General features: G+C 51.0%; 1 protein-coding gene across 3 annotated transcripts; it reads left to right on the top strand.

Moving 5' to 3' along the window:
• Positions 1 to 614: 614 nt before the first annotated feature.
• PHF2 (PHD finger protein 2) lies at positions 615 to 102,413 on the top strand. Of its 3 annotated transcripts, none has more exons than XM_037998639.2 (22): positions 615 to 903; positions 52,966 to 53,051; positions 59,419 to 59,533; positions 68,654 to 68,814; positions 72,112 to 72,253; positions 76,033 to 76,219; positions 77,267 to 77,429; positions 78,733 to 78,820; positions 79,294 to 79,400; positions 80,956 to 81,047; positions 82,294 to 82,383; positions 82,965 to 83,333; positions 85,730 to 85,849; positions 86,341 to 86,459; positions 88,494 to 88,672; positions 88,798 to 88,868; positions 89,893 to 90,053; positions 96,410 to 96,687; positions 97,744 to 97,839; positions 98,497 to 98,606; positions 99,413 to 99,782; positions 100,423 to 102,413. In XM_037998639.2, the coding sequence occupies exons 1-22, from the start codon at positions 806 to 808 to the stop codon at positions 100,509 to 100,511; spliced, it is 3,291 nt and encodes a 1,096-aa protein (XP_037854567.2). In that variant the 5' UTR covers positions 615 to 805; the 3' UTR covers positions 100,512 to 102,413. The 3 variants fall into 3 exon arrangements, with proteins under 3 accessions (XP_037854567.2, XP_037854568.2, XP_037854566.2); XM_037998640.2 differs by having other exon boundaries at positions 738 to 903; positions 77,372 to 77,429; positions 89,890 to 90,053; XM_037998638.2 differs by having other exon boundaries at positions 738 to 903; positions 89,890 to 90,053.
• The last annotated feature ends 19,483 nt before the right edge of the window (positions 102,414 to 121,896 follow it).

Genomic DNA, 121,896 nt, shown 5'->3' with positions numbered 1-121,896 from the left:
TAGAAAGTTAGGGCCAAGTATTTGCATGTCGGCCTTCTAGACTAGGAAGGCTCTCCTGCGGGCTCCGCTTCCGTACCCCGGGTCTCCCCGCCTGCCTTGCCCGGGTTCCCCCAGCTCATCTTTCCCCGGGGCCCCGCCCACCTTCTCCCCGGGGTCCCACCCCACTTTCAGCCTCAGGGCTCCCCCAGTTCACCTTCGCGCCCGCGGACCCCTGGGTCTACCTTCAGCCTTGGGGGCCCTCCTCGGCCTATCTTCCACCTTCGGGATCCCTCCACCCGCCTTCTCCCACAGCGGGGTCCCCCCGCCCGTCTTCTCCCCCGGCAGGGTCCCCCAACCCACCTTCTCCCCCGCAGGGTTCCCCAGCCCGCCTTCCCGGCGGCGGGAGCGGCGGCCCAGGCCGGCGGGCGGAGGCGGCGCCACCCGGGGCGCTGACGTAGAGGCCGCTCGGCGGCCGGGGGTCCCTTCGGTGGGGCCGCGGCTCCCCGCCCGCCGCCCCCGCGCGTCCATTCCCTTTTGTGTCCCGCGCGCGGCCCGTCCCCCGCGCACACTCGCGCCCTGAGCCCCGCGGGCCGGCGGGCGGCTCCCGGCGCGGCCCCTCCAGCCAGCGCGCCCGGCATTGTGTGGACGCGCCCGGCCGGGAGCGCGCGCGGGGGCTGTCGTGCGCCCCCGTCCCCGTCCCCTCCCGGCCGCGGCGCCGCCTGCGCCCCGCCGCCCCCGCCGCCCCCGCGCGGCCCGGCCCCCGGCCCGGCCCGGACCGACCCGGGCAGCGCAGCGGCGGGGCCGAGCGGCGGCGCGGCGCGGCAACATGGCGACGGTGCCCGTGTACTGCGTCTGCCGGCTCCCCTACGACGTTACCCGCTTCATGATCGAGTGCGACGCTTGCAAGGACTGGTTCCACGGCAGGTGAGCGCGCGGCGGCCGCTCGGCCCGGCCCGGCCCGGCCACCCCGCCCGACCGAGCCCCGCGCCCCCGGCTGCGCGCCCGCAGGCCCGGCTCGGGGACGGGCCGCCGCCGCCGCCGCATTCCGGGCGCCCGGGTCGGGGCTGGGCCGTGCCGGGCCGCGCGCCCTTTTGTGCCCAGGGCGGGGGCGCCAAGCACGGGGCCCGCGCTGGGCGCCCCTGGCCGCCGCGCACAAAGCGAGGCCCGCGGGCCGGGAGGTGGGCTCGGGGCTCGGGGCGCGGGGAAGTTGGGGCTCCAGGCCCGGGCCAGGCCGCCTGTCAGCGGGGTCGCGGCGGCCGCAGAGGCCGGGCATCCGGAGGGAGGCCCAGGCCCGGAGCCCCCGCCGCCTCCCCCCTGCGAAGTTGCAGGAACTTTCCCCGCGCGGGCTCGGGGCTGGCCGGGCCGGGAGAAGCGGGCGCGCAGCCCGGCGCGGGTCCCGGGAGAGGCGCGAGTGGCGGGCTCCGACGCCGGCAGGGCTGAGGCGTCCGTGGGGGCTCCGGCGAGGTGGCAGCCGGCGCGCCCACCCTCCGCCGTGGCCTGCGAGCTCCCTCGACCTTGTCCCCGAGGGCAGGACCCTTCCCCGACCCCCGCGGAGCAGCTAGACCCGGCAGGCCTGCAGGTCCCCGGGCGGGAGTGTGGTGACAGAATAGTGTCTGAGTTGGGTAAGGGGGTTTGTTGTGACTTTGCCGCCTCCTCCCTGGCCTTCAGCTTTCCCCTATTCCCTCCTCTCAGTTCCCGGCAGGAACACCAGTTTTGACATATCTTATGCTCCTTAAGGAAGACGGTGGGGGGGGGGGGGGGGGGCGGGGAAGGAGGTAACGCTAGGAGACACTGAAAACCCCAGCCCTCTTGGCCCTTGCCTGTGGCCATGATCCGGCCCCGTGCCTGGGGTAGGTCCCTTCCCACCAAGAAGTAAGTGGAGGAGGAGGAAGAGGAGGTGATAGTCTTGCCCAAACTGCTCCAACAGGTTCTCTTGCATCTGACTTTGCCTGTGGGAGGTGTTGGGACCCGGGGCTAGCCAGGGCTGTGTGCCCTCTGGGGCTCCAGTGCCAAACCTGCGGGAGCAAGCAGCCTAGGGGAAGGGGTGGGGGTGTGGTGGGGGGTGCTCTGGGATTCTCCTTCCAGAGAGGACACTCTCCTGCTGGTTCTAAGCCTGGGTCTTCAAGACTTGTCAGTGGCCCTTAAGAGTGGGCTGTGGCCCCGAGTCCAGTCCTGCCAGTTTACATGTGGGGACCTGGGTGACTGGGATGTGACAGGGCCTGCTACGTCTGTCAGCCCCAGTCCTGAGTCCTACCTCCATGCTGTCAGAAGGGCCTGGGACTCTGTGGGATGGGGATGTCCACAGAAATCTGGGCTGCCTTCCTGAGTATGCCCAGGGCGATGGAAGCCCCTCAGAGCAGGGGAGACTGAGTGTGAACACCGGGCTCTGCCCAGAACAGGGCTGACATGCATACCGTCAGCTGGCAGCCATCGAGAAGTTCATGGCCAGGCCAAAGTGGGTGAGAGCCTCTAAGGCTCCTCATATCCAAGGATGCTGAGCAGCTGGCCCTGAAAAGCCCTGAAAGTGGTGGGGCCTGTCCCTTCTCCCCCATCTCCGCCAGGGCCCTGACCTGGCAAGCAGTCACCCCGCTACAGAACTCTCTGGGCACCTGTGTCAGCTCCTGGCTGCTGCCCACACTTGGGGCCCAGACTGGGGAGGGTGAGAGGGCGGGAGAAGACCTTTGTCTCACCGCTCAGGGGTCCCTCTGGGAAGGGAAGGCTAGTTCTGAACCAGACTTCGAGGCCAAGGGAAAAACTCCAGGAATGAGGGGCAGACAGGCGACAGGGGCTGAGAGCTGGCCTGAGAGCTGGTTGCTGTCGTCTGCTGTACTGGCCCATGCAAAAATCCCCACAGGGGGGATGTTTGGGGAGGCTCTATCTCCTTTTTTCTTATTTGAGGTCTCTGATTGAATCCAATACAGGCAGTTGATCAGCACAGATTTCTTCTCACCTATTTGGGGTGGCCGTGGGGTCTGAAAGGAGCTGTGCTTTCCCTCGGCCATGAAAGTCATTTTCTCCTGCATCTAATCGAGGGTCATCTGCCAAAGTGAACCCTATGGGGAAAAAGCCTCTGGGTGTGCCTGCTCCCCGATGGTTCTGGGCAGGTGTGTGATGGGGAGGACAGGCGTCAGGGGTTGGTGGGATTGGTACAGCTCTCACAGCCGTGGGCAAAGCCCTTGGTCTCTCAGCATCACTTTTCTCATCAGTGAAATGAACGTGTGTGACCAGACCCCTGTGTTTCTTCACCTCCAGATAGTCTCATAGGGCCCCGGTGGTTCTTTCCTGATCTTCGTACCGCTTGTACTGTGATTTACTTCCTATTTAACATTTCAACTCACTTTTTAAAAGTTTGAATACTTTTAAACTTTTTATTTTGTGGGGATTTTAGACTTCCAAAAGAGTTCCAAAAATGGCATAATTTCCCTGTGTCCTTTCCTGTCTCTCCCTGCAGTGAACATCGCACCCAGCCATGGGACCAGTACCCAGCCGTGGGACCAGCACCAGCATGAAGTTAACGCTGGTGCCGGGCTGCCAACTAAACTACAGACTTTATTCAGATGTATTTAACCAGTGTTCTCCCCTTAATGTCCTTTTTCTGTTCCTGGATCCCACCTTGCATTTGATCCTCATGTGTCCTTACTTTTGAAAATACTGCTTTTAAAAGGAAACTTCGTATCATTCCCTGAAATAGAACATTACTGTAACTTGCCATACACAGTAACTATCAAAATAAACACACAACTATTAGAGTAAAAAGGCTGTCTGTCCCACCTGTGGTCACATCACATTCCTCCAGCCAGCCCCGTTTTGGGGAGAATTGCAGAGAGGGTCTCTAAGTCGTCACCCACACTCACAGTGGCTGCGTCTTTGCTCTTGGCAGCTTTGGCGGCAGCCGAGAACTTGTTTGGGATAGACCTTTGGCCATTTGTGGGGCCAGAGCTTGCTTCTAGGGTGAGTTTTCCTACTCAGGGACTCTGAGCACCCCTCCCAGTGTTCTTGCCGTGGTGGGTGGGGCTGCCCCGCTGGCCTGGGTTGGGAAGAATGTTCACCATGGGGAGGGAGAATTGTGTTCTATCCTTGGGGTCATGCATCCTCCATTCACTGGAGGGGCAGTGTGGAGTGGAGGTCGGGGAAACAGACCCTCCTTTCAGGCCCCCCACTGTCCTTGGGATGTGTGTGCCATACCTGAGCTGTCCCTTCACCAAGTTCTCGCAAGATTCTTCCTCCAGCCCCATCTTGACCGTGACTCATCACTCCTGGGGTAGGGATCCTCGTCAGCCCAGCCTTTCTTCACTGGCACCGACTGGGGTGCTGTCACAGAATTTGACCTGGGAGGGATGGATTTTTGTGGCAGGACCTGGCAGGAGACAGCTGGAGGCCTGTTGCCTTCGGAGGTGTCTTGTCTGCCTCGTTTGATGGGGATGTGTGGCTCTGCACAGGCACTGAGGAGGACCTGTCCTCTCCTCTTAGGGATCTCACTCTTGCACAAAGCCACTTGGGCCACAGACTGTGGTCCCTTGTGCCTGTGTCTTCTAACTGGACGATGGAGACCAGACCCCATGCCCTCCACCCCTGCCTGCAGCCGTAAGGTGGATGACCTGGCATCTCACTTTGTCACCAACTTACTTTGAATAATTTCAATCTGGGAAGCAGGAATGCTTCTGTTAAAGTTTTAAGCATCCTTCACCCGTAGCTTTCTGGCCCTCTTTCCACTGCTTGTTCTATTGCACTGGAAGGGTTTTTGGAGGTGTAATCAGTAAAACTGACTTGAGAGAAATTGAAAGCTGTTCAGGTCACTTAAGTGACAGACATTTCATTCATACCTCAGTAAATATTTGTTGGGCATGTATTCTGTACGGAGTTCAGAGCTGGCTGTGAGGGCCCAGGAGTTAGCCAGGGCCCTCACAGAGGTTAGCTCAGCTCCTCTGAGAATGGTGGCAGCCACCCTGGAGGGGGAGTGTCTCAGCAGAGGAGGGGCAGGAGTGGACTGAGGTTTTGACAGGGTGTTGCTGTGGGGACAGGTCGGGAGGAAGTTAGGGGCAGGGAGCCAGTGAGGAGGCCCTGCATGTGTACCCAGGGGGTGGCGAGTGGGGACTGGGGTCGGGAGAAGGGTCACATTCTGGAAGTGCTCAGAAAGTAGAGTGGACAAGACTTGCGTGGCATGGCTCCCTCCAATTCCTGTGTGTCTGTCTGTCCGTCTGGGCTCAGCCTGCCCTCCTCCTCAGGGCACTGTCTCTATGTCCATCTCCCTAGGGATGGAGTTGGCCTTTCTGGGCTCTCATTGTGCCCACCCAGCCTTAAGCTCCGTGGGGCAGAGCCATGTCCAGGGGCTACCTGCGCACACCACCTGGGGCTGTGGCTGTGCCCTGCAGGCCAGCTCTGTTGTTGGCCAGTGGAGTGTGTGTGTGAGAGGGAAGGAGGTCCTGCCATGGGTCAAATCTGGGTGATGAGAACTGACAGTTAAATGCTAGAACCTCAAATGCTGGGGAGTACTGGGGGAAGGGGTCCTCCTCATGGAGATGTTGTTGTGAAGTGTTTAGGAATGATGATTAATCATTTTACAATGAGGAATTCTCCCCCTGTGTGAGTTTTTAGAGTTCTGGAGGAGGTGGGAAGAATGTCAGGCCAGCTTCTAGAGGGGAAAGTAGACATCCCTGTCTGTCAGCGCTTTCCAAAGGAGGTGTGTCTTGAGGGAAGCAAGGAGCTTCATCTTAATTGTCAGAATGTTTGCTGTTATTAAATATAGTTAATATTTGGCTGGAAGTGTGCTTGGTGTGAACCTCTGGACTGCAACCCATGTTTGTTTGGGGCTGCTTGGGTGCAGTGTGGCCACAGATGCCCTAAAATCTGGGCAGAGGTTTGGGCAGACCCTGCCACCCCTAGCCACCCTCTTTTTTGGCCATCGCGATAGTACCTCGAAATATGCCAGGTCCTCTAAAAGAGTGAGTTTTTCTGGTGGAAGCAAGTGTGGGCCGGAAAATAGTGTTCCATGATGCAGTTATCTGGGAAAATCTCACTTTTGAAATTTAGGGTGTGGGTAAAACAAAGTCCATCTCTTGGTGTTTTAAATAAGACAGGCCTGATTGTGCTACAGAAGCTAACGTTCAGTTGGGGTTTAATGCCATAGGGGTTTTTCATTCATCATGTTTGGTTCACATGTCGACTGTGAGGGGCAGATAGTGTGGGTCACCCTGTCACCTCCATTCCCAGCATGGACACAGAAGCAGCCAGGGCCTCTGTCACACGCAGGTCTCTGGCTTCATCAGGTACACTCTGAGCTGCAGCAGGTGGACACACTCACCTCCCAGGGGGTGCAGGTGAGGATGTGGTACCTGGCTTAGGTTATTCTGGCTCCAGGGCCTGAGCAAATACAGGGGCTGATAACTGCTCGTGTCCATGGTTTCGGCAGTGTAACATGGACGGAAATGTAGTCACGGAGGAAGGCCACATACTGAGCTAGGGGATGGGAGGTGCTTCCTTGTCCAAGCAGCTGACAACAGCAGCTCCCTTCTGGGTCTGAATATGCCCAGTGTCTCTCAGGGTCTCTCGCTGTAGTGCCTTCCTCTCTGCATCTCTCCTTCTCTGTCTCCTATCTTCTGCCAACCTTGATTCTCAGCTTTTTGGTTCCATGGCAGATATGTGGCCCTAGCTGTGGGGGTCCAGAATGGGACTTGGCTTCTATGCTTCAGGGTGCAGGACCTATTTACTTTTCTCCTGGATCCCCCCCACCACCATAGTACTGGGTCACTCACAGAAAAACATATGAGCATATTTAGAATTCTAGCCAGTGGTTTGGATCTCAAAGCATAGGAACTGAAAAATCTTTGTGATATCTGTCCCTGTCTATCAAAGCTCTCCGAAGGAGGCGTGTCTTGAAGGAAGCAATTTGGCGTGAGCCTCATCTTAATCACCAGAATGTTTGCTTTTACTGAAAATATTTAGCTAGAAATGTGCATATAGGGAAACGAGCCTTCTACCTTTTTTAAAAATTAACGTGAAATTCATGTAATATAAAATTAACCATTTGAAAGTGTGAAGTTGAGTGACATTTAGTGTCTTCATAGTGTTGAACAACCACCACCTTTATTTTTTCCAAAACATCTTCCTCACTCCTAAAGTAAACCAGTGGCCAGTAAGTAGTCACTGCCCTTTCTTTCTCCCACTAGCCCCTGACACCCACTAGCCCCTAACACCCACCAGCCCCTGACAGCTAGCAATCTGCTTTCTGTCCTGATGGGTGTGTCTATTCTGGATATTTACTATTTCATATAAATATGTAACCTTTTGTGTCTGACTTCTTTCACTTAGCACAATGTTTTTGAGGTTCATCCACATTGTATTATGTGTCCGTGTTTCGCTGATTTTTATGGCTGAATAATATTCCATTGTGTGGATAGACCACAGTTTATCCATCCATCAGTGTATGGGCATTTGGGTTGTTTCCACCTATGGCTGTTGTAAATAGCGCTGCTATAAACATTTGTGTATAAATATTTGTTTGAACACCTGTTTTCAATTCTTTTTTTTTTTTTTTTTTTTTTGAGACGGAGTCTCGCGCTGTCGCCGGGGCTGGAGTGCAGTGGCCAGATCTCAGCTCACTGCAAGCTCCGCCTCCCGGGTTTGCGCCATTCTCCTGCCTCAGCCTCCGGAGTAGCTGGGACTACAGGCGCCCGCCACCTCGCCCGGCTAGTTTTTTGTATTTTTTAGCAGAGACGGGGTTTCACCGTGTTAGCCAGGATGGTCTCGATCTCCTGACCTCATGATCCGCCCGTCTCGGCCTCCCAAAGTGCTGGGATTACAGGCTTGAGCCACCGCGCCCGGCCCTGTTTTCAATTCTTTTGGATATATACTTGGGAACGGAATTGCTGGATCATATGGTAATTCTATGTTTAACTTTTTGAGTAACCAGCAAACTGTTTTACCCAGGAGCTGCATTATTTTAAATTCTCCTCAGCAACGTTCCAATTTCTCCACATCCTCGCCGACACTTGTTTTCCTATTTTTTTTTTTTAATTAAAGCCATCCTAGTGGGTATAAAGTGGGATTTCTTTATGTTTTTGACTACCATTTCTCTGCTGACCAATGATGTTGAACAGCTTTCACATGCTTGTTAGCCATTCGTATATCTTCTTTGTACAAATGTCTACTCAAGGACTTTGCCCACTTTTACATTGGATTGCTTGTCTTTTTATTGCTGAAGTGTTGAGTTCTTTATATAGTCTAGATACTGTATCTTTTTTTTTTTTTTTTTTTGAGATGGAGTTTTTTTCTTGTTGCCCAGGCTGGAGTGCAATGGCGTGATCTCAGCTCACCGCAACCTCTGCCTCCCGGGCTCAAGTGATTCTTCTGCCTCAGCCTCCCGAGTAGCTGGGATTACAGGCATGCGCCACCACGCCCAGCTAATTTTGTATTTTTAGTAGTGACGGAGTTTCTCCATGTAGGTCAGGCTGGTCTCAAACTCTTGACCTCAGGTGACCCACCCGCCTTGGCCTCCCAAAGTGCTGGGATTACAGGCATGAGCTACCGTGCCCGGCCTAAATGCTGTATCCTTATCAGATACGTGATTTGCAAATGCATTTTTCCATTCTGTGGGTTGTCATTTCACTTTCTTGATAATGACTACTGATGCACAAAAGTTTTTAACTTTGATAAAGTCTAGTTTAGCTCTTTTTTCTTTTGTTTGTTATGCTTTTGGTGCCATTTCTAAGATTTCTTTGCCAGATCCAAGGTTGTACAGGTTTACTTCCATGATTTCCTTTAAGAGTTTTATAGTTTTGGCTCTTATCTTAGGTTTTTGATCCATCTTCTGTTTATTTTTGTAATGATGGAAGGTAGGAGTCCAACTTTATTCTTTTGAAGCTGGATATCCAGTTGTCTCAGCATCATTTGTTGATGACTGTTCTTTCTCTGTTGAATGATCTTGGCACCCTGGCCAAAAATCTTTTGACCACATACACAGGGGTTTATTTCTGGACTCTCAGTTCTATTCCATTGGTCTATATGTGTCTCCTTATGCCAGTACCACACTGCTTTGATTACTGCAAAGTTGTATTAAGTTTTGAAAGCAGAAAGTATGAGTCCTCTGATTTTATGTTCTTTTTCACTGTTGTTTTGTCTGTTTTGGGCTCCTTACATTCCATATGAGTTTTAGGATTGGCTTTTCCGTTTCTGCATAAAAAGGCTGTTGGAATTTTGATAGGGATTGTGTTCAGCCTGTAGATTGCTTTGTCATCTTAATAATATTAAGTCTTTTGATCCATGAACATGGGATACCTCTTCACTTATTTGTGTTTTCTTTAGTGTCTTTCAGCAGTGTTTTATAGTTTTTGGTTTACGAGTCTTTCACCTCCTCAGTTACATTTATTCCTAGATGTTTTATTCTTTTGGATGCTATGGTAAGTGGTATTATTTTCTTAACTTCTTTTTCAGATTGTTCGTGGATGGTACTTTTATCCTTTTTTTTGTAATCACCTTTTAATGTGTGGTGACTGAATTTCCAGAACTGTACACGTGCAGGGTGCTGCCCACCCCCTGGCAAGCTCTCCGTGTTCATGCGTGTGCTGCTGTGTGCCCCAGTGCATGCCTACATACTTGCGAAGGAGGGTTGCGATCTTCTTTTTTAACTGTAAGTCAGATGTTGTACTAGGCATTTTCCATACATGTGTAAGACTTCTCTCATGTTGTGTATGGGTCTCCATCTCCTTTCTCTGACCACCATCCTCCCCAGGGGCTGTCTTTTTGGCTACCTGCTTCTCTGCTGAGGATGCTTTTGTGGAGCAAGGCCAGGGTTCTGGATTGCTAGAGTGGGGACAGCAAGCACAGTTATGGAGCAGTGCCAGCCGCTCTGTGTGAGCAGCACGTGGCCTCATTGGTCTCCATGCATCGAGTGGATGGTTCTGCTCAGGTGGAGTGCATGTGTAAAGCCCTTGTTCATTCTTGTTCCTGACATGCCATGGGTTGGGCACAAGGCCACAGTATTGGATAAACATGAGGATCTGACTGGCCTTGGAGAGTGCTTTGAGACCAGGATCTGACCTGGGGACTGATACACCCACCCCTGGGGCTGCCAGACTCAGGCGTTGAACCCTGACCCCAGCACCGTTACCCCACAATTCCAGATCACTAAGATCTTATTGTAACTTTGTGATTTTGTCCCTTATTTTACCCTTCCCCTTATAAAACCCTGTCAAGGCATATTCTGTGTATGACTCTCAGGGAAAGCTTGGGCTATGGAAAGAGTAGTCAGGAAGCACATCCCAGGAACACTGGGCTTGGTGGGAAGGCAACGTCAAGTGGAGCACGAGGCCCTTCCCTGCCAGGTCCCACCTCACCAGCCTCCTAGGCTGACCTGCTTTTGCTGGAGCAATGGTGCAGACTGATTTAGGGGTTCAGGCCCATTTCCCTGAAGGAGAGACTGGGGCCTGGGGTCCTAAGACACGTGGTATCCTGGAACAGTATAGAAAATGCAGTCTTAGCTAGTCTTCTGCACTTTGCCTGGAGAAGGGGTGAAGTGAGGCTTTGGGAGGGCTCACTGAACCCAGGGGAGAGGGAAGGACCCCGTGGCCCTGCATGAATCAGCACACACAGGCTCAAGTGGGAAGCAGGGAGGAGTCTCACTAAACCTTCTCTGGCTGGAGTCAGCCAGACATGAGGATTAGTTGCCCTTGGTGCTTGTGGAATCTCTCCCTGGAAGTGGGAGGCACTGTGGCGACCACTGCCCAGCAGCACATAGCAGAGGTGTGCAGAAGCAGCCAGGCAGGGAGAGGTTTCCTCCACTGTTTGTACCCAGCACTAGGCACTTCTGGATGCCACCCTGTTCCTTGCAGCAGCTCCCCTGGTGGGCTTTGGATGGGGGGGCTACTTAGGAGAAGCCAGCTGGGGGAGGGCCAGCAGCCGGCCAACAGCCCCCACTCCTCCCATGCCAGCCAAAGTGCAGGCCGGATGGGAACAGTCTGTGAGGCTTTTGTGCCACTCCTGGCTATGCGTGGTCACTCTGCATGTCACACATGAGGAATCCTGAGTCTCAAAAGGGCCCGGGCATCCAGCATGAGCTGCGCCAGGAGTCAAGAGGTTTGCCATGACTGGGCTTGGCTCATTGTTTATCAGTGAGCATGTCCATCAGTCTGTCCGTCTAGCTGGTGACATTTCCTGAGCACCATGGGGGGCCAGGCTCTGTTGTAGGCACGGGCAGCAGTGAGGAAGACCGCATGGCCCCTGCAGCTAGTGCTGGGGGACAGGGTTGGGGTGGCATGGCCCTCATCACCAGCCGCCTACGAGTCTGTGCCAGAGCAGATTGGGGTGACAATAGACGGCCCTGTGTGGGTTGAGGGGCAGCATGTGGCCGGCCCCCAAATGAGGGGAGATATGGTTAGGGAGGCACCTTGACCTGTTAGCCATGGGTGGGAGTTACATTTTGGCCCCAGTGCAGGAAGATGAGGACAAGGCACAACTTTCTTTAGTTTGCAGTCTATAAAGTTCTCTCAGAGTTCTGTGGGAGGCGTGGAGTATAGGGCAAGATGGAGAGGGGTCAGAGACTAGTTAGGGGCTGGCAGAGCCCTGGGTGAGGAACGGAGGAGCCTCAGGTGAGGGATGGAGGAGCTCCAGGTGAGGGATGGAGGAATCCCAGGAGAGGGATGATGGAGGAGTCCTGGGTGAGGAATGATGGAGGAGCCCCGGGTGAGGGATGGAGGAGCCCTGGGTGAGGGACGATAGAGGAGCCCCAAGTGAGGGATGATAAAGGAACCCTGGTTGAGGGATGATGGAGGAGCCCCAGATGAGGGACTATGAGGGAGCCCTGGGTGAGGGATGATGGAGGAGCCCTGGGTGAAGGATGGAGGAGTTCTGAGTGAGGGATGATGGAGGAGCCCTGGGTGAGGGATGGAGGAGTTCTGAGTGAGGGATGATGGAGGAGCCCCAGGTGAGGGATGATGGAGGAACCCCAGGTGAGGGATGGTGGAGGAGCCCCGGGTGAGGGATGGTGGAGGAGCCCCGGGTGAGAAACGATGGAGGAGCCCCAGGTGATGGGTGGAGAAGCCCCTGGTGAGGGATGATGTGGGAGCCCCGGGTGAGGGATGATGGAGGAGCTCTGGGTGAGAAACGATGGAGGAGCCCCGGGAGAGGGATGATGGAGGAGCACTGGGAGAGGGATGATGGAGGAGCACCAGGAGAGGGATGATGGAGGAGCACCGGGAGAGGCATGATGGAGGAGTCCCGGGAGAGGGATGATGGAGGAGTGCTGGGTGATGAATGATGGAGGAGCCCTGGGAGAGTGATGATGGAGGAGTGCTGGGTGAGGGATGATGGAGGAGCCCCAGGTGACAAACAATGGAGGAGCCCCGGGTGAGGGATGATGGAGGAGCCCCGGGGTGAGAAACGATGGAGTAGCCCCGGGAGAGGGATGATGGAGGAGCCCCAGGAGAGGGATGATGGAGGAGTGCTGGGTGAGGGATGAGGGAGGAGCCCTGGGTAAGGGATGATGGGAGGAGTCCCAGGTGAGGGACGATGCGGGAGCCCCAGGTGAGGGATGGAGGAACCCCAGGTGATGGGTGGAGGAGCCCCAGGTGAGGGATGATAGAGGAGCCTTAGGTGATGGGTGGAGGAGTCCTGGGTGAAGGATGGAGGAGTCCTGGGTGAGGGATGGTGAAGGAGCCCTGGGTGAGGGATGGTGAAGGAGCCCTGGGTGAGGGATGATGGAGGAGCCCTGGGTAAGGGATGATGGGAGGAGTCCCAGGTGAGGGACGATGCGGGAGCCCCAGGTGAGGGATGGAGGAACCCCGGGTGAGGAATGGTGGAGGAACCCCAGGTGATGGGCAGAGGAGCCCCAGGTGAGGGATGATAGAGGAGCCCCAGGTGATGGGTGGAGGAGTCCTGGGTGAGGGATGGTGGAGGAGCCCTGGGTGAGGGATGGTGGAGGAGCCCTGGGTGAGGGATGGTGGAGGAGTCCTGGTGAGGGATGATGGAGGAGCCCCAAGTGAGGGATGGAGGAGCCCCAGGTGATGGGTGGAGGATCCCCAGGTGAGGGATGGAGGATCCCCAGGTGAGGGATGGAGGATCCCCGGGTGAGGGATGGTGGAGGAGCCCCGGGTGAGGGAGGGAGGAGCCCTGGGTGAGGGATGATGGAGGAGCCCCGGGTGAAGGAGGTGGGAGGAACCCTGGGTGAGGGAGGATGGAGAGGTCTGGGTGAGCGATGGAGGAGCTCTGAGGGGTTGGAGGCCTGGACAGGAGGGTGTCTCATCCTACCACCCTGCCTGTCAGGCACTGCTTCTGCCCAAGCTCCCCCAGTGCCAGTTGGAGGGTGGAAACACTAGCTGCTATTTGGTCTGGAGGTTCTCATGGGACAATGTTTGTTATGTGACTCTCATGATCCCAGGCTGTGTCTGTGTAGCCAGCCCTCTGGTCCACCTAGAGCCCATCTGTCCCTGGAGCCGCCCATTGGCCTCACTGACCGGTCCCCTCTCCAGCAGTGTGGGCCCCCTGTCTGCTGGGTAGCCCTTGACCCTGCCATTGGCCGTCTTGCCACCTGCCCGCTGTATAGGCATGTGACTTGGATCCTGGTGAAGGAGGTGGCTGCATGGCGGGGTGGGCAGGTGAAGAAGCAGCACACGGTCACCTCCCTGGAGGCCCCCATGACAGTGGGCTGGGTGCCTGGACAGTCGCGTGTCTTCGGGTCTGGGCGGCCACTGCACCTCTCTCCCTGTCGCTGAGCAGCAGCTGGGGGCGGAACCACAGCTCTGCGGACCTGTTTATCTCAGCGCCTGACCACATGCTCTGGAGGGAGAACCTGTGCCCTGCACTGTGTGGCCCTCGGCAGGCGGGTCACTTCCTGTTGCAGGTGTACATCTGGATAAAGACGGTTCCATCTTCCCGCCTGGTGGCGTTGTGTTGGGGACCATGGGACTGTGGGGTAGAAGGGAGCAGCTCCAGGTGAGCTCTGGAGTCAGCTAGGGTGAGAGGGGCTGTGAGAAATGATTCCTCAGGGCAGACACAGCCCTTCTCAAAGTTAAGCCAGCAATGAGAATAACTCCCTTTGGAGGTCGGAGGGCATAGATCCCGAGGGAGCCTGTACCTGAGAGGCCCGGGTCTGTGGGACTCAGAGGATGAGCCCAGCCTTACTGAAGCCGCCCTCCCCACTGTCCCCTCATTCCCTGCCTCCTAAAAAAAACACTTTATGGGCTGGGCACGGTGGCTCACACCTGTAATCCCAGCACTTTGGAGGATGAGGTGGGCGGATCATGAGGTCAGGAGTTCGAGACCAGCCTGGCCAACCTGGTGAAACTCTGTCTCTACTAAAAATACAAAAAATTAGCTGGGCATTGTGGTGGGTGCCTGTAATCCTAACTACTCAGGAGGCTGAGACAGGAGAATCACTTGAACCTGGAAGGCAGAGACTGCAGTGAGCCGAAACTGTGCCACTGCACTCCAGCCCGGGAAACAGAGCAAGACTCTGTCTCAAAAACAAACAAACAAAAACACCCTGTGAAATCTCTGTTCCTGGCCCTGAAGGCAATGCCGGGAGTGACCTGATGGTATTTATGTTTAGGGAAGTCCCCCTGGCTACTTGAAGGGCCATCCTTCACTCCACCAAGTGAAGAAGAAAGGGACCTTGGAGGCAGCAGGAAGGTGAAGCTGCTTTTCCAGGGCCCTCAAGGTCCAGGGACTCTGAGGCTTAGTCATGTCCTGATATGTGTCTTTCTGTTGTTCCTTCTGCAAAGCAGCTGTCCCAGCAACAGTGCTGGGAAGGAAACAAGTGCTCAGTGAAAGTTTGGAGCAGGAGGCTTTATAAGTAGGCAGGTTTGGGTTCAGTTTGAGGGAAACCTTTCTAATAATTGAAACTGGCCCCACAGCAGACACTGTGTGGGGAAACTGTGTGTATGGTGGGCAGGGTTTCTCAGCCTCCGCACCGCTGACATCTGGCCTAGAGAATTCTTTGTGTAGGGGCTTTCCGTGCACTGTAGATGCTGAGTCCTTGTCTGCACCCAGCAGATGCCAGGAGCATCTTGATGCCTGCCCCCCGCCCACGTTTGTGACAACCCAGAGTGTCTGCAGAAATTGCCACCTGTCTCCTGGGGGACACTGTTATACCCAGTTGGGGGCAAGAAATGACTAACCTTCTGCTGAGTGCATTGTGTCTTTATCACTTGGAAATTAAACTCAGTGACCCACCTGTCTTTTCTTACATTCATTTAGTTTTGGTAAGATATCAGCTGCATTTACTCATTTGAAATTTTTTGATTGAATTTATTTTGCAAACAGAACATTAGCACATGGTAAGAAAAATTTTAAAAAGAGTGAGAATTCGAAAGAAATGCAGTGGAATGCGTGCCTCGCCCCTGTCTCCCCGCTCTTCCCTCTGGAACTGACTCCCTTCCAGCTCCAGAGATGTCTCATGTTTCCACAGCCACCCCTTTTCCCTCTCCTCACACAGACAGCAGTGCGCTCTGAATGTGGTTCTGCAGTGACCCTGGGTCCTCACTCTCGACCGCTGGGACTCCAGCAAACGTACTCCTCCTGCACTTCCTGCTTCCCCTGGTTGGCATGTAGCTCTTTTCTCAACCAAGGCCACTGTGGTGTTGCTCCCTGGCTATCCTGGTCTGTATGTATTTCTGCATGTATGCATGTATATCTGCTGGATATATTCCAATAAGTAAAGTTGCTGGACTGAAGGATACAGCATTTCAGATTGAAATCGTCAGATTGGTTGTACCGATTTCTCTACACACTGGGCAACACATTTTCTGAGCTTTTGATCTTTGTCAATTCAACCTGAAAGGTGAAAAAGAGTACCTCTCTGTAGTTTAATGTGCAGTTACCTAATTATTGAGTTCACTCACTTTTAAATCCTTTCCTCCCTAGAGTTGTAGAGTTGTGTCAGTAGCCCTGGTACTTTTTAATGAAAACAGAAAAGCAGGTTTTCCCTGAGAAGTCAGACATGAGAAGGGTGCCCCACTTTGATAGGCTGGGAACAGGCCCTTCCTCTCTCTACCATTCCTGACCCAGAGCTGGTGTAGCCCCACAGACCTCCAGGGCAGGTGCTTCCTGGATGCTCGGTCTGTTTCCTAAATACTCCTCTTTGTTTGACTCTTGTTGTGAGGCCAAGCCTCATTTGCTTTATTTTCCCCATAAACTTTTAATTTTAGAATTATTTTAGATTTACAGAGAAGTTGCAAACATGGTACCGAGCATCTCCACATACCCCGGCCAGTGTTCCTGAATGTGCACATCTTACATCTCTGTGGCAGGAGCCAGTGTCCATTCCCACCAAGGAGATTGCAGGCTTGCTGGGACCGTGGTCCTCCCTGCAGCATCCTTCCCCGGCTGGGACCACCCCGGAGGCCATGGGCTGGTCCTCAGGTCTCCTCAGCCACTCTGGTTGCAGTGGTGTCTTCTGACCCCCCTTTGTCCTATGACCCTGGCACACCTGAGCAGCACTGCTGAGATTTGAATATCCCTTTATGACTTGTGTTCCTTTGAGGGGCCACTTCTCCCCAGACGCCCTCACACACCTCTGGGTGGCTCCCCAACCTGAGTGAGGACATCCCGACAGCTCCGGGGCCATACTTGGCCTGGTTAGGTGGCAGACTGCTGTGACCTCTGAGGGATCCGGCATCACCCAGCAGACATGTGGTGGGTGAGGCCTGTCATGGGAGCCAGCAGCCGTGGCTCCTGTGACCCATGCTCACTCACAGTCTGCTGGGACTCAGGGTCCCGAGCACCCCTCCCCCACTGACATTTGTCTGGCCCTGGCTGTGTCTGTGATAACCATTTATGGCCACAGATGCTTTTTCCTGATCATAGTTTCTTCTAGATCCCAAACGTGTATTATTTTATTGCATTTTAAACTACTCTTTGGAAAGGAAGACGGTAATGAAATTGGTCTTCTGAACTCACCTCTGTTAAAAGCCAACTCTCGTAGAACAGTTTGGGATTGTGCTAGGCACCCATTCAGGAGCAGGCTGTACAGTGGCCTTGCTGCACGGGCGCCTGCCTCTGGGACCATGTGAGTAGGACATGCGGGCTGGGGCATGCCCCTCTTTTCACAAGTGGGAAACTGAGGCTATACAGTGAGTTAGGGGCAGGATGAGGACCAGAGTCCTCCTTCCTCCCTTGGCCTATTCTTTCCCTTACACTGCATTTTTTTCTCTGAATGAAATCTCTGTAACAGAATTCGGCTTCGATCCTGGGGAGACCCCAGACCCTGGGCAGGGTCCTTGTGGGTGGAGTGTCCTGGCCTACATGTCTGAGTGCAGGGGTCCCCTCTGCCTCTGGCCTTGATGAATGATAAGCTTTGTCACTGCTTCCCTGGCAAAGGAGTCACAGGAAGAAGCCTGAGACAGTGTCTGTCAAGAGCCCAGTGCCCCACAGGGACCTGGTCATTGCTTAGGGACCTAGCTGTGTGGCCTGCTCCTAGTCTGGCTCCTCACCTGCAGAGGCTTTGAGGCTCTGGGCTGTGAATACATACCTGCCCGAGGGCGTTGCTGGGAGAGCCAGCTCCTTCCCCAGCTGCTCAGCGCCCACTCTGCTTCCTGCCTGCACTGGTGTTTGTGCATTTCACTCTTTACTCAGAGGTCATTGTAATTCTGCCTTCACCAGGGACACCTTGGTTCCCATTCTTGGAAGTCCCCAGTCCTGCCGTCTTGTGATGGGCGGCAAGGCCAGGGGCTCTCAGTGTGCACCTCTCAGGAGCCTTTTTTCACTGGGGCCACACTACTGTTCCTGGCCTGCTGGGATCTCAGGGTCTTTTTCTCAAACTCCTGGGGGATCCCTGGGAAGGTAGTTGCCTCTGGGGGGCTGCTGGTCCCCACTGTGGGAGCAGCGGAGTGATCCCAGGCAGACACCACACTCAGGGCTGGCCCCTTGTTTACTCATTTGGGGAGTGCAGCATCATTGCCCTATCACTAAGCTGTTTAAAATTATCTGCATCCCTTGCCTAGTGATTTAAGCCATAGGTTCTTAGTGAAGTTCCCCTAGCAACACTTGGCAACCTGTAATTTTTACCCATTGCCTGATAAGAGAATGTTTCATGGCGGTTCCTGGAATATCCCACCTGCTGGGTGGAGCTTAGGGACAAGACCTAATGTTTGTGGTTGCTTGGCGAGTCTCTGTCGCCCAGTGTTCAGAGGCTCTTTCCCAAGCCAAAGCGTGCTGTTGTCTGTCCTTTCTTCTGTTGGTGCCAGTGACCAGAGGTGTAGCTGGGGTATCTCAGCTGATGTCTGCCACCTGCAGTTCAGTTCATCCTGTGAGCCAGGTCGTGTCCCCGTTTTACAGATGTGAACACTGATGTTCTGAGTGGCTCAGGAGCTGCAGACAGAGGGGGCCAAGTACCAGCCAGTGGCCTTGCACCTCGGCTCACGGTCCACCTGGCTGTTGTTAAAAGTATTGCTAGAGAGGCCCTAGCTGGTACCATCTTAGCCTCATAGCCCCCGACTCCCTCTCCAGCTGGAGGACCACAGCTCTGTCCTGCTCCAGGCCCCAGGCCCTGCAGCCGTACCCTCAAGGGGTCTAGGGCAGGGCACATCCAGAGGTCCTTGGAGGGAGGGCCTCAAGCTGCTAGTGGCCATCCAGGTTTCCATATCCTAATCTTTACTTTTCTTGTCCTTTATGCCAAAAAAAAAAAAGGGGGGATGGATAAGAAGAGATGCTAGACTATTCCTGTCCCAGCAGGATGGGACATGACAGCACCCCCTTCCCTGGAGTTGTTGGGAGGGCCTCCTTCACTTCCATTTTCTATTCCAAAGCTGACCCCTGAGGGCTTCACCCCCTGGACCCAAGGCACCTGCCGGGTCATTACCCTCCAGGGTATGGTGGGGGCTGAGGACAGGGGCCTCACCTCCCTTAGTTTAGAGTTCCTATTTCTGTTAATATGACCTCGGACTACATTTGCTCTCTGGTCAAATTTGTCTTGTGTCCCTGAGGCTTTTATCCAGATAGAAGGCTGTAATTCCCAGAATTTCCCAAAGGAGATATTTGCTCTATATCTGCATACAATTGGTTTCCTTAGAAACCACTGGAGTAAGCTCCAAAACCTGCTTCAGATTTTTAAAGAGACCATGCCCTTTATCTGTAATATCTGTTAAAAATCCTCCATAACAAACTTAAAAGTATATAAATAATGAATATTTTGGATGTTCGTTTAGTTTATCAAGAGTTCTACACTGTTGAATGATGGAGTTGGGATGACTAGGCAAATGACAACGTCCTCACATAATCGGAAATTATGCAGTCATCAGCCGTGATGTTTATAGCAAGGCTTTAATGCTATGGGGATATGTTTATGATGATATTAAATGAAACACTGCACACACAATGTGATGGCTGGTGTCAACCAATTAAAATAGAAGATGGTCTAGGAGGAAATATGCCAACATGTTAAACGTTAAGATTATTTTTTCCTCCCACTTTTGTACTTTTCTATACTTTCCAACTTGTTTTCCAAGAGCAGAATACTTTTATAATCAGATATAAACAAGGAAATAAGACCATCAGGGTTTAGAGGTCATATTGCCTGGCCTCCTGTTTTACAGATTTTATGGGCTATGGGTTTTATAGACACTGGGGCTGGGGTAGCTCTTCCTGCTGCATAGCAGTTGGCCTCAGGCCTCCCTGAAGGCTGTAGTGGGTGAGGTGTCTCTGCCCTTCCAGCACACCTCCTCTTCTCGTGGGACCCCTCCCATTAATGCACATTAGCTTGGTCTGCAGCCTATCTATCTCTGATGGCCAGAGCCGCCCGAGGGTCCCTGTGGCTGGACAGGCCATTGACCTCGAGGCTGCACATAGAGTTTTCAGTTGAAAACGCCCAGTCAGCCCCTCCCCTGCTTTGGGAACATTCCAGGTTGGGGAGGCTCCTGTTCCCAGCCTCTTCAGGCTGATGTGTTCCGGACTCTTGGGTCAGGAATGGGCCTCCCATGGCACCAGGAGCAGTCACCACTTCCCAGAGCAGCAGGGCTGTCTCGCAGCTGTCATCAGGTGTACTTCCTCACCCCAAGTGTCTACTGCAAGTGGGGATCCCAGCTTGTGGACACCTGCAGAGGACTCCACAGGCTACGTGAACTGAGCTTCCTCTGGCACTGCTCTCCTCTCCTGCTGATTGGCAGCTAAGCTCCCAGTCACTGCTCCCAGTGATGGCATGAGTGGGAGAGCACATTGAGACCTTGTGCCTAAAGCATGTGGGTTGCAAGGTACATGGGGATTTGATGGAAGATGGGACTGCTGGGGAGAGCCCAGTTTACGCCAGCCTTAGCCCACACAGACTGAGGGCACAGACCAGCCTAAGTTCCAATCTGAAGATGTTATTAGGTTGGTACAAAAGTAATTGCGGTTTTTGCTATTAGTTTTAATGGCAATTACTTTTGCTCCAGTCTGATATCATTCTGAAGGAATTATGTATCTTCATTGGAAGAATGGAGATTCTTCCTGCACAGGCTTTAAAGGAATACTTACAGTTACTTAGGTATCTACAGATGCCAAACAATCACCAGCAGGTACTCAAGTACTTACAAGTACTAAAGGAATACTTATAGCTACTTGGGTACTTATAGATGCTAAATAATCACTAACAAGTACTTGGGTATTTATCTATAAAGGAGTACTTACAGATATTAGGGTACTTAGAGATGCTGAATGATTACTTGCAGGTACCCAAATACAGATATGAAGTGATTAGTTATAACTATTCAGGTATTTACAGATACTAAATAATTACTTACACATACTTGGGTACCTACTGATGCCAAATTATTACTAACAGATACTTGGGTAATTATGGACACTAAATGATTACTTATATGTACTTAGATACTTACAGATGCTATGTGATTACCTGTGGATGCTCACATACTTATGGATACTCTTCGCCTGGAGGTAGAATAGGGAAACCTGACCCCACAATATGAGGAGCCACTTTCAATTGAATCTACTTTAGAAATGACAGTAAGGAATTTCTGAAAATATAATGTAAATCTGAAGACATTTAGGATTTGGAGTCACAGAAGATATTTCCTACTTGTCTTCGTGGTGTGACCACTCACTGGCCCAAAGCTGTGTCTGCAGTGCGTTGTGCATGGCTCCTCTCTGCATGTGCAGACACACTTTACACAGACCGAGATTCACATCTTCCGTGAACAAGGATGAACGTGGCTGTGCGTGCACCCACTGGGCATATGTGTGTATGCATAGCTGGTTTGCGGCTCAATATGTGCATAACCAGAGATGCCTTCATGCCTTCCTCTTGATGGAGCTTCCCTGAGGATGCTAGACCTGGATTTCCTGAGGTGGATTTCGTGAAACAAAAAGTCAACATCCTGATGTGAATCCATTTTCTCTATTTCCCTGAGCAGGCTAATTTATAAGGGTTGTGTTAATGTTAGTTTTACTCCTGTCTCACAGGCACCGGTGATACTGTACTCTTTCAGGTTTGATGACTAGTCTTTGAATTCTTATGTCTGTGGCTGCCAGCAGAATGGGGGCATTTCCCAGTTGCTGGCTTACCCCCGGTCTGTCCTAGTGGGTGAACTGCCCTCCTGGCTCCACTGCTCCTGGCCTCTCTGGTTAAGCTGGCTTCTCCTCTCCTGTGTGCTGGGTCTAGGGGCACTTGGGGCGGGCTGTGTGGAGTGGGGACTGTCCTGGGAAGCTGACCTCAGTCCAGCATGATACCTTTGCACAGCTGTGGGTTGGGAGGAAGTTTCCCTGTTTCTATCAGGACTCTCTGTGCCTACCAGTGGAGGGCAAGCTGCGTGTCACCTGGCTGGCAGCTGGAGGAGTGGAGCTGACCGAAGCTTCCCTGGGGCCCCTGCAGTTTTCATTTAGCCCAAATTCAGCACCAGGGATCAAGGCTCCATGGATGCTTGAAGGAATGAAGGAGTGCTTGAAGGAATGAAGAAATGCATGTGCACCGGCTAGCTGGTGTGTACTGTGATGTCTCAGCCCAAAAATCCTGCCCTTCTTGATTATGGTAGGCTTCTTGGTGGGCCAGGTTTATGCTAGTGGGAGAGCCAGCCCCCAAACCTTCAGAGGGCTGGCAGTCAGGGGAGGGGCGGGGCTCTAGCGCCACTCCTCTTTGTAGCAGGAAGAGAGGCTGTGGTGCTGGAGGCTTCATCGACTCTGGCCTGCTGTGTGCCTAGGGAGCTTGCTTCCCAGGAAGGTGTTGATGCATGCAGCTGAGCATGTGTCTCTGGGCAGAGTCTGGCAAATTGCACCTTCATGCCTCAGTGTTTCTGCCAAGTTTTTTGTTTTTTTGTTTTTTTTGAGATAGAGTCTTGCTCTATTGCCCAGGCTGGAGTGCAGTGGTGCAATCTCGGCTCACTGCAACCTCCGTCTTGCGGGTTGAAGTGATTCTCCTGCCTCAGCCTCCTGAGTAGCTGAGACTACAGGCACGCGCCACCAAGCCCAGCTAATTTTTGTATTTTTAGTAGACGGGGTTTCACCATGTTGACCAGGATGGTCTCGATCTCTTGACCTCGTGATACACCCGCCTTGGCCTCCCAAAGTGCTGGGATTACAGGTGTGAGCCACTGCGCCTGGCCTCTGCCAAGTTTTTAAAAATCTTAAAAGGAGTGCCTGGCCATGGAGTCCGGCCAGGCTGCAGGAGGGTCAGGCATTCTGGGTCTTTGGTCTTAGCTTCTTTTTGCTCCTGGGACTCCGCCCCCTTTAGCTCTGAGAAGTGGAAGGCTGAGCTGCAGAGACCATGCAGACCCTCGGGCCACTGGGCTTGGAGGGAGACTCTGTGCAGGTAGCCTACCACCTGCTTTCTTTCAGGAAAGGAGAGCACGGTGGGCTGACCTGGTTGAGAGTACAGAGCCCTGGAATCAGGCAGGCTGTGGGGCAGGAGGCAGGGTGGGGGCGGCATCGGGGGTGGGCAGTGGGACATTGGTCCACAGCATGGCTATGGCTGGCTTGGCTGCTCGGCTTGGGTTTCAGGGTACAGGTGTGGTAGAGTGTTTTAGGATCTGCCAGGGAGGAGCCTGGTACGGTCCTGAGGTGAGGGAGGCTCATCCCCGTGAGGCTGGAACCTACCCTTCCTGTGTGGCACTGCAGTCACCTTGCTGCTGAGCGCCTTTTCACGTGCCTCTTACATTTGTGGGTTCTTCCAGCCTCCCTTTTGAGAACAGTGTTGGGAAGTATCTCATAGCCAAGACGGGGGGATTTTTAAAGAACTCTCCCCTTCCTCTCAGATCTTCCTTAAATTTCCGAACCCCTCCTCCTTCCCAAGGGAGCATCTTGGCCTGACACCTCTCCTCCTCTGGGCACCCTGGGGTCACCCTGATGGGTAGGGGTCCTCAGGTCAACATGGGATGTTGGGGGCTCCTCTGCCGGCTCAGTTGGCTGTCAGTGGGCTTTACGGGCCAGCCAAGTGTGTTTTGTTCTGGCTGAATGGTCCCCAGCTGGGGTGGAAGCTGGCAGGCCTGCCCCTGCAGCTCCTCAGGCCCCTTAGGGGGAGGCCTGCCATCTGCCTGGTGACACCCTAGGGGTGGGGCTTGAGAAGTCCAGATGCCTCTAAGGGGAGACAGGAAAAGCCCGACTCAAGCCAGGCACGCAGCACACTGTGGACAGGTTATTTTGACAAGTGAGCATCAGGCTTAGCATTTAATCGCGATTCACTCCCAGCCAGTGAATGGGGCCGTGCTGCGGGAACCCTGCCACCGTGCTCATCACCAGGACCTTGGCTCCCATCCTACCAGAGGATGGCAGTCCAGAGGGACATTGGGTGTCTGTCGGGCAGTCAGTCCCTGGGGCCTGGGTGGGCTGGATGTACCCTTCCATAAGTGGCAGTTCTGAGAAAAAAAAAAGCTGCCAACCCCATTCAGAAGCGGGTTGTGTCCATGATAGTCCTGGCCTCTGAACCGCACTTGTCCCGTCACCTGCTAAGAGCAGGCATGGTGCAGACAGTCTGTCACCCCCCCCACCCTCCCAAGAGCTTGTTCGTGAGTGTCAGGGTGGGGGTTCACCCTGGCAGGCCCCACTGAGCAGGGGCATCCACAGGGTCCTGGGCTAGGAGGAGGCCGTACTTTGACCGTTTTTCCTGAGTCCCCATCCCAGGCTGCTAGCACAGGGCAGGCAGGGCAGGGCTCACATGGAGGCCCTTGTTTCTTTAAAAAGTTCATTTTAATCACCTAACACAGGAATGCATTTCCCTAAGAAGCCCATCGCCTCGTCCTGTAAGCCCCTCCCTTCCTGTTGGCCTGTCCCTGCTGCCCACACCGTTACAGGCTTCCCACTGAGCCCCACGTTTTGACGTGGCTGGTATGTCCGTGTGCGCCCTTGGAAGCAGGGTTGTTTTGTACCGTGCGTGCCTCTCAGACATGATGTCATTTATTGCTCTGTTGCTTGGCAGCCTGTTTCTTGTGTCCAGCACAGGTCTCAGCGAGCTGCCCCGTGTCCGTCTCCATGGGTGTGGCTTTCGTGGTATCCCAGGGACCCTCTGCAGGGAGATGGGGAAGTACCAGGTGGCCTATTGCATGCACCTGCAGGGGCTCTCCGGGGTGGGTTCCGAGGAAGGCCTGCTGGACCTTGGGCTGCTGCTCTGTTTGTTTTTGCTGTCATCATCTTCATTTTCAGGGGGCAATGATGGGCAGGAATTAGGTGGCACTGGCCTGACTGGAGGGTGGCTGTGCCCACTGGGAGGTTGCCCCGCCACCACGTTGTGGGCTGCCCTCCCCTCTCTCATTTCCCAGAGGCCAGCTCCTGTTGCTCCAGCAAGCCCAAGAAGTGGGACTCCATTGGGATCCAGGCAGGGGGTTCCTGACAAATTCCAAATGACAACAGCAGAGGTGGTGCGAGGAGATGGAGTGCATGGAGGTTGGAAACAGTGATTTTAGAAAACGAGCCAAAGAGCATGCCGCACTCACTGCCCGAATGCCAGTGTTTCAAAACCAGGAACCAGTGCTGGTGAAGCCGCCCACGGGGGACTGGCCTCTCAGCCGAGATGCTCGATGGTTACCTGTGAATGTCACCTTCTCTGGACCATAACGTGCCACCACAAAGGCTGATGTGATGTGGTCCAGTGCCTCATTTCACTTGGGAGCTGCTTGCAGCAAGGGGGATCTGGAGCACAGAAGGGATTTAGAGGTGCTGGTGGGGCCAGGTGTATACATGATGCCCAGCCACGCTCCCAGTTCTGTTGATCTGAAACTCTCCTGACCGGGTGTCCTGCTTTTTTGTTTGCTGAGTCTGGCCACCCAGGTGCAGACCAACCCTTTGTCTTTATCAATGAAGATGTTGAGGCCAAGAAAGATAGGACGTCCATGGCCCTCATGCTGCCCAGGAACAGCCCCAGGGATTCCCCTGGCCCCCAGCTCCATGCAGCCTGCGTGGCCAAGTGAGAGGAGGTACCTGCTGTGCTTGTGGGTGGTGTGTGTGTGTGATGTTTGTGTCTTTGTGGTCTGTGTGTGTGTATGTGTGTAATGTGTGTGAATGTGATGTGTGAGGTCTGTGTAGTGTGTGTCTGTAGCATATGTGCATGTGTGTGTGGTATGTGGTGTGGTGGTGCGTGGGGTGTGTGTGTGTGTGTGTGTGTGTGTGTGTCACCCTGGCAGTCTGCTAGAGGCTCTGGTCCTAAGTGGTAGGCACCTCACATTTCTTCCGAGGGGAAGAGGCAGCTCCTGGAGGGCAGGACAGGCAGTGTCCAGAGCTGCGTCTTTGTGATCTCCCAGTCTGAGGCCTGTCCTTACCTGTGGGCACCCACATTACCTTAGCCACACTGCTCTGAGGGGGAAAGGCCCAACATGGGACAGTATTGCAGTGTGGGACAGCTTTGCAATTCAGATCTGCTCCGCCACCTCAGGTGTGACCAGAGTGAGCCCTTCACCTCTCTCAGCCTCTTCCTGCTCACCTGTAAAATGCAGATGACACAGCCATCTCGCAGATTGTGGGATGGTGGCCCTGGCGTGTGTGAGGGCTGGGTAAGTGGTGACATAAGCTCCATGCTGCGGCAGGATGCACCCCTGCCCTGAACTGCTGCTCTGCTGAGCTGTGGGGAGGCCAGCCTGCCATTCAAAGCCTAACCAGGCCTGATCCTGCTTAGCTTCCAAGACTGGACCAGATCTGGTGTGTTCAGTGTGGGTTTGCTGTAGATGATCTGAGCCTCCTAATGCAGGTGTTCGTCCACCACATTCACGGAACAGTTAAGTTTGTATTTCTGGATTTATAAATGTCTAGAGTGACTTCAGAGAATGACAGAATTCTCCTGCAATAACTGAATAGCCTTCCAACGTGCTATTGGGTGTAAGGGTTTGCTTCTGCGGTTTTTATTAATTAGCACAGATGACTTTGTCCCATGAGTACTTACATCCCCTAGGAGAAAAAAAAGGCAAATTATCCTTACTTCCCCTGGCTGTTTGTGTTCAAGAGTGTGCAGAGCTTTGCATTACCACCTACTGAAACCATGCAGACTGTCCAGGGCCCACCCAGGGTTGGCTGTCTGCACATATACAGCCAGGGACCCCAGCCCAGGGTGGGAGCCTCTTGAGGGCCCCCAGTGGCAATTGTGTGAGAAAGGGACATTGTAAGTAGCATAACTTTGTAAAATAGTTAAGGTTGGTTCGGGCTTGAGAGGGAAGGAATATCAGACACTGCAGTAGTGCTGAGTTTGCAAATAGGCTGTGACAGGTGGAAAACACACCTAAGAGGGCCTAGTCTTTTTTTCCCTTCAATGTCTTTATTTGATAAATAAAAGAGGAGGAATTAGCCAGTGGTGGACTTAAGCAAACGTTTTGGGTTGGCATTTTGGGAGGGCTCAGTGTGTCATAGGCAGGATGGTTGGCACCCCCAGGCTGGCCCACTGCTGCAAGGGTGTCTCCATCATCCCAGGGAAGACCAGGGGGTGGCTCAGTGTGCAGGGAGGGCCTCAGCAAGGTCTTGGGAAGATGTGTGCAGAGCCCCTGTGAATCTCGTGGATTCCTTGTTGGTGCTGAGGGCTGTGCTCAGGCACCCCTGTCCCTGGAGGAATCAGTGGCTCATTAGTTTCCTGGAACTCTAGGGGCAGAGCAGCCAGGGTCCCTGATGAGGGTGGCAAGCAATGGGAGAAGGCTTGTGGCTTGTGGAAACGGAAGGGAGCCCGGTGAGTGTGCAGGTTTTCTCATGGGGAGCTCACGCCCAAGGATGGGGGCACAGGGGTGGTAAGGTGGGGTGGGGGTGGCCAGCCTTTTATCAATTCCACACCATCACACGGCCATCTGTCCTCCCCTCTAGAGCTCTTTTTCACCTGTCCATCTTCTTCCATCCCGGTGGCTGCTAACCGTCCTCCACCTGCTTCTCTGTATCACAGCCTGGGTTGTTTCTTCAGATCTCTCTTCTAGTTCACCAGTTCTCTGAAGGTGGTGGAACTATGGAGCCAAAGTATGTAATTTGTTGTTTAAATTGTTTGTTGAGTTTTATATTTTAAAGTCATTTTTCATTCCTAGAGATTCTTTTTTTTTTTTTTTTTTTTTAATTTGAGATGGAGTCTTGCCCTGTTGCCCAGGCAGGAGTGCAATGGCACGATCTCAGCTTGCTGCAACCTTCGCTTCCCGAGTTCAAGTGATTCTCCTGTCTCAGCCTCCTGAGAAGCTGGGATTACAGGCGCACGCTGCCACGCCTGGCTAATTTTTTGTATTTTAGTAGAGACGGGGTTTTACCGTGTTGCCCAGTCTGGTCTCGAACTCCTGAGCTCCGGCAGTCCACCTACCTCGGCCTCCCAAAGTGCTGGGATTACAGGCGTGAGCCACCATTCCTGGCCTCCTAGAGGTTCTTGTTTATCAGCTTTGATTATTTTTTTCTAGTGTGTGTGAATGTGCAGTTCCCTGTTTTGAATATTGTTTTCCCAGCAAGCTCATGGTTATGCCTGGGTCCTAGCTCGGGGGACGTCTCTGCCACCTGGAGCCCTGGGTGCATGGGCAATGACAGAAGCATCTTTTTAGATTCTCTGGGCTCACTCTTGGGGGCAGATTTCCAGGAGTAAGGTTATTTGGTCAAAGGATTGTAGTCGAGTTTTATGGCTCATTTGTTGTGATGTTGCCCTTCAGAGGGTCACTTAGGTGTGGTCTAGCCTCAGGATAGTCTGGTGAGGCCAGCATGAAGAATGGAACCTTCTCGCTCTCCCAGAGCCGAGGCTGGGAGCCCTATCCAGGGGTCTCAGGATACAGCAGGGCAGAGGTGACTGCTGTGAAGCAAGGGAACCGCTGAGTTGCTTGGACTGGGGCGGGGGTGGAGGGGCATGGAGGTGGGGGCTGAGAAATGGAGTGGATGCCCGGGTCTGCCCTTTCCTCTCAGGGCCCCGGGGCTTCAGAGGTGGCTGGGCTGGATGATCACGTTCGTGCCATGAATCTTGTGGATTCCGTGTTGGAGCTGAGGGCTGGGCTCTGCATCAGTAGGCTATGTGGACTGGAGGAACAAAGGCCAACCGAGACACTTGCTTTCTGTGATCCCGGTCGGAGAAAAGCCCCCAGGGTCAGAGGCACTCTGACGGCCCAGGAGAGGCCAGTGGCTGCACACTGCCTTCCCGACGCCGACTCAGCTGTGGGTGTCTACAGCAGGGAAGGCTGACGTTTCCGGCGACAGAGTGTAGGGCTTTGACAAGCAGTAGACATGGTCTGTGTTGTTGTGGTTATTTCTGAGAAGCTCGCGGGCTTCCCAAAGTAATGCTGGCTCTGGACTCCCATAGCGCACACTGCTGGGGTCACCATTCCCCTCTGGGCCAGCCCTTGCCTTGGGACCCACAGCTGCTGATCTCTGCCTCTAGCCTCTCCCTGCTTAAGTCCAGTTGTGGAACATTCACCCACAATGCAGACCTCATGGAGCCTGGGACACCCCTATCATCTGCAGATTCAAGGGGGATCTGACCTCAGCCTGCTGTCAGGATATGCTGGGTGCCACCCTACATCATTGCCAGGGCCACCGCAAGGTGCACATGCACCTTTCTTTGCCTGGTGGTGCCCCTCACCTGCACACCTACCTGCCTGGGGAAGCCTCATTCATCTGTCAGGACCAGCCCCAGCATCGCCTCCTCCCAGAGGCGTTCCTCTCTCCCATGGCATCCCTGTAGGGTTCTGTGTGCCCTGATACAGGGCGTTCTCCTTAAATGCTCGCCTTCAGTCTGAGGCCTGGGGCTGGCTTGGCTTCGCCACCTGCAGATCCTGCAGCCTGAAGTCTGGTTCAGGCCCCAGCAACCTATGACTGGAGTCAGGAGAGGGCAGTGCGTGCCCACTGGCCTCTCCTGGACTGTCAAAGTGAGCATCTCTGCTAAGTTGGGCAGAGTCCCAGCTTCTAACTCTGGAAACAGACGGGGGAGCGCAGGGAGGCACAGAGGGGATTCCAAGATGGGGACACCCCTCCGAGTTGGGAAAGACAGGTTGATGTGTGGTAGGGCAGAGGCCTGCGGGGCTGAGGTCTGGGCAGGGGTGCCATAGTGCAGGGACCGGGGACCGAGTGAGTGAGTTGGCGCTCCACTTCTGGGTGCCGAGGAGCCCTGGAGGAGGAATGGGCTCTGGCAGGGGCAGGAGGCCTTGCTGTTAAATTGAGCGAGACTTCTTTATAGTCGTAGAGGATTCTAAGATTCCGTAGCAGCGTGGTTCATGATCTCCTTACCCAATAAACAGAATTTCTTTTTTTATTTTTCATTTTTTGAGACTGAGTCTCGCTCTGTTACCTAGGCTGGAGTGCAGTAGCGCGATCTCGGCTCACTGCAAGCTCCACCTCCTGTTCACACTATTCTCCTGCCTCAGCCTCCCAAGTAGCTGGGACTACAGGCGCCTGCCACCATGCCTGGCTAATTTTTTGTATTTTCAGTAGAGATGGGGTTTCATTGTGTTAACAAGGATTGTCTCGATCTCCTGACCTCATGATCCGTCTGCCTCGGCCTCCCAAAGTGCTGGGATTACAGGCGTGAGCCGCTGCGCCTGGCCAGAATATCTTACATTCTAGCGCTTATCCATTTGCATGCACATTCTTATTTTAAGTAATACCTGAGATAGAATCCTTGAATTCTGAGCCTTTCTGTAGCATTTCCTTTATGAGATTTTCCCATCTGGGTAGTTCTCCCCTTTATGTCTTAGCATTCCCACCCATGACCACTGATGACCCCAAGTTTCCCCAGGATCTTTCCTTTAGGAAGCATATAGACATGCATACAGAACCTTTTCTACGTGATTTGTTTTTAATAGACTTAAGTCTTGTAGAACAATTTTAGATTTATAGTAAGACAGAGTGAAAAGATCAAGAGTTCCCACATAACTCCTCCTCCCACTTCCGCAGTCATAACATCTTGCATTAATGTAGTATGTTTATTATGATTGATGAGCCAGTATTGATACATATTGATTAACAAAGTCTGTAGTTTACGATTTACTCTTTGTGTTGTACATTTTTATTTTATATATTTTTTGAAACAGGGTCTTACTCTGCTGCTCTGGCTGGAGTGCAGTGGTGTGATTAGAGCTCACTGAAACCTCTAATGGCTGGACTCAAGCTGTCCTCCCACTTCAGTCTCCCAAAGTGCTGGGATTACAGGCAGGAGCCACTGCGACTGGCCTTCTGTGGGTTTTGACTGTAAAGTTAAACCATTACAATGTAATAGACACCATTAAAATGTATGCATCATTCAATGTAATACAGAACAGTTTCATCTAAAGTCCTCCGTGCTCTGCCTATCCATCCCTCCCAGTACCCCCAAACCTCTGATAACCGCTATCTTTTTACTGTCTCCATAGCTTTGCCTTTTGCAGAATGTCATGTAGTAGAAGTCACACAGTATATAGGCTTTTCAGATGGGCTTCTTTCAGTTAGTAATATACGTTTAAGACTCTTCATGTTTTTTTCATGACCTGATAGTTCTTGTTAGCACTGAATAATATTTCATTGTCTGGATGTACCACAGTTTATCGATTCATCTACTGAAGGGCATCTTGGTTGCTTCCAAATTTTGGCAATTATGAATAAAGCTGCTATAAACATCCATGTGCAAGTTTTTCTGTGTAAACACGTTTTCAGCTCCTTTGGGTAGATACCAAGGATTATGATGATTGCTGGATCATTTGGTGAGAGTATGTTTAGTTTTTTTTTTTTTTTTTTTTGCCACAGGGTCTGGCTCTGTCGCCTAGGCTGGAGTGCAGTGGCGTGATCTCAGCTCATTGCAACCTCCACTCCTGGGCGCAAGCCAACCTCCCACTTCAGCCTCCTAAGTAGCTGGGACTCTGCCACCATGCTCAGCTAATTTTTGTATTTTTTGTAGAGATGGGGTTTTGCCATGTTGCCTAGGCTGGTCTTGAACTCCTGAGCTCAAGCAATCCACCTGCCTCAGCTTCCCAAAGTGCTAGGATTACAGGCTGGGCGCCACCATGCCCAGTCTGTTGAGTTTTATAAGAAACCACCAAACTGTCTTCCATAGTGGCCGTACCATTTTGCATCCCCACCATCTATGAGAGTTCCTATTGCTTCACATCCTTGTCAGCATTTAGTGTCGTCTGTGTTCTGGATTTTGGCCTTCACAAGCTCATTGTTGTTTTAATTTGCATTTCCCTGATGAAATACAGTGTGGAACATCTTTTCATGTACTTATTTGCTATCTGTATATCTTCTTTAGTGAAGTGTTTGTTTAGTTATCTGGCCCAATTTTTAACTGGGTTGTTTGTTTTCTTATTGTTGCGTTCTTTGCAGACTTTGGATAACAGTCCTTTAACAGAACATATTTTGAAAATATTTTCTCCCAGTCTGTGGCTTGTCTTTTTTACTTTCTTAACAGTGTCTTTTGCACAGCAGAAGTTTTTAATTGTAATGAAGTCCAACTTAACAATTTTTTCTTTCATGGATCATGTGTTTGGTGTTGCATCTAAAAGTTTATTACCAAACCGAAGGCCATCTAGATATTCTCCTGTTATCTTCTAGGAGATTCATGATTTTGCATTTTACATTTAGATTTATGATTTAAAGTTGTTTTTTGTGAAATGAGTAAGATCTTTGTTGATTCGTTTTCTTTTTTTATTGCATTTGGATGTCTAATTACTGGAGCACTATTTGTTAATCAGACTATCTTGTCTCCATTGTATTGCTTTTGTTCCTTTTTCTAAGATTGGTTGACTATATTTGTGTGGGCCTGTTTCTGGCTCTGTATTCTGTCCCATTAATCTGTTCCATTAAAGTCCATTCTTTTACCAGCACCACACTGTCTTGATTACTGCAGCTTTATAGGAGGCCTCCAAGTCATGGAGTGTCAGTCCTCTGACTTTGTTTTTCTCTATCACTATTGTGTTGGCTATTATGGGTCCTTTGCTTCTCCGTGTAAACTTCAGAATCAGTTTGTCAATATCCACAAAATAACTTGCTGGGTTTGTTGTTGTTGTTGTTGTTTGTTTGTTTGTTTTGAGACAGGGTCTCGCTCTGTTACCCAGGCTGGAGTGCAGTGGTGCGATCTTAGCTCACTGCAACCTCTACTTCCTGAGCTCAAGCGATCCTCCCACCTCAGCCTCCCAAGTAGCTAGGACTACAGGCCATGCACCAACATGCCTGGCTAATTTTTGTATTTTTTTTGGTAGGAAGAGGGTTTCACCATGTTGCCCAGGCTGGTCTTGAACTCCTGCACTCAAGTGATCTGCGCATCTCCGCCTCTCAAAGTGCTAGGATTACAGGTGTGAGCCACTGTGCCTGGCCTGGGATATTGATTAGTATTGTGCTATATGTATAGATCAAATTGGGAAAAACTGGCATCTTGACAGTACTTAGTCTGTCTATCCATTAACATGGAATATCTCTCCACTTATTTAACTCTTTGATCTACATATTTTGTTATATTTATATCTAATTATTTTATTTTCAATGTAAATGATACCATGTTTTTAATTTCAAATTCCAAGTGTTCATTTCTGATAAATAAGAAAGCAATTGACTTTTGTATATCAATCTTGTATTCCTGCATCCTTGCTATATAATTGCTTATTAATCAGACCATAGCAGCAAGTAATGGAGAGAGAGGGAAAGAGATGAGAGAGAGAGAGAGAGAGAGAGGAGAGAGGAGAGAGGGAAAGGAAAGGAAGGAAGGAAAGAAAGGAAAGGAAGGAAGATGGGTTATTAGTCCAGAAGTTCTTTTTTGGTCTTGTCTTATTGTATTAGCTAGAACTTCCAGAACAGTGTTGGAAAACAGTGGTGAGAGGGACGTCGTTGCCTTTTTCCTGATCTCAGTGGGAAAGCTTCAAGTAATCCAGTAATCCTAGTTACTCAGGAGGCTGAGGTTAGAGGATTGCTTGAGCCCAGGAGTTTGAGGCTGCAGTGGGCTATGATTGCACCACTGAACTCTAGTCTGGGCAATAGATTGAGACATTGTCTAATAATAATAATTCTTTTTATACATTGTTGGTTTTTGCGGGAATTTTTGCATGAGAAATACTGATTGGTAGTTTTTTTTTTTTTTTTTTCTTGCGATGTGTTTGGTTTTGGTATTAGGGTAATGCTGGCCTGACAGAATGAGTAAGGACATATTCCCTCTGCTTCTATCATCTGAAAGAGACTGTAGAAAGTTGATATAATTTATCCCTTTAATGTTGGTGGAATTCACCAGTGGGTTCTATCTGAGCCTGGTGCTTTATGTTTTGGAAGGTCATTAATTATTTATTCGATTTCTTTAATAGTTATAGACCTAGTCAGATTTCTGTTTCTTCTTGTGTGAGTTTTGACAAAGTATATCTTTTGAGGAATTTGTCTGATTCGTCTAGGTTATTGAATTTGTGGGCATAGTGTTGTTTCATCCTTTTACTTTTAGTCTGTCTGTGTCTTTATATTTTAAGTTGGTTTCTGTTGGACAACCTAGTTGGACCTTGTTTTATTTTTATTTTTATTTTTATACTTTTAATCCACTCTAACAGTGTCTGCTTTTTAGTTGTTATATTTAGGACCATCGATTTTTAAAGTGGTTATTTATGTAGTTCGATTCATATATACCATATTTGTTACTGTTTTCTGTTTATTGCTCCTGTTATTTGTTTTTTCTTTTTGTCTTCTTTTTTATGCCTCATCTGGCTTTGAGCATTTTCTGTGATTCCATTTTTTTCTCCTCTCAGCGTATCAATAATGCTTTTTTAAAAACCTTTTTTTAGTGGTTGTTTTAAAATACGCAAATACGTTTATGACTAATCCAAGTCCTCTTTCAAATAATTGGCACTCTATGGGTATAGCAAGAAGCAGTATTCCTAATTGTTCCCTCCAGTGCCTTAGAATATTATTGTTACTCACTTACTGGTAAACTCTAGTCATGAAGTAGTCATGAAGTACATTGTTGCTATTGTTTTGGTGAACAAATTTGTCTGCTAGATCAAGAATAAGAAAAAAGTTACTTTATCCTCACTTGTTACTTCCCTAATACTCTCCCTTTCTTTCTGCAGATTCTAGTTTCTGACCTATATCATTTTCCTTCTCTCTGAAGTTCTTTTAACATTTCTTGCAAGGCAGATTTACTGGTGACAGATTTTCTGAATTGTTGTTTGTCTGATAAAGACTTTATTTCTCCTTCACTTTTGAAGGATAATTTTGCTGGATACAGAATTCTAGGTTGGTGGGTTGTTTTTTTTTTTTTTTTTTTTTTTTTTTTTTCTTTCAGCACTTTGAATGTTTTACTCCACAGTCTTCTTGCTTGCATGATTTCTGAGGAGAAGTCCAAACGTAGTTCTGTCCTTGCTTCTCTGTAGGTAAGGTGTTTTTAGCCCATTCTCTGACATTTTTCTTTTTTCTTTTTTTTTTTTGAGATGGAGTCTTGCTCTGTCACCCAGTCTAGAGTGCAGTGGCATAATCTTAGCTCACTGCAACCTCCTGGGTTCAGGCAATTCTCCTGCCTCAGCCTCCCAAGTAGCTGGGATTACACGCATGTGCCACCACGGCCAACTAATTTTTGTATTTTTAGTAGAGATGGGGTTTCACCATGTTGGCAAGGTTGGTCTTGAACTCCTGACCTCGTGATCTGCCTGCCTTGGCCCCCCAAAGTGCTGAAATTACAGGTGTGAGCCACTGCGCCTGACCTCCCTGACTTGTTCCAAGATATTCTTTTTGTGTTTGATTTTTTTTTTTTTTTTTTGCGGTTTGAATGTGATATGCCTAGGTGTAGATTTTTTTGGCGGGGAGGTTTATATCCTGCTTGGTATCTTTTGAACTTTCTGGATCTGCGGTTTGCTTCCTGTTATTAGTTTTGGAAAATCCTCAGCTGTTATTATTTCAGATATATCCTCTATTCCTTTCTCTTTTTCTTCTCCTTCTGTTATTCCTATTACATGTTGTTACACCTTTTGTAATTAACCCATAGTTCTTGAATATTGTTTTGTCATTGTTGTTCCTTTTTGTCTTTATGCTTCAGTTTGGGAAGTTTCTATTGGCATATCTTCAAGTTCTCTGATTCTTTCCTTGGGTGTGTCCAGTCTATTGATGAGCCCATCAAAGGCATTCTTCAGTTCTATTACAGTGTTTTTGATTTCTGGCGGTTCCTTTTGTTTCTTTCTTAGTGTCTCAACCTCTCAGCTTACATCGCCTATCTATTCTTGCAGGCTGTCTGTCTTCTTTATTAGAGGCTTTAGCATATTAATAAATTCGTGTTTAGGTCGTTGCAACATCAGTGCCATCTCTGGGTCTAGTTCTCATGTGTGCTTTGCCTTTTCAGACTGTGTGGGTTTTTGTTTTGTTTTGTTTCGTTTCGTTTTGTTTGCTTTTATTATACTTTATAATGCTTTTGTAGTAAAAAAAAAATTGGAAAACAAAAAGACTGTTCCTTTATACACTACCATCCAGAGGAGGTCACCTGGAGTATCTGTATACACTTCCTCCCTGCTCCTATTTGGAGAAATGTGACTTCTGGGGCTTCTTTTGTTTTAGTCTGTACGTTTCCCTGGGGTGGTCTTAGAGAAGACTTCTCCCTGTGCATTGGGCCTCCTGCAGCAGTGCCAGGCAGTGATTGTTGAATGATTGAAAGTGCTGTGGCAAACTCAGTCTCCACTCCTGACTTTCCTGTCCTTGTTTCACAGATCAGAAGATTGGGCAGGATGGGCTTCTGTTCAGTCTTCTTTCGGATACTGTGACAGCCTCGAGTTCTTGCCTGCTTCTAGCAACTTTCTCTGGAAGTTCTGTGCATATCATCCCTTTTTTTGACTTGCATTCTATACAGATTTATTTTTGAGAGTCAGAAGAGTATTCTTGGCCAGGCGTGGTGGCTCACACCTGTAATCCCAGCACTTTGGGAGGCTGAGGTGGGTGGATCACCTGAGGTCAGGAGTTTGTGACCAGCCTGGCCAACATGGTGAAACCCCATCTCTGCTAAAAATACAAAACTAGACAGGCGTGGTGGTGTGTGCCTGTAATCCCAGCTACTCAGGGGACTGAGGCAGAAGAATTGCTTGAACCCAGGAGGTGGAGGTTGCAGTGAGCTGATATCACACCATTGCACTCCAGCCTGGGCAACAAGAGCAAAACTCTGTCTCAAAAAAAAAGTATTCTTTTTAAAGTCAGTTATAAAATTTTAAATTAAAAGAGCTCTGGTTTGAATCAAAGCAGTTTGTTGGGATTAAAAATATTCCTTTTATTTTTTAATACAGGGTCTTGCTCTGTCACCCAGGATGGAGTGCAGTGATGTGGTCATAGCTCACTGTAGCTTCGGACTCCTAGGCTCAAGTGACCCTCCCACCTCAGCCTCCAGAGTAGCTAGGACTATAGGCATATGCTACTATGCCTGGCTCTTTTCTGTTTTTTGTAGAGATGGGGTGTTGCAGTGTTGCCCAGGCTGGTCCTGAACTCCTGGACTCAAGCTATCTTCCAGCCTCAAGTGCTGGGATTATAGATATGAGCCACAGTGTCTCACCAGGATTAAAAATATTCTTTAAAGTTCTTGATGGGTAGCAATATATATATACAGGAAAATACTCAGTAGTCAAAACTTTGTCTCCAGTGAGAAGCTTGCCCTCTCTTCCTGCTGAGCACAGCCACCACAGTGTGACCTCTCCAGAGATGGCCACTGCAGTCAAGGGGCTGTGTGTCTTTCCTGCACATTCTGATTACAGACGGGCATATTTATGGATTTCCTTCGATCTTCCACACACAAAAAAGGTGTGTCTGTATACTCTTCTGCAACTTGTGCCCTTTGCTGAACAATATACGTCCTGGAAATTGTTCCAGATCAGCAAATACAGGATTTGTACTTCTTGTCACTCCAGAATATTCCTCTCAGTCTCCCAGGAATGGACACTCAGCTTGGCTCTAATCTATGGCTGCTGCAGTGAATACACATGATCCACGTATCTGTGGGGAGAGGACGTGTAACGGGGTCTGTGTCTAAAATACCAACAGCTCCTACCCAAGAAGTTTTTACTAATGTGTGTTTTTGCCAAGAATATGGGAGAATGCTTGTTGGTCTGTGGCAGCAGGAACATGTGAGGCACACCCTAGGCCTTTGACCTTTGCCGGCCTGATAGGTGAGAAATCTTACTGCAGTTGCAGGTTCCATTTATTACTACAAGTGACGTTGCACAGCTTCTCATATGGCAAAAAACTGTTTGTGTAGCCTTTTATATGAACTGTTTACTTAAAGTCACAATTTAAATCACTAGTCAGGCAGATACGTTTTCATTTTGTGATTTGGAAAATGAATTTTCGTATTGTGTACTACATCCTTCACATGCATTTCAGAAGTAGATGGAGGTTTCCCTTAGGTACATATGACTCCTTTACCAGCAAACTTTTATTTTGAGTCTTGATGTTTTTTAGAATAATAGGCAGCTGTGGTATTGTCCTGAATTGTTTTGATTTTTGCATCCACGAGGTTGGCTGCAGCAGACTCTTGCAGGGCTCTGGGAGGGGTGTCCCCCACCCACCAGTGTCTCTGTGCGGTTGTGAGAAGGGCCAGTTCTCCTCTGAGGCCCATGCTGTAGCCAGCCCTGACATGCTCTTGTGTGCTCACAGATGGTGCCGATGGGAACTCCAGGGCTTCCCCACTTCCTCTATAAGCGAGCACAGCTGGTGCCAGGCCTCTAGGCTTCCTGGTCACAGAGCTTTAGCTGTCTGGGGCTATTGAGATGTTCCTGGCAAAGCACTTTGCCTGAGAGCTGAGTAATCAGGGCTTGTGCAGGGTGAGCGACTTGCCTCCACGGTTCAGGTGGCTCTGCTCCGTATGTGATTCCCATTGGTCATGTTTGGGGTTTTCTTTGAGCAAATATATTCTAGAAATGTAGTTAAGAAGTGAATTCCCAGAGAAGCGGGTCAAAGGCAGCACCTCGGCACAGACTCCGTGGCCGCATGCAAAGATGCCTGCAGGAAGGCAGCTCTGGGACTTGAGCCATGCATTTGGGCTGCTCCTCTAGATGGGATTCTGTGGTCCCCGTAGCAGAAGTTGGAGCCCCAATGGGTCATGGAGAACCCTGGGTAATTAGTGATGGGGCACTTAGGGTTGGCCAAGGGCCCTAAAACAGACTCTGCTATAGTGGTGCCCAGACCTGGCTTGTCTTTAGAACCAGGTTCTGACTCAGTAGGTCCCGGTGGGAATTGGGGTTCTGATATTTTCTTTTTCTGAGACAGGGTCTCACCCTGTCTCCCACACTGTAGTGCAGTAGACCAGTCATAGCTCACTGCAGCCTCAAACTCCTGGGCTCAAGCGAGGAACTCCTTGATCCTCCTGCCTCAGCCTCCTGAGTAGCTGGGATTTACAGGCATGTGCTACCATGGCTAGCTAATTTTTTAATTTTTTGTAGAGTCAGTTTTGTGTTGTCCAAACTGGTTTCAAACTCCTAGGCTCAGGTATCAAGGATACTACCTCAGCATCCCAAAGCACTGAGATTGCAGGCGTGAGCCACCACACCTGGCCCACATTTTCAGACCAGAAGTCTCTATGGGTTGTCAGCTCCTGGGCTAGCCCCTCTCCTCCTGGCTGCTGGGTGGACCTGGTGCTGCTGCCTCTACACATCCCTTTCTTGCTGTTTAATCCTCACAAGTGCCTGTGGAGTAGGTGGTACATTGTCCCTTCTCTGGATGAAGGAAGGCACTGAGTTACCTGCTCCGAGGCTGCCGATGGGAGAGGCACAAGGTGTCAGGACTTGCCCTCTACCTCAGACCATGGGCACCTCCCTCTAGAGTGAGTGACTTTGGCTTATAGGGTCGTCACCCACTTGTGACATATTGAGAAGTTAAAACAGCACAGGCTCTTTAAGCAGCACAGGGTGGACCTCACTTCCTCACCCAGCAGCAGGGCATGTTCCAGATTCCTGGAGCAGTGTCCCCAGGGCAGACATGGAGGGTGGTGAGGCTCCCCTCCTGCCTACTGGCCCGGCTTCGTTTCCCTCTTGGCTTCTATACCCCGTGACTTCTGTTTCTCCTGTGGCTTCTGTTCCCAGCTAGCTTTTGTTCCGTCTGGCTGCCCTCTCCTGCTGAAGAGAAGCACAGAGAAGTGCAAATGAAGGCATCATGGCTTGGGAGGAAGAAACTTTGGGTGAAGTGCGGGCACAGCCCAGCTGGACAGAGGCTGCCCAGCCGCTCCATCCTTTCTTTAAAGACAGGAAGGGGCTGAGCTGGGGTCTGTTCAGCTCACAGTCCTGGAGGAGTGGACATGGCACACTTGGGAAGAGAGAAGAGATGTTAACATTCTTTCCACGGAGATTCTGTGTTTTCTGTCCATGGAGTTTTGCACTTTCTCAGCTACTCCCTGCCAGAAATGAAAGCTAGGGTCATGGTTCATCAGCCCAGCAGAAAAAAAGTGATGATTGTGGTGGTAAGGATGATGATGGTAATGATAGTGATGGTGATGGTAATGATGATGGTGGTGATGGTGATAGTCATGATGATGGTGATGATGGTGACAGTGATGGTGATAACAGTGGTGGTGATAATGATGGTGATGATGGTGATGATGGTGGTAATGATGGTGATAGTAATGGTGATGATGGCAAAGGTGATGATGGTGATGGTGATGGTGATGGTGATAGTGATATGATGGTGATAGTGATGATGGTGATGGTGATGATGATGGTGATAGTGATGATGGTGATAGTGATGATGGCAATGATGGTGACAGTGATGGCGATGATGGTAGTGATGGTGATGGTAATAAAGATGGTGATAATAGTGATGGCAGTGATGATGGTGATGGTGGTGATGATGGTGATAGTAATAGTGATGGTGATGATGGCGATGGTGATGATGATGGTGATAGTGATGTTGGTGATGGTGATAGTAATTAATGGCGATGGTGATGATGATGGTGATGGTAATAAAGATGGTGATAATAGTGATGGCAGTGATGATGGTGATGGTAATAAAGATGGTGATAATAGTGATGGCAGTGATGATGGTGATGGTAATAAAGATGGTGATAATAGTGATGGCAGTGATGATGGTGATGGTGGTGATGATGGTGATAGTAATAGTGATGGTGATGATGGCGATGGTGATGATGATGGTGATAGCGATGATGGTGGTGATAGTAATGGTGATGGTGATGATTGGTGATGGTGATGATAGTAATGATGGTGATGATGATGGTGATGGTAATAAAGATGGTCATAATAGTGATGGCAGTGATGATGGTGATGGTAATAAAGATGGTGATAATAGTGATGGCAGTGATGATGGTGATGGTGGTGATGATGGTGATAGTAATAGTGATGGTGATGATGGCGATGGTGGTGATGATGGTGATAGTGATGATGGTGGTGATAGTAATGGTGATGGTGATGATTGGTGATGGTGATGATGGTGATGGTGGTGATGATGGTGATAGTAATAGTGATGGTGATGATGGCGATGGTGATGATGATGGTGATAGCGATGATGGTGGTGATAGTAATGGTGATGGTGATGATTGGTGATGGTGATGATAGTAATGATGGTGATGATGGTGATGGTGATAGTGATGGTGATGATGGCGATGGTGATGATGATGGTGATAGTGATGATGGTGGTGATAGTAATGGTGATGGTGATGATTGGTGATGGTGATGATAGTAATGATGGTGATGATGGTGATGATAGTGATGTTGGTGATGGTGATGATGGTGATGGTGGTGATGATGATGGTGATAGTGATGTTGGTGATGGTGATGATGGTGATGGTGGTGATGATGGTGATAGCGATGATGGTGGTGATAGTAATGGTGATGGTGATGATTGGTGATGGTGATGATGGTGATGGTGGTGATGATGGTGATAGCGATGATGGTGGTGATAGTAATGGTGATGGTGATGATTGGTGATGGTGATGATAGTAATGATGGTGATGATGATGGTGATAGTGATGTTGGTGATGGTGATGATGGTGATGGTGGTGATGATGGTGATAGCGATGATGGTGGTGATAGTAATGGTGATGGTGATGATTGGTGATGGTGATGATGGTGATGGTGGTGATGATGGTGATAGCGATGATGGTGGTGATAGTAATGGTGATGGTGATGATTGGTGATGGTGATGATAGTAATGATGGTGATGATGGTGATGGTGATAGTACTGGTGATGGTGATGGTGATGATTGGTGATGGTGATGTTAGTAATGATGGTGATGATGATGGTGTTGGTGATAATGATGGTGATAGTGATAATGATGATGGTGGTGGTGATAGATGATAGCAATTATGGTGATGGTAATGATGGTGATAGTAATGATGGTGACAGTGATGGTGATGACGATGGTGATAGTGATGATAACTATGACAAGCAGTAAACTATCTTTATAGGCACCATGGTAGGCATGGTACATACAATCCCTCCAGTATTTCTGTCATTGACCTTCTACTGGGTACGATGATCCACTCTCTGCAGAGAAGGAGTCTGAGACTCACTGACCTTGATTACCTCTTGTGGTCATACAGTTGTTGGTGGCAGTCATTGCCCAGGGTTTCTTCGTGCACTGGGTGTCACAGGCTGCAGGTGGTGCCCCATGTGCTGCACTGGGAGCCCTGCTCTTGCCATCCTGTTAGCCCCTTGACACTGATCTTTTCCCTCCTCCCCACAGGTTCCTTGTGAGACACCTGGGGGACTCCAAACAGCAGGAATCCATCTGCCCACTGGTCTGGAGACAGGGGTCCTCAGCTTCTTTCAAGGGTGGATGGCTTAGGAAGCCTTCTCTGCAGGGGACCGGGACACAGGAAAGCCAGGAAGAGATGAGCTGGGAAGGGAGCTGTCAGGGGCCATTCTGGTTTTAAAAATAAAGCGGGACTTTTGTTGCTTGTTATAAAAGGAATACATGCTCATTTTCTGTGATTTAGAAAACCGCAGAAAAGTGTAAGGAAAGAAAGAACGTGGCCATTGCCTAGCACCAGGGAAAAGGGCTGTAGTTTTTAGTGTCTGCCTAACTCTAAACTTCTAAACTAAAAAACTTGTACAACTCATTGGTTAATGGTTGTGTAATACTCCCATCGTATGAGCGCATCATGCCCTGGTTACCTGACCCTTATTGGGGATGTGTGCTGTTCCTAGTTTTTGCTGTTTTAAGTAGCCTTGGGAGGGTTACTTGACCCTTACTGGGGATGTGTGTTGTTCCTAGTTTTTGCTGTTTTAAATAGCCATGGGAGGGTTACCTGACCCTTACTGGGGACGTGTGCTGTTCCTAGTTTTTGCTGTTTTAAATAGCCATGGGAGGGTTACCTGACCCTTACTGGGGATGTGTGCTGTTCCTAGTTTTTGCTGTTTTAAATAACCATAGTAGGGACTACATTAACATGAGTCTTTGTGTGCATCTGTGCATTCTACCTTAAAATAGATTTGTCGATGTGGAATTCTGGCCTGAAGGGCACAAATCTTTTTAAAGCTTTTGATACATACAGATGGGGTTCAGGAAACTCCTTCCCAAGTTAGTCCCCTGACTAGAAGGGTAAGAGTGCCCCCCCTGCAGCCCCACCTGCATTGTGGATTTGTATTATTAAAAGATAAGCCTTGCCAGAGGGACATTTGTAACTTGAATGTGTGCCTGACACCAGCTTAGCTCTGACAGTGTGCCTTGAACCCTGTGCCAGATGCTGCAGAGGGCTGCAAAATAAGGCGAAGTCTGCCTGTTTGCCTCACCTCTGGGAGTGAAAGAGGCCACTTCCTTTTTTTATTTGACGTTTCTCCTATATATGTGTATATATATATTTTTTTTTCTGAAACAGAGTTTCGCTCTGTTGCCCAGGCTGGAGTTGGAGTACAATGGCTCAATCTTGGCTCACCGCAACCTGCGCCTCCTGGGTTCAAATGATTCTCCTGCCGCAGCCTCTCAAGTAGCTGGGATTACAGGCATGTGCACCAAACCTGGCTGATTTCGGGTTTTTAGTAGAAACGGGGTTTTTCCATGTTGGCCAGGCTAGTCTTGAACTCCTGACCTCAGGTGATCTGCCCACCTCGGCCTCCCAAAGTGTTGGGATTACAGGTGTGAGCCATTGCACCCAGCCACTTTTTGTTTAAATGTCAAAATTAGGTTCAAAAATTATGGTTTACATTAAATAAATGTTCTGAACAACAATAGAAGAAACCAGGAATGCAATCCAGTTGTGCTGTTCAGGAGATCATTCCAGGCTTGGCATGGTCTGGAGGGTGGCATGGTTGGAGGGTGCCTGAGCCAGGGGCCAGGGCTAGGTGTCCATCCCTGGCTGTGCTTCTGTGCTGGACCCTCCAGCTCCCCTGAAGGCAAGCCCTAGCCAACTCAAGGCCTCATGGGAGGCTGCACCCTGTAGCCTGCAGCAGGGCCACAGCTCCATGAGCAGGGCTAGCAACCACTGGCATGCTTGGGGTCAGAATTCCATATCACCCGTGAGAGTGCCACTGTGTCCTGTCTGCAGAACAAGGATTCCTGTGGGAAGAGCTCAGAAGAGCCGCTTCCCCTCTGGGGCCGCCCTTGCCTGTGGGTCTTAGGCAGCCAGAGCAGCACCTGGGAGAGAGCGCAGGTTTTGTGGGGGAGCAAGCTACTTTCCTAGAAAGCAGGCAGGCATCTTTAGAGATCCCAAGAGGCAGTTGTGGGGCCTCTGGAAGCATCTGAATTCTACACTCCCCACCCCTGACCCCTTTCAGTTTTCTTTTTCTTAGCCATTTCCTTTGATGTCTGTATTAGGGTTCTCCAGAGGGACAGAACTAATAGGATATATATATTTATATAGGAGTTTAGTAAGTATTAACTCACACTATCACAAGGTCCCACAACAGGCCATCTGCAAGCTAAGGAGCAAGGAGAGCCAGTCCGAGACCCAAAACTGAAGAGCGTGAAGTCCAGTGTTCGAGGGCAGGAAGGATCCAGCACAGCAGAGCCGAGGAACCTGATTCTTGGTGGGGAGGTGTATTTTAAGGACATATTGATCTCTATCCTTGTTTACTGACTGCAGCCCTAACTCCCATGTGGCCTTTGGACAGGGCAGTTCCCTCTGCACCCTTGGAGCCGAGGTCTGGAGAGCCCTTCAGCTACTTCTGCGGTGCGCCAACCCCTGGACTATTAAAAGGTGGTTGTTCACTAGGGATGTGCCCAACCATCTGGGGCATTTGGGGGCCTTTCCATGCACCAGGGTGGTCCAGGCTGTGGGTGCAACTCCTGGCTGTGACTTGTCTTTCCTGTGCTGAGTCACTGACTCACCATGGCTGTTGTCACCTTGTCCCTGCTACATCACAGGGAGGGGTGAGGCCTGGGATGCCAGAGGGATGGTGAGGAGACTGGGGCTTCCTTACCCTCACAGGCACTGCTGGGGCCTCATACAGGCTTCGATTTGGGCTTGGGGTCCAGTCAGGGCCCAGCCAGTCTGTCCATATGCCAAGCCTGAGGTCACCCCGAGGTGTGTTTCTTAGCTCGGTTGGCAGAATAACAGCCCCTGCTGTCACCCATGTCCTAATCCTGCAACTTTAAGTTGCATGGCAAGAGGAGAGGAAGGGAAGCTGTGGATGGAGTTGGGGCTGTTCACCCAGCTGTGGATGGGGAGACTGTCCTGGATGACCTGGCGGCTGCAGCGTCGTCACAGTAGTCCTTAGGAGGGGAGGAGGGCGGGAGGAGGGTGGAGTCAGGGCAACATCTGTGAGAGCTCAGCTGGCCATCACTGGCTTTGAACGTGGAAGAGGCCAGGAGCCAGGGAGTGCAGGGGCCTCTAGGAACTGGAGGAGGTGGAAACAGATTCTCTCTAGAGCTTCCAGAGGGAGCTGCCCTTGCCCATGCCTTGATTTTAGCCCAGTGAGACCCATTTGGACTTCTGATCTCCAACCTGGAGAGCGAGTCCCTCAGGGGGCTCCTATCCAAAGGCCCTGTGAGGATCCTGGTATTTCCAACCTCTCACCCTAAGTCTTGTCCCCAGAACAGCCATGTTTCAGGGAGTGCTGGCCCTGCTAACTGAGCCTCGAGTCTGTCTGTCCTACTCTGAGTTTGGTGGTCTGACCTCTGACCTTCTGCCTGAGGGTCAGCACAAACCCATAAAGGCGTGGCAGGCAGGTGTGTGTTGGGCCATAAGTGTGCAAGGGCCCTGCTGGGATGGTGGCAGAACCAGGTCAGGGTGGTGTAGGCCATCCTGTGCCTTCGTCTGCTCCAGATGCTGCAGTGAGGGCACAGCCTGGAGCAGCCAGGGGCCAGGTGAGGGTGTGGACATGGGGCATGGGTGTGACTATGGATGTGTGCATGGACATGGAGCATGGATGTGGCTGTGGGTGTGGATTTGGGGTCTCACATGGATGTGGGGTCTGATATGCAGTGTGGATTCTGGGTCTAATTTCTGGGCTGCAAGAGCTCAACCAGCTCCCCTCCAGGGCAATGTATTATAACATGTGTCCTTGAAATGAGTAATGATGGTGCTGAAGGGACTGTTCTCAGCTCGCAGCTCATCTGGTCCCACAAAAGTCCTTGCATGTGGCTGAAACTCAGTGTCACCGATGAGAACCTGAGGTATACATGGCACTGTGGTAAGTGCATGTGACATTTTCTAGCCCTGTCCTGCCCTCCTCTGTGCTGAGCTCTTCTTCACATGCCATAGTGCTGTGCCCTGGTCCCGTTCCTGGCTTTGGGCCTTTGCTTCTATTGGTCAGACACCCTTAGTATAAACTTCATGAAGGAAGAATATTAACACTTTGCCATATTTGATGTATTTTTCATAGCGTGCATTTTAAAGTTTGTTTTGGTGTTTTGGAGCATAATTTTCATCCATCAGTGTTCTTCCTGAGTTTCCTTTCCAATTTTTGTTTGTTTCTTTATAAAGAAAGTCACTTTGCACCCTGAGAGCAGACAAATATTCCCTCACATTGTGCTTTAGATGGCTTTTCTTTTACACTTGACTCTTTGGAGTGTGTGGATTGACTTTAGCTTGTGTTCTAAGAGAGTGAACTTTTTATTTTCAAAAACAGTTTGCTAAGATCTTTTTCTGGGCTTCATGCCCTGTTTCCAGAACTCAGGACTGTGGTGGCTGTGGAAGAGAACACCTGTCTAGGGCCCAAGACCCTGGTGGCCTTGCAGGGTTAGTCTGATACACTGGGAACTAGCAGTAACAGCTCACTCTAATGAGTATTCACTCTGGGCCAGGCCCACCCATCTCTTTACCCGGCTTCTTTTGCATGTATAAATGCTCCAAGGCCAAGGGCTGTACTATCCTTAGTGAATGAATAAGGAGACTATTCTGTCTGTGGGCAGGCACTTAACCTCTCATACCTACCTCAATTTCCCTATTGTGGTAAATAAGGCTAATAATAAGAATTCCCATTATTGCAGGGTTGTTGGAAAATAATGCTATTAGAGTTCTTGACATGCTGCCTGTCTCAGAGTGAGCGCTCAGCCAGAGTTAGTGATAATGGAGTTGGTGATGGTGGTCATGGTGATGGTGAAGGTCATGGTGATGATAATGTTGGTGAGGATGATGATGGTGATCGAGGTGATGATAATGATGGTGTAGCAATGTTGGTGATGGTGATGAAAATGATGGTGATGAGGGTGGAGGTGATGATGATAATGATGGTGTAGCAATGTTGGTGATGATGATGGTGGTGGTGGTGATTATAGTGGTTGAGATGATAATGATGGTGTGGTGATGGTGATGACAGTGGTGGTGATGAAGGTGGTTGAGATGATGATAATGATGGTGTGGCAATGTTGGTGATGGTGATGGTAGTGGTGATGATGATAGTGGTTGAGGTGATGATAATGATGGTGTGGCAATGTTGGTGATGGTGTTGGTGGTGAGGGTGATGATGATGGTGGTGGTGATGGTGGTAGAGGTGATGATGATGATGGTGTGGCAATGTTGGTGATGGTGTTGGTGGTGAGGGTGATGATGGTGGTGGTGATGGTGGTAGAGGTGATGATGATGATGATGGTGTGGCGATGTTGGTGATGACGATGGTAGTGGTGATGATGATAGCGGTTGAGGTGATGATGATAATGATGGTGTGGCAATGTTGGTGATGGTGTTGGTGGTGAGGGTGGTAGAGGCGATGATGATGATGGTGTGGTGATGTTGGTGATGGTGATGGTGATGATAATGATGATCATGGTTGAGGTGATGATGATGATGGTGTAGCAATGTTGGTGATGGTGATGGTGGTGATGGTGAAGATAATGATGATGGTGGTGATGATAGTGGTTGAGGTAATGATGATAATGATGGTGTGGCAATGTTGGTGATGGGGATGGTGGTGATGGAGATGGTGATGTTGTCACTCTTACAGGGCCAGGTTCGTTTTTCTTCTTTTATTGAGTTAAAATTCACATAGCATAATATTAATCATTTTAAAGTGAACAATTCAGTGGTACTTAGTAAATTCACAATGCTTTGCAACCATTGCCTTTATCTAGCTTCAAAATATTTTAATTGCCAAGGGAGACTCCGTACCCACTAAACAGTAACTCCTCATTCCTCTCTCCTCCCACCCTCTGAAAGCACTACCAGTCAGCTTTCTGTCTCCGTGGATATACCTATTATAAACATATTATCATTTCACATAAGTAGAACCATACAGCATTAGTCCTTATGTATCATGCTTCTTTCATCTAGTGTAATGCCTTCAAGATTCATCCACATTGTAGGGTGTATCAGGACCTCGTTCCTTTTTAAGGCTGAATAATATTCCATTGTACATACAGATTAAATTTTGTTTATCCATTCATTGACGTTTATCCAAATGTCAGTGGACATTTGGGCAATTTCCACTTTTTGATTATTGTGAATAATACTGTTAGGAATATTTGTGTACAAGGATTTGTTTGAGTACCTATTCATTTCTTTTTGGTTGTTTTTTTTTTTTTTTTGGAGACAGAGTCACGCTTTATTGGCCAGGCTTGAGTGCAGTGGCACAATCTCGGCTCACTGCCACCTCTACTTCCTGGGTTCAAGTGATTCTCGTGCCTCAGCCTCCTGAGTAGCTAGGACCACAGGTGTGTGCCACCATGCCCAGCTAATTTTTATATTTTTGATAGAGGCAGGGTTTCGCCATGTTGGTCAGGCTGGTCTCAAACTCCTAACTTCAAGTGATCTGCCCACCTTGGCCTCCCAAAGTGCTGGGATTACAGGCATGAGCCACAATACCTGGCCTGAGTACCTATTCTTAATTCTTTTGTGTATGTATCTGTCAGTGGAATTGCTGTGTCACATTGTAATTCTATGTTTAATTTTCTGAGGAAACATAAAATTTTTCTCCACAGTGCTTGCACCAGTTTACATTTTTACCATTGATGTAAGAGGGTTATGATTTCTCCACATCCTCTCCAACACTTACTTTAAAAAAAAAAAATTGTCCAGGCACAATGACTCACGCCTGTAATCCCAGTACTTTGTAGGCTGAGGTGAGTGGATCACCTGAGGTAAGGAGTTTGAGACCAGCCTGACCAACAAGATGAAACCCCATATCTACTCAAAATACAAAAATTAGCTGGGCGTGGTGGCAGGCATCTGTCCCAGCTACTCAGGAGGCTGAGACAGGAGAACTGCTTGAACCTGGGAGGCAGAGGTTGCAGTGAGCTGAGATTGCGCCACTGCATTCCAACCTGGGCGACGGAGCAAGACTCCATCTCAAATAGTAATAATAATAATAATAATAATAAAATGTAGCCATCCTACTGGGTGTGAAGTGTTATTTTACTGTAGTTTTGATTTTAATTTCCTTAATGACTGAGAATGTTGAGCTTCTTTTCATGTGCTTGTTGTCCATTTGCATATTTCTTTGAAGAAATGTCTGTTCAAGTCCTTTACCTGTTTATTAATCAGATTGTTGAACTGTAATAGTTCTTTATATCTTGTGGATGCTGTACCCTTGTCTTATTTATGGTTTGCAAATATGTTCTCCTGTTCTGTCACTTGCCTTCTTACTCTGTTGGTAGTGTCCTTTAATGCAGAAAAGTTTTTAATTTTGATGGAATCCAAATTAGCAATTTTTTCTTTTGTTGTTCATGCTTTTGGTGTCATATCTAGGAATCTACTGTTGAATTCAGGGTCATGAAGATTTACTCCTATGTTTTTTTTTTTTTTTTTTGAGACGGAGTCTTGCTCAGTCTCCCAGGCTGGAGTGCGGTGGCGCGATTTCGGCTCACTGCAAGCTCCGCCTCCCGGGTTCTCGCCATTCTCCTGCCTCAGCCTCCCAAGTAGCTGGGACTACAGGCGCCCGCCACTACGCCCGGCTAGTTTTTCGTATTTTTAGTAGAGACGGGGTTTCACCGTGTTAGCGAGGATGATCTCGATCTGCTGACCTCGTGATCCGCCCGTCTCGGCCTCCCAAAGTGCTGGGATTACAGGCGTGAGCCACCGCGCCCGGCTACTCCTATGTTTTAAGAGTTTTATAATTTTAGCTTATATTTAGGCTGTCAATCCATTTCTAGTTAATTTTTGTATATGGTGTGAGGTAGGTATCCAACTTCATTCCATTGCATGTGGATGTCCACTTGCCTTAGCACCATATGTTGAAGAGATTATTCTTTCTCCATTGCGTGGTCTAGGAACCCTTGTTAAAAATCAGTTGGGTGTTGATGTATGGGTTTATTTCTGAGGTCTTAGTTCTATTACATTGATCTATATGTCTATCCTTACGCCGGTGCCACAGTGTTTTATCATAGCCTTGTAGTAAGTTTTAAATCAGGAAGGGTAAGTTTTCTTAGCTTTTCCATTTCTGTAAACAAAGTTGTTGGGATTTTGATAGGGATTGCATTGAATCTGTAGATTCCTTTAGGTAGTATTGCTGTCTTAACACTATTAAGTCTTCCAGTTCATCAGCATGGGATATATTTCCATTTATTGTATCCTTTAAGACCTCTTTCAACTGTGTACAAGTCTTGCATTTCCTAGGTTAAATTTTTTCCTATATATTAATATTTTGTTATTTTTGATGCTAGTATAATGGTAATTGCTTTCTTGATTTTATTTTCAGATTATTCGTTGCTAGTGTATAGAAATCCAACTGGTTTTTGTGTGTTGTTTTTGCACCTTCAACTTCTGAATTTATTTATTAGCTATAGAAAGTTTTTCTGTGTATGGATTCCTTAGAGTTTTCTATATACAGGATTATGTCATATGCAAATAAAGATAATTTTTTATCTTCCTTTCCAATTCAGACTCCTTTTATTTCAGGAATTTTTGTGTCCTAATTGCTCTGGCTAGAGCTTCCAGTACTGTGTTAAACAGAAGTGGCAACACAATGGGCATCCTATTTTGTTCCTCATCTTATGGGAAAAGCTTACAGCCTTTCACCATTGTATACAATGTTTGCTGTGGATTTTTCATCCATGGCTTTCATCATGTTGAAGAAGTTCCCGTCTATTCCTAGTTTGTGGAGTGTTTTTATCATGAAAGGATTTTGTTAAGTGCTTTTTCTGTATCAATTGAGATGGTCACATAGGATTTTTCATCATTGTGTTAATATGGTATAATGTGTCTTGGGGAGGATGGGGAATTGGGGAAGGATTGGGAGAGATGGGAACATAGGAATGAGGCAGAGGGCTGTGCTGGCTCAGGAGAAGGAGCCCAGTGAGCCCTGCTTCTTCTTGTATTTTACCCACTTAATGAGATCTGTCCTCCTGGGTGAAGGAAAGAGAAGCACAACTTCTGCTGTCCCAGCCTCCAGGACAGAGCCCCAGGGTTGCATCTTTTTCTTCTTGCAGTCAGACGTGATGCTTCAGGGGTTGAAGCACTGATTTATTTTTATGTGCTGAACCATCCTTGCATTCCTGTGATAAATCCCACTTGGTCATGGTGCATTGTCCCCTTAATGTGCTCCTAGACTTTATTTGCTGGTATTCTGTTGAGGATTTTTACATCAAGAATCTGTTGAGGATTCTGTAGAGATACTGGTCTATAGTCTTCTTTTCTTATAGTGTCTCTGTCTGGTTTTGGACTCAGGGTAATGCTGACCTCATAGAATTAGTTAGGAAATGTTCCCCACTCTTCTATTTTCTGAAAAAGTTTGAGAAGGATTGGTGTTATTCTTCTTTAAATATTTGATAGAATTCACTATTGGTGGTTCTGGGATTTTCTTTTTGGGGGAGGTTTTTTGATTCCTGATTTAATCTCTTTACTTGTTATAGGTCTGTTCAAATGTTCTGTTTCTTTTTGAGTCAGTTTTGGCAGTTTGTGTGCTTCTGAGCATTTCTCCATTTCATCCAGGTTATGTAATTTATTGATCTATAATTTTTCATAGTATTCTGTTATAATCCTTTTTTATTTCCTTAAGGTCAGCAGTGTCTTTATGTTCGTTTTTTTTTTGTTTGTTTGTTTGTTTGCTCTGATTAAAAACAGTTTGCTTCATGCACATCTGTAGCTTCCATTCCAGGTAGCTTGCTGCCCAGACCTCCTTCTATAGTGACATTCAAGGGCTGCCTGGGGGGAATGTCCATTTTAAAAATTACTGGTCAGTTTTATCTACATGCATTTGCTCACTAGAGGAAGATGTTGAAGTATTTTCCAGTTTGTTTGCTGCATTCTTCTTCTGGGAGTTGTCTGGATCTGTGCCCTGCCCATTATCCACTGTGTTCTTATTTAGTCTTGGAGCCTCTTTACATGCTACAGATGGCCATTCTCATGTCACTTTTTTTTTTTTTTTTTTTTTTTTGAGATAGAGTCTCACTCTGTTGCCCAGGCTGGAGTGCAGTAGTGCAATCTCAGCTCACTGCAACCTCCACCTTTCGGGCTCAAACAATTCCCCCACCTCAGCTTCCCAAGTAGCTGGGATTACAGGTGTGTGTCACTATGCCCCGGCTAATTTTTTTTTTGTATTTTTATTAGAGACGGGGTTTCACCATATTGGCCAGGCTGATCTTGAACTCCTGACCTCAAGTGATCCACCCACCTTGGCCTCCTAAAGTGCTGGGATTACAGACATGAGCCACCACACCTGGCCTCATGTCACTTTTAACTAAAAAAAGTATCAGAATAAAACAAAGCATTTCCATTTTGCTGGGTTTGCTTCTGCAGAAGTTTATTGATGTCTTAGGTTGTGTCCTTTGATACTCTGTCTTCATTCCTCAAATGGCTTAAAGCCTGTAGCCCTGCCATCTGCGTGGGAGGAGCGCTCTCTTGTTCTAAGTCTCCAAGCACGTTTGCAAGGGGTCTGGAGGAGCTCCAGGGAGGGAATGAGGAAAGAATAGTTCTGTGTCTGGAGTCCTGGGCATGTCCCAAGGCCAGGCTGCTAGGCCTGTGTCTGGGCCTCTTCTTGGCCCCCGTGAGGATGAGCTGGATGGGTGGCTATGGTGTGGCCCGCAGGAGGGGCTCCGAGCTGCCTTTGGTGTTTTCTGCCCCCTCAGGTTACCCCTGGTGAAGTGATGGGGACAGCCTGGCTCTGAGAACCCCTCTTCCTTCCCTGCCCCCCGGGTGATGGGGCATTGGTGGTCACCCAGGCAGGCTTGCTGGATGGGCCATTCATTGGGTCCTCATGGTGGGGCATATCTAGACGCTGTATCTAGGTCCAGGCTGCAGAGGCCTTTCCAGGAGGACATCTCTGCAGCTCTTTCCCTCCACCCTGCTTTCTCGATAGAACACTGTCCCTGCACAGCTGTGCTCCATCTGGTCCAGGTTCCCAGACGATGAGCAGGGATTCTCCCTAGAGCTTGGCAGATGGAAAGTGCTTGAGGGGGTGCTGAGTGCCTAGGTAATGGTCTGTTTCATCTCCTTTCAGCTGTGTTGGGGTAGAAGAGGAGGAGGCGCCCGACATCGACATATACCACTGCCCAAACTGTGAGAAAACCCATGGAAAGTCCACCTGTAAGTACCGCAGCCCGAGCGGCCACCTCTTGCTGACGAGAGCAGCATCCACCCTGCCTGGGCTGTGTGGAGGGCGAGGTCTCTGCTGGCCCTGGGCCCTGGGTTGCTGGGGGCAAAACGCCCTGAGTAGTGTCTAGGGCTGGGGACTCTGCCAGCCTAGCTTATTGTCCCCTGTAGCCTCACTAGGCCCACTGTAGCGCCTCCTGATCAGCTCCCGCTGGCAGAGGCAGCTGTGCACAGACCCAAAGGGCCTTCTGAGGCCTAGGGAGAGGCCAGACCAGCCTGAGTTAGGGGGACACAGACGTGGGGACCTGGATAAATGGTGATGCGGGGGTTTTCCAGGGTCCCCAGCCTAGCCCGGCCCAGCCAGCCACTGCCACACGGGGGGGCACAGCCTGTCTGTGTTTTCTGGGCACGTGCGTTGTTGGTGGGCTCTGTCCTCCCCTCCTTTTTCAGCCCTGCCTCATGCCACCCACCTCCTCCTCTGCAGAGAATCTTGGAGGGCCTTTGCCTTTCCCACACAGCCTGCTGTTTGTGTGTCATAAGGGCTGAGGCTCCATTTTCTTCTTGGCCCTTTCAGGTGTGCTGGGTCCTGGGATGCAGGCTTGGCTCACACTGTTCAGGTTCATCCAGGTGAGCTGGAGGTTACATGAGCCTTGAGCTCCAAGCCTCAGCCCTGGTTGCAGACGGGGAGCTGTGTGGTGGTCTGCAAGGACTCGGGAGGGGTGTGGCCTGTAGACAGGACAGATGGTATGGATGTGGGTGTGTTTGTTTAATGTGGCGTCTTGTTTCCACGTCATTGGAGGGTCTTGGGTGCTCACAGAATCTGCAGGCTGGACATGGGCCCTGGCTGGGTCAGCTGATCACATCCCTGCTGACCTGAGCCCTGGACAAGTCTGTGGTATTTTGTTATGGCAGCCTGAACAGAGTGTGACATACACACAGGCACGTGCACACACACGTACACATGCACAAATAATGTAAGCATACACATACTTGCACACGCACATGTGTACAGCCAGGCAGGGGCTGGGGGTCCCACCGCCTGCAACCTCAGCACCGTCTGCTAGTCTAGGATGTGTCTCCCTGGGTGGTCGGCCATGGGAGACGGGAAGGGGAGCCTGCACTGATGTTTTAGTGCAATAGAGGGCAGGTTGGGACACCAGGGCTCTGCCCAAACTCCCCGCAGGCACAGGGGCAGGGTCTGGGTGAGGCAGGCACACAGGACTCCCATGGCAGGTGGGCTGTTTCTGGGGATGCCCGGGGACATTAGAGAAATGGAAACTGTGTGCTCACCAATGTGTAAAACCTGCCCAACCCCAGCACCACACCATTGCTCTACCCCAACCCCAACTCATGCAGGAGCCCTCAAGCAAGGACCCCTTGAAACGTGTGCTGACTATCAGGAGAAGGGGCTCCTGGCCCAGGGGTTTCCGACACTTTCTTTTCTACCAGTCCGAAAGCCTCTTCTCAAGTGATGCACATGTGTACAAACCACACAAGAGCAACGCCACCCCGGCATCCTCCTGAGCCCCCCACTCAGGGGACCTGAGAGCGTCCTGCCTCCCAGGAGAGCACGTCCTGGGGTGTTCTGGCTCCAACCCTGCTCTGCCCTGATACCTGCCCCCTAGGCCCCATGGGGCAGTCCCAGATTCCCACTGGAAGCTCAGTCCTGTTTGTGTTGTTCCTGTTGTAAAGACAGCTTGGCCCTGAGCTTTCTGGGTGGGCTCACTGAGGTGCCAGAAGCACGAAGGTACCCCGCCGGGCTGATCCTTCCTGCTGTTTCTGAGCAATAACCAGATGATAGGTTAATGAGCTTGCCATAGGCAGATGCATTCTGAGCATAAATGCAGCCAACTCTTGGGGACCAGGAGTAAGAAGGCAATTTAGGAATCCCGGAACCTCCCCACAGGCAAACCATCGGCCTGTAAGTTCAGAAGAGCTGCTAGCTTCTCCTCATCACCGTCTTGCATATTTGTTGAGGCTGTGCTGGGGATCGGGTCGAGACCTGAAACACATGCAGCCCCCGCCGTTGTCTAGCAATGGACAGGCACAAAGTGTTCAGGCCTTGGGAGAGGCCAAAAAAGAGCAGCCAGGTCCTCAGAGTAGTGAGAGCCCCACCTGCCCCAGCCCCAGCATCACCAGCTGCGAGGCCAGGCCTCCAAGGCTCCCTCGACCCGGCCTCAGCTCACGGAACAGGGGTGCTGGGGCCCCTTCCACCTATTGCCTGCATCCTCCCTCTGCCCCTGCTGATTCCACAGGACTCATCCCACAGGGCTCTGGGGGTCTGGTGCTTCAGCTTGCAACTGGGCCCCAGTTACTTAACTGGGCTTAAGTAGTAGAAAATTGATTTCTTACAGTTCTGGAGGCTGGAAGTCCAAGATCAAGGTGCTGGCTGATTCAGTGTGTGGTGAGGGCCTGCTTCTGGTTCGTAGACAGTGACCTCTTGCCGTGTCCTCACATGGTGGAAGGAAGGAGGCAGCCCTCTGGGGTCTCTTTTATAAGGACACTAATCCCATTCAGGAGGACTTCGTCCTCATGACCTCATCACCTCCCAAAGGCCCCGCCTCCTAAAATCATCACCTTAGGGGTCAGGATTTCAACAAATGCATTTTGGTGGGACGGATGTTCAGTCCACGGCTGTGTGCATGTGTATATGTGTATGTGTGTGTGTGCACGTGTGTCTGCATGCACGTGTCTATGTGCTGAATGTGCTGTATAAATTCTGTGAAGCAGATTTTCAGTCGTTATTGAGGGACGTGTGCTCCATCAGGGACAAAGGTACACGGTTCTAGCACCTTCCACCAGTGTGTATGCTCGGATTTGAAGTGAGTGTACACCGTGCCCAGAGTCTGTCTATGATGCCTCAGTTGGTCCTTGCATTGACTCCAGGCACGCCTTGCACACCAAGACACTTTAGGGACAAGAGGGCCCCTCTGTGTCCCTGGAGAAGCTCTAAGCCAGCGCTGGGAACCTCTGGAGGCCTTGAGCCTGCCTCCACCTGTCCTGCTCCCACCACCCTGGCTTGCGGGTGGGGATGGGGGCTGCTCAGGGTTCCAGAGCGAGCTGTGCCTGAGGCCTGGTCCTCACAGTTTGCCCCCTCTTTTTGAAAGCTACAGTGGTGGGGATTGCAGGATCCCTCCCTGTTCCAGTATGTCCCTTGAGCTGATTTTGGCCATGGCCTGTGGGCAGGGACCATAGGCCCACAGGTTTACCTGACTGACGGATTGGGTGCAGGGTGTCCCAGGGTGCCTGACCAGGAACTCGGGAAGGCATCCCTATCTGATGAGGAATGGTTAGAAGCGGGCCTGAATTGCAGCTCCTGACTTACACGCAGTCACTTATCTTATTGAACTGACTTTCCTCATCCCATCCTGCCCCATGGGTTTGGGGTGACTCTGCTCAGCGGCTGTCTCGGTGTGCTGTCACAGGGGCGCTGTCGTCATGCTCCGCATGTGGCTCTGGGACAGGGTGCCCCATGCCAGCAGCAGGAGGGACAGTCGGCCTCCTTGCCCCTCTGTGTACCTTTGCTGGTGACCTTGGCACGGCCCCACGTCTCTGGCCTCAGTTGCTTCATCCGTGAAGTGTGGACCCCGCCCCACAAGAGAGGAGGTACACAGGTGTAGCCGGGGGCCCTCGTCCGCAGTGAGCGTCCTCGGACAGGAGTGTGATCGATGAAATAATGACCATGCAGACAGGTGATGGGGAGGATGCCCTCACCCTGCCGGCCGTGCTGGGCCCCTGTGGGCTCCCCTCCGTGGCACCCTGTCTCTGTGGGCTGCCTCCTCTTCCTTGATCTCCTCAGCCAACCCTGAGGCTTCTCCCAGCTGCAATGTCACTGCTGCCGCGTAACCACAGGGCTGCCTCACGCTCCTGCCTGGGCTGCCTCGAGCTCCTGCCTGAGCCGCCTCGTGCTCCTGCCTGAGCCGCCGCTGTCCTGGACCTTCATTGCAGCCCCTCCTTGGAGCCCTGCCCACACTCTGTACTCCTCACAGGTGGTAACCTAAGGGCAGGCAGGGAGCTCTGCTTGGTGCAGAAAGCTCAGCTCTGGAAGTTTCCTCCCTAGGTCCCACTTGGCTCCCCCATGGAGTAGATATAACTGCCTGCATTTCCATGAGGCCTTCCAAGGCAGGGAAGGCACTTTGTGAACTCTGAAGCCCTTTGCTCCCTTGATATCCACACCTCCCCAGGTAGCAGCAGGCCCAGCAGGAAGGTGATGGTATTCACAGTCACCGAGGCTTAGGACTGTTGGGGGGTCAGGAGGGTCTGGGCTGTCATTGGGGGTGTCTTTTTTCCAACTCCTTTACGCTCTGGGCTGAACATCTCAGCACATACACTTCTAGGGCCAGCCTTGGCCCCCTTCCCATCTCAGCTCTTAAGAAGCAGGGGCTCCCAAGCATCTGACGCTTGGGTGACACCTGCTCCAGCACTCCCAGCCTTGCAGGGAACCAAGCTACTCAGTGAGTGCTTGCAAACTGCAACAGGAGGGCAGGTTGGAGTTATCTGTGGCCCTGGCATTGCCTGGCTCAGGCTGGCACCAAGAGGGCAGGAGCATGGGCTGAACTGAGCCTTCTCTGTTGATAGTTATGAAGGCAGATGCATCTACCTCTCCTTCCGAGTTGCTCTGAAGCTGAGCAGCCAGTGTGACAAGGATGGGAGACTTCATCTGCTTGCAGACACTCCCCCTGTGCCCACTGTGTGCTGGACCCAGTACTGGTCACAGGGGGCACCCACGGATGAGCCCAGGGTCTGTTAGGAGCACCAAGCCAGCCTGCGAGTGTGTTCTGTCCGTGGACAAGCAGCTACCACACCAGGTGGCTTTGCCCTGAGAAAACGCCCGGCAGAGTCTGGAGCAGACACTGCATGTGCCAACCTATATCCCACAGCCACCCCACAAGGCCTGTGTGAGCCTTTCTCTAGTAAAGATGAGGCACAGAGATGTCAAGTGATTTGCCCAAGGTTACACAGCTAGAAGAGGATTGGCCAAAACAGGTTTGAACCCTTTTTGTTGCTCATCTGTGCCCGATGCTTCCTTCAGAAGTCCTGGCTTCTGGCCTTGACTCTGTCGGGTTTTGCCAAGTTTCCATAATGTCCACTTGAATTGTGGGCAGAGAGATTGAACACAATGTGAAGGTTCTTTGCAAATAAGAGGTCCCAGCCCCACCCAGCCCTGCTCCTTTGAGTTGGTAGCAGAGCCTGCTCAGAGACAGGCATTGTCACTAGGTGGTTGTTGGTTCCGTTTGTCCCCATAGCCACCGAGACTCAGGAGAATGACACATGGCCTTCTAAGGCCCCCATCCCCTGCGCCCCCCACCTCACCTTTGTCTGTGAAGGAAGAGCACCGTACGGGTCCTGCCTGGCTCTGCTCTTGAATTCAGTCCATTTCCTGCTCAAGGGTTAGCCTGTGTCAGACTCAGCCAAGCAGCCCCCAAGGAGGGCATCTCCATGCTCCGATGGGCCTCCCTTACCCCGGCTGCTCTCTTCTGCCTGGTTGAGTATAAGGCTGGGAGCTAGAGACATAGCAGGATGGAGAAGAAATTGCTTCCCTCCCTTCAGGGACTTGAAGTCCAGTAGGGGTGTGTGTGCGTGCATAGGGCTTGGGGTTCGGTAGGGGTGTGTGCATGTGTATGTACATGTGTGTGTGCATGCGTGTGTGTGCATGCATTGTTCCATGGGCGTATAGTCCACTAGGGATGTGTGTACATGTGCTCACATGCACATGTAAGAAGTCCAGGGTGTGTATACCTTGTGCCCCGGGAGAAGGTGTGACCTGGGCAGTGTGAGGAAGTAGGTGGGGTGGACAGGTCCATGGTTGGCGGTTGGCAGGGGAGGGCTGGAGTGTGGCCAGCACAGAGGAGCGGGGATGTGCACCACCTGGAGAGGTGGGGAGGAGAGGGAACAAGATGGTGGGACCTGACCTGCCCCTGGCCGTGGCTGTGGCTATTGGGGTGATGGAGGTCCCAGTAGGGAGGTGACAAGAGTCCAGCTGTGGAGGCCTTGGGATGGTGAGGCCGAACCGTGGCTGAGGACCTTTTCAGGAGTTGCCTCCCTGGTGGTCTCTGCAGACTCAGAACCTGAATGAGGAGGGGTCCTGGGAGACGCCAGCTTCTGGGTCAGGGAATGGAGGACAGTGGTGCCATCCATGGTGAGGTGTGGGATGGGAGAGGACACGAGGTCGGGGTGGAGAGTTGACTCCTCTCTCTGTGTGTGGCAGGGTGGGGGTGTCATCAGCCTTGGGAGGTGAGCGTGAGCCCAGCAATGTTGGGAGTTGTTAGTAGGCTGGGTGGGCCAAGGTTCTTAGGGGAGGTTGTGGAGCCCTGCTGGGGCTGCGCTGTGTGATGGACCTTTCTTCCGGTCTCCTCTACAGTAAAGAAGAAGCGGACCTGGCACAAACATGGACCGGGGCAAGCGCCCGACGTCAAGCCTGTGCAGAACGGCAGCCAGCTCTTCATCAAGGAGCTGCGGAGCCGGACCTTTCCCAGGTGGGCTGGCCCTCCCTCTATGCTCCGCCTACAGCCAGGGGATGAGCATTCTCTCCGTCCCTCGCCCTGCTATCCATCACTGGGAGCTCCCTCTGCTATGCTTGCTAGAAAGCAGGAAGCAGGGAGCCTGTCTCCTGGAGGCAGCATAGTCCGCACCAGCAACCCAGAGCTCCCTGCAAATGGGCCAAACTCTCCTCCCCTTGGTTAGCACTTCCCTGGGGGTGGGGAACAAGCATTGGTGACCCTTCTCCTGCTGGGTGGAAGGGACCTCTCTCCCAACCTGAGTATGCCCAGGACCTGCCAGGTACTCTCCTGAACCCTTGGCTCCCAGTCCTTCCTCAGCCCACATGCGTGCTCCCATGACCCAGGCAGTCGTCGTCCTCATGTCTCCTTCTCAGAGGCCCCCAGTGCCCACACTCTTGTTCTGCATGAGGGCAGAGGACAGAATTCTGGCCACAGGGAGGACGCAGCTGGGAGCAGCTCCTGGTGAGAAAGGAGCTGTTTAGGGGAAGCACCTCCGAGCTGCCCTGCAGCCGTTCATGAGCTGGAGACAGTTTTTGTTTGTCACACAGCCTTTATTTCTCCCTCACTTTTGAGGGATAATTCCGCTGGACACAGAATCCTAAGTTGGTGGGGTTTTTTTCTTTTGACACTTTAAATTCCAACTCCCTTCTTGCGTATGTGATTTCTGATGCAAAATCCAATGGAACTCTTGTTCTGACCCCTCTCTGGGCAAGGTGTTTTTCTCCTGGCTTCTTTATTTTTTTCTTTTCTGACCTTTATTGAGATAAAATACATATAATACAGTTCACCCATTTAAAATGTGCAGTTCAGCGGATTTTACCGTATTCACAGATACGTGCGCATCACTGATTTTGGGACATTTTCATCACCCCCAAAATAAATCCCATTACCTTTATACATCGTCCCTGTCTTCCCATCCCCCTTCCCAGCATGTCCTTAGCAACTACTAATCCACTTTCTTGTTTTTGTAGATTTGCTTCATATAAATGGAGCTCTACAACAAGACTGGCCTCTTTCATTTAGCAGAGTGCATTCAAGGGTCATCTGCGCTGTGGCATGTGTTAGCACCTCACTCCTTTTCTGAGGCTGAATGATATTTCATCATATAGATATTCCACATAGGTACTCTGTCTATCCATTCATCAGGGGGTGGTCATTTGCGTTGTTTCCACTTTTTGGCTACTATGAATAATTGTGCCATAAACATTTTTATATGAGTTTTTATGTGGACATATGCTTTTATTGTTTTAGGAGTGTAATTGCTGGGTCATATGGTAACTGTGTTTAACTGTTTGAAGAACTGTCAGACTGTTTTCCAAAGCAGCTTCCCCGTTTTACCTTCCCACCAGCAGGATATGAGGGTCTCCATTTCTTCACATCCTCACTAGAACTTGTTATTATCTGACTTAACTTGATTCTAGCCATGTGGGTGGGTGTGAACTGGTATCTTATTTTTTGATTTTCGTTTCTCTAGTAATTAGTGATGTCGAGCATCTTTTCATGAACTTGTTGATCCTTGTATATCTTCCTTGGAAAAATGACTATTCAGGTCCTTTGCCCATTTTTATTTTTATTTTTTGCTTTTTAAAAAAATTATTGAGTTTAAAAGTTTCATATATAGTACATTCTAGATACAAGCCCATTACCTGATATATGATTTCAAAATACTGTCTCCTATTCTGTGGGTTGTCTTTTTACTTTCTTGATGGTGTCATTTGAAGTAGAAAAGTTTTTAATTTTGATAAAGTCCAATTAATCTATTTTTTGTTGTTGTACTTTTGTTCTCATATCTGAGAATCCATTGCCAAATCCAAAGTCATGAAGATTTATTGATATATTTTCTTCTAAGAGTTTTGTAGTTTTAGCACATACAGTTTGTTCTTTGATACGTTTTGAGCTTATTTTTGTATACGGTGTGAGGTAAGGATTGAACTTCAATTTTTTTTGCATGCAGCTCTTCATTTGTTGCAGTACCATTGGTTGAAAACACTATTCTTTTGCTAGTAAACAGTCTTGGCACCCTTGTCGAACTCAATTGGCCATAGATGTGTTTGTTTCTGATATTAAATTCTGTTCCACTGATCTACATATCTGCTTATGCCAGTACCACACAGTCTTAATTACTATAGTAATTTATAGTGAGTTTTGAAATCAGGAAGTACAAGTCTTCCAAGTTTGTTTTTCTTTTTCTTTTTCTTTTTTTTTTTTTGAGATAGAATCTCACTCTGTCACCCAGGCTGGAGTACAGTGGCATGATCTAGGCTCACTGCAGCCTCCACCTCCCAGGTTCAAGTGATTCATCTGCCTCAGCCACCTGAGTAGCTGGGACTACAGGCTTGCACTACCAAGCCCGGCTAATTTTTTGTGGTTTTAGTAGAGATAGGGTTTCACCATGTTGGCCGGGCTGGTCTCAAACTCCTGCCCACCTCGGCCTCCCAAAGTGCTGGGATTACAGGCGTGAGCCACCACGCCCAGCCAAGTTTGTTTTTCTTTTTCAAGTTTGTTTTGATCATTCTAGGTCCCTTTTATGTCATATGAATTTTAAGGTCAGCTTGTCAATTTTTACAACGAAGTCAACTGGGATTTTGAAAGCTATTGCTTTCAATCTGTAGATCACTCTGCAAGTATTTCAATCTTAACAATGTTAAAACTTCTAAGCTGTGAACATGGATACTTTTCCATTTATTTAGATCTTTTAAGTTTCTTTCAAGAATGATTTATAGTTTTCAGAGTATATGTTTTACATTTCCTCTGTTAAATATATTCTGAAGTATTTTATTCTTTTTGGTGCTCTTGTAAATAGAATTGTTTTCTTAATTTTCAGATTGTTCATTGCTAGTGTATGGAAATACAATTGATTTTTATGTGTTGATCTTGTATCTTGCAACCTTGCTGAACTAGTTTATTAGTTCTAATAGTTTTTTTTAGAGGGTTCCTTAGTATTTTCTATATACATATGATCATGTCATTTGCAAACTGAGATAGTATGACTTCTTCCTTTCCCATCTAGGTGACCTGTATTTATTTTTCTTGCCTAATTGCTGTGCCAAGAACCTCCAAATCACCTCGAATAGAAGTGGCAAGGTGAGGGTGGTCAGGGCCCCACTCAGTACTATCAGCATGCCACACCCAAGGGAGAGCTTCAGTTTCACTAGTCAGAGCTGGATGCAAGAAGGCAGCCCTCACCCCTTGGCACTACTTGCCACAGACTTAAACTCAGCAACAGTCAGCTGGGGCAGAATGAGAAGTGGAAGTCCTGCTTTTCCAAGAAGAAAGCTCTCTAGCTGGGAGCTGGTGGGGATGAAGCCTGTGTTCTTGGCTGCAGCACAGTGGAGTGTCCTCTCTGAGCTCTGAATGTGAATGGAGGGAGCAATCTTGGTCCAAATGTCACAGACTCTTCTTACTGAGTTTTTGGAGATTTTCTTAAATAGATGTTTCTTCATTTGCTCTTTGGTCTTGGGACCATTTCCAGAGGCTCTGAATAATTGTTTTTTAAATAATTTTCACCAGTTCATTGTCATGCTGGAAGTTGACCTCGCTCGTCTGACTTCTTTCAAGATATTTGCTTTGTCTTTTTTTTTTTTTTTTTTTTTTTTTTTTTTTGCAGTTTGAATATGATATGCCTAGGTGCAGAATTTTTTGGCATTTATCCTCCTTTATGTGGTCTAATGTTTTTGGATCTTTGGTTTCATGTCTGCCATTAATTTTAGAAAATTCTCAGCCCTTGTTACTTCAAATAAATATTTATTCTACTGCATTTTCTCTTCCTTTTTATATTCTCAGTATGCACATTACACTGTTTGTAATTCTTCTTCTACATTTCTTGGATATTCTACTCCTCCCCTTGACCCCCACCCACCTGCTTCTTTGTTCTGTTTGGAGTTCAGGCTGGAAGTTTTTATTGACGAAGCTTCAGGCTTACTGGTTCTTTTCTTGGCAATGTCTAGTCTACTGATGAGCCCATCAAAGGCATCCTTCATTTTTGCTACTTTTATTATTATTTTTAAATTTGTAGCCTTTCCCTTTTGGCTGTGTCTTAGTTTCCATTTCTCTGTTTACATTACCCATCTGTTCTTACATGTTGTCAGCTTTTCCCATTAGTGTAGCTAACCTATTAATCCTAGTTATTTTAAATTTTCTGTCTGATAATTCAGAAATCTGTGCTATGTCTGAGTCTTGTTCTGATGCTTGCTTTGTCTCTTCAGACTATGGTTTTTCTTGCCATTTAGCAGGCTTTATAATTTCTTGTGAAAGCTGGACATGATGTATTGTGTAATAGGAATTGAGGTAATTAGGGTTTAGTGTGAAGTTTTATGTTAATCTGGGTAGGACCTGGGCTGTGTTAAATTTGCTCTAGCTCTAGGTGCCAGAGATGTCAGCTTCTTCTAGTTTCTTTGTTTTTCTCCCGGTTTCTTTGGGTTTTCCTAAGAATTTCATATTAAACAGAGTCTGTGTCTGCAGCTCTCTCAGTTATAGTCAGCTATTGTTATACTGATGTATGGTGGTAAGTTTTGGGGAGCGAAAGTGTTCTATAATTTCAGGATTAAATCTCAGTTTTATAGAGTCTGGGCTGTGATCATTAGGAGCATTTCTCAGCCTTTTTAATTTTTCTTTCCTTATCTGAGACAGGAAGGCTAGTGGGGGCTGGAGGTGACCAGTTGCCTTCCCCATGTCCAGTAGAGTCTGATACAGGGGAGCAGACTTTTGTTGTGGAGAACAACACTCTGGGTGTATTTAAAAATAGTTCCTATTTCCATCCTCCTGCCAGATTAAGGATTTTTTAACTCTTAAACTGATCTACACTTAACTTTTGGCAGTTTGTCAAAAGTTATCACTTAAGTGTTCCTACAGGTCACTGCCTCCAGCAGCTTCTGCTCCAGGTAAGGCGATCTCAGCTATGATTTTATGTCTCCTCAGATTTTGGGTGGTTGGTTGGTTGTCCTATGAGCTCGATTCTCTGATGAATATAAGAAAAATTGTTGATTTTCTGTTTTTTCAGCCTTTTTCTTGTGTGGAAAAGGGGAGTGACAACATCCAAGCTCTTCACATGTTGGAGTTGAAACCGGAAGTCCAGTTCCACATTATTCTAGCCACTTTATATTCATTGGGTTATCTGTTGTTTTACTGTTGAGTTGTAAGAATTCTTTACATAGTCTAGATACTTGTCACTTACCGGGCACTTTCTCCCATTCTGTGCTGGCTTTGTACTTTCTTGACAGTGTCATTTGAAGCACAAAAGTTTTTAATTTTAACGAAGTCTAACTTACCTCTTTTTTTCCTTTTATTGCTTGTGCTTTTGGTATCACTGCTAATAAATCATTGCCTAATCCAAGATCTTGAAGATTTATGCCTTTGTTTTCTTCTGTGAGTTTTATAGTTTAAGCTTTTATATTTAGGTCTTTGACTCATTTTGATTGAATTTTTGTATACTGTGTGAGGTAGGAAGAACTTTATTCTTTTGCATGTGGATATCAATTTTTCCTAGCAACATTTATTGAAAAGACTGGCCTGTCCCCATTGAACTGTCTTGGCACTCTCATTGAAAAGCAGTTGATTGTGGGTGTAAGGATTTATTTCTGGGCACTCAAATGTATTCCATTGCTCTGTATATCTTTTCTTAGGACAGTACCACAGTTTGACTGTAGGAGCTTCGTATTGAATTTTGAGGTTGGGAAGGGTCTTCCAACATTATTGTTCTTTTAAAAATCTGTTTTGGTCATCTGAGTGCTTTGCATTTTTATTCAGCATTCCAAGTTTAGTCTGTCAGTTTCTGCAAAGAAGTCAGTTGGGATTTTGATAGGGATTGTGTGGAATCTGTAGATTAGTTTTCCATTGTTTCTTGAATCCCACACCTTTCTTCTAGGTTTGATTTCCTTCTTATAGAATTATGTCTTTTAGTTCTTTCAGCAAAGGCTTATGAAAAATATACTGTCTTGTCTGACAATGACTGTCTTTTTTCTTACTTGATTCTAATATTCTAAAATGGATTTAAAGTTCTAGAGTGAAAGCTATTTTTCTTTAATTCTTTGAAAGGTATTTTATTGTCTTTTGACATCTCTTGCTAATGAGATGTCTGTTGTTAGTCTAGTTGCTGTTTCTTTATATTGTTTGATGTACTTGGTACTTGAGTGTATGGTACTGCCTCTAGATGTTCATTTGTTTTTGTTTATTCTGCTTAGAACTCAGTAAGCCCCTTTAATTTGGAGAGTCACATGTCACTTCTGAGAAATACGGTTTTCTCTTTAGTAGCATTTCTTCTGTATTCTCTATATCATTTAAAAAATTTTCTTCAAGTTTACTGTTTTTTCAGCCATCTACTGTTTAGTGCATCCATTGAGTTTAAAATATTTTGATCATCATATTTTTTATTTCTAAAATTTCTATAAATTTCCTTTTCGATGTTGCCTGGTCTTTTTTCTTTTTTAATACATCCCTGTGCGTTGCCGCATCCTCTTGTTTTCCTTCTGAATGTGTTCCAATGTATTTATCTTCAAATCTCTTTTCGGTTGTTCTGTTATCCTCAGTTCTGGTGTCTCTTTTGACTGGTGTGTCTATTGACTGACCCTCTTGGTGGTTCACTTCCTTCTGTGGAGCATGGCGCTTCATCGGGGTCACATTCCATTGGGACTAGTATGTCCTTGGCTGCTGTCCACCTACAAGATGGTTTGTGTTTGCCTTTTGCTAAGGTCTTATGGTTTTCACAGATTAGTTCCAGATCCAGTTTGGGGTTCCCAACCGATGGGTTTAGTGCGAGTTTGGAACTCTCACTGTTAGACAGGATCTTGGCATTGGGATTCATCAAAGGTCATTTTCTGCCTGTGGCCCAGGTGGATGGGAGGCCTTCCCCGTTGCTTTCAGAGCTTCGTTTGCATGGTTTGTATACCTTGAGTTTCTCACACGGTTGCCTGTACACATTCTTTCTTCTTCCTCACCATCCAGTACCCCCTGGTTTATCTTTAACGCTATTCCCATGTGGTCAAAGCCAACGGACACTCTTCAGTTCTGATCTTAATTGTCCTCTTGGCAAAATTAGGCACCGCAGCCCTCTCGATCCTTGAAGTCCTGTCCTTTGTTGTAAATGGGTTTCCTCCCACCTGCCTGCTTCCTTTCCTGGTAACTGCTCTCCTTGACGCATTTCTGGGGACTCGGCTCCACAAACTCTTTAGCTCTTCTGAGCTTGTGGCCTGTCTACCCAACTGGCATGTCCCGGGACAGTCTGACATGTATCTTAGACCACATGTGTCCCCAGATCAGCTCTTGGTCTGTCCCTGTCCCCTGCTCCTGCCCCTCTACCGTGGGCCCTCTGTAAATGGCCTCGCCTCTGCCCCTCTGCTCACAATAGTCTCCTGGCTGTCTGTATTTGCCTCTTCCTATTCCCTCCCACTTTCTGAGCTATCACCAGACTTACTGATCTCCTGAACCCCCTTGGCCCTTTCCCTGTCCCTTAGTCTAGGCATGGTGCCCTGAGCCTCCTGATGCTCTGTGCCCCCACTCTGCCCTGCTGCAGGCCACTGTCCACACAGCAATGGACAACCCGCAGACTATACCGCTGCCCTACTTAGAATTCCAGAGGCTTGGCTGGGCGCGGTGGCTAACGCCTGTAATCCCAGCACTTCGGGTGGGTGGATCACCTGAGGTCAGGAGTTCGAGACCAACCTGGGGAAATCCAACATGGGGAAATCCCGTCTCTACTAAAAATACAAAATTAGCCAGGCATGGTGGCACATGCCTGTAATTCCAGCTACTCAGGAGGCTGAGGCAGGAGAATTGCTTAAAACCTAGGAGGCAGAGGTTGTGGTGAGCCAAGATCATGCCATTGCACTCCAGCCTGGGCAGCAAGAATGAAACTCCGTCTCCAAAAAAAAAAAAAAAAAAAAAAGAATTCTGGCGACTCCCAGTGCTCTTGGTGTGCAAAGAATTCCTGCAGTTCCCAGTGCTTCTGGTGTACAGTGGGAGCCCTCCAGCTGTGGCTCCTGTCATTCCCATACCTGCTGCTGTCTGTCCACGTCAGAGACCTTGGGTGGTACACTCCTCCCCTCGGCCCTGCCTTGCTGGGTGCTCTTGCCCCAGTTCCCTGCTGTCCTCCTCCCCAGTGCTGCTCACAGCTGTGCCCATCCCATAGAAGCATGTCCCCAGGGTCACCAAACAGAGGCTGTTCTAGCAGGCCCTGTGGACCACAGCTGCCCAGGGGCCTCTCAGGGAGCAGGAGGCAGCCTGGGGCATGGACTGGGGCTGAGAGCTCTGGGTCCAGCTATATGACCCTGGGCAGACCATACTCCCCCTGGGCCTCATGTCGCTGGGAAGATTCCTAGGGTGTGTCAGTGCTCTGCCAAGGTCATTTGTCCTGTTTACCTGTGGGCCCCTCTCATCTGCCTCTGGCCCTGTGGTGGTGGCCATGTCCAGTAGGGAGCAGGCTAGGACTGGATGCTCTCGTCCGGGTCCTTGGGGCTGACACCGCACATGCCATTCATCCTTGCCAGCCAGGGGCCTCCTCCCAGCCCTGCACCTCTGCTGCTTCCTCTGGGGCAGGAATGTGGGGACAGGCTAGGCAGGGCGAGAGAGACAGGAGACCTAGTTTTCACCCCGTGCTCTCTATGTGGCTTTGTCCAATGCCTTCCCAATATCAGAGCCGTCTTAGTGGCTCTTGTTCCTGAGCTGTGATTTGGTGGCCCTGCTGGGCAGAAGCAGCTAGCTGAGAAGGGGGTGCATGGGAGGTGCAGTGGAGGAGCTGCCCCCATCCTCACCTATGGGTCAGCCTGGGTGCTGGTGGTGGGGGAGCGACCTTACTTAGGCCCAGGCACCTCTTGCCTCTCTGTCTTGTTGGGAAGGACAGGCCCTTGTCACCTCTTGACATTTCCATCTGACACGTGTGAGACCCCATGTCCCTGCTCCCCCAAACAGTGGGGTTCCGGAGTCGTCTGTCCTGGCTGCCCTATGGTCCCACGTGTGACATCACGACCAGGCCTCCTCCTGTGGCTGTGGGAGGTGGGTGGCCAGACCCAGGCTCGCCTCTCCAGTGCCGAGGCCCTGTCCACACCTGTCCTGGTACAGGAGGCCTTGGCCCCGATGTGGCCTCTGACCTGTGCTTCCCTGCAGTGCTGAAGACGTGGTGGCCCGTGTGCCAGGCAGTCAGCTTACGTTGGGCTACATGGAGGAACACGGCTTCACCGAGCCCATCCTCGTCCCTAAGAAAGATGGGCTGGGTCTGGCTGTCCCGGCCCCCACGTTCTATGTCAGCGACGTCGAGAACTACGTGGGTAAGTGCCATCCCCTTCACAGTGCTCTGGGACTGGAGCCGGGAGTGCTGGGGCACCCACCACTGTGCATGCTGTTTCCCTGCGCCCTGGCTGTGTCCCATGTGTGCCGTGAGTAGGGGAACCTAAAGGCTCACCGTACTCTGTTCCCGGTACTCTTAGATCAGACCCTGCGTCCCACTGAGATGACAAATGACCTGGCAGATCCCTTGTCCTCCCAGATACTCTGACTGCAAAGTGGGGGCTGGTCTGGGAGACCCTTTGATTCTGGCAGCTATGAATTGCATTACTGTGGGTGCTACTTGACACTGCCATGCCTGGGAGGCCCTGGTGGTGCAGGTCCATGTCCCCATCCTGGCTGCCTGATTAGGGGCCTGGCCTTCCTCATCTGCACCATGACCTGCCCCCATGGCACCAGAATCTCCTCGTCTGGATTCCATCTGGGTTCTAGCCAGTGCCATTGCCATCAGCAGCACCCACTTCATGTCCCCTCCAGAGCTACTGGGCTCAGGTGAGCACTTGTGGGTAGAGGAGGCACCTGTGGGGGTGCCGTTCAAGAGGCAGCAGCGGGGAGAGGCCAGCACACCTAGCAGTGTCCCTGACAGGTCAGCGGCCACACGGCCAAGCATGGAGGCCCACATGGTTGCAGGGCCTCAAGGTGCTCATGGGGGATGCCTGGATGGCCGGCCTGGGGAGGAACAACCCTGAATGGGCAAATGCCCAGGACAGAAGATGGACAGGCAGGCACACTGGCCTCTCAGTGCTGGGGCTCCAAGACGACTGGCCCCACCGCTCTGAGCCTCACTCTCTTCCTCTGTGCACCCCTTGTGGGGTATGTGCTGGAGGTGAAATGAGGTCACCTTTACAAGCCTGTGGGCACATAGGGGCACCCACCAGGAGGCCATCAAGTTCAATTTCAACAGGGGGCTAGGGCCCTGGATTTTCTTTAGAGTGACGTGGCCACCCTGGGGCTACCGAGACTGGGCTCCCAAACTGGTGGTGAGGAGGAAGAGCGAGCACCGTGGTAGCTGTCAGACATCTCAGGAAGAGGGACTAGAAAGTGCTCATCCCGGGACCTGGGGTGAGGGTGTTGGGTGTCCATGCAGAGGAGCTGATTCTGGGGGGTTCTTATTGAGGAGGAGGGCAGGCTGGACATAGTTGGAGCCGTGGCACTAGCTCTGTGGCTGATCTGCCCTGAGCCAGGATCCAGCGCCTGGTCTCACCTGTGCTCGGCTTTCCCACAGGTTTGCCTGAGAGGGGGTCGTGGCCATCTGGTGGGCTGTTTCTGTCTTGCTGCACAGTGCTGGTCAGGCAGCCTTGTGTACCCCCACTGTAATGTTCATGCTCGCCGGGCCAGTGCTCTTTCTCACCTTCCCAGACCCTGGCATGGGCATGCAGGGTAACATCTAATACGTAGTGAGGGCCTGCCCAGTGCCAGGCACTTTTCTAAGCTCTTCCCATGTAAGAGCTAATTTCCTCCTTTCCACAGCTCTGAGAGGTGAGTCCTGCCCTGCCACCAAGACCCCGGACTCACCTAATCATGCGGGTGGGGCCTGGTTTGTCCCCTGGCCCTGTTCCCTCCACAGCTGTCCCTGAAAAAGCAGGGAGGAGATGGTTCGTAGTTTGTATTGCTTCTGTGTCTTTTTCCTCTTAATTTTTTTTTTTTTTATGATGGAACTTTTTAAACACACACAAAATTAGAGAAACAGTAAACCCTCAGGCACCCAGCACCGGAAACAAAAACCACCAGCTTTCGGCTGGTTTTCTGTCTCCCTACTTTTTTGTTCTCTTGTAGTATTTTAAAAGGAATTCTGATCATGCATGGTAGCTCACGCCTGTAATCCCAGCACTTTAGGAGGCTGAGGTGGGTGGGTTTCTTGAGGCCAGGAGTTCGAGACCAGCCTGGCCAACATGGCAAAACCCCGTCTCCACTAAAAATACAGAAATTAGCTGGGTTTGATGGTGGCACTGGTAGTCCCGGCTCCTCGGAAGGCTGGTACAGAAGAATCACTTGAATCTGGGAGGTGGAGGTTGCAGTGAGCCAAGATCGTGCCACTGCACTCCAGCCTGGGAGACAGAATGAGATTCCATCTCAAAAAAAGAAAAAAGAAAAATTCTTTTTACATACATCATTTTACCCATAAAAATTCTAGTACATAGCTCTAGCAGACAATTTAAAAAATATATAATCACAATTCCATCATTGCACTCGATAATATTAACAGTAATTCCTTGGTGCATATAAGACCCAGTTTAATTCTTCCCAGTTGCCTCAAAAGTGCCTTTTTATATTTGGCTGTGGAATCCAAATGAGACCCTCACATTGCATTCGGTTTTTATATCCCTGAAGTCTCTTTTATTCTGACAGCCCCATTTCGTTTTATCCTGTTGGTTTGTTGGAGAAAAGGCCATGTTGGTCCTGCAGAATGTCCCACATCCAGAATTTGGTTGCCAGCGTCCCCAGTGGTATATCACTAAGCAGGTCCCTCTGTCCCAGGTGTTTCCTGTAAACTCGTGGCTAGAGGCTTGCTTGACTTGCCTTCAGGTTTTTGGCAGGACTCCCTCTGAGTGGGTGTGCTTCCATCCGTGGGGAGGCCTGTCGTGCCTGATCACACTTTTGCAGTGATGCAGACAAGGCCAGTGGCCCCGGCACCCACCTTGTCTGTCCACACTAATCCCACGACCTTGCAGTTTGTGGTCAGAGGAGCCATGGAGAACTATTGCAAAGGGCGACCGGCAATTCTGTCCTTCCTTCTCCCTCTATCAGTCATGAGTCTTTTGTAAAGAAAATTTCCTCCTCAGCTCATCTGGTTATCCTGAACTTTTCTTTGTCAACTACAGAAAAGGCTTTTCCCTTTATTTATCAGTTTGCCAATTCTCTAATGAATAGGTGCCCTAGAAGTGCAGGGGTTTTGATAGCTTAATTTTTAAAATGTAGGTATGTCTCATGAATTACTTGGAACATACACTAAGATGTATTTGCTGTTCATCTGAAATTCAGGCAGGCCAGGCGTCCTGTGTTTTTATTTGTTAATCTGGCCACCCTCGCTGAGGCTGTGACCTGGCTGCCTCACAGCGTCACCAGGTCAGAGGAAGAGTGGTTAGGGTACTTTGTTGAGCCAGGGGAAAAGCAGGCAGGTGAAGCTGGACGTTGGCACTTAGAGCCTCTGCACCCAGCCCCTGGCAGCTCCTGCTGTGTGTGAGGGCAGCCAAGGGTGTGTGTCCACTCCACACATCCTGGCCTCAGGGAGGCCGTGCCACCTTCCCAGGGTGCTCAAGCTCCTCCCGCCACCTCCCCAGGGCCGGAGCGGAGTGTGGATGTGACAGACGTCACCAAGCAGAAGGACTGCAAGATGAAGCTGAAGGAGTTTGTGGACTATTATTACAGCACCAACCGCAAGCGGGTCCTCAACGTCACCAACCTCGAGTTCTCCGACACCCGGTCAGTGCTGCCACCTGGGGGTGTGGGGCTGGGGTTGGGGCAGGGGCGCTGTGCCGTCCTTGGTGAGAAGCACAGGTCGAAGGTCTCAGAGTTGGAATACTGCACACGGCACACACTGATTTTTCCTGTTTCTCTCTCTCTCTCTAAATTTTTTCATTTTTTCCTCTTTTTTTTTTTTTTTTCTTTAAGGCTGGCCCACAGCTGTTTCTCTTTTTAAAGTATGAAGGTGACACATTGAGAACAATTCAAACAAAAAAAAGGAGCAGAAAGGCAAAGCATCCTCTGGTCTTGGCCCTGCCCATCCCACTCCTCAGAGAGAACCATTGGTAACGGTGTGTAGTTTTTTCCAGAATGCACACACTCATGACACACTGAGACCTATGACACACCCACTTCTGGACACACAACATTCACGCTTACTCATGGACACACCCACTCGTGGACACACTCATGACACTCACACTGACTCATGGACACTCCAATGCATGAGACATTCATGACAGTCTGACCCTCACATTCGCTCATGGACATACTCATGACACGCGCTCACCCATAGATATGTCACGCACCCCCAGTCATGACACCTCATCCCTACTCACAGACACCGATGCGTGGTGCCCTCACACTCACGGACACACTCGCCAACACACTCGTGACACAGCACACCAACACTCATGGACGTACTCATGACACATTCATAGACACGACACACTAGCGGACACATGGACACATGTGACACACTCAGCACTCACCAACACAGGGTACACTCACACATGGACACATTCGCCAACACACTTCTGACACGTTCACAACACACCGGCATACCGCTCACATGACATGGACGTGTGATACTCATGGACATTCATGGACACACTCCTGATACACAGACACTGACACACTCAAACACAATAAATAGACTCATGACACGCTTATGACACACACTTCCTTGATGCACTGAGACACTGACTCACTGGCACACTCACACTCCTAACACCTGCATCCCTGGCACAGTTACCAGCACCTGCACACGCCCGTGTAGACGTCTACACTCACACATGAGATACTGCAGGGGTGGCTTCTGTGACCCGCCTCCCTGCTTTCCAGGCAAGGCGGGCCCCACACAAATGTGCCTTGGTTGGCCTGGTCCCGCTGAGTTCCTGGCGCTAGTTGTCGTCAGCCCTGCAGTCACTGGCTGGGGTGTCCTCTGTCAGGGCTGACCTACACCAGCCTGGCTTCCTGGTGGCAGAGCTGCTGGCCCTGCACTTTGTGGCTCTGACCTTGTTCTCCCCACGGGCTTCCGACTTGGGTGTGGTCAGTGCCTGCCCTGGATCCACCCCTCACCCCCTCTCCATCACATTGCCTCTGCCCTCCTGCTGGCCCCTGGGAATGATCCAGAACACTCAGTCACTGTAAGGCATGGGTGGCTAAGGATGGCTTCAGTCTTCATCATTTCCATCATGCCTGTTTCCTGAAAGCACATAACATGTGCAAAGGGGCAGGTAGGGAGAAACAAAAGTATTATCTAAAACCACACCAAGAAAGAGAATACAAAACTATGCCAAGAGCCACAAAAAGGTAATATGGCTGTTCATGGTGGCTCATGCCTGTAATCCCAGGACTTTGGGAGGCTGAGGCAGGAGAGTCACTTGAGGCCAGGAGTTTGCAGCCAGCCTGGGCAACAAAGCAGGATCCTGTGTTTATTTTAAAAACTTAAAAAAAAAAAAAAAAAAAGTAATGAGCTTTCAGTTTGGTTTGAGCTTCCTAACAGCAAAGGCAAAAAGGGAACTGGAGTGGGTTATGGTATCAGAGAAAGTGGTATGTATTGCTTTGGTACCAAACAACATAACTGAGTCGTGTTTCCATCAACTTAATTTCCTGCCCTGCCTGGGTTGAGGGGTTCTTACAGAGAGATGTCTGGGTTATAGAGCTAGGGAGAGATGGTACTTTGGCTTGTGGTTTTCTGTTGGGCCTTTCAGAGCCATCCCTTTGCCTCCTGTTTCCACAGGCCCAGTCCATGGACCATTAGGGGGTTGTTTGCAACTTTTGTTGGGCACTTACCTACCAGAGCCTTCGCCTGGGCTTGGGTGGGGTTGTGGAGTGGGCTCTGCTTCATCATTAAGTCTGTCCCCAAGGATGTTGGTCAAGCAGGTAAGGTCAGGCCTGACCCCATGTGCTGTCTGGGGTAGCTCTTGGGGCCTGCTGCCTCAGGGGGGCCCACAGTGACCAATGTACCCCCAGACCAGAGAGATGCCTGCTGTGTGGCAGGTCTAGGGTGATGTGCCCACTGCTGGTAATTCAGACACACGTCACATCTGGACTCTGCTCATGGTGGCCTTGCGTGTCCATGGGGGCTTTGAGGACCACCCCCCCGCCAACTCAGAGAAAGGTGTGGCCTGCACCTAAACAGGCCATGCAAGGGGAAGAAGGACGTTTGAGCGTGTGGTGGGAGGCAGGGACAGCCTGGCCCCTTTGGTGTGTGGTGTTTGAAGGACATGGCTGGAGATGGGTCATGAGGGCCCTTGTGGCAGGGAACCCTCTCCTGTGGGCAGCAATGTGCCCAGACTGCTCAGGTTTCAGAGGTTGGCAGTGGGTGTGAACTCATGGGGGATGGAGAAGGGTGCTAGTTTGGAACGTGCTGGAGATTTAAAGGTGAGGTCTGTGACTGAAGCTGTAGGATTGGGGTGGCGGGACTCTGCTTGTGATTTGTGACAGTCTTGTCCAGGGACAACTTGTCCAGGTTGGTGTGGCCTTTGGGCAGAGACAGCAGCACTTGCAGATGGGCCGACAGAGACATGACAGGCCCTGTCTTCCTGGAGGCAAGAACTCCCAGATCTGGTTCTTAGTGGCAGCTGAAATGTCACTACACGGGTGCTGTTAAGCTTGACTTTTTTTTCTTTTTTTTTGGAGACGGAGTCTTGCTTTGTTGCCTAGGCTGGAGGGCAGTGGGGTGATCTCAGCTCACTGTAACCTCTGCCTCCTGGGTTTAAACAATTCTCCTGCCTCAGCCTCTGAAGTAACTGGGATTACAGGCACACCAACATGCCCAGCTAGTTTTTGTATTTTTAGTAGAGACAGTGTCGTGTCTCGCCATATTGGCCAGGCTGGTCTCGAACACCTGACTTTGTGGTCCGCCCACCTCTGCCTCCCAAAGTGCTCAGATTATAGACGTGAGCCACCGTGCCCGGCCTAATTTGACGTTTTTGATGAAACGTAACGCATTTTATCTAGGACAGTGACATTTAATTGAATCGAAGACTGCCTCTGCATCTCCCTATCTTCCCTGGATATGATGAGTTGGCTGGATTTGACAGTGACCTGACATGGCCAGGGTTCGTGGGCGCCCTGTTGTCAGCTCTGGAGAGCAGTGGCTGTTATCCAGGTGACGCCAGAGGCACCTGGGCTGAGTGTGAGAAATGATATCTACGCTCCAGCCCAGTGCACCACAGCCACGTGCATGTGGCCAGTCTGGAAAGACTTGCTTTCCAGTTCCCAGGAAAGGAGGTTCCCTCTTAGGGGTGGATGGTTTTGGGGCCTTCTCATCGTCTTCTGAGGGTGGAGGCCAGCCTCAGACCCAGTCTCCTGGCAGGGCCACAGCCAGTGCCTGGGCTTGTTCCGCCCTCTGTGATCCTGTTTGCTCCTCTGTGAAATGGGAGCTGTGACACATGACCTGCAGGTGGTGAGAGAGTGTGGGACATGCCTCACAGAGCCTGTTTCCCTCTCCAGGGGACATCAGAAAGGGAGTCCCAGGTTCCCTCACCACCTTCCTCTCCCACCCCCAGAATGTCCAGCTTCGTGGAGCCACCTGACATTGTGAAGAAACTGTCCTGGGTAGAAAACTACTGGCCAGATGATGCATTGCTGGCCAAGCCCAAAGTGACCAAGTACTGCCTGATCTGCGTGAAGGACAGCTACACCGACTTCCACATCGACTCTGGGGGTGCCTCCGCCTGGTACCACGTGCTCAAGGTGAGCCACGCCCCTCGGGGCACCTCAGCCTTGCCATGGCCATGACCCATCTGCAAGATTGTCTGCAGTCCCCACAAGCCCTGACTGTGGCCAGGATGCCACTCCCCAGAGGGCCCTGGACCATCCATCCCTGGGACAGGAGGCCTCTGGAGATGTCTCTGGGTGGAGGGGCAGGGGTGCATGTGGGACCAGAGAATCGCATGAGGGTCTCCTTGTTCTAATGGGATTCAGGCTCGTTAACAATTGGGTGAGGCCACTGGGTGACCGTGCACTTAGAGGAGAAAGCGGGGTGTTGCAAAGACATCCTGGAAGAGGGGCCAACCATAGCCAGGGCCCCGCACAGGAGCCAGTGGGCAGGATGGGGGGCATCTGAGTGGGCAGGGAAGGCTAGGTGCTTCATCATCAAGGCTGAGAGAGGGAAGCCAGAAGAAAAATGAGACATAAATAGCAACAGGAACAAAGGAAACCCTAAGTTATGGGCTCCCCCAGTTGCTAACTGACCTTCTGCAGACCAGCTGGAGCTGGACCTGGGGCTGGGCGGGTGCGCGTGCTCGTCCCACCTCTGGGAGGCCTTGACCAAGTCACTGGGGCATCCTCGGAACCTGCCTTGGTCCCATTGCAGTAGGACAGGGGTCTCGCTGCTCCCAGTGCAGAACGCTCCTGGGGCCTGCCGTAAGACTGCCTGGGACACAGTGGCATCATTTGACCCAGCCTGGGATCCAAGTGGCTCTCAAGAGTGGAGCTACCTGGAATGCTTTTGATACCCAGTTACAGCTTTATTTGCAGCCTGGGCACCCACACCATTTGTAGTGCCTCAAAACAATGTAATGTGGGATTATGGGCTTTAGCCCTTGACTGTGCTGGGGGCCCAGATACCCAGAACCTTCCTAACACGCACACTTCTGAATTGCAAAGCACCTGTGCCCTCAGTGTTGCAGGCAGGAGTCGTGGACCTGGGCAGGGTACTTTTCACTTTGGGACCTGTCACTTGCACCCCTACCCCCGCATCCTGGCATGGGCGGCTCTGCCAACAGGCTCTCTTGGCAGGGGGAGAAGACCTTCTATCTCATCAGGCCGGCCTCGGCCAACATCTCCCTGTATGAGCGCTGGCGGTCTGCCTCTAACCACAGCGAGATGTTCTTTGCCGACCAGGTCGACAAATGCTACAAGTGCATCGTCAAGCAGGGCCAGACCCTCTTCATCCCATCAGGTGAGTGCGGGCAGCTTTGGGGACCGTGTTCTAGGGATTGCTGGGCCTCATCAAGCTTAATGCCCTGTCCCTTGAGCCATGTCCCCACCACGGGGTCTCTCAGCGTCCCTGGTGTGCCTGCTCCCTTGTCCGGAGCTTACCGCCACCCCAGCCCAGTCCCTGCAGAGGGGCCAGCCACGGAGCTTGTTTTGTCTGGTCAGCGTGAGCACTCCTCACCACCGAGGCCACCTTGGAGCTGCACAGCCAGTCAGCCGTCTTCACATCCTGGCTGGGCTCACTGTGACCGAGCCCATGACTGGAGACCCAGCTCAGAGAGCCTTGTGCAGGGACAGCAGCCACGGCATCAGAGTCAGTAAGGGAGGAGGGCGCTAGCTGCTAATTTAGGCAATAGTAGGGGGCATTTTGAGTCTGTGCTGAGGGAGAAAGCCCATCATGAGCCACTGTGTGCCCCTAGATGATGGTAGAACAAATCCCAGACATCCTGCTGTTTCACTTAAATATTCCACTATTTCTGAAGGACTTCCTTTCCTTCTAAAGTAACATAGCTGCAATACTGTTCTCACACCTCAAAAAATGAATAATTAACAGCAATTCTGTAGTATCATCAAATAGCCAATTGGTGTTCAGATTTTTAAATCGTTTTATAGGTTTTTTTTTTCATATTAAATAAGTATCAAACTGAAGCCCTCATATTTTAATGATTTATAAGCCTCAGAATCTTCTGTAATCTCTGGGTCCCTCCTCCCTCCGTTGGCTTCCTTACAGTCACAGCTATTTAGGAAAGAGTTGTGGATTTCCCAGGGTCTGGCCCAAGCTCTGTCTCTGAGGATAACCTGGGGACCAGTCCCAGCTCGGGGGGCGATGCAGCTGCCCTGGGCTTGTCTCCTGCTCCTGAGCGTGGTTGGGAGGCCGGGTAGCTGGGCAGAGGCTGGAGCTTCCTGTCTCTGAGTACTGCCCCTTCAAGTGGCCTGAGTGAGTCCCCTCAGCTCTGGGCCTTGGTTTCTCTGTCTGTGCGGGGCTGGCCTGACTAGTCTGTGCCGCCTCAGGCACAGCCTCTCTCCCGACCCCCTTCCATGGAGGCTGGGGTTGGACCAGGGCCAGAGAGCTTCTCCCAGGGAGGCACCAGGCTGCTGGTGAAGCTGCAGAGGTGGACAGGGCACCAAGGTATAGGCAGGCAGGAACTGGATCCTGGACTGGGCTGGGGAAGGCCTGTGCTGGTCTCCACTGCTCCCTGATCTGGAGCCATGAGAAGCCCGTTCATGGTAGCAAGGTAGGGCACCAGCCACTCCCTTCTCTTTCCCAGGCTGGATCTATGCCACGCTCACCCCTGTGGACTGCCTGGCCTTCGCGGGACATTTCCTCCACAGCCTGAGTGTGGAGATGCAGATGAGGTAGTGCCTGCCGCGCTGTCTGCCCTCAGGCTCTGCAGGGCAGTGTCCTCCCTCTAGCTGGGTCGGTGCTGCACGCCTTGGGCTGAGTCCTGCCACAGCCCGCCTGTGGGTGGCCTGGACATGACCGTCAGCCTCTGTGGGCCTCTTCGTGATGTGGAGGGAAGGAGGAGGTGGGCTCTGGGGTCGTGCAGGCCGGCTCCCTGAGGGACGTGGCTGCTGGACGGTTGTAGTTGCCCTTGGGGGCGTTGGGGTTGGGGTTGCTTAAAAGGCTGCTGCCTTCTCTTCTTGGGCACTGACAGAGCTCTCATGGGCCCCAAGGCCTGCAGCCACCAGGGCAGTTGTCCCCTGGTCCTCTGCAGCTATGCAAGGCCCAGTGGGGAGGCCTGAGCTGGTGTGTCTGGGGCCTGGATTGACGCCCAGTGTCACCTGCTTGATGGTCAGTGCACTGAGAACTGCTCTTTGGTGGCTTCCAGAGCATATGAAGTGGAAAGGAGGTTGAAACTGGGCAGCCTGACTCAGTTTCCCAACTTTGAAACTGCCTGCTGGTACATGGGGAAGCACCTGCTGGAGGCATTCAGAGGTACTGGTCACTCCAGGGTGGGCGTCCACGCCTGGGGCTCTTGGCTGTGGGGACAGCCAGACCTGGGTCAGGGCTGACTGTCTGGGTGTGAGTGCCGCCTTGCTGTGGCCTGAGCAAGGCCCTTTGGGACTCAGCCCCCTGGGGCTCAGTTTCCCCATCTGTATAATACAGGACTGGATTGAACGGGCTGGGCCTCTCCTTCCGATTGGACTGTCCCTTGTTTTAGAACGAACACTGGGCTGTGGGTTGAGAGGGGCGAGTGTGCGTGGCCTTGGTGCAGGTATCTATCACACCTGCTTCACCCTCCACATTGGGAAGGTGGAGCCCTCGCTCTGTCACCAGCTGAGGAGTGGGTGTGAGTGGGCTCTGGGTCTCCTTAGGATCCCTCAGGGGTGTGGCAGCTGGACCGTGAGGCAGGCTTGTGGCTCGGTCCTGGCCCTCTGTGGATGCACTGTGGCATCCCTGGGCTGCCCCTTTCTGTCCCAGATGCTGCCTGGCCATACCGTCAGAGATGAGAGCAGGTGGCTCCTGGCAGCCACCACCCTGTTCAGGCCTCCAGACTGCCCAGCAGCATGAGGGGGCCTACAGGAGAGTTTGCATTTATGTGTGACTTCCTTTCTCAGTGTGCCCTTCACCAGAAGTTGCTCTTAGTTTTTCTTTTTTGGTTCTGATAGCAGCCAAGAGTTCTTTTATGCAGAACCCTTTGCACTCTGGCCCTAGTTTGAGAAGGTAAAATGGTCCTTAGTTGTGGCTGGCCAGGTTTCAGTAAGATTTTCCTGTTGCTCCCCAAATATGGAGCCCTGAGCTTGACTCCGGCAGAAGGAAGTGCCCAAGATGGGAGTCTAGCCCTGCCCTCAGGGGACTCATGCCAGGGAGGCAGGGATCAGGGCAGCATCTGGGAAGCCACCCCACAGGGCCAGCCTGACTACTGGCCAGCTAGGCCACTGTGGCCGTATCCTCTCTGCCTGGGCCTCCCTCTCTGAGTGGACGACAGTACAGTTGGCCCCCAGGACTGAGAGGACCCAGGGAGCTGCCATGGTCCTGGTGAGTCAGAGTCCTGGAGCCCTGGAGCCCTCTCCAATGGGAAAAGGGAGGAAGGCCCACGGCAGGAGCACACCTCCCAGCTGGACTGTGGTTGGTCCCTCCACTGTGCTAAGGGGCGTCATGAGATGGGAAGAGGTGCTTGGGGATACCTTGTGTGGGCCCCGGCGACAGCCTGTGGCCCGGGTCCTGGCATGTGTGGCCCCTTGCTCAGGCAGGGCTGGGGTATTGGGCAGAGTGAGGAGAGCCAGGCAGCCTGTGTTAGGGGCCTGGAGGGTGAGACAGTGGGAGGATGGTGGGAGGGCCAGTCTTTCCTCAAGCAGGGCAGGCCACCAGGAGGATGGGCACCCCCAGGTTCCAAGAGGAACTGTTGGCAGTTGAGCTGGTGGCCGTGGGTGGAGGGAGACCTCTGGAAGGCTGGACCTGGCGTCCCCCGGTCTGGCTGTGTGGCTGGGCACGAAGGCACCTGTGGGCAACGGGCATCCACCCACCTCACCCAGTGTCTCCTTCCCAGGCTCTCACAAATCTGGGAAGCAGCTGCCCCCTCATCTAGTCCAAGGAGCTAAAATTCTCAATGGTGCTTTCCGATCGTGGACAAAGAAGCAGGTAGGAATCATGTCACAAATGCCTAGGGCAGGAGAGCAGTGATAGGCGGGAGGACCTCCCTGGAGACCCAGCAACAATGTCCAGGACTTGTCCTGCTTCACTGAGATCCAGCCTGGGAAGGATGGTGGTGCTCCCCTGCCTGGCTTGGCCCAGGGTGTGCCTTTGCCCCAGACACCCCTGCTGTCCACTGATTGGGCCACCTGAGGGCTAGGGGAGGATAGCTGTAGATGCAGAGCCCCCTCCCTCAGGGGCTCACAGCTTGGTCACAAGTTGGTGGGAGGAGGGTGAGCAGGTGCCAGTGCCTCCTGGGAGGAAGGTGGGTCTGCGGGTGGAGGACAGATGGCTCATGGTGGGATGACACTGAGCACAGAAAGGCCTGGAACCTGGTGGGGGCAGGGAAGGACTAGGGGAGTGGCTGGCTCCAGGACAGGGAGTGCTGGGGACACCCTGTCAGCTCCTCGTGGCTGGCCCTGGCATTAGCTCAGAAGCTAAGCTGCCTGATAGCGGGTGCAGCGCCCCAGCCACCTTGCTCTGTGACCCGGGCAGCCCCTCCTTGTGACTCTTCCCGACATGCGCGCCCCCACAGAAGCCACTTCCTGTGTTCCTTAGCATCTTCCCTTGGTTTTGGCTACAGAAGGGAGGGGAAGGCCTGACTCAGCCTTGGGCACCCTCTGGGACAGTGTTTCCTGCTGGGACTCTCATTGTGCAGAGGCACTATGGCCGCTCCTGAGAGGAGGACCCTCTCCCAGGCCAGAGAAGGCCAGTGGAGATTTACAGGCAGCTTTCAGGAAGGCCAGGCTGTAGGGAATACTGTGTGCAGCCTGCCTCTCTCATGGATGGGACACGCAGGAGAGGCAGCCAGTGCACTCCCAGGGCCATCCTGCAGCCGCCACCTCCCTCAGGTCTCAAGGCCCAGGGCAGTCCAGGGTGCCCCTCCCAGCTCATCTCAGCCAGGTGACCAGGTGGAGTGGCCTCTGACCAGGAAGAAGGGATGGGACCCATGTCCACTCCATGGCCGGCTGGTGGTGGCCTCAGGCAAGCTTGTCCTCTTGGTACTCGGTTCGTCCCCCTATTGATGGGGGCTCACAGCAGAGACCTCTTGCCAGGGCAGAGTTTGGCTGGGAAGCCCCTCGCCTCATGCTGATCAGAGTGGCTCGGCAGTCAGGCGACAGCCTGCGAGAATGCAGGGGTAGGTCAGGGCCACGGGACGTGTCTGGTGCTGACCCTGGGCCCGGTTGTCCTGCAGGCTTTGGCAGAGCATGAGGACGAGCTCCCGGAGCACTTCAAACCTTCACAGCTCATCAAAGACCTGGCCAAAGAGATCCGGCTCAGTGAGGTGGGGCCATGTCCGGGTGCTGGGCTGAATCCCCAGGGATGGGGGAGGGCCGGCCTGTCTTTCTCTGGGCCCAGGAGCCAACCTGACAGACAGCTGCCAGCTCCAGGAAGGCCAGTGCCCCAGACAGTCCTCCCTGTACTTTCCTGGGCGAGCTTGCCTTTGTGAGGGCTCAGGGTCCCAGGTCTCTGGCTGGGTCTGTGTTCTGGTGTGAGTGTGTAGTGACTGAGAGATGGCACCAGCCTCTCTGAATCTCCCATGGGGAGGGCACTCTGTGGGAGGAGCCCCTGACTTAGCCCCTCAAGTCCCAGCTTGTGTGATCCTGGATGAGCCCTCAGTCGCTGTGCTGGGGTAGAACAGAAGAGCCTTGGGGAGAGCAAGTGACTGATGGCATGTGACGGGTGTGTCACACAACAGCGTGGGTTGGGTGTATGTCACATGATGGTGTGGGGTAGCTGAGCCTTTCTGGACTGACAGCTCCCTACCAGCCTGGCAGTGAGGGTCTCCAGCGTCCTGGTGTGTGGACCCTCCTGGGCCACAGTTTGGCAGAAGCAGCACGTGACCCTCTCCTTTCTGTATCCCAGAATGCCTCCAAAGCCGTCCGACCGGAAGTGAATACTGTTGCTTCATCAGATGAGGTGTGTGACGGGGACCGGGAGAAGGAGGAGCCCCCGTCTCCCATTGAGGCCACCCCGCCTCAATCCCTCCTGGAGAAAGTGTCCAAAAAAAAGACTCCCAAAACTGTGAAGATGCCCAAGCCGTCCAAAATCCCCAAGCCCCCTAAGCCCCCTAAGCCCCCAAGGCCCCCCAAAACGCTGAAGCTCAAAGATGGAGGCAAGAAGAAAGGGAAGAAGTCCCGGGAGTCAGCCTCGCCCACCATCCCCAACCTGGACCTGCTCGAAGCCCACACCAAGGAGGCACTGACCAAGATGGAGCCGCCCAAGAAGGGCAAGGTGGGCCCCCCTCACCCTGACTCCCCACCTCAGCACCAGAGGTGCTGCAGCATCTCTTGGGGGCCAGGCCCATGGAGATAGCTAGGGCCCATTGTCCTTGTTCTCCGGGGACACCTGGGAAGATGTGGGGGTCTGGGCTCTTGCTGTGGGCTCAGTTTGCCCAGAAGATGCACTTCCCTGCCTGGTCCTGACCCAGTCCTGCTGCATCCAGGTCCAGACCCCCCAGAGTGGACAGGCTGTGCCAGCAAGCCACAGAGCAGTGGGCCTGGAGAGGGGCCCTCATTGAGGAAGGCAACACAATGTGTGTGTGCTGTGGCAGAGGTGGCACCCAAGAGGGCCACCTGGTGGAGGAGGCATGCTGGTTTTCCAGGAAGGGATGTCTAGTTTAGGTTTCCTAGCCAGATGAGTAGTTGCCATGGGACAAAGAAGCCCTGGGTCCTCCCTGGGGCCAAGGCATTGAGGTTAAAACCTGAAGGTAGATGAGGTGTCTGTGCAGAAACAACAGGGAGAATGCCATTGGAGGGGAGGGGGTTTAGGGGTGAGGACAGGACCAGGGTTGCCCTGATAGTCTGAGCCCCTGTGGGCAGTGAGAGAGATGGGCCCAGCCCTGAAGACCTACTCTGACTAGAGGATCTTAGGTCTGGGCTTCAGGATCATAAACTCCTGAGATCAAGCACCATTGAGTGTGAGCTTCTGCCAGGAGGAGGTTGTTATCCACTTCCTGGGGGCCAGGACACTTCAGGGCCAGTATCACAGGGGTGTAGTGGGACACTTTTGTGTTCTGTTTAACAGGGCAAGCATGAATGAATGCATGAGCAAATGAGTGGATGGCTAAATGGCTGGATGGATGAATGGATGAATGAATGAATAGATGTACGAATGGATGGATGAATGGATGAACAGATGAATGAATGAATGAATCGATGAATGACTGGATGCATGGATGGATGGTTGAATGGATTAACGAATGGATGAATAGATGAATGTATAGATGGCTACATGAATGAATTGATGGATGGGTAGATCGATAGATGAATATATAAATGGATGGATGGAAGAACAAATAAATGAATGGGTGGGTAGATGAATGGATGATGAATGAATGGGTAGATGAATGAATGGATGGATGGATGGATGGATGGATGGATGGATGGATGGATTAATGAAGGGTTGGATGGATGAGTGGGTAGATGGATGAGTGCATAAGATGGATGGGTAGATGGATAGATGAATGGATCCTTGGGTGGATAGATGAAAGAATGGACGGATGGTTGGGGGGTGGGTGGATGGATGGGTTGATGAATAAATGGATGGATGGATGGATGAACAATAGATGGATGGAATGGATGGGTAGATGGATGGATGAATAAATAGATGAATGAAAAGATGGATGGATAAATGAATAGATAGATGAATAGATGGAAAGGTGGATGAACAAATGGATGGGTGGATAAATGAATGGATGGATGGGTGGATGATGAATGAATCAACAAATGGTGAGTGGATGAATGGGTGGGTGGATGGATGGGTGGATAAATGGATGGATGAACAAATGGGTGGGTGGATGAATAAATTGATGAATGAATGGATGGATGGATGGGTGGATAAATGGATGGATGAACAAATGGGTGGGTGGATGAATAAATTGACGAATGGATGGATAGATAGAGGAATGAATGGATGGATAGATGGATGGATAGATGGATGGATGAATGAATGGGTGAACAAATACATGTATGGATAGATGAACAAACGGATGGATGGATAGGTGGGTGAATGGACCGATGGATGGATAAATGAATGGATGGGTAGATGGATGAATGGGTGGATGATTGAGTGGATGGGTGGATGAATGAATGAATGAACAAATGGATGAATGGATGAGTGGATGGGTAGATGGATAAATAAATGGATGAGTGGATGGATAGATGGATAAATAAATGTATGAGTGGATGGATGAATGGGTGGTTAGATGAATGGGATGAACGAATGGAAGGATGGAGGGATGGATGAACGAATGTATGGTGCATGGATGGATGAATGAACGAATGGGTGAGTGGATGGATGGGTAGATGAATGAATGGGATGAATGAATGGATGAACGGGTGGGCAGATGAATGAACAGATGGATGGAAGAGTAGCTGGATGAACAAATGCATGGTGAATGGGTGGGTGAATGAATGAATGAATGAATACATGGATGGATGGATGGGTGGATGAATGGATGCATGGATGGGTAGATGGATGGGTGGGGTGAATGGATGCATGGATGGGTAGATGGATGGAGACTTGAACTGCAAGCACATGGGCCAGAAAGAGACAGGGAATCTGTGACTCAAGGGAGCCCCGCCGGCCCTCTATGTCTGCCTCTGGGTCACAGCAGCCCTTTTTTCTAGGCCACAAAGAGTGTCCTGAGTGTGCCCAACAAAGACGTGGTTCACATGCAGAATGATGTGGAGAGGCTGGAAATTCGAGAGCAAACCAAGAGCAAGTCAGAGGCCAAGTGGAAATACAAGGTGAGACATGCACGTGTGCATGTATGCGTGTGCGTGTGTCAGCTTGGTGAATGTGAGCAGAGATGAATCTGTGAGGCCCTATGTGTGTGAAGGAATGTGCAGACATGTGTCTGCTTGTCCTGAGTAGGTAGTACCATGGGGTGTGGTTATGTGGGTCTGAGGTGCGTGTGACCACCCATGGACTGCCTTCCTCTGAGTTTGTTGGGATGCAAGAGGCTGAATGTGTCACCCTGTATGTTAACAGTGTTTCCCTTCACTGTCCACACTCTGGTTTTCATTCCCACTCCCTGGGGGCCAGGCAGCATCGAGACACTGATTCCATGGGCTGCAGGCCCCTGAGCACCCCACAGTGGCCTGGGTGGCCACCAGAGCTATGGGTGACTTTCCTTAGGTGTGTTCCCAGCAGCTGCCTCTTCCCACTGACACTAGTCGGGGTCCTGACCCCCCACTTCTGTGTGGGGCTCAGAGACGGCCCTGGTCTTGCTTTTCAGAACAGCAAACCCGACTCCTTACTGAAGATGGAAGAGGAGCAGAAGCTAGAGAAGTCACCTCTAGCTGGGAACAAAGACAACAAGTTCTCTTTTTCTTTCTCCAACAAGAAACTCCTCAGGTATGTGAGTGCCCGGATGGGAGGGGTGACCTCACACGTACCCCACATCACACACACCATACATACTGCATCACACACACTGCTTTATACCACACACACACCATGCATGCAATCCGCATCTCACACACACACACCACACACTGCATCACACACAACCACACATGCTGCACATCACATACCCCATACACACACAGCCTTTGCCTGACACGCCTCTGGGGACCCCTCTCCCTCTGAGCTGCTGACCTCACTGACTGCAGCCCCTGTTCCTGGCACGTCTTCTTCAGACCTAGACACCAGCAGAGCCACGTCCCTGCCTCCCACCACGCTCCACCTGCAGGGTGGGTGTGAGGAAGCAGACACGCCTGGGTGGGGCTGGGCTGGAGCATGCAGCCAACCTGCAGTGAGGGATGATGGGCCCCCGAGTCAGGGATGGAGGCTGTGGGACTCCATGAATGTTAGATATGTGGCTCTTGTGAGCTGGTGCTGAGGACGTGCATGGGCAACAGGGTCCTGGCTCTCAGTGCCAGTGGGGAGGGCCTGGTGTGAACCCAACGTGGGACCCTGGGTGCTGAGAGCGAGACCCATCTGGGAGTCAGGAGGGCCTCCTGGAGATGGCCCTGAGCAGAGATTAGGGGGTGTGTTTGGGTGGTGTGGTCATGCTGGATGAGCCTCGGGGTGAGGTGAGGGGTGCTGAGGGCTGTGAGCCCAGTGGCAACCTCGAGAGCCTCACGGTTCCAGTGGCAACACTTGGGCCTGTGTGTGTTACCAGTGCGTGGGGCATGTCACCTGCTGAGGCCCCACGCCTGGCTGGAGTCAGACAGGTTCCAGCAGGAGGGGCGGCCACTTTTCTGCAGTAGCCACGGATTGGCTTGGCCGGGTTGTAGTTTCCTCATTGAAGAGATGGGAGGAGAACGCCTCTTTCTGGGTGGTGGAGAAAGGGAGCAGTGCCCAGGCGGAGTCTTGTGAGGGCCAGGGAGCTCAGGGCAACAGGTGAGGCCATTCAGCCAAGGGGCAGGTCTGCAGGGTCCTGTGGCTGCCCAGCTTTGTTGCCCTGGGTATGTCGCTTGCTTTATCTGAAACTCTGCTTCTAGGTTCCCGGGAAGCTATTAGATGGCATTCACTCTGTGATGGTGCTAGGGAGTTGAGGGTGGAGATGAGAAAGAGCGGTGTGACTCTAGCCCGTGGACACTTGTGTGTTCTGTGGCCCAGCCCATAAGGCAGCGGGCGCCATCCCTTCACTTAGAGCACTGGAAGCAGCCTCACCTGGCGCTCTGTCCAGGTGTCTGCACTTCCATCTGCTCCGGATTGGCGCTGTGTCTGTTTGAAGTTCCAGACTTTTCTGCCTCAGCCTGTTGTCCCTGCTGCCATAGAGAGAGAAACCTGTCCTCAAACCCCTGGGAAGGCAAAGGCCAGAGCTGCTTGCAGGCCAAGCTCTGAAGTAGTCCTCCTTCGCCCCGGCAGGGAGACAAATTACACACTATTTCTTAGACCGTTACATCTATCCGGTATCCCTGGCCCGGAGTTTATTTTTCCAACATAGCTATGGAGAAAAAACCAGGAAAGTTGGATCCTATTCTGGTTAAAGACCGATTCAGCATGTGCCAGGATTCCCAGGCAGGCTGGAGGCAGGGCTTAAGCTTGTCCAGTGGCCCTGGGACAGTTGGGGGTCACTGTCTTGAGCATCTAAACTGCTGGGGAAGGGCTCGCACTGCCTGAATGTGGTGCGGGGGGAGGCACAGCATTGTGTAGGGGGCCATGGGGGTGGGGGTGTCCTTTCCTGTGGGCAGGTAGCTTCCCACCGTGGGGACTGAGGGCCCAGCCTTGCCTCCTGTCTGCAGAGGCTTGGGCCCTCTGCCCTCCTCCCATCTCAACTCACCTGAGGCTTCTTCGAATGGAAATTCAAATGGTAGCAACATCACCTGCCTCCTGGAGGCCATCCTGCCATGGCTCTGGCAGGGGACCCTTTGGGAGTCCCGCCGGTCCACTGGCCTTGGGGCTGTGTGGATGCTGCTGACCCGCTCGCTTCTGCCCTAGCTCCAAGGCTCTCAGGCCCCCGACGAGCCCTGGTGTGTTCGGGGCCTTGCAGAACTTCAAGGAGGACAAGCCCAAGCCCGTGCGGGATGAGTATGAGTACGTGTCGGACGACGGCGAGCTCAAGATCGACGAGTTTCCCATCAGGAGGAAGAAAAACACCCCGAAAAGGGACTTGTCCTGTGAGTTGGGAGGGGGTGTTGGGGGAGGGGTGTGGGAGAGGCTCGTCCCTCCCCTGAGAGGTTTTCCCGGAGTGGCTGGCTCCCTGCAAGGCTGCCCGCTGGACTCCCATCTGCTGTGCTTTCAGTCCTGTTGGATAAGAAGGCTGTGCTGCCCACGCCTGTCACGAAGCCAAAGCTGGACTCAGCAGCGTACAAGGTGAGCTGCCTTCCGGGCCCGCCTTGGTCTCGGGGGCCATCTCTGGGCAGTCCCCAAGGCCGTGGTTTGAGTAACTCCAGGGTGGTCTCTGAGGGTGTTTCTGCATGAGATGGCGAACGGGCCCCTTACCCTCACCCCACCCTTTCATGAGTGTTCTAAGGTCACGTCCAACTCTAAGACACAGTGGTCATCTCTGCCTGGGCTTGCGAGGGGTGTGTCCCCACTGGGCCCCCTGCGGGGGGAGGTTATCAGGATCTAGTGTATTAACTGCTTTCCTCCAGCCTGAGGTCCCTCTGGGGCTGCAGGCCCTGCCCCCGCCTCTTCTTCCAACCACGGCGGCATCTCTTTACATGTGTTACACACTGGGGCTCTCTCGTGTAAGGGTTCCTTTGAACCAGAGTTCCTCTGTGAATACAGTGCACAGTGTGAAGATAGTTTGGTCCTTTGTGGTTCTGAGAGAGCTCTGGCACCCGCGTCTGACCCGTGTGTCTGTGTGTCGGCCATCCAGCCCTGTCAGCTCCAGGGGCCTCTGTCTGACCCCAGCAGTGTTCATCAGAAGGGCAGTGGCTCTTTAAAAACGTTAAAAAAACTGGCCGGGTGCAGTGGCTCACACCTGTAATCCCAGCACTTTGGGAGGCCGAGGCAGGCAGATCACGAGGTCAGGAGATCGTGACCATCCTGGCTAACACAGTGAAACCCCGTGTCTACTAAAAATACAAAAAATTAGCTGGGCATGGTGGCGGGCACCTGTAGTCCCAGCTACTTGGGAGGCTGAGGCAGGAGAAGGGCGTGAACCTGGGAGGCAGAGCTTGCAGTGAGCCGAGATTGCACCACTGCACTCCAGCCTGGGTGACAGAGCGAGACTCCATCTCAAAATAAATAATAAATAAATAAATTAAAATAAATGAAAACGTTAAAAAACCTAGTTTAGTCCCTGAAGGGAAAAAGTATCCCCCTCCCAACTCCCAGGCCACTTTGGTGGCCAGACCCTCCCCTGACTGAAGCCCTGTCCCTCGCACAGCAGAGTGACGACTCCTCGGACGAGGGTTCGCTGCACATTGATACAGACACCAAGCCCGGCCGCAACGCCAGAGTCAAGAAGGAGAGCGGGAGCTCGGCGGCCGGCATCTTGGACTTGCTGCAGGCCAGTGAGGAGGTCGGCGCCCTGGAGTACAACCCCAGCAGGTGGGCCCCACCACCCAGCAGCACCCAAGAGCGGGGACCAGGCAGGCCCAGGGCTGGCCCTCGGCCACGGTGGTGGGAGCCTGTGAGTTAGACGCACAGCTGGAGCTGGTGCTGAGCCGCCCCTGTGCCTGGGCAGAAGGGCAGACCTCAGGGTACAGATGCTGGACTGGTTGGTCCCACTAGGGCTTTGCTTTCAATCAAGGGCTTCTTTTTCTTTATATTTTTTGGGTAAATTCTCTCAGAACCACAGGTTTTCAATTATATGTGCCGAGACTGTTTTTTTTTTCACGTGGAAATCTAACGGGAATTTCCACATGTACTACAGACAGGTAACCCAGGGGGCAGAGCTGTAACCCCTCCATGGTGCCCCTGAGCCCATATAGAGGGCTGCAGCTGCCACAGGGGAGCACAACCCTCCCAGTCCCCATGACAGCTGCAGATTCCCATTGCACAGATGGGGAAACCGAGGCTCTGAGGGCTTATACTTGGACATGGCCACACTGCTAGGAAGCCGCAGAGGCAGGCCCAGAATCTCCATCTGCCTGATCGCAGAACCTGAACTTGGGGATCCTGGGGGGTTGACTAGTGCTGGGCAGTGATATCTGGGTGTGTGCGGCTGGTCCCTTGTCCAGCAGTGACTTGGACTGAGGAAGATGGACCCCGTGCTTGGGTCCCGCTCGGTTCCCAAGATCTGCCTGAGGCTCTGGTTTCCAGAATCGATGGGCAACCCAGGGCCGCCCTGCTAACTGCTCGACACAACCCCAGGCTTGTTCAGTGGCAGGTGGAGGCCGCAGGGCAGGCCTGCTTTTAGACAGATGGGGGGCTTGGTCAAGGTGGATTAAGGGCTTGATTGAAAAGAGCTTTTGCTAAATCAATTGGCCGTATTTTATTTCATATGTTACTGTTTTACATGCAATATTATGTTCATGTAATATTGATCAGAAAGCCAGCTGTAAGATGCTTTTTTTAATGGGAGTGAAGCATGACGGGAGGCTTCCATAGCGCCTTAGGGGACAGATTTCCTGCTTGGCACTAGGTGGTTCCCGTTCATGTTAAGCCTCTTGCTGCAGAGATGTGCTTGTGGCTGGGGGTGAAGCTTGGCTGTGAGCTCCTCCTCCCTATCAGAGGCTGTGGTGCTCCACACAGCTTGTTGGGGAATGCCTGTCTTCTGGGAAGAAGTATGCACTGCCGACACCTCAGTGACTGGCCTTAGGGGTGGGAGAGGCCCCTAAACACTCTAGGCCCCTCCCGAGGTCCATGGAGAGGCCGGGGGGCCCTGGGGGTGGGGGGTGTCTGATGCCACCCAAGATGAGGGCAGACAGTGCCAAGAGCCCAGGGGCCACCAGGTGCTTTGTCATGGGCACCTGGGGCTTGCAGGAGGCATGGAGATGGGGACAGAGGTGGGGAGGGGTTTGTGCTTGAGTCTGTGAGGAGGCGCTGTGTCCCGGGCTCCCGGCTGTGAATCTGAGCCCGGGAAGGAGTGGGGCAACCCATCCGTGGACACACTGATCACAAAAGACCCAGAGCTTCCCCGCCCCGCACAACTAGCCCGCGCCTAGGGGTGGTGTGCACGTGCACATGTGCCTGCCAGGGGCCACTGAGGCCACCAGCCCCCCTCAGCCCGCTGCAGGCAGTTCCTCTCCCAAAGTCTCCCATTTGGAGCATAGGTCAGTTTTTGATGGTCCATTTGCTCTGTTTTAAGTATCGGCTGCTTGGAAAAAACTGCTGAAGAAAATGGAGGAAAATATGTTAATTTATCGTGGATAGTTTGCTCAGTGTTTACTGCTGAGGGAAAAGGAGAGGATTTGAGTATGATAATTGGTGGATTAAAAGTATTATTTTCCATGCTGACTAGTTAGACGTTACTCATTGATTCACCAGCAACCCTGCGGGCCCCAGGCATGCAGCCCTCACCCTCTTGGGTTGCCCAGATGGCATGGCATGCACCCTCATAGTGGGTGTCCCTGGCCACCCCCCGTTCCCCTGTGGCTGGGTGCAGGCCCCCCACCCTCCAGTCTGTCTTGGCCTTGCAGGCCAGTTGAGGTGTCGGGGCGGGGCCTGCCAGAGGCTGCAGGGCAAGCTGCGTGCTCTGGCTGGCTCCTGAGCTGGGGCTGGGAGAGCCTGTTCCTGCGGAGATGTCAGTGAGGGCAGGAGTGACCGCGCTCTCTTAGGCAGGCCTTCAGCGCTGCAGCTTGTGTGGCAGGGGCAGTGTGGTCCTGGCCCTGTGGGGGCGGCTCCCGGCAGTGCCTTCTGAGGAGCGCTCGAGGCTGACCATACTTGATTTCCACATTGTTGTGGCTTTCAAACCTCAGTCCTGTTCAGTTTCTGTGAAACCTGAAATGCAGCACAGCCCAGTGTGTCTCAGACAGGGCCTGGGAGGTGGCATTGGTGAAGGCTGCAGCGAGGGCGCCTCCCCCGGCACTGGGCATCCCCCCGAGTCTGCTGGACCCTCAGAGAGCAGTGAGTTCGGGCCTCAGCGCTGTCCAGCATGGGCAGCTTTTGTCCACGTTGCCTCACCAGCCCTGGGACTTGCTCTATGTCTGGGTTCCCAGGGGCAGCTTCCTCTCCCTGTCCCGCTGCAGCAGAGCCTCAGTCTTGGGAACCCTCTTGCTTCTGAACTGGGACTTGTCCTGTGGGGGCCAGTGCCCCGGGTGCCTCAGTCTCTGTGTCTGGTAACAGAGGTGGGCACGGGCATGCAGAGCTGGCTGGCCCGCCTGCCACTGCGTTGGCTTCTTCTTTCCTGTCTCACATGTGGGCTATCTCTGGCAAGGGGTTCCGGGTATACAAGCCCCCATACGGTCCCTGGGTGTGCTCACAGCCACAGGCTTGCCAGCCCCTCTCATTTGAATGGCTTTACTGAAAGTGCCTCCAGTGCTTCTGGGAAGTGGTGGAGAGGGCATGGGCAGCGCGAGAGACAGTGATGCTGATGCAGGAGTCCTGGAGGGGCAGGTCCAGGGAGCAGAGGGAGAGGATGGTAGGCACCCCGTGTGCCTCAAGTATGGGCCCAGGAGTGGCTAGATGCAGTGACAGGTGTGGCTGGGCCTCCCCTGTAAGGTGGGGTGGGCTGGGTGCCAGGTTTGGGCCACAGGGAAGTGGGCAGGGGTAAGGACTAGAAAGGGATGTTGCAGGGTGTACCTGCTGGGCTGGACCACGTGAGTGGTGGGGAAGTCTGAGGCACCTGTCCTGGCTACACACAGTATCTGGAGCCCAGGGCAGGCCCCTGTCTCAGAGTTTCTGGGTGGGGCGTGGGCCTCGACATGTGTAAAGCTACCCAGGTGGTTCTGGTACACAGACAGGCGAGAGTCCTAGCTGCAGGGAGTTGTGGGCTGGGGTGGGGCAAGGCACCATGAAGAGGCCAGGGCTGGATCCCATGAGAGGGCCTGGCAGGGAGGTCCCCAAGGAGCCCAGGACTTGGCCTTGGGGATCTTTGCTGTCCAGCAGCACCAAGCCCCTGGTTCTGTGGGATGACAGTGGTCACCCCATCTCACCACTCTATGAACCTAGACAGGCTTATCACAGACCGGGTGTCTCAGAAGCTTCTGGAAGGAGGGGAGCCAGTGTAGACAGGAGGAGGTGTGTGCACAGGCATGGGGCAGAGGATGAGGATGCGAATGAGAGACAGGCGAGGCACTATGGGAGGGGCCACCTGAAGCCGAGGGCTGCGGGGTGTGGGGGCAGGGCAAAGGGAAAGTCTGGGAGTCTGGAGCCTGCCAGAGGCGGGTGAAGTTGGGCTGAGCTGAGGTGCAGCTATGCCTGTTCAGGTGTAGATGCAGCTGCAGGTCTGTGTGCAGGTGGGTGCAGGATGGAGGTAGGTGCAGATATAGAGGCAGGTGGGGGTAGGTGCAGGTGTAGATGCAGGTGGGGGTGCAGGGTAGGGGTAGGTACAGGTGTAGATGCAGGTGTGGGTGTGGGGGTAGGTGCAGGTGTAGATGCAGGTGGGGGTGCAGGTCTGGGGGTAGGTACAGGTGTAGATGCGGGTGTGGGTATGGGGGGTAGGTACAGGTGTAGATGCGGGTGTGGGTATGGGGGGTAGGTACAGGTGTAGATGCGGGTGTGGGTATGGGGGGTAGGTACAGGTGTAGATGCGGGTGTGGGTATGGGGGGTAGGTACAGGTGTAGATGCGGGTGTGGGTATGGGGGGTAGGTACAGGTGTAGATGCAGGTGTGGGTGTGGGGGTAGGTGCAGGTGTAGATGCAGGTGGGGGTGCAGGTCTGGGGGTAGGTACAGGTGTAGATGCGGGTGTGGGTATGGGGGGTAGGTACAGGTGTAGATGCGGGTGTGGGTATGGGGGGTAGGTACAGGTGTAGATGCGGGTGTGGGTATGGGGGGTAGGTACAGGTGTAGATGCGGGTGTGGGTATGGGGGGTAGGTACAGGTGTAGATGCGGGTGTGGGTATGGGGGGTAGGTACAGGTGTAGATGCGGGTGTGGGTATGGGGGGTAGGTACAGGTGTAGATGCGGGTGTGGGTATGGGGGGTAGGTACAGGTGTAGATGCGGGTGTGGGTATGGGGGGTAGGTACAGGTGTAGATGCGGGTGTGGGTATGGGGGGTAGGTACAGGTGTAGATGCGGGTGTGGGTATGGGGGGTAGGTACAGGTGTAGATGCGGGTGTGGGTATGGGGGTAGGTACAGGTGTAGATGCGGGTGTGGGTATGGGGGGTAGGTACAGGTGTAGATGCGGGTGTGGGTATGGGGGGTAGGTACAGGTGTAGATGCGGGTGTGGGTATGGGGGGTAGGTACAGGTGTAGATGCGGGTGTGGGTATGGGGGGTAGGTACAGGTGTAGATGCGGGTGTGGGTATGGGGGGTAGGTACAGGTGTAGATGCGGGTGTGAGTATGGGGGGTAGGTACAGGTGTAGATGCGGGTGTGGGTATGGGGGGTAGGTACAGGTGTAGATGCGGGTGTGGGTATGGGGGGTAGGTACAGGTGTAGATGCGGGTGTGGGTATGGGGGGTAGGTACAGGTGTAGATGCGGGTGTGGGTATGGGGGTAGGTACAGGTGTAGATGTGGGTGTGGGGGTAGGTGCAGGTGTAGATGCAGGTGGGGGTGCAGGTGTGGGGGTAGGTACAGGTGTAGATGCGGGTGTGGGTATGGGGGGTAGGTACAGGTGTAGATGCAGGTGTGGGTATGGGAGTAGGTATAGATGTAGATGCAGGTGGGGGTGCAGGGTAGGGTAGGGGTAGGTACAGGTGTAGATGTGGGTGTGGGTATGGGGGGTAGGTACAGGTGTAGATGCGGGTGTGGGTATGGGGGGTAGGTACAGGTGTAGATGCAGGTGTGGGTATGGGAGTAGGTATAGATGTAGATGCAGGTGGGGGTGCAGGGTAGGGTAGGGGTAGGTACAGGTGTAGATGCGGGTGTGGGTATGGGGGGTAGGTACAGGTGTAGATGCGGGTGTGGGTATGGGGGGTAGGTACAGGTGTAGATGCGGGTGTGGGTATGGGGGTAGGTACAGGTGTAGATGCGGGTGTGAGTATGGGGGTAGGTACAGGTGTAGATGCGGGTGTGAGTATGGGGGGTGAGTATGGGGGTATGTACAAGTGGGGGTGCAGATGTGGGGGTTGGTACAGGTGTAGATGTGGGTGCAGGTGTGGGGGTCAGCACAGGTGTCGATGCAGGTGCAGGCGTGGGGGTAGGCACAGGTGTAGATACAGTTGCAGGGGTGAAGGTAGGTACAGGTGTAGATGCAGGTATGGGTATAGGTGTAGGTACAGGTGTAGATGCAGGTATGGGTATAGGTGTAGGTACAGGTGTGGATGCAGGTGCAGGTGTGAGGGTAGGTAGAGGTGTAGATGCAGGTGCAGGTGTAGGTGTGGGTGTGGAGAGGAGTGTGGGTCACTGGGGAGAGCGTGTGCCATGGGAGGCAGTGGGCTGCACTGTCCCGTGTCAGGGTGACATCTGGGAGGGTTCCCTACAGAATGGGGTAAGGAATTCTCAGGGCTAGTTCTGCAGTTGGGAGAGGGACAGCGTGGACCGAGGGGTACACAGAGTGGCTGGGGTGCAGGAGGGAGGTCACTTGCTGGCTTTAAGGTGGGAGAGACCAGTGTGTGACCATGTGAGGGTCTGGACCCTCCTTCCCATCTGCTGTATTCCCGAGTCTCCTCTCCATGCCCATCTCTCTCCCCAGGCCTCCAGCCTTCTCTGTGGTGTATGGGTGGATGAACAGAGCTGGATGGGGGCAGTGGCTGGCCTCTTCCAAGGGAGAAGTCATCAGCTCACTGCCACCCTCTACTCTATGCCCTCTGCCTGCCACCTGGGCCAGGAGTTTGTGCAGGCCATAGACTGTTGTCTAAGTGCCTGGGCTGCAGGCCAAGAGCGCTGGGCTGAGTGCCTGTCTCTCTGTGCCCGTAGCCAGCCCCCGGCCTCCCCCAGCACGCAGGAAGCCATTCAGGGAATGCTGTCCATGGCCAACCTGCAGGCCTCCGACTCCTGCCTGCAGACCACGTGGGGCGCCGGCCAGGCCAAGGGGAGCTCACTGGCTGCCCATGGTGCCCGGAAGAATGGGGGTGGCAGTGGCAAGAGTGCAGGCAAACGACTGCTGAAGAGGGCTGCCAAGAACAGTGTGGACCTGGATGACTACGAGGAAGAGCAGGACCACCTGGATGCCTGCTTCAAGGACTCAGACTACGGTGAGTGCCACCTCTGCATGGGGCAGGGCCCACGCTCAGCCCTAGAAGGCCTGGCTGAGAACGGAGACAGTAGCATAAACATGCAGCTCTCCAAGTTACAGCGGGCCTCAGCTCAGCAAAACCCTCGGCCTCTGACTGCTGTCCTGAGAGACCCTCCTGTGAGCGAGACTGGCCCTGGCCCACATCTGGTGGACAGACGTGGGCTTCGTGGTGGGGCCTACTCTCCTCTGACAAACAGAATGACAGCACAGTGAACTCCTGTTTTCTGGGCTCTGTAGGGGTGTGTGGTGCCGGGCGCCATCTTGCCGCCTCCTGAGCCTTGGGTCCTGGGCGTTCCTCAACAGGCCTCGCAAGTTGAAGGACCACAACCTGCAGAGTGCAGGCTGGCACTTGGCTTGTGAGGGTCACAGGGTCACTGCGTCACCGTGTTGGGGCAGCTCCCCACCAGCCACAGGTCGTGCCCTACAGGGTCACCTCCACCAAGACCTGTCGGGCAGGGCAGGGCTGTCAGAGCCCACCCTCCATGGACGTTAGATGTTTTCCCTTTTCATAGCATCAGAGACTTTTCACCAAACAGAACGTTTCCTGGAGTCTCAAAGTGTTCCTCTTGCAGGAGCGGAGATGCCCTAGTCTGATTGTGGGGCCCCATCCTTCCCTGGTCCCCTAGTCTCTGCTGCAGCTTCCTCCAGGTGGAGCCTCTGGGGATCTCAAGCTCCGTGAACAGGTGTACGGAGGGCAGCCCTTAGAGGCCAGGGGCTTGCAGGCACCAGGGCTAGGCTGGGCAGATGAGGCTGGTCAGGTAAATGCAGATGCCCTCTTGTCTGGGCGAGTCCCTGCCCCTCTGGATAATCTCTGGGGCACCTATGCCCATGCCTGGGGTGTCCTCACCATGGGCAGTTTCCATCACAGCCGACAGTGACACAGTGTGGCAGGCCTTAGCATAGGCCCTGGGGTCGCTGGTGAGGAAGGTCTGCAGCCACCTGTACTCCCCCCCGCCCCCCTCCGTGGCTCCACCCTGCACTCAGCGGGCCCCACCTTCCCTCTGCCTCCCTCTAGTTTACCCCTCACTGGAGTCAGACGAAGACAACCCCATCTTCAAGTCCCGGTCAAAGAAAAGGAAAGGCTCAGATGATGCTCCCTACAGCCCAACAGGTAGTGCTGGGACAGGGGTGGGGGGTCCACCTGACACCCAGTGTGGAAGCTGTGACTTTGTCTGTGGTCCCTCCAGCCCCTGAGAATGTGGGCTCAGCTCTGCACCTGTCCTGTCCCGACAGCTGGGCGGCCCATCCCGCTGGGGATGGTCGGCCACTTGCAGGAGTGCTGTGGGCTTCACTTCTGCTTTGCTTCTGGGGACCTGGGAGCCCAGATGTGCTCTACACAGTCCCCACTCAAAAGCCCCCACTCCTCTGGCCGGCTTCTCTCTGGTTTCTTCCTCAGTGGGAAGCTCTGTGAGGGTCACCTTTGTACCAGGGGTACCCCCTTGATGGTGGCTGAGGGACACCTGCTGGGGCACCAGTGGGGTGAGGCCTCGTCCTCCTTCCACGTTACCCTCATCCGCCTGCCCAGCCTCTCTGATGTTCCTGGGCCTTCTGGGCTCTGCCGCACTTAGACCCCACTGTGGTATCTTCCTCCTGGGGTGGGGCAGCTGACCCTGCCCTATGGCGAGGCGGCTTCACAGCCAGGAAGCCCGGTGCTCAGGCCTACCTGGCCAGGGGGAAAGGCTGTGGTGGGGGCAGGGTAGCCCCACACCAGGAGGGGTGGACAGGCCGCGGCCTACCGCTTGAGGGGGCTGGCCCTTTTCTTCCACAGCAAGGGTCGGCCCATCAGTACCAAGACAGGACAGGCCTGTGCGTGAGGGCACACGGGTGGCTTCCATCGAGACCGGGCTGGCGGCCGCGGCAGCTAAGCTGTCTCAGCAGGTGAGGAGGGGCGAGGGAGAGGGACACAGGCCAGCCAGGTCCCTGCTACGCCCACCTGGGCTCAGGTTCCCCAAGGCATCTATTTCTCCACCCCATGCACAGACCCCCTGAGCCAGGGGCAGTCACAGGCTTGACGACATTTGATTAGAGAGTGCCCTGTTCCTCCAGGCCCTAAATTCCCTGTGTGGGGTCCGGGGGAGCTAGGAATTGACAGCTGGGGCCCTGACTCTGGACAGCCCCATCCGTGCTGAGGCTGGGCTGCTCTCTGGTGCAACAGCAGCGTGGAGGGAGCGTCCCTTTCCCTCCCCCTATCACACACCCGGGTAGTTTTGAATTGTCCTCAGGTGGGAAATGAGGTGTTCTGTCTCTACATGCTCCTAAAAATTCATCGCCCACCTTCAGCTCATCCCAGCTCAGAAATGGAGGCTCCTGGAGCCTCACGTACCCTCTGGACCAGGCCCAACCTCGTCTGGGTGCCCAAGGAAGTTATTAGCATCAAAGTAATATTCTTCCAAAACTGGGAGAGGTATATGGCTGCTGCGTGGGGTGAGGGGTAGGAGTGCCATCCTACAGGCTCAACTGCTAGGTTAACTCACACTGACGGGGAGGCCAGGCAACTACTGTGGGTGCTGGCACCCTGTCCCCTTGCGTCCTGTGCCCCCGGTGGCCCAGAGTCAGGCCTCAGGCTCCTACTGCCCAGCCCTGCTGTGCTTAAGGGTCCCTGGCAAGGCCATGCTGGGAGCTCCCTGCTCTGTTGGCCCAAGTGGGCCGTGCGTCTGAGTCTGCCCTGCATGTTTTGTTCAAAGGAGGAGCAGAAAAGCAGGAAAAAAAAGAGTGCCAAGAGGAAGCTGACTCCTAACACCACCTCCCCTTCCACCTCCACCTCCATCTCTGCTGGCACCACCTCCACTTCCACCACGCCGGCCTCCACCACCCCGGCCTCCACCACCCCGGCCTCCACCAGCACAGCCAGCAGCCAGGCCTCGCAGGAGGGCAGCTCGCCAGAGCCCCCGCCTGAGTCTCATAGCAGCAGCCTGGCCGACCATGAGTACACAGCCGCTGGCGCCTTCACCGGGGTCCCAGCGGGCCGCGCCTCCCAGCCCATGGCCCCTGGGGTCTTTCTCACACAGAGGCGGCCCTCCGCGTCGTCCCCAAACAACAACACCGCTGCCAAAGGTACCGTGCCTGCTGGAGGGAGCCTGCAGCCCCGCTGCCCTGCCTGCCCCCTTGGGCAGTCCCAGACGTGCAGACTCGGCCTGTGGTAGAGGGCAGCACATCGGGAGGGGCTCCTGTGCCTCAGGTGGCAGGGGGCTGTGGTCCAAGTGAGTTGTGTCTTCGTGTGAACGTGTCCTGTGGCACAGGACGTGTGTGCTTTCATCCTTCTCCTCCGTGGGCGTGCTCAGCCCCGATCTGCCTGCACCCCTGCACCCCTGCACCCCTGCACCCCAGCCGTGGGGCTGGCCAGCTGTGGAGACTGAGTGACGCAGCACGGGGTGCTGGCAGTGGCTCCTGGCCTTGTTACTGGGGGTGGTGCCCAGGCATCCTCAAGTCCTTCTCGTAATGCCATCCCCAAGTCCATGCCCATCCTAGCTGCCAGGGGCTCTTGAGGACACAGCCTCTGAGGTGGAGGCTTTGCCGGTGATCCTGGACTCCTGAGGGGTGCTGAGCTCAGAGCTGGGGCCTCAGGCCCATTTTACAGATGTGGGACTGCAGGCTGCCCCTTGGTGTTAGCGGGACCCTGCCCCGCACTGGCATGCCGTGCTCCTTGCCATCTAGCTCACCTTCCTCTTTTGTGTCCCCTCCCTGACTCCCCTAGGAAAACGTACAAAAAAGGGCATGGCGACCGCCAAGCAGAGGCTTGGGAAAATTTTGAAAATTCATCGGAACGGGAAACTGCTCCTTTAAGGTTTGGAAAGCCAGGATCCTTCTGCTCCGCTCAGGACCCCCGGAGCCCCGCGAAAGCACCTGCCTCCCAGGAGGGTGCCGAGCTGCCTCACCAGGGAGGGCCTTGCCTCTTCCCGGCTGCCATCACCCCAGTGAGCGTCTGTCCCTTCAGCTGGGAGAGCAAGCCCAGTGCGGCCCCTCGATTTGAAAATGGACGTCTTTTCTCAAGTTGCTAAGAGTGACCTGTCCCAGAAAAGCGGCCCTGCAAGTTTGAGGACCGTTCATTCCACTTTAAGGACAGCCTCCAGGCTCCCCAGAGCGTGGGTGTGATTGCAGGGCCTCTGCAGCTCTGCTGAGAGCATGAGTCCTTCAAGGAAGGCAGAGTGAGCCAGTGCTCACCAGCCCCAGAGTCGGAGCTGGCCACAGGCTGGCAGTCTCCTGGGGCTTAAAAAAAAGGCAAAGAACACAGAAAGAGGAGGCGCAAGTGGGATGTTTATGTCCCCCCTTCTCTTCCTGAGTGATTCTTGGCCAAGTCCAGACCGTGCTCGGTGGGCGAGGAAGGGTCTGCCCCAAGCTCCCTGGTTGGCAGGTGGCAGCAGGATGGTGGGTGTCCAGCCTCAATGCCCAGGAGCATTTCTCGGGGGCAGCTAAGACTGGCAGCTGGGTTGGTGTGTTAGCAGGCAGGGGAGCCATTGTGGGGTCCCCAGGAAAGGGCAAGGGCTCAGCCATATCTTGGGGTCTGGGAGACCCAGGCTAAGCCATGTGGCAGGGACCATCTTGCCCTGCTGGCCACACTCTGGAGAAGCACTTCTCAGCCAAGGCGCCCCTGCCCTGGGACTGACGGGGCAGGGGCAGTGGCCAGGCGGCCCGAGGACTTACGGTCGGCACTTCTCTGTTCTCCCGTGTCAGCGTGTGGTGTCGCCTGCATGGGTCGTACCTGGATGGTGTGTCCACCATCGACACGGAGGGGCTGGATTTGTTTCTCAGGCAATCCTGTATTTTAATTTTAGATGTATTTCCTGAAGCATATTTTTCATAGAATGTAGCGTGTAAATAGCTTTTTAAATAACTTCTTTTTTATAAGAGTAAAAGTATCTTTAGGAATTTCTTTCTATAGAGTTCTTCATTAACATTTATACGAGTTTTTTGCTGAGTCAGATGGACAGTTGGGTTCTGATGCTTTTTCCTTCTCCTTTCCTTTTATTATTATTATTATTTTTTTCTTTTAAGAACTAAGGTATTGCCTGAAAAACAAGTGATGTCTGTGCAGCCTTACACTCTCTTTACAGAAGCGAATAGTACACAAAAGATCTATTCCAGACACATTTTGAAGATGACTCTTCAACTTTAATACCAGCTCTTTGTTTTCCTTCTTGTATGATGAGGGGATTGGGGGATACAGTTATTTTACTAGCACCTTGTGAAGTGTTTCCGTGTTTTGTGATGCTGTAATTTATTAATGTTTGTAGCTTTTTATATTTGTACATTTCTTATGAGCTTTGTTTATATACCCATTACCTGGATGTTTTGTCCATGGGGAGAGGCAGCTTGGTGGAGGCCTTATCCACTCCCACTTGTCCTGTTTGGAGGGACGCAGTCCCCAGGGCCCGAGGCTGGGAGAGGGGGAGTCTCGCGGGGCCCCAGGCTTATTCAGAACCGGTGTTTTTAAAGTTTCCTTTACCCTGCCCTTGTTGAACATTTATATAATCTAACCTGGACATCAAGCTGTTCTCTCTCTCTCTCTTTTATTTTTAATTTTATTATTATTATTTTGGCAACATGTACATTTCTAACAAAGTTTATCGTGGCTATTAAAGTGTTTTATTTCCCAATTCATATTACTCTTGTATCGAGTCCATGAGGTCTAAGGCAACTTAGATCAAAGTTTTAAAAAAGTAAAAATATTTCAGGTTTTGTACAGAACCATGTCTGTGTCATTTCTGCCTTGTCTGTAGTTGTTCACCCTGGCAGCGAGGGTGGTGGGGGCACTCCGGCCGCCTGTGTTGCTCATGGAAAGCCTCAGGTTGCCCCGCCTGAGGGGCACACACAGCACCCCAAGCTGGCCAACAGGAGTGGGCCGAAGAGACCCTCCAGGGCTGCAGGGGTGGCAGCAGCCTTTGAGACTCTGGCTTTGCCAGTCCCAGCCCTGAGGATGTCCTCGGGAAGCCTCTGGAACCTTCTTTTGGACTCATGGGTATGGGGTTTGGCTGGGTCCAGCAGGCACACACATGTGCACCCCAGCACGGATGCACACCCAGAAGCATTCAGTGTCTTGTTGGGCTCCAGCCTAAGTCTCGTGATTACAGCGAACTACCAGGAGCAGCCCTTGCCTGACAGAGGAACTCAAATGGTGCGAGCCCAGGGAGGGTGCTGAGCGCAGGGGTGGGGTCGCTGGTGCGTGGCAGGCAGGGCTGCTGGGACACGGGTGAGGCCCGGGTCAGTCTGTGGGGGGCGGGGGGGTGCATGCGTGGGGCGCTGGTGACAATGTTGAGGACCACGGATAAACAGGCCATTTGGCATTTATTGAAGAAACATGAATAACCTCGGGCCATTTGGGCAGTGCAGATGTTGAGAATCCGGGGGTGTGATGACGGCTGGACTGGCCCAAGCCCCCACACATGGGGTCTTGCCCTGGCATGGGAGCTGGGAGTGAGATAAGAAGCTGGGGACAGGAGTTTGGCCTGGGTCACCCAAGGTCGCTCAGCTTGCAGCTCGCTGAGCAGGGTCGGCCTTGGCTGCCGACACCCTGAGGAAGTGGGAAGCCGGTTCCCCAGCAGACCCTGAGCAGAGCGCCCTGCCATGCTGGGCGTCCGACCCACCCCTGCAAGATTCCGGGGGGTTTTGTCAACCTGCAGGTCTGTGGTCATTCACTCTGTGCAGGGTGTCATGTGACACCGGAAACTAACCCAAGGCTGCCCGTTGGCAAGTCCTTTCTTGCTCTGAGCCTGCTTTCCTCCAATCCCTGCTGGGGGCTCGGGGGGATGCTCCCATCACGCACGGTGGCCGAACCCCCAGAAGGAACCCGTCCAGGACCTGGGGACTGCAGGATGGGGTGGGGTCCCATTGCTGTCCCCAGGTGGTGCCTGGGACCCACACTGGGGCTGCCCAGGCTGCCAGGCATTTTGGATGCCCCTAGGCTGTGGGCACTCCCACAGCCTGAGCCACTCCGCGGAACCCCACAAGAGCTGGGTGTCCTCTGCACACCCCTAGGCTGCCTGGGAAGCTGGCCTGTCCTTGCCAGGTCCAGTCAGAGACTGTCCTGTGGTTCCCCCAGGAGTCCCCGCACCTTCAGCCCCACAGCCACTGGGATAAAGTGTGCAGCACCCTCCAGGTCCAGGCTCTGAAGCTCCAACCACCCTCAGGCTGGCCGGCCCCCTGGGCCCAGCAGCTGGATCTAGGTGGAGCTGTCTGGGTGCTAGTTGGGTCCATCCCCACCAAGCACTGCTGTTAGGAATCACATGAGCTGAGCACCCTGGGCCCTGGAAGGGGCTTCTGTGGCTGCCCAGCATCTCCTGGAGCCCAGGCTCCTCCCTGTGCTGCACTCAGGCTGGCCCGGTGTCTGGAGCCCAGCCCCCACTGAGTGCCAGGCAGCCTGTGAGCCAGGTGTCATGCAAGGATCCTGCCCAGGTGTGTGGCACACAGACCTGGACATGCCTCTCTGGGTGTGCTCCTGAAACCAGGAGGCCAGGGGCCCATGTGGCCCCAAGCGTGCCCCTAGCTGTGGCTCTTCCCCTAACTTTGGTGTCGGTGCTGACTGCCCTGTGACAGTGAAGTCGGGAGGATGAGGGCTGGAAGGGAGCTGCCCACCAGCAGCAGACTTTGTGGGTCACACCTCTGAGATTCGGGCCTGTCTGTCCTCTGTCCCTGCAGCCTGCCCGGCTTGGCCTGAGCAAGGTCAGCACGCAGTGCAGTGAACACACACAAGCAAACTGCCCCCGGTCCTGCCCTCCAACGCTCGCTGGATTCCAGTTGTTTACTGAGCGGCTGCTGTGTGTCCGGCACTGTATGGAGAACCTGCCCTAGCCTTCACCATGACTGACAACCTGGGGCAGGCATTGTCACCAGCCAGTTCTGCCCAGGAGTCCACCGAGGCTCGGAGGAGGCGCTCGCTACTCACCGTGCAGCGGGACCCACACGTGCCGCCTGTACCACAGGACCACAGGACAGCGTGTGGGGCAGACATGCCTCCAGGTGGGAAGGGCAGGTCTGCAGGGGCCCCTGGAGCTGACCCGTGGGAAGTGATGTTTCTAGCAACATGAGCAGAGGCGGAGGCAGGCAGCCATACCCTGCGGTTGTCAGACATGGGCCCTGTGGGCTGAACAGAAAGGAGTCTGCAGTGGCTGAGAGCAGGGCCCTGGGGCCACCCTCACAGTGGAGGGATGTGGCAGGCCCTTGGGGGGCCGGGCAGTTTGGGAGCAGGTGGAGTGGGCTCTCCAGGACTACAGCCTGCTGTTAGTGGGCCAGAAGCAAGGGACTCTCCCTTGCCCCTGCCATGTGCCCATCATCTCCATGCCTGGTGGGGAGCTCAGAAACTCGGCCAGCTCAGTCTATTCTGCAGGGCCCTGCCTGTGTATGTGCCCAGGTCCTTTGACCCCGGCTGGACCCAGAGCCAGTCCCTGAACCTGCAGTTGGCAAAACAGGGTTCAATTTGCGAACCTTTGGGGCCATACCCAGAATAACCACCGGGGGGCAGGGCAGGGCCGGGAACAAGGAGGACAATTGTGTGCGGTTATTTAGTGCCTGGGGCTGGGGCAGGTGCTGGGACTTAAGGGCTAATGGCAGGCGTGATGGTAACTACAGGCCAAAAAAAAAAAAAAAAAAAAATATTACAAGCATGCTGTGAGTGCTGGGAAGGCGACAGTAAAAATCAGCTTAGTCATTGATGCACCTGTGCTGTGTTACCTTGTTCATGCTTCACAGTCTCCCCGAGGGAGATCTTCTGAACGTCTCTATTTTACTGATGAAGAAACTGAGGCACAAAGTCTCTCAGCTGCTAGAGCAGGAATTTAAGTCCAAGCAGGTCAGCTCCAGAGCCTTGGTCTTATAAGCGAAACCTGCAGAGAGAAGTTCTGCAGTCAGCAGCCAGGAGGCAGCTTGCAAGGTCTGCGAAAGGAGGGCTGTGGGTGTGGGCCAAGGGTTGGTGCAGGAGCAAAGGCCCTGAGGTGGATGGCTGCAGCAAGGGCCTGAGCCAGTGGAAGGGCAGGGCGAGCTTGGAGCTCATCTAAGGGGCACCAGCGGCTCTCTCTCTAAGGGCTGCAAAGAGGCCCACCCCTTTTCCCTAGATAGGCAGGTCTCCTTCCCCTGCCTGCCCCAGCCTAGCCTGAGCTCTGTGCCTGTCCCAGCCTCTGCACAGCCCTGGGCAAGGAGCCCGATTTGTGGATGGTGACACTGAGGCAGGTCTTGTCGGGAACATATGGCAGCCAAGGGTCTCTGTCCTCCTTGTTCACAGTATCAAGAGGCTGGAGGGTGGTGCGGAAGGAAGAGCTGAGAGGGCTCACAGTCCAGGGTTAAAAAAGAGAGAGAGATGTTGCTGATTTTAAAATCCAAGCTGTGTTCCAGCCCTCATGAAAGCAGTCTCCTTAATAACAATTCCCAGTGGTGACGGTGACATAAACACTCAGACGGAAGGTCTCAGACATCAGGGTTCAATACTGCTGGTCTTGTCCAGTGACTCTGTGGCCAGTGGTCACAGTTCCTGAGCACCTACTGTGTGCTATGCAGGGCACTACAAGCTTTCCCCCGGCTGGCTGACCACTTAGCACGTTCCCTAATCCCCGGCCCACGGAGGGAACAAGGCTGGGTCATGGGCTGGGCAGGCTTAGACAGTCTGGCCTGGGGAGCCTTTGAGCAGAGCCTTGAAAGCCTGAGAGGAGTGTGAGCAGAGGGGACGGCCTGTGCCAAGGCCCTCGGGCAGGAGCCAGCTTGCTGAGGAAGAGCCAGGAGGCAGTGAGGTGAGGAGAGGGCGTCGAGAGCCAGCAGGGCCAGGGTTAGAGGGAGGTTTCATCCCCTCAAGCCCTTGGCAGGTCCTTGCCTTGGGGGACAGCTTCAGCCTCCTTGTCTCCAGAGTGGGGGTGATGGCACTGACCCCACATAGAGTTGCTCCAGGGCCCACGCCTCTGTGAGTGCCCCCCACTTCCCAACAGCCCCTTGAAGGGCACTCTTACACCCTCTGCAAGCCTGCTCAGAGGGTCTTGCTCACTGTGTGACCTCGGGCAGGTCACTTTCCTTCTCTGGGCCTCTTTTTCCCTCTGCCTTCCTGACAGCAAGGCTGCCTCCACCTGGAGGGGCAGGGGAGGTCTCACTGGAGCTGAGGCAGGGGAGAGGTGTTCCCACCCAGGCTTTGACTTCTGCCCTCGAGGCCTTATCAAGAGCAGTGATGGCCTGCAGAGCTGCCGTGGGCGACCAGGCCTGGCCCGAGAGCTTCCGAGGGTGGACCTGGCACCCAAGCACAGCACGAGCTGCAGGGGAGGCTGTGTCCTGGACCTCAAGGCATGTGTGCTGGGCGGGCCTGTACCGATGCTTAAACACTTACTCATTTCCAGTTTTTGGTTCTTTCTCATATTTTGGAGTAAAAAAAAATTTTTTTTTGGCTGCAACTTAAAGTTTTTTTCTGCAGAGCCCTGTGGCCAGAGGAGCTGGCTGTGGTGACTGGGGTGCCAGGCAGGGTGCCCTCAGGGGCCCAGTGGGCTGTGGATGGCTGACAGATGCCCCCTGGCAAGCCCCAGCTGTCCCGTTGAGCCACCCATTGCCCTTGAAGCCTGTTCCAGGCCGAGTCCCACTGCTGCCTCATCCAAACAACCCCAGCGATGCCACCTCGGTAGAAAAATGATGCTGTTCCATTAACATCTGACACGGATTTGCAGGCCCAAACATTCGAGCGAGCTGTAAACACCCGGCGCTGGCTGGGCCCTCGCCCGGCCTCCAAGTAGGATCCTTGTCATTAATCGTCCTCCCGCCGGCCCGGCTGGGCCCTGGGCCCCACTGTCCAGTCAGTGCTATTCCAAAATCGGAATCCTCCTCGTCCCTGCAAACTGCACTTACCAAACAATGGATGCGCCGGCTTCGCAGGCAGGAGCAGAAAGAGAGGGTGCACCCCACTTCTGGTGCTGATGTGGGGGGTGGAGGTCCTGGCGCTGCCCTTGCCCACTGTGTGACCTGGGTCCTTGACTTCCTGCCTGTAAAACACAGCAATACCCCTGGCCTCCTGAAGGGCTTGTGAGAATAAGAATCAAGGGCCTGGTGTGCCATGATTCCACCTGCCTGGTGTGCTCTTGGGGACAGGTCTCCCAGGCTGCCTGGTTGGGAGGAGTGGGCTGCCAAACGGGCTGGCAGCTCCACGGACCCCTCTTGTCCGCACACCCTGGCTGGAAGCAGCCCACTGCAGTGCTGTGCGATTGCTGCTCACTGTGGCTGATTTAATAGGTGTGTGAGGCCACCTCCGCGTTGTTACCTGTCTTTTTACCCAGAAGAGGAAGGATTTTGTCCATGTGTTGTCTAGCATCAGGAGTACCCCATGGGTATACCAATATGAAGTTTTATCTGCTTGTCACAGGGAAATCTTACATAAATGTACAGTGACCCACATATTTGGTAGAGGAAGGTTTGGTCTGCAGCATGCCCAGAAGTACATTTGTATTTCCTTCCTTCCTTCTTGGGCTCCTTTCTGTTAGAGTTTAGGAAAACTACATGTCTTTGCCTCCAGGGGGCCATCGGTAGCTCTGCTCTGCTCCCTGGGCTGGCGGGGCCCCCAGTGGGGACAATCATCTAACCTTCCGGTACCATCAGGATTACAGAGGTAAGCCACCTTAGCTCAGTGCCCGGCTCCTAGGGCGACCCACACGATGTTTACTGGATTATTATCATTGCTCAAAAAAGCCATTTATTTCACCTTTAAAGCTGGGGAATAAGACAGTCCTGTTTCCTTATTATTTACTTTATAAACCACGCAGCTCTGCTCCACTGGGATGTATTGTAATTCGCTGCAGAGCACTGGGATCGCCCTGAGATATTCCCCATTAGTATCCAGGTATTTGTGGCACATAAATACACAGAAATTAGCTTCCTGGTGTAAAAGTTTAATCAATGTCTGGACTCTGCTCCTCCAGGGTTTCCACGTGCAATGCTGGAACATGTTCCCAATCTACCACATCCTTCTTGTCCTCCTCGGATTGATGAGCTGCAAACCCATGAAGCAAACCTGAAGGCCGTTGATGACCTCAGTCTGCATCCACTCTCCCTGCTCAGGGAGGAGGGGTGCGCTCTCCTGGTCAAACCCTCCCTCTTTCCCCAACTCAATGCAGACACTCTCCGGGCTTAGCTCTCCACTTTACTCTGGGGCGGGGCATGGGGGGAGGGCATGCAATCTCCCAGGACCCCCTACACCAGCCCTGCCCTGTCTAGGTCTCCTGATTCCCTTCTTTATTGCCCCAAATTCAGCTTTGAGACACCATTTCCTCTGGTCACTTACCAGCTCAGCCACCATCTGTGGCTCCTCACTAACTGTTACGGGATCCTGACATTCTGTGTCCTCCATTCTCTTGTACTGCAACTCTCACAGCCCCAGCAGGGCATCCTTTGGGCAGTCATCAGGCCTCCCCAGGCCCATTTTACCCGTGAGGGTGGTCTCTGTTTGACCCCATGTTGGCTGGTGCTGGGGCCAGCGTGGTGAGCCAGCTGTGATCCTCCCGCTGGGGAGCCCCAGCTCCTGGGCAGGTGAGGGCCTCAGTGGTGAGTGGGTAGCAATGTGAACAGAATGGCCAGGGACCCTGGAGGAGAAAAGGACTGGAGACCAAGGTGAGGAGGGGCACACAGGGAATTTTAGGAAAGGAAGTGCCAGAATGGAGTCTGACAAGAAGAGACTGTGATCCCAGGTGGGGAACGAGGGTGTCAGAGGAAGGGGCTCCAGGCAGGGGTACCCATGAGTGCACAGTAGGGGCCAGAGTGACAGCAGGGAAGGACAGGGGGCAGGTCTGGTGGCTGGTCAGGCTGCTGGAGAAGTGCAACGTGTATGGGCTTTGCAGGGTCCTGGGGCAGGTGGGGGTGGGGGGAGGAGCTGCACTGAGCTTGGCCCTGCAGATGCGGATTAGGACACACAGTGTATCCGAGTGGCCCTTCTGGAGTCTGCGGTTATCGCTGTTTCCTCCTCCGAGACCCCAGTGATTCATGGCCTGAGAGTGCACAGGCAGGCGGTCAGCGGCATGGTCAGGCAGCAGAAGGGTGGGTCTGGCCACTTCTACCACAGTGGGTTTGGCTGGCCTAACCAGGCAGGCCAGAGGCTCCTGGAAGCCCAGATGGCAGAGGGCAAGGCTTTGGATTGCCCAACCACAGCCCATGCCAGACAAGTGGCCGCTGGCCCTCCATCCCATACTCCTCTGAGGGTGCCCATGTCTTCCTGGGTGCTCGGCCCAAACTTGGCTAGACTCTGTGAATTGGAAGCTGCCTTCCTGGGCCAGCCTTAGGGGTGAGGCCTGGAGAAACGATTTCCCCTCTAGCCTCAATCTTAGCTCTGGTTCTGAGGCCATAAACCAAACCAAAGAGAAGTAGGAACACAGCTCTGGGGCTGTCAGCTATTGTCTATGGCCCCCATCCCCTCGCAGTACGGTAGGCACCTGAGGCCAAGTGATACCAAGTGGGTATTCTCATGACCCATCCAAAAACAACCATACTTCAGGCTTGTGGGAGAGACAGATCCTCCCCTACTAGGAAGCCCTGTGGAAGTCCAGGTAATGAGAGCATTGAGATTTGAGCAAGATGCTTCAGGGTGGATTACTGACTTAGAAGCTCCTTGAGAAGTGGAAGTGGGAACAGATGGTAAGGGTTGAGGGACCAAGAGGAAAAGAGGAAGGGAGGTGGTTAACAAGTCCTGAGCTGGGGCCAAGGCCAGAGTCATGAAGAGGACAGCATAGATTTGAGAGCCACCTGTCTTCCTGTAAATCCTGGGAAGCTTGGAGAAAATGCCTAGCTAAGAGAAATGAAACCAACTTAGGAACAGACCTCCCATTCCCCAGAGCAGGACCATCCAATAGAGCACTCTTCAGTGACAGAAATGTTCATATCGTGCAATCGAGCACTTGAAATGTGACTAGTGTGACTGAGTTACGAATTTAAGTTTTTTTCTCTTTTTTCAAAATTGAGTGGATCTGTGGAACAAAATTTTAAGTTTTATTTAATTTTAAATTAATCACGTGAAAAATCAAAGAAATAGAAAAGCAAAAGAGAAAATCAATGAAACAAAAAATTGGTTCTTTGAAAAGATCAATAATATTGATAAACCTCTAGCTAGAAAAACTAAGAAAAAAAATGAAGAAGGCACAAGTTACTATTATTATAAACAGAAGAGTGGCCATTGCTACAGATCCTGCAGGCATTAAAAGAATAAGTGAGTATTAGGACCAAGTTTATACAAATAAGTTTGACAAATTAGATGGAAAAATTCCTTGAAAAGCACAAGTAACCAAAACTGATGCAAAAAGAAATAGAAAATCTGATTAGCTATCTGCATATTAAAATTGAATTCATAATTAAATGTCTTCCAACATTTTATAAAGATATGATATATAAAGTCTTTCAGAAAATAGAGGATTAGGCAAAAACCTCTCATTTTATAAGGCCAGCATTACCCTGATATCAAAACTATAGACATTAAAAATAAATTACAAAGAAAACTATACACTTATATTTCTTGTATGCAGTCACAGATTCTCCACAAAATATTAGAAAACTAAATCCAACAATATATACAAAGGATAATACATCATGTTGAAGTGATGTTTATCTCAAATCTGTCAATGTAACCAGACTTAGAGAATAAAGAAGGAAACCATATGACTAAAAATCACTCGATAAAACTGAGTACCCATTCAAGACAAAAGTTTCCAGAAGTGTAGAACTAGAAGGGAATGTCCTCAGCCTGATAAAGGGCATCAATGCATACTTTATGGTGAGGAGACTGAACAGTTACCCCCAAGAACAGAATTAAAGTAAGAATATCCACTCTTAGCACTTCTATTCAGCTTTGTAGTTAGCCAATGTAATAAGGCAAGAAAAATAAATTTAAAAACACATTTTAGATGGCACTCACAGATGGCATTATTATATTTGTAGAAATTCCTCAGGAATCTACTAAAGAGCTACTAGAACTCTTTTGAGCAAAGACCTGGAGCATGAATCAGTTTTGTGTATAATGGCCAAAGGAGGAGACAAAGAGAAAAAGTGGTAAGACTGGAAAGATTGGCAAAAGCCAGTTTATCAAGGTTACAGAATAAAAGATCAATACTAAAAAGTCAATTGTATTTCTATATGCTAGCAATGAACAAGTGGAAAATGGAATTATAAAGCAATACTTTTTACAGTAGCATAATAAAGATGAAATATTTCAGGATGAATTTAACAAAAATATTTGCAAAGCCTATACCCTAAAAACTACAAAAAATGTTGAGAGAAACTAAAGAAGGCTTTAAATGAAGAGATTAAGTGTGTTTACGAATTGAGTCACTATTTTTAAGATTTTATTTTCCCCAAACCAATCTATTCATTTATTGTAATTTCAATCTTGGCAATATTTTTGATAGAAATGGAAATAAATTGACATAGGAATACAAAGGACCTAGAACATCCAAAACAAATAAGTTTCAAAAAGAACAAATGGGGAGGACTACACTGGTTGATGTCAAGAGTCAATATAAAGTTATAAAGAATTCTTATTAGCTAGGTAAACAAAACAGTGTAGTAGATAAAGAAAAATGGAACTGAATGGAATATTCAGAAATTAATTCACATGCATATGGTTAATTGAGTTTTAACAAAGGTATGAAGGCATCTCAATATGGAAAAGGAATGTCTGTTCAACAAATGGTGCTGGAAAACTAGACATCTGCCTAGGGGCAAAAAAGTGAGCCTTGACTCTTAACTCATACCATACACAAAAATTAAGGCCTAAGGGATTCAAGACCTAAACTTAAATGTTAAAGCAATACATTTTCTAGAAGAAAATATAGGAGAAATCTTAATAAACTTGTATAGGCAAAGCCTTCTTAGACTGAACACAAAAAGAACAAAACATAATATTAAAAAATTGACAAATTGGACTTCAAAATAAATTTTTTGTAAGTTTCTAATAAAAAAATTAAAAGGTAAGTCATAAGAAAGCTGTAAACCTACATATAGAGGAAGTTAAATGAATTTCAAATAGGATAAACCTAAAGAAATCCACATCAACCAAGACACATTACATTTAAACTTATGAAAATTACAAAGACAATATCTTTTTTATGAAAGTCTGAGAAATGGCACATTTCCTACAAAGGAGCACAAATTCAAATAACAGCAGATTCCTCATCTGAAACCATGGAGTTCAGAAGGAAGTGGTGCAACAATTTTCAAGTGAAAGTAAAGAACTGTCAACCCCAAATCCTATATGTAGTGAAACTATCTTTCATGAATGAAGAAGAAATAAAGACACTCTCAGATGATCAAACACTAAGATAACTTTTTGCTAATAAATCCACTCTTAAAAAAATAGCAAAGAAGAAAATAATAGCAAGAATACTGGGACCTTTAGAAAAGAAAGAACAACAACAGAATAGATAAAAAGACAAAATAGAAGTAAATGAAATAGTTAAAAATAGAAGTAAATTCTTCAAAAGAGTTCTTTAATTACATTTTGTGGTTGAAACAAAAGTAATAGTACCCTCAGATGTGGCGTTCAATGTATGTAGAGGAAATAATTAGGAACATTATATTTTGAAAGTTGAGACTATAAACGAAGTGTAAGTGGAAGTAAGATTTTTAGACATTACTCAGATTGGTAAAACATCTGTGCCACTAGATTGCAATAAATAATGTATGTACATGGTAATATCTAGAACAATCACTAAGCATACTATACAGAGCTGTATTATTAAAAATCACTAAAACTAAATCAGAATGGAACTCTCAAAAATGTTTAAGTAATGCACGGAAAGGCAAAGAAAGAAAGAAAGAAAGAAAGAAATAGAGGAATAAAAAGCCAAAAGGAACAAATAGAAAATAACAATAAAGTAACAGACTTAAGCTCTAACATGTCAGTAATTTCTATAAATGTAAATGGTCTAAATACATCAATTAAAAGGCAGAGACTGGCAGTATGAATAAAACATGCTTCAACTATAGGCTGTCATCAAAAGACTCACTTCAAACATAATTATATAGATAAGTGAAAGCAAAAGAATGAAAAGAGAGATATAAATTGTAAGCATTAATTTAAGAGAAAAGAATAAGTGACTAAAATTATATCACATAAAGTAGAATTTAGAAAACAGATAATATCTGGGAACAAAGAGGGACATAATGATAGAAGCATCATTTCATCAGGAAGATAGAGCAATCCTAATATTCATGCATGAAACAACAGAGCTTCAAAGTACATGAAGCAAAAATTGATAAAGCGAAAGGGGAAAGAGAAAAATCTACAATTATGGTTAAGACTTAAACACTCAACTCTTAGCAACTGAAAGAACAATCCACTGAACAACAGAAGAATGCACATTCTTTTCAAATAGCCATGACATTTACCAAGATAGACTTGGGCCATAAAACAAACCTTAACAAATTTTAAAATGTGGAAATCATACAAGGAATATTCTCTGACAATTCCAGTTTAATCAATAGTCAGTGATTTAATCAATGATCACTTAGAAATCAATAGGACAAACACAAAAGAAACATCTCCAAACACTTGGAAAGTAAACAACACATTTCTAAATAATACATGGGGCAAAAAGAAGGTCTCAAAGAAAAATAAATAATAAATATAACTGAGTAAAAATTAAAATGCATATCGGCTGGGTGCTATGGCTCACACCTATAATCCCAGCACTTTGGGAGGCCAAGGCAGGTGGATCATGAGGTCAAGATTTTGAGACCATCCTGACCAACATAGCGAAACCCTGTCTCTACTAAAAATACAAAAATTAGCTGGGTGTAGTGGTGCATGCCTGTAATCCCAGCTACTCGGGAGACTGGGGCAGGAGAATTGCTTGAACCCGGGAGGTGGAGGTTGCAGTGAGCCGAGATTACACCACTGCATTCCAGCCTAGGTGACAGGGAGAGACTCTGTCTCAAAAAAAAAAACAACAAAAAAAAATAAGGATATCAAAATTTGTAGTATATGGCAAAAGCCATGCTGAGAGGGAAATTTATAGCATTAAATGCTTATATTAAAATAGGGAAAGTTCTCAAAACCGTAATCTGTATTTGTAATGGACTAAATGCTTGTGTCTCTTTAAAATTTATGTGTTGAATTCCTAACTCTCAATGTGATAATATTAGGAGATGTGATCATTGTGAGGTGATTAGTTCAGGAGGGTGGGACCCTCATGAATGTGACTAGTGCCCTTATGAAAGGAAACAGAGAGTTCTTTTGCCGCTTTCCATCATGTGAGGATACAATGAGTACCTGGCAGTCTGTGAATCAGGAAGTGGGACCTCACAGACACTGAACCTGCCAGCACCTTGATCTTAGGCTTCCCAGCCTCCAGAGCTGTGAGAAATAAATGTTCCTTGTTTCAGCTACTCTGCCTATGGTATTTTTGTCATAGAAGCCTGAATAGACTAAGACAACATTCATACCTCAAGAAATCAGAAAAAGAAAGGCAAAATATCTCCAAAGCAATCTGAAGGAAGGAGATAATATAGGTAAGAGCATAAATTGGTGCAACTGGAAACAGAAAAACAATATATAAAATTAATTTTAAAAATTATTAAAGTTGATAATCTTCTTAAAAAAAACCCTAAGATAAACAGAGAAAAGACCTGAATCACCAACACCAGGAAGACCCAAATCACCAATACCAAGAGGGAATATCCTAAGAGACTCTGTAACCATTTAACATGTAATAAGGGAATACTGTAAACAGCTCTATGCTCATAAATTTGATAACTTAGAAGAAATGGACCAATTTCTCAAATATCACAAGTAACCAAAATTCAATCCAGATGAATAAGACAAACTGAATAGTCTTATTGCCATTAAATAAATTGAATCAATTTTAAAGCTTCAAAAAAAGAAATCTTGAGGCCAAGATGGTTCACTGGAAAACTCTAGCAAGCACTTAATAAATAATTAGCACCATTCCTACATAATTTATTTCAGAAAATGAAAGAGGAAGAAACACTTTTTAATTTATTCTATGAGGCCACCATTATCCTGATACCAAAACCAGAGAGAGACATTACAAGAAAAGAAAATGACAGACCAGTATTTCTCATGAACTTAGATTTAAAATGTCCTCAACAAAATACAAGCAAATAAAATCCAGCAGTATAAAACAAATTACACTATGATCAAGTAGGATTTATTCCAGGAATATAAGGCTGGTCCATTATTTAAAAATCAACAATACAATCTACCATATCAACAGGTTAAAGAAGAAAAATATAATTATATCAATTGATGCAGAAAAAGCTTTTGACAAAATCCAATAACAATTAATGAAAAGCAAAACTTAAGCAAACTAGGAGCAGAGAGGAACTCCCTCAATTTGCTAAAATAAAATCTACTAAAACCCTATAGCTAACACTATACTTACTGGTGAAAGACTGAATGTTTTCTCTCTGAGTTGGGGAACAAGGAAAAGATGTTTGCATCACCACTGTTATTTCACACAGTACTGGATGTTCTAGCTACTGTGATGAGGCAAGGAGGAAAAAAAGCACACAGATTGTAGAGGAAGAAATGAAACTGTTCCCATTGCAGATGACATGATTGTTTATGTAGAAAATCCAAAGGAGTCTATAAAACAAAACAAAAACTCTTAGAAGTAGTGAGTTCAGCAAGGTTGAAGGAGAAAAGATCACTATACAAAAGTCAATTGTGTTTCTATATACTAACAATGAACATCTGGACACTGAAACTTTAAACTACAATACCATTTTTACTCACTCCAAAGAAAATTAAATACTTAGGTATAAGCATAACAAAGCATATACAGGGTCCGAAACACTGACAATTACAAAATGTTGATAAAAAGAAATCAAAGAAGACCTAAACAAATGGAGAGTCATACCATGTTCATGAACTGGCATACTCAACATGGTAGTCAGTTCTTCCAAACTGATCTATAGGTTTAATGCAATTCATATCAAAATCCAGAAGGCGTTTGGTAGACATAGAGAAACTTATTGCAAAATATATATGGAAAAGCACAAGACTTAGAGTAATGTTTGTGTTCTCTCAAATTCATATGTTGACATCTTAACCCCCAGTACCTCAGAACATGACCTTATTTGGAGACAGGGTCTTTACAGAGGTATTCAAATTAAATTAAGGTTATTAGGGTGGGCCATAATTTAATATGTCTGGTGTCCTTATAACAAGGGGAAACTTGGAGACACACACACACACAGGAAGAACACCAAGGAAAGATGAAGACCACCATCTATAAGCCAAAGAGAGAGGCCTGGAACAGATTCTCCCTCAGCCCTTTGAAGGAACCAATCCTGCTGGCACCCTGATCTCAGACATTCATCCTCTAGAAAAGTGAGACAGTACATTTCTGTTGTTTAAGCCACTGAGTTTGTGGTACTTTGCTATTGCAGTCCTAGCCAACTATCCATAATATAATTAGCTAAAACAGTTTGATCAAAGAGGAATAAAGTGAGAGGAATCACTGTACTTGAAGGTTTACTCCACAGTTACAGTGATGAAGACAGCATGGTGCTGTTGGAGGGATGGACACAGATCAATGGAACAGAACAGAGATCCCAGAAAGAGACCTACACAAGTACAGTCAACTGTTTTTTGACAACGGTACAAAAGCAATATGGTGGAGAAAGAACAGCTTTTCCAATAAATGGTGTCGGAGCAATTACACATTCACAGACAAAACAATGAGCCTTGACCTGAGCCTCACACCTTATAAAAATATTTACTCAAAATGGCTCATAGTTTTAAGTGTAAAATGTCAAACTAAATGACTTTTAGATGAAAATATAGAATAAAATCTTTACAATTAGACTAATAAAAAGGTTCTTAGACTTGATACCAAAATAACCATCCAAAAAAGAAAAATTAATAAAAAATAAATACTTTTGCTCCTGTGTGAAAGAGCCATTAAGAGGATAAAAAGAGAAGCTACAGCCCGTGAGAAAATGTCTGCAAGCCACATATCCGACAAACGCTTAGGATCGAAAACCCCTCAGCACCTAACAGTGGAAACAATCTCATCAGAAAACTGGCAAAATGCTTGAGCAGACTTTTTCCGAAGGTGATACGCAGATGGCAAATGAGCAAGCGAAAAAATGCTCATCACTAGCCATTTGGAAAATGCACATTAGACCCACAATGGGATATTATTACACACCTATCAGAACAGCTAGAATAGAAAATAGTGACCACACCAAATGCGGTGAGGATGCAGATAAAGCGGATCACTCACCCATTCCTGGTGCAGTCATTCTGGAAAGTACTTTGGCAGTTCCTTTTAAGCCTATAAATGGATTTACTAGAGGACCCAGAAATCAAATTTATCTGAGAGAAATGTATCCCAGAGATAAACCCTTAGGCATTAATCCCAGAGAAATGAACAATTACTTTCATATCAGCTTTCATTGTAATAGCCGAAATCTTGAAACAGCCCAGAGGACCTTCAACAAGTGAATATTGAAATGCATTGAGGTACATCCACACCATGGGTGCAAATTGGTGATAAAAAGGAATGAGTATTGATGCACCAGAAATGTGGATTAATCCAGGGAACTATGCTGAGCAACAAAAAAGCTAGTTTCAAAAGGACATAGACTGCGTGATTCCTTTCATATAATATTCATTAAGTAACACAATTATAGAGATGGAGAACAAATGAGAGGTAGACCAGGGTTAGGGCTGTGGATAATAGGAGTGGGATGAGGGAGTCTTTGGAGATGGCACAGTTAAAGATCCTGATTCTGATGATGGTTACATAAAGCTACACATGATAAGACTGCATAGAGCTATACTCACACACACACACACACACACTCACACACACACACACTCACACACACACACACACACACATTAGTGCATGCATAATGGGAGAAATCTGAATAGGTTCCATGGATTCTACCAATGTCAATTTCCTTTCTTTGATATCGTACTCTTGTTATGTAATATATTTTCATTGGGCAAGGTTGGGTGAAGGGTGTATAGGACGTCCCCATACATTTTATTTTTTGCAAATTGTTTTGAGTCTACAATTATTTCAAAATTAAAAATTTAAAAAGGTGCCACAGTTTGGAGGAAAAAAATCTAAATGGAATATACTGTCAGAAATACATGAAGAACTCTTAAAGCTCAATAGAAGACAAAAAACACAATAAAAATGGGGCAAAATATTTGAAACCCTTCAAAATGAGGATATTCAAATGGCCAATAATCACACGACAAGGTGCTTGGCATTATTCACCATGGAAATGCACATTAAAACTGTGATGAGGTACCACTCACTACATTTCCACTAGAATGACTAAAATGAAAGTGATTGACCGTGTGTTGAAGAAAATATGAAGCCACTGGAACTCTCACACAGCAGGCAGCAGTATAAAATGCTCCCCACTGGGCGAAACATTTTGGTAGTTGCTTATCAAGTTAAACACGTACTTATCATAAGCACCATCCAAGGTTATGGCCACACAGGATCTGGCCATAGCAGCTTTATGTTCCTTTAACTGGAAACAGCCCCCAAATCAAGCAACAGGTGAATGGATAAACAAACTCGGAAGCATTCATACAATGGAATACTACTCAGCAACGAAAAGGACTGAACTGCTGATATGCACAACCACAGGGATGAATTTCAAAATCATTATGCTGAACCAAAGAAGCCCACCTAAAATAGTACCTGTGGTATGATTCCATTTATATAAAACTCTTGAACAAGTGAAGTTTGCCTAATGGTAACAAAGGCAATTACTGGCTGCCTGGGGCCAGGGCAGGTGATGGGGTGGGGATTAAGTACCAAGGGATATGAAGGAACTCTTCTGGGGTGGGTGTGTGCCTTAGCTTCACTGTGGTGAGAATCAAAACACATCGAACTGAACGCTGGAAATGGGTGGATTCCATGGTATTTAAATCATACTTCAATAAAGTTGATTTTAAAATGCCCTTTTCTAAGGCTAAAGTTCAGTCTGGTTAATCACCCCCAACATCCCAGCTTGGGAGCTTGGCATGGCCGGTGCCTTTCTCTTGCCAGACGGAGACTTACATGTAAATGCACTCTTCCTCTACTTTGCTTCCTTCAGGCAGTAAGCATAATCCTGGCCAGGCATGGTGGCTCACGCCTGTAATCCCAGCACTTTGGGAGGCCGGGGCGGGTGGATCGCCTGAGGTTAGGCGTTTCAGACCAGCCTGACCAACATGGTGAAACTCTATGAAACCCTGTCTCTATTAAAAATGCAAAAATTAGCCAGGCATGGTGGTGCTTGCCTATAATCCCAGCTACTCAGGAGGCTGAGGCAGGAGAATCTCCTGAACCTGGGAGGCAGAGGTTGCAGTGAGCCGAGATCATGCCATTGTACTCCAGCCTGGGCAACGAGCAAAACTCCTTCTCGGGGGGAAAAAAACAAAAAACATAAGCCCGCAGAGGCTGACCTGTGCCCCTCTTTGCCCGGGGCTGTTGTCCATCCAGAAGGCCCTTCCCTTCACTCTTGGTCTGTTGAATACTACTTTTCTCTTCCAGTCTGTTGCAGGCATTTCCTTCTGCAGGAAGCTTTTCCAGGGTCCCAGGCTTAGTCGGGCCTTTGTGGGTCCTTCCAGTCCCTGTGGTGCCACAGTCCTGACCTGCTGTTTTGTCTTTCCAGAAACCCTGGCTCCCTTCTGCCATAGAAATCCCTCCAGGGCAGGGACCTCCACCCACAGGACTGGCACAGAGCCCCTGAGGCCCGGCCCTTAGGCCCCCCTGTTCAGTGCCTGTCCTAAAACTGCCAGGGCTTCTGCTGCATTTGGGGAAGGAAACCCACAACCAGTCTCAGAGCGGAGGGCCCTACCTGTGTTTGGAAATCCAAGCCTGACAGGTGGGGTGGGCCTTGCTCTCAGGGGTTCAGAGCTGATTGGTTAAAAGGTTTTATAAAAGCGTGCTAAATAGACCGTGCAATTGTGAGAGTGAGTTCTTCTCTGGTGGAAATTACCCAGCCATTTGGTTTTTATTTTTGCAAACGTGGCTCCGCCCTTTTGAACACTCACTTGATACGCCTTCGCTGCCGTGTAAACACCAGGCTTACGGGTAATTGCAACAGAACACTGTCTTGCTTAGGGAGCCTCCACAGGGCGTCCCCTCCCCGACTACTGCGGGTAAACATGACTTGGCCTTGGAGCCCCGCGGCACCCACCCCCAAGGCTTCAAGGTCTAAAACGTGCCAGTTGGGTGCCCACCCCACAAGACAAAGGCTGGGGCTTGTGGAAGGGGCTTTCTCCGTGGAGAAAGGGAGCGTGCAGCTTCCTCGGGCCTCAGCCTTGGTGTCTTGTCTCCCATGTTCGCTGAGTAAGGGATGTCCTTACTCATCCTTCAGCTCTGGCGTCCCAACTTGAGTCCCCAGGGACAGAAGAGCTCCGGAATGGTCTCCAGGCCACCCCCTCTTGCCCACCCCAGGGGGGCCTGCTCCTCCTTGCCACACCTGGAGGCCTCAGCTCCAAGGACTCTCATGTCCACCATGCGCAGTTCCACCCTGTCCCCCTCGCGGGTGGCCTTTACCTGGGAATTGACATGAGTGTTCCTATTTGGTGCTCAGACTCCTAAGACAACTCAACTCTCCCTCGGGGAGGACCTTCCCTTGCTTCCATGAGCTTGGGGTGGGGGGCTGCACACGGCTGTGGGGGGCATCTGAATGACTCCGCCTCCATGCAGGCACACAGGCCCATGGAAGCCAGGGGTGGGGGCACTTGCAGGCCCTGGGTTCAGCTTCAACCCAAGCCCGGAAGCCTCTGTTCTCCTGCCCAGGGCTTCCTCCCCTGCCACACCTCAGCCACAGACCCTCACTCCTCCCAGGCATCTATTCCTTCCTGGCTGAGCTCTCACCAGAGGGACGTTCTGCACACAGAACCACTGAAACCTCTTGGCTAGACCTTGCAGCCTCGTGTGGTCCTATCAAGCTGCAGGGAAAACGGAGCAGCAAGCTGGGAGGGGGAGGCCTCCAGGGGAGGTCTGAGCCTCCCTCCTGTACAGCTAAGGAGGAGCCTGGCTCAGCATCAGGTCAGGTGTGGAGGGAGGGAGGAAGAGTGAACACTGCAGTCACAAGGTCTCCTCGAGCCTCAGTACCCTCATCTGTGAAAAGATGTGGGGCTGAACTTCAACTTCTTGAACTTACAAGGCTGCAGTGGGCGTTAGGCATGGTGACATGTGTGAAACTCATAACTCTGGCTGGATACAGGATGGACGGGTGTAATTGCCACAAT

Source organism: Chlorocebus sabaeus, chromosome 12, assembly GCF_047675955.1.
Source record: "Chlorocebus sabaeus isolate Y175 chromosome 12, mChlSab1.0.hap1, whole genome shotgun sequence".
Taxonomy (NCBI): domain Eukaryota; kingdom Metazoa; phylum Chordata; class Mammalia; order Primates; family Cercopithecidae; genus Chlorocebus; species Chlorocebus sabaeus.
This window is presented reverse-complemented; position numbering and strand designations above follow the sequence as displayed.

What these genes read in the sequence shown, in the direction of transcription:
- PHF2 (XM_037998638.2), top strand. Translation starts at nt 806, where the DNA reads ATGGCGACGGTGCCCGTGTACTGCGTCTGCCGGCTCCCCTACGACGTT. An exon ending in CGGAGCCGGACCTTTCCCAG is followed by an intron (nt 59,534 to 68,653) that starts GTGGGCTGGCCC and finishes GCTTCCCTGCAG; the next exon opens with TGCTGAAGACGTGGTGGCCC. An exon ending in TGGACTCAGCAGCGTACAAG is followed by an intron (nt 88,869 to 89,889) that starts GTGAGCTGCCTT and finishes TCCCTCGCACAG; the next exon opens with CAGAGTGACGACTCCTCGGA.